This window comes from Manis javanica, chromosome 4 (assembly GCF_040802235.1).
Source record: "Manis javanica isolate MJ-LG chromosome 4, MJ_LKY, whole genome shotgun sequence".
Classification (NCBI taxonomy): Eukaryota; Metazoa; Chordata; class Mammalia; order Pholidota; family Manidae; genus Manis; species Manis javanica.
In genome coordinates, this window is record NC_133159.1 from 107,636,772 (window position 1) to 107,774,122 (window position 137,351).

General features: G+C 41.3%; 7 protein-coding genes across 53 annotated transcripts in view; 5 read left to right on the forward strand and 2 right to left on the reverse strand.

Annotated features, from left to right (window-relative positions):
• The window catches only part of ANP32E (acidic nuclear phosphoprotein 32 family member E), a 13,903-nt gene extending 2,384 nt beyond the window's left edge, over positions 1 to 11,519 (reverse strand). Inside the window, exons 1-6 of one of the 4 annotated variants that reach the window (XM_017664160.3) lie at positions 11,152 to 11,514; positions 8,237 to 8,386; positions 7,635 to 7,757; positions 6,742 to 6,907; positions 5,498 to 5,664; positions 590 to 644 (exon numbers count right to left, since the gene is read on the reverse strand). In XM_017664160.3, the coding sequence (XP_017519649.1) occupies positions 590 to 644; positions 5,498 to 5,664; positions 6,742 to 6,907; positions 7,635 to 7,757; positions 8,237 to 8,386; positions 11,152 to 11,205 (715 nt within the window). In that variant the 5' untranslated portion in view covers positions 11,206 to 11,514. Of the gene's footprint in view, positions 1 to 589; positions 645 to 5,497; positions 5,665 to 6,741; positions 6,908 to 7,634; positions 7,758 to 8,236; positions 8,387 to 8,493; positions 8,693 to 10,513; positions 10,941 to 11,151 lie in introns of those variants that run through there. The other 3 variants (XM_037024919.2, XM_037024917.2, XM_037024918.2) reach the window with 3 other exon arrangements.
• A 35,236-nt stretch (positions 11,520 to 46,755) lies between these two features.
• On the forward strand, positions 46,756 to 56,639 carry CA14 (carbonic anhydrase 14). Of its 26 annotated transcripts, none has more exons than XM_017661081.3 (13): positions 47,830 to 47,956; positions 48,051 to 48,777; positions 50,758 to 50,778; positions 51,477 to 51,559; positions 51,767 to 51,869; positions 52,254 to 52,396; positions 52,616 to 52,711; positions 52,898 to 52,964; positions 53,129 to 53,301; positions 53,397 to 53,517; positions 53,756 to 53,776; positions 53,887 to 53,971; positions 54,094 to 54,290. In XM_017661081.3, exons 2-13 carry the CDS (start codon positions 48,723 to 48,725, stop codon positions 54,155 to 54,157), a joined length of 1,032 nt encoding a protein of 343 aa, XP_017516570.1. In that variant the 5' UTR covers positions 47,830 to 47,956; positions 48,051 to 48,722; the 3' UTR covers positions 54,158 to 54,290. The 26 variants fall into 26 exon arrangements, 24 of the variants coding, with proteins under 24 accessions (XP_036880754.1, XP_036880751.1, XP_017516599.1 ...); XM_037024858.2 differs by lacking the exon at positions 51,477 to 51,559 and adding an exon at positions 51,350 to 51,444 and having other exon boundaries at positions 47,831 to 47,956; positions 51,690 to 51,869; positions 53,129 to 53,286; XM_037024857.2 differs by having other exon boundaries at positions 47,831 to 47,956; positions 53,129 to 53,286.
• On the reverse strand, positions 54,889 to 58,753 carry APH1A (aph-1 homolog A, gamma-secretase subunit). Of its 3 annotated transcripts, none has more exons than XR_012130348.1 (7): positions 58,136 to 58,753; positions 57,428 to 57,598; positions 57,178 to 57,251; positions 56,832 to 56,954; positions 56,546 to 56,673; positions 55,926 to 56,133; positions 54,889 to 55,682 (listed from the first exon to the last, which is right to left on the reverse strand). XR_012130348.1 is itself a non-coding variant. In XM_037024850.2 (7 exons), exons 1-7 carry the CDS (start codon positions 58,555 to 58,557, stop codon positions 55,018 to 55,020), a joined length of 1,149 nt encoding a protein of 382 aa, XP_036880745.1. In that variant the 5' UTR covers positions 58,558 to 58,753; the 3' UTR covers positions 54,889 to 55,017. The 3 variants fall into 3 exon arrangements, 2 of the variants coding, with proteins under 2 accessions (XP_036880745.1, XP_017516511.1); XM_037024850.2 differs by having other exon boundaries at positions 54,889 to 55,124; positions 56,010 to 56,133; XM_017661022.3 differs by having other exon boundaries at positions 56,010 to 56,133.
• Positions 58,754 to 59,229: 476 nt separating this feature from the next.
• C4H1orf54 (chromosome 4 C1orf54 homolog) lies at positions 59,230 to 65,994 on the forward strand. Of its 4 annotated transcripts, none has more exons than XM_017661142.3 (7): positions 59,230 to 60,561; positions 60,716 to 60,780; positions 61,991 to 62,074; positions 62,493 to 62,551; positions 62,986 to 63,096; positions 64,938 to 65,039; positions 65,910 to 65,994. In XM_017661142.3, the coding sequence occupies exons 2-6, from the start codon at positions 60,735 to 60,737 to the stop codon at positions 65,034 to 65,036; spliced, it is 399 nt and encodes a 132-aa protein (XP_017516631.1). In that variant the 5' UTR covers positions 59,230 to 60,561; positions 60,716 to 60,734; the 3' UTR covers positions 65,037 to 65,039; positions 65,910 to 65,994. The 4 variants fall into 4 exon arrangements, with proteins under 4 accessions (XP_017516631.1, XP_017516637.1, XP_073090677.1 ...); XM_017661148.3 differs by having other exon boundaries at positions 59,230 to 60,088; XM_073234576.1 differs by lacking the exon at positions 59,230 to 60,561 and having other exon boundaries at positions 64,941 to 65,039.
• A 150-nt stretch (positions 65,995 to 66,144) lies between these two features.
• Positions 66,145 to 74,136, forward strand: CIART (circadian associated repressor of transcription). 6 transcript variants are annotated; one of them, XM_017661006.3, is made up of 6 exons: positions 66,145 to 67,609; positions 68,154 to 68,579; positions 68,749 to 68,824; positions 69,051 to 69,129; positions 69,248 to 69,362; positions 70,541 to 74,136. In XM_017661006.3, the coding sequence occupies exons 2-6, from the start codon at positions 68,214 to 68,216 to the stop codon at positions 71,030 to 71,032; spliced, it is 1,128 nt and encodes a 375-aa protein (XP_017516495.1). In that variant the 5' UTR covers positions 66,145 to 67,609; positions 68,154 to 68,213; the 3' UTR covers positions 71,033 to 74,136. The 6 variants fall into 6 exon arrangements, with proteins under 6 accessions (XP_017516495.1, XP_017516502.1, XP_017516485.1 ...); XM_017661013.3 differs by having other exon boundaries at positions 67,499 to 67,609; positions 68,284 to 68,579; XM_017660996.3 differs by having other exon boundaries at positions 67,503 to 67,915.
• Positions 74,137 to 75,016: 880 nt separating this feature from the next.
• On the forward strand, positions 75,017 to 101,116 carry MRPS21 (mitochondrial ribosomal protein S21). Of its 7 annotated transcripts, none has more exons than XM_037024898.2 (4): positions 75,055 to 75,241; positions 75,354 to 75,452; positions 75,561 to 75,671; positions 96,036 to 101,116. In XM_037024898.2, exons 3-4 carry the CDS (start codon positions 75,589 to 75,591, stop codon positions 96,214 to 96,216), a joined length of 264 nt encoding a protein of 87 aa, XP_036880793.1. In that variant the 5' UTR covers positions 75,055 to 75,241; positions 75,354 to 75,452; positions 75,561 to 75,588; the 3' UTR covers positions 96,217 to 101,116. The 7 variants fall into 7 exon arrangements, with proteins under 7 accessions (XP_036880791.1, XP_036880797.1, XP_036880794.1 ...); XM_037024901.2 differs by having other exon boundaries at positions 75,089 to 75,107; XM_037024896.2 differs by lacking the exon at positions 75,354 to 75,452 and having other exon boundaries at positions 75,017 to 75,107.
• Positions 101,117 to 104,879: 3,763 nt separating this feature from the next.
• PRPF3 (pre-mRNA processing factor 3) lies at positions 104,880 to 121,534 on the forward strand. Of its 3 annotated transcripts, none has more exons than XM_017661230.3 (16): positions 104,880 to 105,001; positions 107,169 to 107,361; positions 108,041 to 108,171; positions 110,134 to 110,280; positions 111,580 to 111,663; positions 111,841 to 112,061; positions 112,688 to 112,994; positions 113,622 to 113,788; positions 114,562 to 114,641; positions 115,841 to 115,984; positions 116,662 to 116,761; positions 116,934 to 117,047; positions 117,819 to 117,937; positions 118,223 to 118,306; positions 119,332 to 119,393; positions 121,167 to 121,534. In XM_017661230.3, the coding sequence occupies exons 2-16, from the start codon at positions 107,217 to 107,219 to the stop codon at positions 121,311 to 121,313; spliced, it is 2,052 nt and encodes a 683-aa protein (XP_017516719.1). In that variant the 5' UTR covers positions 104,880 to 105,001; positions 107,169 to 107,216; the 3' UTR covers positions 121,314 to 121,534. The 3 variants fall into 3 exon arrangements, with proteins under 3 accessions (XP_017516719.1, XP_017516724.1, XP_017516733.1); XM_017661235.3 differs by lacking the exon at positions 104,880 to 105,001 and adding an exon at positions 105,216 to 105,683; XM_017661244.2 differs by lacking the exons at positions 104,880 to 105,001; positions 107,169 to 107,361 and adding an exon at positions 109,413 to 109,508.
• Positions 121,535 to 137,351: the final 15,817 nt, after the last annotated feature.

The window sequence follows — 137,351 nt, forward strand, 5'->3', positions numbered from 1 at the left end:
ACTTACAAAGTTTTGACTCTATCTTAGTAAAAAGGTAATGGCATAAGAAAATTACAGGTTAAGTTTCCTCTCTGAATTTATTTCAATTTCATTGTATTGAAGACTTGAAAAACTTAGAAATCCATAATGGCAGCTTGTTAAGCACCCTTGTGGCCAAATCATGAAATACATATCAAGAAACTAGGCGTTGACTTAAAGGAATTGTTAGTGAATTCTAATTTCTGACAGACCTAAGTAAAGAGTACTAGAGAGCAAATGTAAAAAGGGCCTTATCCGGAGTTCAGCTGTTCTCTAATGGCTATGGTTTCATCTGCTCCAAAATGAAAGATCTTAAAAAAATAATAAATTGAGCTCGTTTCTATTATCTCTTCAAAAATAAATGTTATAAATTGTTTTTCTTTTGTAATGAATTTAATGAATGCCCTAAAATTACTCTTTTTAAAAGACTTATTACCTTTCAAGGTGCTCTATGATATGTTACCAAAACCAAAGATCAGTAGTAATTTAAATTATAGGCTCATTCTTTAAAGTCCATGAATAATAGCTGTAACTTCAATTTTAGGATTTACTTATGACTAATACAGCTCACCCTCTTCCTCCTCCTCTTCCCCTTCTTCAACATAGTCATCATCATCTTCTTCATCCTTGAAAATCAAATATTCAGTTTGAGAATAAAAAGCCATGACAGACTTTTCACTATTGGGCAGTAATACACTCTGCCTAATTTACACAGGTCCTTTTAAAAAACCCAACTAAATCTAGTTTCTTTATGAAAAGAAGTTACATTTTAGACCAGCACTGCTCAAAAGGACTTTCCACAACAATGGAAATGTTCTATGTCTGTGCTATCTACTAGAGTAACCACTAGCCACACTTGACTATGAAGCATTTGAAATGTGACCTGTACAAATGAGGAACTGAATTTTAAACTTTATTTAATTTTAACTAATTTAAATAGCCAAATGTACTCAGTGGCTACTATAATGGACAGAGAACTGTTGACTATTTCAAAGACACAGTCTTCTATTTTATAGATTGCAGTAGGAATTACCTGAATCCTAACCCCAACATAGTTACATGTATTAAAAAAGTCATTTACTCTCTCTGGATCTCAGCTTTCCAATCAGCAAAATAAAGTATTCATCTAAAAAGATCCTTGTATGTCTAAAAATCTACACATTGAGATAGCAAATGTCAATAAAAATCACAATAAAATTTGATCTACAACTCTTGAGGAATGAGTTGTCCTAGATAACTCAGATTTAAATGGAGCCTTGAAAAAATTGAAAAATCTAACCAATTTGTTTTTTACTTCAGCCAATTGGAACACAAATCTCTAAAGTGCAATTCCATTTTATGCTAAACCTAACAAACCTTTTTCTTGAATAATCATAGTCACCATTTTAATCATGGACTAATTGGAATATGGTGATTCCCTCAAAGCTTATTAATACATGCAAAATGTTTTCTCCTTTTAAAAATGACTCTGGCCTCTACTTTGAGTTGTATTTTTTCCTAGTTTTCATGCTTTCTCTTTTGCAGTCAGTTACTATTTCATTTTAATCTGATGTACATTCAGAAAATAGATCAACAGACTGATCAGAGGATTGAATGTAAAAGAGAAAACAAGTCTAGAATAACAGCTTAAACATTCTCCTACAAAGAAAATGTCTTTTGTTACTTATATATGGGTTATTCACAGGCCTTTTGAAGTTACTGCCTTGTCCTTGGTATGCTCCAAATAATTGAGTTCTCCTATATGTTTGATTAAAAAAATGGAACCAATCTAGGGCCTCCTCTTCAACCCCACAAAAGTTTACAGCAACTTAAAAACACTTTAATTGGCAAATGTCAAGAACTGCTGGGTAAACCACAATGAGATACCACCTCACACCAGTTAGGATGGCCAATATCCAAAAGACAAGAAAAAACAAAGGCTGGTGAGGATGTGGATAAAGCGGAGCCCTCCTACACTATTGGTGGGAATGTAAATTAGTTCAACCATAGTGGAAAACAATATGCAGGTTCCCCAAAAAACTAAAAATAGAAATACCATTTGACCCGGGAATTCCACTCATAGGAATTTACCCAAAGAAAACAAGATCCCTGATTCAAAAAGACCTACGAACCCTATGTTTATTGCAGCACTATTTACAATAGCCAAGATATGGAAGCAACCTAAGTGTCCATCAGTAGATGAATGGATAAAGGGGTGGTACATATACACAATGGAATACTATTCAGCCATAAAAAGAAAACAAATCCTACCATTTGTAACAACATGGATGGAGCTAGAGGGTATTATGCTCAGTGAAATAAGCCAGGCAGAGAAAGACATTACCTAATGGTTTCACTCATTTGTGGAGTATAACAACAAAGCAAAACTGAAGGAACAAAACAACAGCAGACTCACAGACTTCAAGAAGGGACTAGCGGTTACCAAAGGGAAAGGGGTGGAGAGGGTAGGCAGGGAGGGAGAGAGGAGATTAAGGGGCATTATAATTAACACTCACAATATAGGTAGGTCACCGGGAAGGCAGTACAGCATGGAGAAGATAAGTAATGACTCTATAGCATCTTACTATGCTGATGGACAGTGATTGCAATGGGGTGAGGGGAGACTTGATAATATGGGTAAATGTTGAAACCACGTGCTCATGTGAAATCTTCAAAAGATTGTATATCAATGATACTTTAATTAAAAAAAAAAGAACTTCTGGGTAGTCAGGGAAAACGGACAACCCACTCTTTTCACAGCATCCGCAGCCCCATTTGTGTCTAGAAATACTAAAGAGAACATAATTTCCCAGTATTTTTAGCTAGAATCCCCTGAGAAACTAAACTACATGACACTTAAATCAGAAATCATTCTTATACAGTCAATTCAAACACTATAAAGCATTCCATACCAGGACACCACGAAGCTACAAGGAACAGAAGGAATAGATGGCATAGCAAATATGAAAAGGAAACACAATAAAAATCAGGAGAACCTAAACCCTTAAACTAAAGAAGAAATGAAAGGTAGAGGAGAAGCAGGAAAGAAAGGGATGTGGGAAGGGGAAGGGACAGAAGGAAAAAGAAAGGAGAGGGAGAGGAGAGACATTTTAAATATCTCAAATTTGCAAAGAATGGCAAGTGAAGATTCTTAAATATTTATAACTTTTTTAAAACACTTGAGATACTAGTCACATTTATTCCTAAATAATTTAGAAAAGCACAAGTTCAAATAGCAAATTACTTCTCTGGATACAAAATATGATTAGATAAATTGATTACTGTATTTAGGCCTTTCTTTTTTTTTTTAATACCATCTATTAGATAATATCCCTCAATAAAAACTCAGCTTCCATTAGAGATGTGCTAAATGGAGACTATGGTCTTTTTCTAATTAGTGGGAAATAAAATGTTTCCTCATTTGTACTATGACACCATAAATCCCAAATCTTCTAAAGCCCCCCCATCCCTATTTTTAATGAAATAAACTACACACACATAAAGTCCTTCTTTATACATATTAATTCCTTACCTCTGAAGAGCAGTGGAAATAAAAATAAGACTCACACAAAAATAGCTAATCAAAGACCATTTCTATTTCCTTCTAATTTCTTTTTAAATTCAATAGTCTCTGAAGCCTCTCCTGGCTCCTAGCTTCTAAAAACAGGTTCAAAACATTAACTAATTGAAAACATTATAAACATTTTAAATACCCAAATTATTTCATCATGATTGAAAACTTCTTTTGGTCCCTGCTACCCAGGTACTACACTGATTAAATGTTATGTGCATTATCTTAAGAGACTTTGGCTCTATACCTGAGCATGTCACTTTTAATTAATAATATTTCCCAATATTCAATGGAATGAAAATATAAACATATGCAGTTGGTTGAAGGTCATTTTTTAATTACTTAAACTTAACAAGGAATTATTGACAGAGAAAATAAAAAGCCAAATGCAAAATAATGAGTCCATTATTTTACTAAATAAATGAAAACTTAGAGGAAAAATATTCAAGTTGTATGCTGATATAAATTGAACAGGCTGACATTCTCTATGAATATTTAAAATACTTAAAAGTTCTGTTCTTCATTATTATATAGCTCCAAACTCACCAGGGCCCCAAACAAGTTTAAGTCCTACTTTTTCCATGCTAGTTTCATATTTAAAACGGTATTAGAAAAATCCTTGATCAGTGATGTTATCTATCTAACCAATGTAAAAATCATTAGAACAAATAAGAATACTATCAATTTCTAGTCTAAATAAGAGATATTACTTTTAGTAATAAAAATTATTTTAAATTATGAATTATGAAAACAAAACTCAAAAATTTAACAATTGGAGAAAATTACTTATCTCCCAGGGGCTAAAAATCATTTATTCAAGTGACATTTCCTGTGAGTCTACTATGTCCCAGTCAATGTACTAGATGCTTAGACACAAAGATGAATAATCCTTCCCTTAAGGAGCTCTCCATCTAATAAATTGGCCAAATAAACAAGTTTTTACAAAAGTGTCTACAGGCAACAAAAGTCCAATCAAGGTTTAAAAGTCACAGAGAAAGGATTATCTATGAAAAATTATGAAAGCTTCACTAATGAGGCAACTCCGGAGTTGAGTTTTTAAAGGTAAGAGTTCATGTGGCATGATTTGGGTGGCAGTTACACAAGTATATACCTAAGTAAAATTTCATGGATCTAGTACATAAAACCAGTGTCCATTAAATGCTTTACTATATTTATGTTTACCTTAGTAAGAAAGAAAAGAAAGTCCATGAGCGGGTGTGGGTAGGAAGTCATCTCAGATAAACAATTTATCCACAGTCAGAAAGACAAGTGTAACCATCTAACTTGGTGTAACCATCTAACTTGGCACTTCCCAAGATGAGGCTTGAGAAGGAAGCAGGAGCCAGACAATCAAGGGTTTGTATGTCTTGGCAGCAACAGGGCAATACTAAAGGGTTCCAGGCAGGGTAAGTGATCTGACCACATTTGCACCCAGACTACTCAGGCAAGTACTGTGGGGGATGCACCTAAATGGCAACACTGAATGCAGAGGGGCCACTTAGAAGCTACTGCAGAAGCATAAACAAGAAATAATTAAGGGAAAAGAAAGTTTTCTTGAGTGCCTACAATGCACCAAGGACTAGATACTTTACATATATTACCTTGTTAAATCCTTAAAAGAAACCTATTAGACTAGTATAATTTCAGTTTGCTAAATGCAGAAACTGAGGCTCAGAAACATTTGTAAAATGTTTCCACCATACCATGCCACTGAGGGCAGAAGGGATTTTTGAAAGATTTCTAGGATAGGTGTTTTTGATTCTCTGGACACAGTATAAGCTGGGGGACAGTGGGGAAAAAAGACAGGCAGACACACATGCACACCCACAAGTTAGAAACAACTTGCAGATTTCTACACAAGTTACTTTCTATAGTACTTAGCCCTATGCCTAAATTAATCTTGAGTGCATGTAAGAAGTGTCTATTCACCTGAATTTCTTCTTTCATTAAGTATGAGAGGCCCACTTCCTCTTCTCCCTCTCCCAATTCTGAGCCTGCTTCATCTTCATCCTCCTCTTCCTCCTCCTCCTCTTCCTCATATCCTTCAGGTAGACCAGCTTCATCTTCCTCTTCATCTTCATCATCTTCATCTCCATCTTTAAAAATATTTGGAAAGATGAGCAAATGGCTGGGCAAATGTTCTTGCTGGTATGTTGATCCTTTTTACCCTTGCTCCAACCACTTCCAAATCTTAAGCCAATGGGTGGGTAGAAAGTATCTCAGGGTGATTTTTTTGAATATAGATTCTCCCTTTTACAACATTCACACTTACTATTTGAGAAATATGGTTTCTAAATACTAAAATTTTTCCAACACAGATTTTCATCAAAACATTACATGTATTAAGAGTTTGTTTTACTTTTCTGCTTATCCATCATTTCATTATTTTATAACATTATTTAGCCATTAAATTTCTTATAGTGAAAAATTTTTCAACAAATAACAACAGATAGGGTCTCATTTAACAACAGCCGTTTCATCATCTGAGCTGTTAGTCACCCATTTATTCAAAAATGTATATTCACTACCTAATTCTATAACATTTCCAATTCTATAACATTTCCATCACCCAACCCCCCAAAAACCTATACTCATTTAGAGTCATTTCCCATTCTCCACACCCCCAGCCCTGACAACCACTCATCTACTTTCTGTTTCTATGAATTTGCCTATTCTGGACATTTCATATATGTAGTCATATATTGGCTTCTTTCATTTAGTAGAATGCTTTCAAGGGTCACTCATGTTGTAGCATCTATCAGTACTTGATTTTTAAGGCTGAATAATATTCCATCATGTGGCTTTATCACATTTTGTTTATCCATTTATCAATTGAAGGACATTTGGGTTGTTTCTACTTTTGGGCTGTTACGGATAATACTGCAGTGAATGGCTCATTTTTTTAAAGTTGCCACTTTTACTGGGTAGTGGTTACATAAGTTTATATACATAGATATAAAATTTCATGGAGCTTGATATTACAATAACCATTAAATTCCCAAAGCTATCAGAAATCTGAGAGAAATACAGGATTATGGCTGCGGTTTTTTTTTTTTCTTATCTTACTAACATCTTTTTTTTTCATACACCTAAATATCTAGGCCCAATCTAAGTTGCATGGCTCAAGCAGAAGCTGTAATTGTGAAACACTTATGAATATTAAGAATGATTACCCTCATCATCCTCCTCTTCTGAGTCTGGTGCTTCATTATCCTCCTGATCAAATCCATCTAAGTATGTGATTTGCTGCAGCAGTTCAAAAATACTTTCTCTATAATCTTCGAGGTTTGTGATCTCACAGTTAAACAAGTCAAGACTTTTCAAATTTTTAAGATTTTGCTGTAAAAGTAAAGTATTAAAACTTACATTCAAGATTTTACATCCCATGTTATTTTTTTTTCATTCATGGACCACAAAATATATACTTGAAATCAAGAGAATGAACTTTGGATTTTTTGGGTTTTATAATGAAAAATTTTTATATTAAGCACAGCCAATTCTCTGACAGGCCCTAGCATGTAAACTGCATAAGAGTAGGTACTTTCTTTTGTTCACTGCTATATCTCTACCATCTGGTTTAGTGCCTTACTATAATTAAGCATTATATATATGTTGACCAAATATGTACATATATAGGTAACAACAATAACATGGTTAGTTTAAATCCATAGTTCATGTGATTTTCAACAGTTTCAACCTCCTTCCAAGCTTTAGAAATCAGAGGAACAATTTTTAGTTTCATTTCATCTCCTTTTCCTTCTCTCATACCAAGAAAAAAGGAGCAAATAATGAAATAACTCAAAAAATAAATAAGAAGGAAAAAGTATAGAATTTAAGAAGATTCTGAAAATTTTAAAGCCAGATATTTAACTTTTTTAAGTCAATAAAATCAACTTACTAATTTGAAAATTTATCCAAAAAAGAAAGTAGTAACCATCTAGATCCCAACGTATATAAAATTCACAAATATTGAAAGAGGGAAATATAAATGACTAAGATAAAACGCAAGCAAATCTCAGAAAAACCACCTAAAAAGGCAAGTCCTGAGACACACCTTTCCACTTACCAAAGCTTCTACTGTACTGAGATCTTTGATTTTGTTTCCACTCAGATTGAGGTAGGTAAGATTTGGACATTTTTCTGCCAGGATTTCCAAGCCTCCAGAAATTACATTGTCACTTAGTTTTAACTATATATTCAAAGTGGAGAGAAAATAAACGGTGAAGGCTTAAGATGGATGAAACTTTTAAAACAGATCAATTTGGAGAAGAAAAGCAATTGTCATTCTCTCTGACTTCAAGAGACTGTTAAAAGTCATTAATTTCCAAATCCCCACCTACGACCCCCAAATAATATATTAGACCCCCAAAGTAATGGTCTTCTAACCCAAGGTTGTTCTCAGTTGTGTTATAGTTGGTGTTGATGTTTCAGAGGAAAGCATTTGGTACATGTTAAATCCAAATTCATGTCATAAAGCAATTTCATTATTAAATTTAAATCTCTAAAAGCAGTATTAGACCTGACTCCAAAATTCTACATAACCCTCTTACTGTAAAAGTTAGAACCTTCTAAATAAAAAGCAAAATGATTGTTTCATTTGGCCAAACACTAGACATAACAGTCTTTGGCACTGAAATTATGATGCTTTTGTGCCTCATGCCAACTTACCTTTCGAAGTTTATTTAAGCTGGGCAGCCTAGTCAGTGAACTTAGTTCCACGTTTGCCATACTCAGAAACTCTAGCTTTTTAAAAGTATCATTCAGGCCTTCGATTTCCCCATTGACACACAGGCAATTATCAAGGACTAACTCTGTCACCTGTAAGACAGAACATGAATGATTCTTTAGTTTGCAGTCTGTTTAGAGAAAGATCTGGGTCCTGACACTCCGGAAATGTGAATATTAAAGCCAATCAGTCCCCTTACACAGATTGTTTTCATTCTCCAAAAAAAACCTGAAGTGTGAAGTCATCATTATAAGTTAATCTTTTCAATTTATACTTGGACCAGGAAGTTCAATGCCTGCTTCAAATCACTGATGCATATAAAATAAAACTTTGAAAAAGGTCCCATGTGAAACTTGTTTCTGCTCCTTATGAGGATTCTCAACTTGACGGCATCTGCAGTGAGGGGATACATAGGATACTGGGAAAGGATTCAAGTGGGCTGACCTAAAATGCAGGAAGAAAAAAGGAAAACGTTTTATTCACTTTCAGTTTAAGCTCTCTTATGTTTGGTTGATAAATGCCATCATAACTCACAAACATCTTGTTACTCTTCATGCAAAAACACTCCTGGGACAGCCTAGCTTTCAGATGTTATTTGTTTTAGTATGGAGGACAAACAGTATCACCCAGGACAATACATCCTTGACAAAATGTTATTTCTTTCTGACACCCTGGTAGCATATTTGTGGACTTTTCCCCATTCTTGGGGGGTGGGGTGTGAGTGGATCTTCTATTAGGTCAGGGCTGTAGAACAAAACTTGCTTGTGTGAGCCTAGATGGACTTAAAATCTTAGGGGAGGCAGGAGATCCTGGCTTTCTATTCCTAATGCAAAAATATGTTTGAGGTATTTTGAGAGCTAAAAGTTAGCAACAAGCAATGCCACCTTCTCTATTTGAAAATGACTTTAACATTATTTCAGTGAGCCGAGAATGCATCATGATCTCCTTTAAGATGTGAAGCCAAGGTCCAGAGAGTAGGAATGACTTGCCTAGGGTCACACATGTGGCAGAGGTGTGCCAACATTGCAAGTCTTCTGACTTCTAGTCAGAGTGGAGGAGGGAGGGCTGCTAAATTTGGTGTCAGAAAGCAAACCAATTCTTCCACTTGAGCAAATTAATTTCACTGTGCTGAAACTTTGCTAATTTGTATTCTAGAACAATACGATCCACCTTACAAGTTTGCTCGAAAGAGAAAAGTAACAAACACGAAAAGTGCTTTGTAAACTATAAGGAGCTATACAAACATGAGACGGTTATTACACCACAAGGGAGGGAGGAGAGGCCGCAAAAAGGCAACATCCGGCACTCCCCAAAACTGGCAAGTAAATTACTATGGCTAAGAGTAGGTAAATGAATGGCGGGGGAGTGAGCAAAAAAAGCAAATCCACTTTGCCAACCAACCCAAGATAGAAATAAGCATTCCAAATGTGTGCTTTCTAAGAGACAGCAATTTTTAAGTTTGATTTTGTTTTTTTCCTGAAGCCCTTAAAAGAGTAGGCCGTAGAAAACTCCCAAGCTCTCTCTGGGATAACAGGAAGGACTGTTTCCTCCTCCCTGCCCCCGGCCAATTTCTGGGAAACTGACCTTTTTTGAAAAGTACAGAAAGATCTTAGGTTCCCACTCTGCACGCCGCCGCAGACTACCGACAGATCAGGGACAGACCGTACTTATTCTCTATGCACAGGCAACACCCCAACCCCTGTTGAAAAATTATGCCCTTCATATTCCCAGTCTAGGGTTTATTTCAGGGGTCGCGATTAGCAAGACTCTGGACGATCTCCTCGGCAACCAGAAGTGCTACGTTCCTCGCTAGCTGCTCGCGACCTGCTGCTCCGAACGACGGGAAACCCCACGTGGGGCGAGAAATCCTCCAGGGAGAAAGGAGTCACCTCCGCCCGGGCGCGGGCGGGCTGGATGAAGCCGAGGCGCCCACCGAAAGGAGGCGGAAACGCGTCCCGCCCGACCCCCGAAAAGTTGACAGCGACCCCGCCTCACGTGGCCCCTCCCAACCTGTCTCTTTAAGGCGACAGCAGCGAGAGCGCATCACTTAGTTTCGCCGAACCCATTTTTAAAGCGCAGAACTACTACGACCCATTTGTTGAGTTTGTGAAGCCGTCTCCGGGGATCAAATTCGAGTTGCGGCCACTACGACACGACACGCTAAACATCGTTACACTGCGGGGGTTAGAAGGGGTTCACGCCTCGCGTCCTCTCCCCACCTCCGGCCCCTGCGACGCGTCTCAGAGCTCACTCCGGTCGGAGGCCCGGCCGCTGACCCAGATTCCGTCTGGCCGCCTCCGGGGTAGTGGGCGCCGCCGGCAGTGGGCGGTCCGCGGACTCAGCGAGCGACCCCAGCCTGGCCCTCGCAATGTCGGACGCCCAGGGGCCTCGAGGCCGGGGGCGCTCCCACCACAAAGAAAAAAAGAGTTGGCAACACTGCAGAAAAGTTGGGCTAACTTCTCAGGCGACGATGGCTGCGGCAGGGGAGAGTGGGGATGGGGGATCGAGTCCACGCCGCCGGCCCCCAGGAGATGGAACTTGGGGAACCAAGCTGCGGGGCGGCCTCCAGCATTCCGCTTCCCGCCCCCACGAGGCCAGGACGCCTGACTTGAAGAGACCAGAGAGGGACTAAGCCCCCATGCACACACTAAAACGCCCGTAGAAACTTACACCCTTCGCCATTTTCAGTAGATTTTTAATGATTTAAAACTTAAAATTAAATATTCCCCCCTCAACCCTAACCCCAGTCGAGTGTTAATTCATTAACTCTTCCCCACCCACCTACCCAAACCCCCAGAAACCCGATCCTCCGAAGACAGGGCTTGCGGGGAAGGGGAGGGGGGCCGAGTCATCTCACCTCCTCCGGGGCTCTGTTCCTTAACTCCAGGTTAATCCTCTTCTTCATCTCCATGTCCTCCTCCTGCTCTTCTACTACTCTCCTCCCTTACCCTTTCCTGCCTTTCCCACTACCAACCCTCCCCCACAAAAATTAAAGATTTGGAAATGAATGAAAACGCAAATATAAACGCCCACCACCACTAGATAGATGGGGTTGGGGGGGGGAGAGACTAGCAAATGGAGTCCAAGGAGTTGGGACTCTAGCTCAGCTGCCCCCACCACCTTGTCCACTCACGCGCGCGCGCGCGCGAGTACACACACACACACACACACACACACACACACACACACACACACACACACACACACACACACACTCGCAGTTCCTTCCCCTTCAATGGCCGCTCAGAGACTGAGCCTCCATGACACGGCACCGCCAACCCCCTGGCCTACACTCCACCCACCTCCCGAATATATTGGTTAATTCTTCAGCATTGCTGTAGTCCATTGGACTGCCTAAATGTCTGCCAGTCTTCAGGGCGGACCCGAACCAGAAACGCTGTGTCTATTGGCTGTGATCAAGCGCGCAGTTGACTCCGATAGGTCCGGGAGGTGTTAGTCCAGGGGAAATGATTTTGAATCCCAATAGCCTCACCTCGCTTTCTTTGTGTGGTTGGCGCGCTTTCCCTAGGCGCTCGGACGGTTTTTAAGCCTGTTGGGTTTGTTTCTTTGTTTTTAATACTAAAAGGATGGAGAAAGCATCCTTCCACGTGCCCAAGTTGCGACACTGGTAATTCAGCACACAGCACCGCTTTTGACCATTTTTAAAGCACAGCTCCTGCTTTACAGCCAAGGTGCACGGCATGGTACACATCACATAAAAAAGCATGCCTTCGTGGCACTACGCAGCCGGGCATAGGCTTCTAGTGCAGAACCAGAACCGGGATAAAGATTGTATTTTCACTTACACCATGAAGGACTGGACGGTTTTGAAAGCAGTTTGAGAGAAGTGTGTAAATCAGCCACCTGTAAATAAAACTGCCTGGAGGACTTCTTACTGAGGTAATTGTTGCTGTAATAAACACTAAGACCTTAGACGAAAACAATGCTGGCCTAATGAAAATCATACATCAATTTACATAGAAATGGTACTGCAGTGCCTCTCTAATTTACCTTTGGTTGGTTTCCATGGAAATCTGTAGGTAAAACGTGCTTTTGAAGATCTCTTAGTGTGGGATTTATAGAACAGCAGGATAAGGATGATTTTTTTTTTATTGTCTTGAGAGTCTAACTTTTTTCTTAATTGCTTAAATTCTGTCCTCTTAGGCCCTTCTCAGGATAAATACCCAAGGAAATTAAAGATGACGGGGAAAGAAGTGGGTGAAATTGGTCCATTGCCCCTCCAAGCCAATTGTTTGCTTTTTCCCAGTCTCTTAGGTTAGACACCTTTGGGTTTAGGAACAGACTCCTCACCACTTCACCCCTCTTCCTCCACCCATACAAATACACACAGCTCCTCAAATAGGCTTACTTTTAAAATGTAAATATTTGGTATTTGACATGTTAAATACTCTAAAGGAGAACAAATAGTGATTGTCTTCTCCTTGATAAACGTTTCCTTTAAATTCCTGAAAAGGAAATTTTGTGAAGACGAAAACAGAAGGGAAGAAGTAGAGCTTTTTGTACAAAACATCTCTGAAGGGCAGTTTGGAGTTAAATTTGTTTGTTCCCATGCAGGCTAAAGGAGGTCAGGATGATATGAAAATTGAACCAAAGTGGACTGAGGAACAGTTCACGGAAAAGTTAAAAAGCAAGAGCGGGGACGGCGGGGGGAAGGGCTAAAAAGGAACCTGAAAGCACATTTTAGTATCACCTTGGGGAAAAAGTTCGGTGTTGTTATCCCACCAATCACTGCAGGTCTGGAACTCTGGAAAGGAATCCCAAAGAGAGTTCAAGGGAGGAGATTCAGATTAGGAGTCATCCACATATAAGTGATAGTTGGGAACGCGCAGAAAGAAAAAAAAAGATGTTCACAAAGTGTATATAATATATATATATATTATATATATATATATATAATATACACACCCACACCCATACATATATATATAATAAGGCTGTCAGGCAAAGGAAAGCAAAACGTGGTTGAAGGGAAGATACTCTGCAGTGGAGATGCGTTTAGTTTTTGAACACTAAAAACATGTTGAATTAATATCCTGATGCATCCTTGCTGGTGGGTTAAAGGAGTGTTATGAACCACCTCTCATTCCACTCCTTTCTCCTTTGCTTTCATCCACCTCCTGGTTATTTTTCACTCTTCGTTGTAGCATTTATACCCTGCTTCATTACTTCAGCTTAAAACATGTCCTAGTTCATAAGTTGAGTTTAGTAGACAGAGACAGAGGGACTGTCTACTAAAGTTCTTAAAGAAAATGAGGAACAGGCAGAAAGGGAGGTGAATTCAGATAAAATGTACAGTAGCCAAAGAGTTTCAAGGAATAAATGATTATTGGGGTTAACTGGTAGGGCTTTTGTATCAGAACACATTCAACAGAATGTGGGAGGATGCGGGCAATATAGAATGTGAAGAAAGGCCATGAATTCATTTTACCATTGGATAGTATCTTCAGAGAGAACACCATAGTAGGCATAGACTGGGATCTACCAAAGTGGGCTTTTTCCCCTAATCCATCATCCCCACCCTCATATCATCTCTCATCTGCATTACCTCAGTACCTTGAAACTTACCTCTTTCCAGTCTTAATCAGGAACCCAGGATAAATAAGATGCTGGGGGAAGAAAGGTTCCCCACAGGGCTGGTGCACAGAAAGAAAGGTGCCTGGGAAGGAGTTGGATAAAGAACACTACCAGCTAGGAGATGGGTGTACAAAGCTAATGAAGGATGAAAGTATGCACTACAGTCAGGAGAAGAGCTAAACTCATCTTCCACTGCTGAATATTTTCTGTTGTCCCTCCAGATCCATTCTTCACCCTTCTCCATCCTGCTCTGTGACTCAAAACCCACATGGGTTTTGGTCCATGGGAGGAGCACTGACAGGAGATTGAAGTCTGAAGGAGAATGAAATTGGAGTATTTTTTCCCCACCTTCCTCTGTATCAAGTCATTTTAAGAGGGCCAAGTCCTCAGTAGCATGTTACTACACTGATGGACAGTGTTGTAATGGGGTTGGGGGAACTTGATTATATGGGTGAATGTTGAAACCACATGTTGCTTGTATATCAATGATTCCTTAATTTTAAAAAAATGTTTTTTTTAAAAAAGAGGGCCAGATCCTAAGAGCCACAGATCCTGTCAGGGCTGTGGTGAACACTGATGCATCACCCACATTTTCCTTCAGGAATGCAGATTTATTCCCACTGGTGCTAAGAGTACTACTGCTGTGACACTACCTTCAGCTGTCAGCCCTTATAGGGGATTATTTTAGCTGAAGAAAATTGCCTTGCCCAAAGTTATACCTCCCGTCATGGGCAGCCCACATCCAATTAGTGATCAACATTGAAGTATAAAGGCCCAGGCAGCCCTTGTGCCCAGACTTAGACAAACTCTGAAGAGTCATTCATCCGAGCTACAGGGCGTCACCATGGGTTCAGCTGAGGCCTTTGTTTGGACTGCATTGCCATTCAATTTCTCCCACTGCTTAATCCTGTTTCTGCCTTCTGCCTTCCACAGATAGTGATCCCAGTATCATTCCCCAGTAAATGTCCTAAATGCTATTTCCATCTGAGTCTGCTTCCTGGGTGTGGATAAAGTGAAGGTTCCTGTGGCCAGGATTCTCACCTGGCCCTGGTCAACTAGCTCACTACACATGGGCGGGCAATATGTTGCTCTATATATAATGAGCTCTGCTCAGTGCTCTGGGTGACATGATGGCATGGCTGCAAGGCTGCAGGAGAGCAGAGACTGGAGTGGACAGAGACAGACGGCTGCAGGGGCAGAGAGGCCCAGAGGCAGAGACCGGCTTGCTGCATGCAGACTTGCTCTGAGTTGATGGGGTTCTAGTGACTGACCTGCCACCGTGGGACTAAAGTTGGGTATAAACCCTTTCACCCAAAGAACATTCCATTGTCATTTTTCAGTCTCATTGAATCCATAGTGAACTTGTCCAGGGCTGAAACCCATTGTCAACACACTGAACCCAACATGTGATGGTGACCCTATCCAAATATCCTCTGAGGAAGCCAGACTAAACTACAGGAGAGACCACATGGTGAAGAGAGCACATGAACCTACTTGAAGAGAGTGAGACATACTCACCTGTAGAGAAAATGAAAGTTCCTATGGCTAGGATTCTCACCTGACCCTGGTCCACTTGCTCACTGCACACATGTGGGCACTATGTCATTACTGACTCTATTTGAAGAGTTACCACCCAGTACTCCGGGCTGCATGGCTGCAGGAAAGCAGAGGCTGGAGTGGTGGCAGCGCCTAGGACACATACTGAGACAGCTGCTGGAGCATAGAGGTCCAGAGGCAGAGGCATGCTTGCTGCATGCAGACTCACTCTGAGGCGGAACAGGGTTCTAGCGCTTGATGTGCCACCGTGGAAATAAAGTTGAGTATAAACCCTTTCACCCCAAGGACGTTCCATTGTCACTCTTTGGTCTCCCCAATCAAGAGTGAGCTTGCCCGGGGCTGAAACCCACTGGCAAGACACCACACAGCCCCCAACTTTTCCAGCTCCACCTAACTGTCTGACTGCAACAGCATAAGAAATCCTGAGCCAGAACTACCCAACTGAGTCCTTCCCAAATTCCTGTCCCACAGAAACTGTGAGAGACAATAGAATGATCATTGTTGTTTTAAGTCTCTGTATTTGGAGTTACGCAGCAGCAGTACCTAGAACACATTTTTCTGATCAAGTCTTACTAGTGCATTTTGCTCTGTGCAGGTGATATTCTGTTCTTTTTCATTTTTCTTATGCTATTCTTCCACCTCCTCTGAATTCTTAGGACTTATTAAATGTTCTACTTATTCAACATTTACCCTATGCTGCCTTGCAACATCCCATGTATGTTATTTAACTCTAGTTCACCCAACCAGATTGAAATTTCCTACAGAAACCACATCAGTAATTTGGCTTTCTCTGGCATCACTCACAAGACAGCACATTGCTGAGCATACAGTGGTACTCAATACATATTTGGTAACTGATTATTTCTCAAATAACTCTCAGGTAGTACCCTAAATTCATACTTCCATTAGGAAATAGAGTTTGGTTGATGCCTTCATGGGGAACAGGTGATGGAGGAGGAGTGAAGGTTAACTGAAAACTGCACTTCCTCTTGGTGAGTTAATTTGCAGTCTCAAGATAAAACTAAGACAGTGCAACTAATGGCAGTGTCTTTTCTCCAGAATTCAAACTGATTTGGAAAAACCAGAAATTATTTCTACCCATACCTCTGAGAAATCCTATCCCAAGAAACTATCCAGCAGGGTCATTACTGCTCCCTTAGTACAAGGATACATGATCAATACGCAAAGACCAACAATTCTACACACCCACTGTGCTCACATCCTGTGGCAAACTTCAAAGTCAATACCCTGCAAGGTGAGTTGTTACAGTTCTACAGGGCCTTAGAGCTAAGGGATATATACTTATATTTTTATATGTACTGTATATCTATCAAAAGTAAGTTGATTTTCAATAACCCTTTTAAAAATGGGCAGAGGACATGAACAGACCGTTCTCCAAAGAAGAAATTCAGATGGCCAACAGACACATGAAAAGTGCTCCACATTGCTAATCATCAGAGAAATGCAAATTAAAACCACAATGAGATATCACCTCACACCAGTTAGGATGGCCACCATAGAAAAGACTAGGATCAACAAATGCTGGCGAGGATGTGGAGAAAGGGGAACCCTCCTACACTGCTGGTGGGAATGTAAGCTAGTTCAACCATTGTGGAAAGCAATATGGAGGTTCCTCAAAAAACTAAAAATAGAAATACCATTTGAACAGGGAATTCCACTCCTAGGAATTTAGTCAAAGAAAATAACTTCTCAGATTCAAAAAGATATATGCACTCCTATGTTTATTGCAATGCTATTTACAATAGCCAAAATATGGAAGCAACCTAAGTGTCCATCAGTAGATGAATGGATAAAGAAGAGGTGGTACATATACACAATGGAATACTACTATTCAGCCATAAGAAAGAAACAAATCCTACCATTTGCAGCAACATGGATGGAGCTAGAGGGTATTATGCTCAGTGAAATAAGCCAGGTGGCGAAACATAAGGACCAAATGATTTCACTCATTTGTGGAGTATAAGAACAAAACAAAAACTGAAGGAACAAACAGCAGCAGACTCACAGAACCCAAGAATGGACTAACAGTTACCAAAGGGAAAGGGACTGGGGAGGATGGGTGGGAAGGGAGGGATAAGGGGAATAAGGGGCATTACAATCCGCACACATAATATGGTGAGGGGGGGGTGCACAGGGAAGGCCGTATAGCACAGAGAAGACAAGTAGTGACTCTATAGCATCTTACTATGCTGATAGACAGTGACAGTAATGGGGTATGTGGTGGGGACTTGATAATAGGGGGAATATAGTAACCACAGTGTTGCTCATGTAATTGTATATTACTGATAACAACAACAAAAATACTGAAGGAACAAAATAGCAGCAGACTCACAAACCCCAAGAAGGGACTAGCGGTTACCAAAAAGGAGGGGTGGTGGAGGGTGGGTGGGAAGGGAGGGAGAAGGGGATTGTGGGGTATCATGACTGGTACACATGATGTGTGTGGGGTCACAGGGAAGGCAGTGTAGCTCAAAGAAGACAAAAAGGACTCTGTGGCATCTTACTACACTGATGGACAGTGACTGCAATGGGGTATGGGTCAGGACTCAATAAGGGTGAATGTAATAACCACATTGTTTTTCTTGTGCAACCTTCATAAGAGTATATATCAATGATACCTTAAAAAAAATAAAGTGAGTTACCTTTCCAAAGGAAAAAAACCTGAAATTTATTGAAGGTAAATGGTGGGCTGAATTGTCTCCAAAGATGGCCACCAACAATCTCTCTCACCCCTTTACACACATGGCATTTCTCCCATCAAGAGATAGAGTCTATTTCCCCTCCTCTTGAATCTGGACTAGCTGTGTGATTTACTTTCATCAATAAAATGCAGTGGTAATAGCACTCTGCCAGTTCTGGGTCTACCACTTAAGAGACATGGCATTTTCTGTTTTTGCTCTCTTGATAGCCAGTTCTCAAATAACAAAGTCCAACTACCCTGCTAGAGTAGAGACCATGTGGAGGGAGAAGCTCTAGACAATGAGAGACCATGAAAGGTGAGACTTGCCCCACACATCCCCCACCCGTCCTAGTTACACTAACGGAGGCCCCAGCCACCTTGAATCCTTCAATCCTTGTCAAGCTTCCCCAGCCAACACCATGTAAAGCAGGAATAAGCCACTCTACCATGCTGTGCCCCAATTACAGAATCTTGAGTAAATAAAGCATGGTTGTTGTTTTGAACTCCTCAGTTTTGAAGTGATTTGTTAGCAATAGATAACTGAACAATTGCAATAGATAATGAAAACAGAGTATACCAAAGGTCCTATGATTAGTAATATGTGAAGATGAATCTCAAACCAAGCTCCTCTAATTGAAGTTCAAATCTTTTTCCAAAGGTGATGATTACTATCCTATTTAATCCATAGACACACAAAATGTTCTGCTCCCTAAAATATCATCCTCACTCCCTACTGACACCTAAAATACCACAAATAAATGTGATATTATAACTTTTTATAATTTTTTTATTAAGCTATCATTCATATATACTCTTATGAAGGTTTGACAAGAAAAAAATATGGTTAGTACATTTACCCTTATTATCAAGTCACCCCCCCATACCCCATTGGAGTTACTGTCCATCCATATAGTAAGATGCCACAGAGTCCCTATTTGTCTTCTGTACTATACTGTCTTCCCCATTACCCCACACACACCATGCACACTAATCACACCCCACAATCCCCTTTTCCCTCCCTCCCCACCTGCCCTCCCCATTGGTAACCACTAGTCCCTTCTTGGAGTCTGTGAGTCTGCTGCTATTTTGTTCCTTCAGTTTTGCTTCATGGTTGTACTCCACAAATGAGGGAAATCATTTGGTATTTGTCTTTCTCTGCTCAACTTATTTCACTGAGTATAATACCTTCTAGCTCCATCCATGTTGTTGCAAATGGTAGGATTTGTTTCTTCCTTATGGATGAATACTATACCATTACACCTCTTCTTTATCCATTCATCTACTGATGAACACTTAGGTTGCTTCCATATTTTGGCTATTGTAAATAGTGCTGCAATAAACATAGGGGTGTATATTTTTTTATTAATGTATTATTGATATACACTCTTATGAAGGTTTCACACAAAAAAACAATGTGGTTACTATATTTACCCATATTATCATGTCCCCTGCCATACCACATTGCAGTCACTGCCTATCAGAATAGTAAGATGGCACAGAGTCACTATTTGCCTTCTCTGTGCTACACTGTTTTCCCCATAATCCCCCCCATACCATGTATGCCAATCATAATATCCCTGAATCCCCTTCTCCTTCCCTCCCCACCAGCCCTCCCCCACCCCTCCCCTTTGGTAACCGCTAGTCCCTTCTTGGAGTTTGTGAGTCTGTTGCTGTTTTGTTCCTTCAGTTTTGCTTCATTGCTATACCCCACAAATGAGAGAAATCATTTGGTATTTGTTTTTCTCCACCTGGCTTATTTCACTGAGCATAATATCCTACAGCTTCATCCGTGTTGTTGAAAATGGTAGAATTTGTTTCTTTCTTATGAATGAATAGTATTCCATTCTGTATATGTACCACCTCTTCTTTATCCATTCATCTATTGATGGACACTTAGGTTGCTTCCTTATCTTGGCTATTGTAAATAGTGTTGCAATAAACATAGGAGTGCATATGTCTTTTTGAATCTGAGAAGTTGTTTTATTTGGGTAAATTCCTAGGAGTGGAATTCCCGTTTCAAATGGTATTTCTGTTTTTAGTTTTTTGAGGAACCCCCATTTTGCTTTCCACAATGGTTGAACTAGTTTACATTCCCACCAGTAGGGTAAGAGGGTTCCTGTTTCTCTGCATCCTCACCAACATTTATTGTTCCTAGTCTTTTCTATGGTGGCCATCCTAACTGGTGTGAGGTGATATCTCATTGTGGTTTTAATTTGCATTTCTCTGATGATTAGTGATGTGGAGCATCTTTTCATGTGCCTGTCAGTCATTTGAATTTCTTTGAAGAAGTGTCTGTTCAGATCCTCTGCCCATTTTTTAATAGGGTTATTTACCTTTTGGGTGTTGAAGTGTGTGAGTACTTTATATATTTTGGATGTTAACCCCTTGTCGGATCTGTCATTTATGAATATATTCTCCCATACTGTAGGATGCCTTTTTGTTCTACTGATGGTGTCCTTTGCTGTACAGAAGCTTTTTAGTTTGATATAGCCCCACTTGTTCATTTTTGCTTTTGTTTCCCTTACCCATGGTGATATGTTCATGAAGAAGTTGTTCTTCTTTATATTCAAGAGAGTTTTGCCTATGTTCTCTTCTAAGAGTTTTATGGTTTCATAACTTACATTCAGATCGTTGATCCATTTTGAGTTTACTTTAGTGTATGGAGTTAGACAGTAATCCAGTTTCATTCTCTTGCACGTCGTTGTCCAGTTTTGCCAACACCAGCTGTTGAAGAGGCTGTCATTTCCCCATTGTATATCCATGGCTCCTTTTTTGTATATTAATTGACCATATATACTTGGGTTTATATCTGGGCTCTCTAGTCTGTTCCATTGGTCTATGGGTCTGTTCTTGTGCCAGTACCAAATTGTCTTTATTACTGTGGCTTTGTAGTAGAGCTTGAAGTCAGGGAGTGTTAATAGCATCCCCCTGGCTTTATTTTTCCTTATCAGGATTGCTTTGGCTATTTGGGGGTCTTTTGTGGTTCAATATGAATTTTAGAACTATTTGCTCTAGTTCATTGAAGAATGCTGTTGGTATTTTGATAGGGATTGCATTGAATCTGTAAATTGCTTTAGGCAGGATGGCCATTTTGACAATATTAATTCTTCCTATCCATGAACACGGGATGTTTCCATTTTTTGGTGTCTTCTTTAATTTCTCTCGAGTGTCTTGTAGTTTTCAGAGTATAGGTCTTTCACTTCCTTGTTTAGGTTTATTCCTAGGTATTTTTATTAGTTTTGATGCAACTGTGAATGGAATTGTTTTCCTGATTTCTCTTTCTTATGACTCATTTGTATCTTAGTTTTGTTGAGATACAAAATTCCAGGATAACTAGTAACTAAACTCGATTATTCTATTAAACCTTAGTTGAGGATATTTATCAGATTTTTTTTTTGAGAAAAGTTGATGGCACCATGAGAACTATAAGATGATTGAACTACCCTACATTTTCCAGGTGTTTTTCCAATCCATTCTTTCCTTAATTTGGAATGTTTCTCTGTAGGTATTGTTACTAAGTGGTGAAGAGGGAAGCATACATATATTGTTACAGCAAACTTTTGATTTTTACTCTGTGAGTACCAAATTCTGTGGTATATCTGAAAAAAATTTAAATTCTAGGTTAGGAGTTTCCAACTTGAGCCACCTCTTAATACACTAATAGAGTGAAAACTAGTTTTAACATTAGCCAAATTCAAATAAAATTAGAGAGTAAGTCTCCCAGAAACAAATCCAGATTGCAGTTTGAAATAGAACTGATTTAAAGATTTTGCACTCTAGGAATTATTGCATCATTGCCTTCCTCCAATAGCACAGATAATAAGTTTCTTAAAAGAAATTTGTTTCCTTGACAACAAGGTTACTTTCAAAAAAATAATTTGAAACTTCTGGCTAAATGTGGAGAATTTAATATACATACTTCCATTTCCTTCCAAATCTTACTAAAATGATTTTGAAAAAATTAGACCCAAACCCAAATTTGTAACTGAGTAGTGATGGATATTAACTAGACATATTGTGGTAATCATTTCCCAACATATACAAATGTCAAATCATCATGTTGTATATCTAAAACTAATATCATGTAATATGACAATCTCAATTTAAAAAAATGTTTTTAAAGACCTGAACCCAAACGACAAAGAGACTAAGCAAAGAGAGAATAGCTGGTAAGAGGGTTCAACAAAATATTGGAATCTATTAAGCAGATGAACCATGTAGTTCAGATAATCTTCTTCCTTACTCCTGATTTTTTCCTTCTTGTGAAAAGAATTCAGTTAGCAAAACCAGGCCTCTCCCAGCCCTTTGCTCATCCACCCTAAGTGGAATGTTCTACTCTACACCATTCTCCGTGGTCTTAGGACAGGGAGCCTGTTCATCAGAATGCCCATTGTACTTTGCTCCTCCACACTGAGGTCTGCCCCAACCCAGGTTGCCTGATTCTGGGGTACAGTTTAGCAGGCCCATTGACTCACACTAAGCTGCATCCTCCAATCTGGCTCTTAGCAGTAGTAATAGTGATACATTTACCTTCAAATTTGTCTTTTGCATTTATTCTCAGCTTGTTCAGACCCTCACATAAAGAAGGAGTCCCACTATTTGGATTCCTTTCAGACATTCCAATAGAGTAGAGACAGTCATCTCACCAGAGATGAAAAAGTAAAGTAGAAACTTCACTGCCTGCAGGAGATGGAGAAAAACTGATTTACATTGTAGAACCCCACAAGGATTCTGAATTCTGAAAGCACTAAGAACACTTGATGATGAGGTGGAGGTAGGGGTAAAACAAAAGAATCGGTTGAAGGTCATATTAAAAGCAGCTAAAACCCTTCCCAACTATGACCCACAGAGGTCAAAATGAAGTATCCTAAACTTGGAGACACCAGGCAGAGCTTTGGCCTGGTTAAATGTAATGAAAACTGGCAGAAAAACTGAAAATTTGTATTCCAGTGACAACTCTCTCCAACAAACCAACCCCTTTTCTCGTCCAAGAAGTTGTAGGTTTCCTTTCTGGAGACTGATATGCCTAAGAGACTAGTCTGGAGATACTGACAAAATGGTAGAAAATGGCCAGCTACCTACATGTCCCATGCCCTCACTATGGAGTCTATTAGTCAACAAGTTTCCATATATAATTACACATATCTTTTAAGTGCCTCCCTCTTAAATGTGAATGGATAAGTATAAGAATCACCAAATATTTCAGAAAGGCTTTTCATGTAAAAGAAACTAAAAATAAACAAACTTAAGAAATGAACTCATAGGAAGCAGACACAGAGCAGGAAGCAGAAGAAGACAATTTTTAAAAGAAAGCTTAAGTTGAGGATTAAAGATGGCAGAATAGGAAGGCAAGGAGGAAACCTCCTACCAAAAACACATAAAAGAGGAAAATACAGCAAATGCAATGAGACCTGAAAATGACCTGAAGACTGCAGAACAGACCACCTACACCTGGGAAAGAAGAGAGGACCACACAGAAAAGGCTGAGGAGGCAAAGCCAAGATGGAGCAGAACCCATGTTCTCCCCCAACCCCAGCCTATAGGCGGAAGAAAGAGGAACAAGGTGTGGAAGGGATATGAGCCCAGGAGCTGGACACCTGGCTCTGGAGATCAGCTCCGGGAGCACAAGCCAACATTACATTGGGTTCTGGTGATTAGTGGGGCTGGACACCAGGGACAGGCAAAACACTCCAGGAGGATGAAACCCCAGCCAGTGTGAAAAGCAGGAACACTCCTGCAGTCCTGAGACCCAAAGCAGAGGCAGCAGTTTGAAAGACTGACCAGCAGTGGGAGGGGTGCCAGAGCGGCAAGCATTGGATGGAACTCTCACCTCAGGAGAAAAGATAGTTGGAGGCCTGCCCAAACCTTCCTTGATCCAACAAATCAGAAACTGTTGGAAGCTCAACAAACTCCATCTCCCAAGGCTCCTCCTTGTGTCCACTGCCAGGAGACGACCCCAAGAGCTCCTTCCGTCCTGCAGGTCTCCAAACCTTGTGCTGCAGGTCTAGTCAGGGAAGAGCTCCATACATTTGTACATTGATCCACCTACCCATTAACTCTGCAGCCCCACCATTGCTACAGGCCAGGCAGAGGGTGGCCCTGCCCACAGCTAACTCAGCAGAGATTCCTTAGCTGATTGTGAAGGCAGCAGAGGAAGAAAACTGCCCATCCAGACTGAGACCCTACAGAAGACACACAGAAAGGTGCCCCCACCCAATGCATACCAACAGATGGTGCCACTGCAAAGTAGAACCAGGCACTAGAGAGTAAAGAATCTTGAGTTTCTGGGCACTAGAGCACATCTTCTACATAAAGCTATTACTCAACAGGCCAGAAAGCATTGCAGAGACATCTAATACAATGGAGGAAACACAGAAACTCTGACAAAATGGGAAGGCAGAGGAATATGATCCAAATAAAACTACAAGACAGAACCCCAGAAAGAGGGCTAAGTGAAACAGAGATCACCAATATTCTTAATAAGATTTCAAAACAAAACTCATAAACATGCCAATGGATTTGCAGAAAAGTATTCAAGACCCCAGGGAGGACTTCAACAAAGAGATAGAAAACCTGAAAAAGAGCCACTCAGAGCTGAAGAATACAGTATCTGAAATGAAACATACAATGGAGGGATTTAAGAGTAGCTTACTGCAGGTAGAGGAGAAAGTTAAAGAAATGGACATAAGAGAACAGGAACACAATGAAGCTGAGGTACAAAGAGAAAAAAGGATCTTGAGAAAGGAATGAAAGAATGATAAGACGTTTATGTGACCAATCCAAATGAAACTATTCACATAATAGGGGAACCAGAAGGAAAAGAGAGAGACAAAGGGATAGAAACTATCTGAGTAAATAGCTGTTGAAAACTTCCCCAGTCTGGGGAAGGAAATAGGCACTCAGGTCATGGAAGCTTAGAGAGCCCCTAACAAAAGGAACCCCAGGAAGACAATACCAAGACATATAATAATTAAAGTGACAAAGATCAAGGATAAGGAGAGTGTTGAAAGCATCCAGAGAGAGAAAAAGAATTACTTATAAAGGAAATCCCATCAGGCTATCAGCAGATTTCTCAACAGAAACTCTACAGGCCAGAAAGGAATGACATGGTATATTTAATGTACTGAAACAAAAGGGCCTCCAACAAAGAATCCTCTACCCAGCAAGATTACCATTTAAATTTGAAACAGATATTAAATAATTTCCAGATAAACAAAATTTGAAGAAATTTTCCACCACTAGCCAGTCCTACAGTATATGTTAATGGGATTGCTGTAGATAGAATGACCCTAAGGCTAAATAGCTTTCATCAGTGAATATAAATGGACAATAAAAGGTAGCAGACCAACTAATTACTAAGCAAGTATGAAATTAGAACAAAATAAGAAAGATCACCTATACAAAATCAGTCAAAAGATATACAAAAAGTCCAGATTATGACTTCTAATATGAAAAATGTGGATGAAGAAGGAGAAAAAATACATTTAGATTGTGTTTGAAATAGAGTAATCAGCAATTTAAGATAGACTGTTATATAGTAAGGAAGGTATCCTTGAACCTTTGGTAACCACAAAACTAAAGCCTACAATAAATACACAAAAAATAAGTTAATTAAGTAAAAAAAAAAGAAATTCCATACAACACTAAAGAAAACCATCAATAACAAGGGAAGAATATAAGGGAAGAAGAAAGTAACAGAGAAGAGCTATAAAAAATCCAGAAAATAATTAATAAAATGGCAATAAGTACATACGTATCAAAGATTGCCTTAAATGTAAATGGACTGAATGCACCAATTAAAAGACATAGAGTGGCAGAATGGATAAGGAAATAAAACCCATCTATATGCTGCCTAGAAGAGACTCATTTCAGACCAAACACATATGCTGCCTAAAAGTTAAGTGATGGAAAAAGATATTCCATGCAAGTAATAGGGAGAAAAAAAGAAAGATTAGCAGTATTTATACAAGACAAAATTGATTTCAAAACAAAGTAACAAGAGACAAAGAAGGGCATTACATAATGATAAAGGGATCAGTCCAACAAGAGGATATAACCATTATAAATATCTATATTGTTCTTCTTTTTCTAGTTTTTTTAGTATCTCTTTAGTTTTTGTCTGTATCTCCATAATTTACCTATTATAAATGTCTATATTTATATAGATATAAATATTCTATATTTATAATGAATTAAAGGGGAAAATAGACTGCAATACATTCATTTTAGGAGATTTTATACACCACTCACATCAATAGACAGATCAACTAGATAGAAAATAAATAAGGAACAGAGGCACTGATCAATACATTAGATCAAATGGACTTATGAGATATCTACAGGACACTCCCCCCCCAAAAGCAGCAGGAAGCACATTTTTCTCAAGTGTACATGGCATGTTCTCCAGTATATTAGGCCAAAAGAGTAGCTTCAATAAATTCAAAAAGATCAAAATTGTATCAAGCAGCTTCTCAGACCACAATGGTATGAAACTAGAATTAAATTACACAAAGAAAACAAAAAGACCTACAAATACATGGAGGCTAAACAACATACTTCTAACATAATCAATGGATCAATGAACAAATTAAACAAGTCAAGCACTGGATGGAGACAAATGAAAACAGAAACACAACAGCCCAAAATCTGTAGGAAGTGGAAAAGGCAGTTCTAAGAGGAAAGTACATAGTAATACCAGGCTTACCTCAAAAAACAAGAATAACCCAAAATAAACAGTCTAAAATCACACACACAAAAAAAAACTAGAAAAAAAAGAATAAATGAAGCTCAAAGTTAGTAGAAGTAGGGACATAATAAAGATCACAGAAGAAATAAATAAAATAGAGAAGAATAAAACAATAGAAAAAATAAATGAAACCAGGAGCTTGTTCTTTGAGAAAATAAACAAAATAGATAAACCCTTAGCCAGACTTATGGGGGAAAAGAAAGAGAGAGAACACACACACAAGAATAGAATCAGAAATGAAGAAATAATCACAATAGCTACCACAGAAATACAAAGAATTATTAGATAATACTATGAAAAATTACATGCCAATAAATGGGACAACCTAAAAGAAATGGACAACTCCCTAGAAAAATACAACCTTCCAAGACTGACTCATGAAGAAAAGGAAAATCTTAACAGACCAAATTTCAGCAATGAAATTGAACTCATAATTTAAAAACTCCCAAAAAACAAATTTCCACATCCAGATGGCTTCACAGCCAAATTCTACCAAACACTTAAAGAAAAGTTAAAACACATCCTTCTTAAAGTATTCCAAGAAGTAGAAGAGGAGGAAATACTTCCAAACTCATTCTATGAGGCAAGCATCACTCTAATACCAAAACCACAGATACCACAAAAAAAAGAAAATTACAGACCAATATTCTTGATGCATATACATATAGATGCAAAAAAATCCTCAACAAAATATTAGCAAACTGAATCCAAACATAAAACATTTTCCATCATGACCAAGTAAAATTTATTCTAATAATGCAAGGGTGGTACAATATGCAATTCAATAAATCAATCACTATCATACACCACATTAACAAAAAGAAGGATAAAAACCATAATCTAAAAAGATGATGAAAGAGCATTTGACAAAATTCAATATCCATTCATGATAAAAATTCTCAACAAAATGGGACAGGGGGTACATACCTCAATATAATAAAGGCCATATATGACAAACCCACAGCCAACATCATACTCAATAACAAAAAACCGAAAGCTTTTCCTCTAAGATTGGGAACAAGACAAGGATGTCCACTCTCACTTTTTTCAACATAGTACTGAAGGTCCTAACCATGGCAATAAAACAACACAAAGTAATAAAATGCATCCAAAATGGTAAGGAATAAGTTAAACTGTCACTATTTGCAGATAACATGATATTGTACATAGAAAACTCAAAGACTCCACTAAAAAATTATTAGAACCAGTAACTGAATTGGGCAAAGTGGAAGGATATAAAATTCATATACAGAAATCTGTTGCATTCCTATATGCTAACAATGAATTAGGAAAAAGAGAAATTGGGAAAACAAATCCACTTACAATTGCATCAAAAAGAATAAAATACCTAGGAATAGACCTAACCAAGGAGGTGAGAGACCTATACCCTGAAAACTACAAGACACTCATGAGAGAAATTAAGGATGACACCAAAAAATGGAAACACATCCTGTGCTCATGGTTAAGAGGCATTAATATTGCCAAAATGGCCATCTTACCTAAAGTAATTTACAGATTCAATGCAATCCCTATCGAAATACCAATATCATTCTTCAAAAAAATTAGAAAAAAATAGTTCTAAAATACATATAGAACCAAATACACTCCCAAATAGGCAAAGCAATCCTGAGAAAGAACAAAGCTGAGGGGATTATGCTCCATGACTTCAAGCTCTACTACAAGCTCTACTACAAAGCTACAGTAATAAAAACAATTTGCTACTAGCACAAGAACAAACCCATAGATCAATGGAACAAAATAGAGAGCCCAGATATAAATCCATGTTTATATGGCCAATTAGTATATGATAAAGGAGCCATGAATACATAGTGGGGAAAAGACAGCCTCTTCAACAACTGGTGTTTGCAAAACTGGATAGCTACAGGTAAGAGAATGAAACTGGATTACGGTCTAACTCCACACACAAAAGTAAAAAAAAACTTGAAATGGATCAAAGACCTGAATGCAAGTCATGAAACCATAAAACTCTTAGAAGAAACATAGGCAAATCTCTTTTTTTTTTTTAAAGTTATCTTTCCTTTATTGATACAAGAACTGTTTTAGTTACTTCCTCCTTCCACTTTTCAGGAGCATTTCCTTTTTCCTAAATTACCAAGTCCAGTCACTACATTTTATTTTCTTTTTTGTGTGTGTGATCCTTCCTTCTTTTTTTTTTTGAAGAACATTATGTTTACTAGGGTCTCCCCTACCCCAAGTCCCCCCACAAACCCCATTACAGTCACTGTCCATCAGCATAGTAAGATGTTGTAGAATCACTACTTGTCTTCTCTGTGTTGAACAGCCCTCCCCACGCCCCCCGCACATTATACATGCTAATAATAATACCCCCTTTCTTCTTCCCCACCCTTATCCCTCCCTACCCTCCCATTCTCCCCAGTCTCTTTCCTTTTGGTAACTGTTAGTCCATTCTTGGGTTCTGTGATTCTGCTGCCATTTTGTTCCTTCAGTTTTTCCTTTGTTCTTATACTCCACAGATGAGTGAAATCATTTGGTACTTGTCTTTCTCTGTCTGGCTTATTTCACTGAGTATAATACCCTCTAGCTCCATCCATGTTGTTGCAAATGGTAGGATTTGTTTTCTTCTTATGGCTTAATAATATTCCATTGTGTATATGTACCATATCTTTATCCATTCATCTACTGATGGACACTTAGGTTGCTTCCATTTCTTGGCTATTGTAAATAGTGCTGTGATAAACATAGGGGTGCATCTGTCTTTTTCAAACTGGACTGCTGCATTCTTAGGGTAAATTCCTAGGAGTGGAATTCCTGGGTCAAATGGTATTTCTAGTTTTAGTTTTTTAAGGAACCTCCATACTGCTTTCCACAATGGTTGAACTAATTTACATTCCCACCAGCAGTGTAGGAGGGTTCCCCTTTCTCCACATCCCCTCCAACATTTGTTGTTGTTTGTCTTTTGGATGTTGGTGATCCTTACTGGTGTGAGGTGATATCTCATTGTGGTTTTAATTTGCATTTCTCTGATGATTAGCAATGTGGAGCATCTTTTCATGTGCCTATTGGCCATCTGAATTTCTTCTTTGGAGAAGTGTCTGTTCAGCTCCTCTGCCCAGTTTTTAAATTTAATTATTTGCTTTTTGTTTGAGGTGTGTGAGCTCTTTATATATTTTGGATGTCAACCCTTATCGAATATGTCATTTTTTAATATATTCTCCCATACTGTAGGATGTCTTTTTGTTCTACAGATGGTGTCCTTTGCTGTACAGAAGCTTTTCAGCTTGATATAGTCCCACTTGTTCATTTTTGCTTTTGTTTTCCTTGCCCAGGGAGATATGTTCATGAAGAAGTCAGTAATGTTTATGTCCAAGAGATTTTTGCCTGTTTTTTTCTAAGAGTTTTATGGTTTCATGACTTACATTCAGGTCTTAGATCCATTTTGAATTTACTTTTCTGTATGGGGTTAGACAGTGATCCAGTTTCATTCTCTTACATGTAGTTGTCCAGTTTTACCAGCACCATCTGTTGAAGAGACTGTCGTTTCCCCATTGTATGTCCATGGCTCCTTTATCAAATATTAATTGACCATATATGTTTGGGTTAATGTCTGAAGTCTCTAATCTGTTCCACTGCTCTGTGGCTCTGTTCTTGCGCCAGTACCAAAATTGTCTTGATTACTATGGTATTGGGGATGGCCTTTGTCTTCTCACATGTTTGTAGGCAGAATGGGAAAGCACCTTCCACCAGGTCTGAAAGCAGCATGGGAAAGCACAGGCTTGAGAACAGCCGGTGCAGTCCTTGGAAGTTATCTGCTCACAAAAACATATCTTGTCCTGGAAGATGAGCCAAGACTCCTCACTCTGAAAATAGGGAGACCTTGAGAATGTGTGAAAACACCACCCCTGCTTACCAGGCAGCTTCTAAGAAAATCAACAAGGTGCTCTGGCCTGCCCCCCTGAGATTGGAAAGATGAGTACAGCACTTGGCTGAGGTCCGAGAAAGGCAGTATAAAAATAAAGGTGCTGCGCCACATCGGGCTGCGGCCATTGTCTGTCTGTGTTGTCTATGTTTTTTGTTCTCTCATTTCACCCAAAGAAGATGAGTGGCACGTTACATCTGGCGCCCAACGTGGGGCATCCTCTCAGAGTGAGTTGTACATATATTCAGCTCCACGCCTCCCCTTCGGACTATTCAACTTCGACGGCAGGCACCGTCACTATGGCTTTGTAGTAGAGCTTAAAGTTGGGGAGTGAGATCCCCCGCTACTTTATTTTTCTTTCTCAGGATTGCTTTGGCTATTCAGGGTCTTTGGTGTTTCCATATGAATTTTTGAACTATTTGTTCCAGTTCGTTAAAGAATGTTGTTGGTAATTTGATAGGAATTGCATCAAATCTGTATATTGCTTTGGGCAGGATGGCCATTTTGACTATATTAATTCTTCCTAGCCAAGAGCATGGGATGAGTTTCCATTTGTTAGTGTCCCCTTTAATTTCTCTTAAGAGTGTCTTAATAGTTTTCAGGGTATAGGTCTTTCACTTCTTTGGTTAGGTTTATTCCTAGGTATTTTATTCTTTTTGATGCCATTGTGAGTGGAATTGTTTTCCTGATTTCTCTTTCTATTGGTTCATTGTTAGTGTATAGGAAAGCCATAGATTTCTGTGTGTTAATTTTGTATCCTACAATTTTGCTGTATTCCAATATCAGTTCTAGTAGTTTTGGAGTGGAGTCTTTAGGGTTTTTTATGTACAATATCATATCATCTGCAAATAGTGACAGTTTAACTTCTTCTTTACCAATATGGATTCCTTGTATTTCTTTGTTTTGTCTAATTGCCGTGGCTAGGACCTCCAGTACTATGTTAAATAACAGTGGGGAGAGTGGGCATCCCTGTCTTGTTCCCGATCTCAGAGGAAAAGCTTTCAGCTTCTCGCTGTTTTTCAGTATGATGTTGGCTGTGGGTTTATCATACATAGCCTTTATTATGTTGAGGTACTTGCCCTCTATACCCATTTTGCTGAGAGTTTTTTTCATGAATGGATGTTGAATTTTGTTGAGTGCTTTTTCAGCATCTATGGAGATGATCATGTGGTTTTTGTCCTTCTTTTTGTTGATGTGGTGGATGATGTTGATGGATTTCGAATGTTGTACCATCCTTGCATCCCTGAGATGAATTCCACTTGGTCATGGTGTATGATACTTTTGATATATTTTTGAATTTGGTTTGCTAATATTTTATTGAGCATTTTTGCATCTACGTTCATCAGGGATATTGGTCTGTAATTTTCTTTTTTGGTGGGGTCTTTCCCTGGTTTTGGTATTAGAGTGATGTTGGCTTCATAGAATGAGTTTGAGAGTATTCCCTCCTCTTCTATTTTTTGGAAAACTTTAAGGAGAATGGGTATTATATCTTCTCTGTATGTCTGATAATATTCCAAGATAAATCCATCTGGCCCGGAGTTTTTTTTTCTTGGGCAGTTTTTTTTATTACTGCTTTAATTTCTTTGCTGGTAATTGCTTTTCTTAGATTTTGTGTTTCTTCCTTGGTCAGTCTTGGAAGGTTGTATTTTTCTAGGAAGTTGTCCGTTTCTTCTAGGTTTTCCAGCTTCTTAGCATATAGGTTTTCACAGTAGTCTCTAATAATTCTTTGCATTTCTGTTGGGTCCGTCATGATGTTTCCTTTTTTGTTTCTGATTCTGTTGATGTGTGTTGATTCTCTTTTTCTCTTAATTAGTCTGGCTAGAGGCTTATCTGTTTTGTTTATTTTCTCAAAGAACCAGCTCTTGGTTTCACTGATTTTTTTCTATTGTTTTATTCTTCTCAATTTTGTTTGTTTCTTCTCTGATCTTTATTATGTCCCACCTTCTGCTGACTTTAGGCCTCACTTTTTCTTCTTTTTCCGATTTTGATAATTGTGACATTAGACTATTCATTTGGGTTTGTTCTTCCTTCTTTAAATATGTCTGGATTGCTATATACTTTCCTCTTAGGACTGCTTTCGCTGCATCCCACAGAAGTTGGGGCTTTGTGTTGTTGTTGTCATTTATTTCCATATATTGCTGGATCTCAATTTTAATTTGGTCATTGATCCACTGACTATTTAGAAGCATGTTGTTAAGCGTCAGTGTGGTTGTGAGCCTTTTTGCTTTCTTTGTACAATTTATTTCTAGTATTATACCTTTGTGGTCTGAGAAGTTGGTTGGTAGAATTTCAATGTTTTTGAATTTATTGAGGCTCTTTTTGTGGCCTAGTATGTGGTCTATTCTGGAGAATGTTCCATGTGCACTTGAGAAGAATGTGTGTCCTGTTGCTTTGGGGTGTAGAGTTCTATAGATGTCTATTAGATTCATCTGTTCTAGTGTGTTGTTCAGTGCCTCTGTGTCCTTACTTATTTTCTGTCTGGTGGATCTCTCCTTTGGAGTGAGTGGTATGTTGAAGTCTCCTAAAATGAATGCATTACACTCTATTTCCTCCTTTAGTTCTGTTAGTATTTGTTTCACATATGCTGGTGCTCCTGTGTTGGGTGCATATATATTTATAATGGTTATATCCTGTTGTTGGACTGAGCCCTTTATCATTATGTAATGTCCTTCTTTATCTCTTGTTACTTTCTTTGTTTTGAAGTCTATTTTGTCTGATACTAGTACTGCAACACCTGCTTTTTTCTCCCTATTGTTTGCATGAAATATCTTTTTTCATCCCTTGACTTTTAGTCTGTGCATGTCTTTGGGTTTGAGATGAGTCTCTTGTAAGCAACATATAGATAGGTCTTGTTTTTTTAATCCATTCAGTGACTCTATGTCTTTTGATTGGTGCATTCAGTCCATTTACATTTAGGGTGATTATCGATAGGTATGTACCTATTGCCATTTCAGGCTTTAGATTCGTGGTTGCCAAAGGTTCCAGGTTACTTTCCTTACTATCTAAGAGTCTAACTTAACTCACTGAGTATGCTGTTACAAACACAATCTAAAGGTTCTTTTCTATTTCTCCTCCTTTTTCTTCCTCCTTCATTCTTTGTATATTAGGTATCAAATTCTGTACTTTTTCTCTACCCCTTGATTGACTTTGGGGATAGTCAATTTAATTTTGCATTTGCCTCACAATCAGCTGCTCCACCCTCCCTGCCATGGTTTTACTACCTCTGGTGACAGCTATCCAACCTTAGGAACACTTCCATCTATAGTCTCTCCAAAATAGACTGCAGAGAATGTTTGTGAGAGGTAAACTTTCTCAGCTTTTGCTTATCTGGAAATTGTTTAATCCCTCCTTCAAATTTAAATGATAATCTTGCCGGATAAAATAATCTTGGTCTCAGGCCCTTCTGCTTCATGGCATTAAATACATCATGCCACTCCCTTCTGGCCTGTAAGGTTTCTGCTGAGAAGTCTGATGTTAGCCTGATGGGCTTTCCTTTGTATGTGATCTTATTTCTGCCCCTGGCTGCTTTTAACAGTCTTTCCTTATCCTTGATCTTTCCCAGTTTAATTACTATGTGTCTTGGTATTGTCTTCCTTGGGTCCCTTGTGTTGGGAGATCTGTGGATCTCCATGGCCTGAGAGACTATCTCCTTCCCCAGATTGGGGAAGTTTTCACCAACTACCTCCTCAAAGACACTTTCTATCCCTTTCTCTCTCTTCTTCTTCAGGTATCCCTATAATGCAAATATTGTTCCACTTGGATTGGTCACACAGTTCTCTCAATATTCTTTCATTTTTAGAGATACTTTTTTCTCTCTGTGCCTCAGCTTCTTTGTATTCCTCTTTTCTAGTTTCTATTTTCATTTATTGTCTCCTCCACCATATCCAACCTGCTTTTAATACCCTCCATTGTGCTCTTCAACATTTGGATCTCTGACCTGAATTCATTCTTGAGTTCTTGGATGTCTTTCCGTACCTCCATTAGAATGTTGATGATTTTTATTTTGAACTCCCTTTCAGGAAGAGTCACGAGGTCCATATCATTTAAATCTTTCTCGGGAGTTGTATTAATAATTTTACTCTGGACAAGGTTACTTTGGCGTTTCATGTTTGTATATGGTGCCCTCTAGTGTCCAGAAGCTCTATTCTGGAGCTGCTCAGCCCCTGAAGCAATGTCGGGGGGTCGCAGGGGAGAGGTATTGGTGCTGGGGGGAGGAAAGAGCTGTTCCCCGCCTCCCAGCTTCTGTGCCTGTCTCCACTGCCTGAGCCAGTGGGCCCATCACACAGGTATGTTTTTGTCCCAGAGCAGCCAGATATGGATCCCTGCTTTCCACAAGCAGTGGAATCCCAGTCTCCCCAGGAACTCTGCCTGTATTGGCTTTCCAAACCAATAGTCATGCGAGTCTCATGAAAGCACCATGAAATGTAGGTTTGTGCTCTCAGAACAGATCGCTGGAGCTAGGTATTCAGTAGTCCCAAGCCTTCCACTCCCTCCCTGCCCCATTTCTCTTCCTCCCGCCAGTGAGCTGGGGTGGAGGAGGGGCTCAGGTCCCGCGGAGCCACAGCTCTGGTACGTTACCCCGTTTGGTGAGGTCTGCTTTTTTCTCCAGGTGTGTGCAGTCTGACGCCATCCTCTTTCCTGTTGTTCTCTCAGGATTAGTTGCACCAATTAAATTTTCTAATTGTATCCAGTTTTAGGAGCAAGCCTCTGTCTCTCCTCTCACGCTGCCATCTTTAATCCCATCACAAATCTCTTGAATATAAGCATAAGCAACTTCTTCCTGGACACATCTCCACAGGCAAGGGAAACAAAATAAAAAATGAATAAGTGGGACTACATCAAGCCAAAATGCTTCTGTACAGCAAAGGACACCATCAGCAGAACAAAAATGCAATCTACCTTATGTGGGAATATATTCATAAATAACCCATCTCATAAGGGGTTAAATCCAAAATACATAAAGAACTCATATACCTCAATACCCAAAAAACAAATAACACAATTAAAAAATGGGCAGAGGACCTGAACAGACACTTCTCCAAAGAAGAAATACAAATGCTCAACAAGCTATGAAAAGATGTTCCACATCACTAATCATCAGGGAAATGCAAATTAAAACCACAACTAGATATCACCTCACACCAGTCAGGATGGCCACTATCCAAAAGACAAGAAACAGCAAATGCTGGTGAGGATGCAGAAGAATAGGAACCATCCTATGTTGGTGGGCAAATTGGTGCAACCAATGTGGAAAGCAGTATGGAGGTTCCTCAAAAAGGTAAAAATAGAAATCCCATTAGACCCAGGAATTCCAGAACTTGGAATTTACCCAACGAAAACAAAATCCTGATTTGTAAAGATAGATTCACCTCTATGTTTATCACCCCATTACTTAACAATAGTCAAGATATGGAAGCAACCTGAGTGTCCACCAACAGATGAATGGATATGGAAGATGTAACTGTACACAATTGAATATTATTCAGCCATAAAAAGAAAAGAAATCCTGCTATTTGCAACAACACAGATGGATCTAGAGGGTATTATCCTCAGTGGAATTATCCTGGCAGAGAAAGACAAATACCATATGATTTCACACTGAGAAGTGACTAATGGTCAACAAGGGGCAGAGGGAGGGGTGGGAAGGGGGAGGGGGAGGAAAATAAAAGGGCACAATAACTCACAATCACACTATAAGTTGATCACAGAGACTGCTGAACCGCTGTGATGTACATTTGAAACCAATGTAAGATTGAATATTAATGATATTTTAAATAAATAAATACATAAGCCTAAGTTCATATAAAATAGTGCTATAAAAAGAACACTCAGATAAAACAGCTTATGAAAATTAAAAATATGAATGTGGAACTTAATAAAAGTTTAACAAAAAGCAAAGAGATGTAAAAATAGGAGAAAATAGTTAAAGATATTATAGTTCAGTCTGGAAGACTCAGCATACAATTAACGGGCGTTTCAGAGAAAGAGAACGTATAAAAGAAACGTATCAAAGAAATAACATGGAAAAATGTACCAGAACTGAAGGACATTAGCTTTTAGATAAATGAGCCCACTGAATGCTCTTCCAAGAAATAGAAAAGATGTACACCAAGGCACCTTATCATGAAATTATAGAACATGTAGGATAAAGGAAAGATAATAAAATACCCAGATAGAAGAGAAGTCAACCTAACTTAGAAGTGGAAGATGGAGGTCTCCAACAGGATATTCCTTTAAAATTGCTGTGACAGATTACCTGATACATTTGAACATAATGAGGGAGGAGTTACATTTCAACAATGAGTTTAGAGATTAATAAGCAACTAGAAAATTAAAGCAAAATGGAAAAAAAGCCATTATTAGTTCAAGAAAAATTTGTACAAGAATGGAAATAGTATAATACACTCCTTGGCTCAGCTGTGAATAAATATCAATGATAATATAAATCTCGAAGGCTGACTTAACTAAAATTGTGGCATAATAACCATATTGGGAGGATAGGGTAGAAATATGTGTTGGGGAAGGAGTGTTCTGTAAAAGGGGTAAATTCTCATCTTTCATATCTGAAAGTTAATATATAATAATATCTAAAACTGAAAAATCAAGAAATATCACTGTAAAGATGTTTTTGGAAACTCGGAGTACACTAGCAGAGACAGTTAAAAAGTTGTATAATATGAGAATCTCAGTGAAATAAGTCAGGCAGAGAAAGACAAATACCAAATGATTTCCCTAATTTGTGGAGTGTAACAACAAAGCAAAACTTAAGGAACAAAATAGCACCAGATTCGCAGACTCCAAGAAGGGACTAGTGGTTACCAAAGGGGAGGGGTGGGGCAGGGTGGGTAGGGAGGGAGGGAGGAAGGGAGAAGGGGATTGTAGGGTATCATGATTGGTGCACATGATGTGTGTTGGGTCACAGGGAAGAGAGTGTAGCTCAGAGAAGACAAATAGGGACTCTGTGGCATCTTACTACAGTGATGGACAGTGACAGCAATGGGGCATGGGGGGGACTTGATAATAAGGGTGAATGTAATAACCACGTTGTTTTTCTTGTGAAACCTTCATAAGAGTGTATATCAAAGTTACCTTAATTTTTTTAAAAAGACAAAAAATTTGCAGAGAAGTAAGGACTGGATGTGGGGAGAAGAGAGTGTTTCATTATGACTTGTATTTATCTATTTGACTTTATGTATGTGTACTACTTTGATAAAAATTTAAATTGAGTTTAAAATAATATGAGATATTTTCTCAAACTATTCAAATTCAGTTAGACAATATCCATCATATTATTGATAAGTTTTCACAAATGCCTAGGGTACCTAACTGGTTTTCTTGGTTTCACTGGATATGGCTGGTAATTGTAGGTCTGCTTTTGTTATGTATCCGTATTCCTATTCTGTTAATGTGTGTACGCAATTTAATTAGTAGTTTGTTAAAACATATACGTGCTTATGTTACTCTACAAGAAGATATGTCAAAGAAATAATCTTCCCGTGTTTTCTTCCATCTGCTACTTCTATAGCTTTTCTTCTTCCTAATTAAAGCCCTTTAGTAGAATTCATGCCTCATCGAAAATTACCAAGTTTCATAATTCTTCCAAGTGGTAAAGATACCTCAAGACAAATGGTGGGCATAGAAGCCACAGGGCATAAATCTGCAAAGTAAAAAGCTAACCTTTTCAAAGAATATTGCTTCTCTTTCACTTACCAACTTTACATTTCCCTGTATAGCCCCAGAAGACGGGCTGGTTAGCCAGAGATGGGTAAGATTCCTCAAGGGAGGAACGACCTAAGACAGGCACAGTCGCACAGGGGCCATCAGGTAAGAAATTGGGGATCAACAGAGGTGAGGCTTAGAACCTCACCCCCCCGTTTGAGAGAAATATTCTGCATCCGTGGATGTTTTGTTGCCCTTGTCTAGCTTGGATTAATACTTAGTCTATAGGCACAGACCTGATCATCTACATTTGCCCTCTTACAGTACGAAATTATGTTTTCTACCTTTTTCTTGCATCTACCTACCACTTCAGCATTTTAGTAAAAAAAAAAAAAATAAGGGAGAAATGTGGGATTCACATATAAACCAAGTATAAAAATCAAACGAATATTCATATTTGACCTGATTGTTTATAGTTTATAATGCGTGATCAAAACCGAAAGTTTCTGTGATATGACTGCCCTTGCACTGTTCACCATGTAAGAACTTATTCACTATGTAAGAACTTGTTTACCATGTAAGAACTTGTTCGTTATGCTTCAGAAGATTGGAGACTGTTGAGAATTAGGCTTGGGGTTGATTAATGATTGTGCATTGAGTCCCCTATAAAGAATTTTATTGTTGTTAACAACCATTTGATCAATAAATATGAGAGATGCCCTCTCAAAAAAAAAATATGAGATAGCTAACAATTGACTTGTGGATCTTCTACAAACACAAGAAAACATATTGAGCATATCAGCTGTCTTTAAACCAATGTTTGCTTTTCTAATTCTGTGGTAAAAGATAAGAAAATACTTATATCTTCTCATATAGAAGTTTTTCATGTCAAATCCAAACTTACACAGTTACAAGATAGAGAACTTATTCAAAGCACAATGCCTGTTGACAAGATTTTGGTATTTTCTTCTGCCATATGTTTCAATAAGTCTGTTTCCCCGTTTGTTCTGTTTTTTGTTTTGTTTTTTTGCCAAGGCTATCTTTGTGTTTCTGTTTAACTTCAGCTCAATCAGATCAATGGCTTCCACAAAATACCAAAAGCAGTCTTAGTAATCAAAGAGTTGAATGCAAGCCTACTGAAATATATGAAATTGGATCAAAGCTGGGTGGCTGGTACATTGTCGTCCATTTAATTAAGGTTTTCTCTAGCTTGGTCATTTGAGCTGTTTTGACAAGCAGTATTTTGCATTAGCATAAATTATTTTAGTATTATGGTCTCTTATAGAATAATGGGCTTACTTTCAATACATGTCCTTAAATAGCTTGCTATGCTCACTAATGTAGACTTTACTCATCTTCGAGCCAAAATTTCCTCCAAATGAATATATCTCTCACTTTATACTGAAAACCCATAAGAAGATGGGATTTGTTATACAGAAATATAACCATGATACAGATGAATTTTAATTCTGTGTGATAGCTAAAAGTCCACAGGGGGTAAAAATATTGAATTTTTGCTTAGTCATGGAACACCAATTGCAGGGGGCTTTGTTTATCTCTCAAAAAAAATTACAACTTGTGTTTGAACAATGTTTATATACCATTGGAGGAACATAACCTTTATGGAAGGCAATATGGCATAAATATAGCAAAAGTCCTAGAAAAGTGCACATCCCAAATTAAAACCAAAAAAATATCATTACACACCTGTTAGAAAAAAAAAAAGTAGTCACTCTAACTGCCAATATCAAGTGCTGGGGCAAATGGAGCTTTCATACATTGCTGTTAGGAATGATAAACAGTACAACTACTACAACAAATGGTTGGCAGTTTCTTATGAAGTTAAACACATACTTATTAACTTATAACCCAGCAATAGGTATTTACTTTTGTCTTGCCAATGGGTTTCAGCCTTGGGCAAGTTCACTATGGATTCAATGAGACTGAGGAATGACAATGGAACGTTCTTGGGGTGAAAGGGTTTATTACCCAGCTTGTTCTCCTAGCAACAGGTCGAGCACTAGAATTACATCTGCATCCAACAGTCTGCAGGTCTGTAGTCCTCCTTCGTCTCTGCCTCTGCCCAGAGCACTAGGCAGAGCTCTTTATATAGTGACTCAGTTAATAATAGCTTATTGCCTACAGGTGTGGAAACAGTAGCCCAGCAGCAGGTCAGTTACCTCATCAAGTAGTTTAGGTTCAGGTGAGGATCTTGGCCATAGGAACCTTCACTTTATCCACAGATGGGCAAGGGTGTGATGAGCTGTTCCATATCTTGATTATCATGATGGCTACATGACTTCATCATGTGCCTTTGTCAAAGAACTGTACACTAAAAAGGGTAAGTTACTCTATGTAAGTTATACTTCAACAAACCTGACTTTTAAAAAAGGAATGAATTTGAAGTTTTCCATAACAGAAAAAAATTTTAAATTATATACCCTCTTGCAATTCTACTTCTAGGAAACAATTACACAGTATATAAATATATATTAACAGGACTATTCTAACTGAAGTATTGTTTGTGTCTTGCCGATGGGTTTCGGCCCTGAGCAAGTTCACTATGGATTCAGTGAGACCAAGGAATGAAAGGGTTATAACCAACTTTATTACCACAGTCACAGGTCAGTCACTAGAATTCCATCCACTCAGATCGATTCTGAATGCAGCAAGCCAGTCTCTGCCTCTAGGGCTGATCTACCCCTGCAGCCATCTCAGTCTCTGTCCTCAGTGCTGCTGCCACTCTAGTCTCTGCTCTGCCCTCCTGTAGTCTTGCAGCCATGCCATGTTGCCTAGAGCACTGGGCAGAGCTCTTTATACAGAGTCAGTAACAATGTATTGCCCACATGTGTGTAGTGAGCTAGCCAACTAGGGCAACGTGAGAATCCTGGCCACAGGAACCTTCACTCTATCCACACTCCACCCCTCCAGGATTCTTGCCTCTTAATCTATGTGCCCTCAATCCTATACAATGGTCCCTGTGCAAGGAAGCTGGAATATTGTAAAAGAACCATGCATGGGCCTTACAATACCCACCTTCTCCAGCCTCTCCAGCAGAAAGTGTTGCAAACACACAGGCCGATCTTGCTGCTTTATCTCTGCCTTCTGCTTTGTTCTCAGTGGCTGGAACCACTGCTCCGGTCTCAGTTGTAGCCACAGCTCCAGTCATCCGATTTATTTCTGTTTGCTCCTGCTTTTCACATCAGCCCATATCTGGGTGCTCATGACCTTCATGGGGCTCTAAAAGTTCTTCCTTGAGGAAGCAGACTGTATTTCCTTTTGTGCTTGAGTCTGAGGATAGAAGCAGAGCATGGAGTGCTCAATAACCTGATGAGGGGGCTGCACCTCTCCTGGAAGAACCTGCGATTGCTGAGTCCTTTGGGCTTTCCATCAGCTTTCCATCAGGTGGGGTTTCAACCAAGGAGGAGAGATTGATGCCTCTGCCACCGGCAAGGCCTCCACCCCCACCTGTTTGTCAAACCTCCACTCCTCCATTTCTGGGGCTGACAGCTCCACTACATCCTTTAACTGCCCCACAGCACCTGGCAGCCTGCACTCTCATGTTGCTGCTTCTCATGCCTCTGCTCCATCTCGTGCTGCTACCTCTCTAGCTACCATGAAATCCTTTACCATTTCCACAGCACTTCATAGTGACGCCATTTCAGTCAATAACAAATTTTCTTTCTCTTGGGGTGGACCCCAGTCCTACATCCCTTCTCAGTACATGTCCACTGGGGCACACTTGAATGTCTCCCATTCATAGGTGCAGCCCGCTGAAACACTCCTCCCATGAAGGCAGCCTATTCTTCTCCATGGTCAACAATGAATCCTGCTGATTATTGCCAGTTGTCTTGCCACTGCGTTTCAGCCCTGGACAAGTTCACTATGGATTCAATAAGACCAAAAATATGAGAGTGGAATGTTCTTGGAGTTAAAAGGTTATGCCCAACTTTATTACTACAGTGGCACGTTAGTCACTAGTATCCTGTCCACTCAGAGTGATTCTGCATGCAGCAAGCCAATATCTGCCTCTGGGCATCTTTACCCCTGCAGCTGTTTCATCTCTGTCCTCGGCACTGCCACCACTCCAGTATCATCTCTCCTCTCCTGCAGCCTTGCAGCCATACCACCTTGTTGCCCAGAGTACTGGGTGGAGCTCTTTATATGGAGTCAATAACAATGTATTGCCCTCACGTGTGTAGTGAGCTAGCCAACCAGGGCCATGTGAGAATACTGGCCACAGGAACCTTCACTTTATCCACAATTGCCCATCCCCACTGTTTCCCACTTTGCTCTACCACTATTTAGAGCCTCTCACCATCGTATTCTAGTAATTGGGTAAGTGTGGGGAAAATGGAAGTTCCTATGTCCAGGATCCTCACCTGACCCTAAACTGCTTGATGATGTAATTGGCCTGCTGTTAGGCTACTGCTTCCACACCGGTAGGCAATAAGCTATTATTGACTGAATCACTACATAAGGAGCTCTGCCCAGTGCTGTAGGCGGAGGCAGAGTCGGAGGTGGATTAGGGACCTGCAGACTGCTGGATGCAGTCATGATTCTAGTGCTCGACCTACCGCTGGGAGAACAAAGCCAGGTATAAACCCTATTACCCCAAGAATGTTCCATTGTCATTTCTCAGTCTCACTGAATACACAGTGAACTTGCCTGGGACTGAAGCCCTCAGGCAGGACAGTGAGGTATCTGTGTCCCCTGAGAGATTGTGAGGTTCTTGAGAGCAGGAATTAGGTCTTAATAGTTTTTTATTTCTAGGGCCAGGCATGGTGTCTGGAACCTAGAAGTACTCAATATATATTTGTAACCTAGTGAAGGTATTGCTGCTAACCTCTATAAAGCTGACTGCAAAGAATAATTCCAGATGGCTGGAATTCCTACAAAGAATAACAAACTCCTTACTACTCCTGCTGCTCCAGTTGGCATAGGGCACTATTCTCAAGTATGGCATTAATTCCTTCAGCACAACAGTGTGAGCATCACCTGGAGACTTGGTAGAAACGCAAATATCTGGACATACCCCAGACTTACAGAATCAGAAACTACCGGTGGGGGTGGAGGTGTGCAGGGCAGAAATCTGTATTTTAACAAGCTTTCCAGGTGACCTGATGCACACATGTTGGAGAATCAATGGTGTTAGGAGAAAGTTCAATGGCGTGGCATCCTTGCTTTGATTTAGCTTAGCAACTATATAACTAACCATGGAGAGTCTCTAAATCCCTCAAAACTCAGTCTTCACATTAAGAGAGTTGGAATGATGCCTGAGGACCCTTCTGGACTAAAATTTGGTGAGATACCTAAGACATAAAGTAAAGAAATGTTCCAGAGCCCAGAAACATTCAATCAACAAATATTTGTGTACCAGACAGTGTTCTGGGCATGAAATCAATGCATGACACAAAATGACTTCTTTTCAATTCAAATTGCCACATTTCAGACCACAGGCTTTTACCTATGCCCTGTCCCCAAGGTTCTCAGACTGCATCTGTCCCACAATGTGAACTGGAAAACTGAGAAAATGATCCAATATTTTGACCATCCCATTCCTCAGACTACTTTGACTTTGATTCTTTATATCTTTTGTGTTAGCTTAATGGGCTTAAATACCAATGTGTTAAAAGACAAGCATGTAATAATGAGTGTGATTATCTATCAAAATAGAATATCTCTGGGTCTACATTACTTCATGGCAAATGCTGTCTTATAAAATTGATTCCATTCAATTCTTTCTTCTCACTGATTCTCCCTTCTTAGCAATTAGTTACTACCTGTACTACTTGAATAAGTTCCTGTATTTACCATTCTCTCCTTTTGATCAGTCTTCTTCCCTCACTGAACTCTCTCACATACCTACCACACAAATTCAGAACATTAGTGGCTTCCTGTAAGGTGTTTTAGACTATTTCGAATATTTTTTTTGTATCATTAATATACACTTACAAGAGCAACACTGTGGTTACTAGATTCCCCCCATTATCAAGTCCCCACCACATACCCCATTATAGTCACTGTCCGTCAATGTAGTAAGATGCTATAGAATCACTACTAGTCTTCTCTGCGCTATACTACCTTCCCTGTACCCCCCCATGTTATATGTGCTAATCGTAATGCCCCTTACTCCCCTTATTCTTCCCTTCCACCCATCCTCCCCAGTCCCTTTCCCTTTGGTAACTGTTAGTCCATTCTTGGGTTCTGTGAGTCTGCTGCTGTTTTGTTCCTTCAGTTTTTTCTTTGTTCTTTTACTCTACCGATGAGTGAAATCATTTGATACTTGTCTTTCTCTGCCTGGCTTACTTCATTGAACATAATACCCTCTAATGTTGTTTTAAATGGTAGGACTTGTTTTCTTCTTATGGCTGTAAGGTGTTCTGTAATGATATTCCATTGTGTATATGTACCACATCTTCTTTATCCATTCATCTACTGATGGACACTTAGGTTGTTTCCATTTCTTGGCTATTGCAAATAGTGCTGTGATAAAAAGAGGGGTGCATATGTCTTTTTCAAACTGGGCTGCTGCATTCTTAGGGTAAATTACTAGGAGTGGAATTCCTGGGTCAACTGATATTCCTATTTTTAGTTTTTTGAGGAACCTCCATATTGCTTTCCACAATGATTGAACTAATTTACATTCCCACCAGCAGTGTAGGAGGGTTCCCCTTTCTCCACAACCTCACCGACATTTGTTGTTGTTTGTCTTTTGGATGTTGGCCATTCTAACTGGTGTGACGTGATATCTCATTGTAGTTTTAATTTGCATTTCTCTGATGATTAGCGATGTGGAGCATCTTTTCATGTGCCGTTGGCCATCTGAATTTCTTCTTTGGAGAAGTGTCTGTTCAGATCCTCTGCCCATTTTTTAATTGGATTATTTGCTTTTTGTTTGTTGAGGTGAGTGAGCTCTCTGTATATTTTGGATGTCAACCCCTTATCAGATATGTCATTTATGAATATATTCTCCCATACTGTAGGATGTCTTTTTGTTCTACTGATGGTGTCCTTTGCTCTACAGAAGCTTTTTAGTTTGATATAGTCCCACTTGTTCATTTTTGCTTTTGTTTCCCTTGCCCATGGAGAAATGTTCATGAAGAAGTTGTTCATGTTTATATTCAAGAGATTTTTGCCTATGTTTTCTTCTAAGTGTTTTATGGTTTCATGACTTACATTCAGGTCTTTGATCTATTTGAGTTTACTTTTGTGTGTGGACTTACACAGCAATCCAGTTTCATTCTCTTACATGTAGCTGTCCAGTTTTGCCAACACCAGCTGTTGAAGAGGCTATCATTTCCCCATTGTTATATCCATGACTCCTCTATCATATATTAATTGACCATATATGCTTGGGTTAATATATGGACTCTCTATTCTGTTCCACTGGTCTATGGGTCTGTTCTTGTGCCAGTACCAAATTGTCTTGACTACTGTGGCTTTGTAGTAGAGCTTGAAGTTGGGGAGCGTAATCCCCCCAGCTTTATTCTTCCTTCTCAGGATTGCTTTGGCTATTCAGGGTCTTTTGTGGTTCCTTTTAATATGAATTTAAGAACTATTTGTTCCAGTTCGTTGAAGAATGTTGTCCGTATTTTGATAGAGATTATCTATTTAGGATATTTAGTAAGTTTAGTAAGTTTAAACATCCTTTTTAAACAAGGCGTTTTAAGAAAAATCAAACCCAGAAGTCACGACATTTGGACACTTCTGATTCTGACTGTTCACATTTCACTGCACTTGGAAGGACAGGAGATGGCGCCAGAAGGCCTTTATTTTACTAAGCCTTTTGGCAACCCTGGGGTGAGGAATGGGTGGGAGAGGGAAAAGTAGGAAAAGGTGCCAGGGTTTGAGTAACAACTAAAGTGAAGGGAGTATATATATGTGTGGTGGGAGGTGGGGGAAGGGGGCGCTGATGTTTGTTTTTTTTCACATATAGAAGTCCTCTTGACACTTACTGCAAATCATTCCAGTTACCACAGAAATACCCACAGTATACAGCCAAAGATCTAAATAAAGTCAGGGTGCTGGAGGATGTCACTTGCCTCCTTTCTGCCTCTCTCATAGAAGCCAGGGCCTTTGTCTATTTGGGACACACCTGGGCCTGGAGAGCCTGCTTACTTAGAAGAAGGAAGGTGCTGATCTGAGGTTAAAACATCTCTGTGAAACAATGTTCAATTGTGTAGGCAAAATCCCAAAGCCCATCAGTAATGAAACACTTCCCAAAAGGAATCACACACTAAACATTTTAAATTAAATTTTTTTAATTAAAAAATTAATGGATAACCAGAGGTGGCACTTGGCAAGACACACTACCTGCCCTTGAAGGCTGAATCACAGCCCAGATGCTCTCGGGACCTGCATCCTGGCAGAGGTCATTCTGTCCAGGCCTCTTGTTTCCTACCAGGTGGAAGATTTTTCTTTGTTTTTTTCTTTTCCTCTGTGTTAATTATCCTGATGCCAGGAAGTCTTTATACTTTAAGCCACTTACTCTTAGATGGAATGGGTGGTACTTTGAGGGAACCCTAAAACATACAACTTTTCTGTATGGGAAAAATAATTTAGAGGGTGATGAGAGAATTAAAGAGGAATGACATCTTCAAAATGGCTTTGCCTTGCAGATCAATAACAGGGTACAGAAAAGCATCTCCTGCCTGTGCAGGAGCAGATGATACAGCACATGCATTATTCTGTTCATTTGGCTTTTATCCTGCTTCCTTATGTGGCTTCTGCTCCCTTTGTTTTGGCTATTTATTGCTATTTGGCAGGAGCAAGGAGGGCAGAGGGAGCTCAAAGGGTGCATCCTCCTGGCTGGTAATTCTGGTGAAGGGTATGAAGGAAAAAGGGGCCTCAGTGTCTGGCTTGAAATTATCTGTGGGTTTCACATTCTCTAATGAAGGATTTAGGATGTACATTCCAATCAGGATTTCCAGTCCCATGGGGGAATAAGCACCAGCCCACATTCCTGAGACATGGCAGCCTCTGGCTCTACTCGCCCAGCTCCCTGGTGGCAGGTTTCACTCAGTCCCACACATGTTACCTCAACCATTTGTTGGGCAAGAGGAAAGACCCTGGGCCCCTCTTCCAACTGGATCATGTAGTTCTCTGCCCCTCCCTTCTCTTTCTCTGGAGTCCACCTCTTTTTGATGTTGATAGTGATTGTTTCTAAGGTCTCCCCATCTCTCCTCCTGCCCTGGCCTCCCTGCGGGGGTCAGTGTCCTCTTCAGGGACAAAAGCCGCCCCAGATCTGGGCTCCCTGGGGTGGGAGGTGGCTGGGTCTGGCCAGTGGGAGCTGCTGCCTCTCCACAGTGCTGCTGCAGCCCCTCCCCCACTGAGCACACAAATGGGCTTTATACAGCAAACAAAAACACCACCCCACCACCCAGGCCACGCAGGCACGTGGACCCAGGCCCTGCTGCGGGAGAGGTTGGCAACAGGCAGAGGAGACAAAGATTGCTCTAAACAACTTCTCTTCGCCTCACTCCTCTTCATGTTCCTCAGTCCAGGTTTCAGTCCTTGACTGCCTACCCTCCATCTGCACTGAGTCTCCCGACTCCTTCTTGTTAGCTGTCTCCTAATTTTGGATTCTTCTTATTCCAGGAGAGCTCAGATTCTGCGGGGGATTGGGAACGGATCCTCTCACCAGTTGACCCCTACCACCCAGGGAGTTGCTCCTCAAGAAGCCAGATGGGAAATGAACATCCAGTGTCCCCCTGAGGAGACCCCAAATTCCTCCTTCCCTGCCCCTGCCTGCTCCAAGGGACCACCGCCTGAACAGTGCCTGTGTGAATTACAGAGGAAGGAAGAGCTCACCCCAGCTGGGCTCCTGAACCACAGCCAGAGCTCCTGTGAAACCTGCTGCTCTGGGCTCTAAGCTTGGCCGTCCCGCATGCCTAATCGGCTATTTAAGGAGCACTTCACCAGCAACCGAGGCAGCCCCCCTTCCTCACGTACACCCATCCAGAGCCACCTTAAAAGTAGGAGGCAAATGTCAAGTCACTGGCTAGCAAGTGGAGTGAAGACCAAACAGGGAGATTAAATAAGAGAGGGCTGAGACACAGTGAGAAATTTGTCCTGGGGACCCAGAAACTCACTGTACCCTACTGAAAACCAAATCCCCTGGAAGGCCACAGAGACACAGAGACAGTGAGAGAAGAGATAAATATACTCCAGGAAACTCCTGTCCCTCCTTTCCTCCCTCCCTCTCCCTGCCTGTCCTAGTCCTCTAGCCTCCAAACTCCCAGTATCTTGTGCTCCTTTCGGGGGGACACCATGTTGCTCTTCACTCTCCTGCTAGAGGTGATCTGGATCCTGGCTGCAGACGGGGGTAGGTACATCTGGATGTCTGTGTCTCTGTCTGTGCTGATGCCCACATGTCACCATGCATGCTTAATGGGGTAAGGGGAAGTATAAAAGGATGCATGGTTTGGGGGAGGGTAGAATAATAGGCTCAGGGATGGTGGGGAAAGAGAGGACTGAGGAGGAAACCATCTTTTATCCTTGCCTTACCAGCCTTGCTGCTAGTGGGGGCAGGATATGTACACACACTATGGGAATCTCTTTGCAGGCTCTGAATTCTCTCTGGAGCTCTTTCCCCCACTGCCCTAGTCCCAGGCAGTCCTCCTGGCCTTCTTTATTCACCAGCTCCTCCAACTAGGGAGACAAAGAGGCCTGGAGTGAAAGGATAGAGGACCGATGTGGGGTGGGAGGAACATACCCATACACCACCTGCCTAAGTCAGACCCTGTTCCCTAACTATGAACCTTATGGCCAAGGCCCCCTTTGTGATTTTATGGGACAACTAATTTTCCAGATTTTCCCCAAAGCCCTATATTAATAGTCAACATTTTGGAGCCCTTTATAGTTTACAAAAGACTTCTAGGAGCTTCCAGATGAGGAGGGTCTCTTAGGAGAATAGGCTGAGGTGCTCCAAGGACCCCTACCCCTCATTTTTGTGTTTCCTGTGCCTAGTGCAGTATCTAGCACATAGTAGGTGTGAAATTAAGATATTTTGAAAGAACATGGTGAGAGGGTGTCTAGAAAGCAGAAAAGGGAATGCAGAGAGGATGATGAGGGGTTACAAATGGAGAGCTACAAATTGCATCTGAGGGAAAAGAAAAAAATAGGGAAAGAGGAGGAAGAGATATAGAATTCTTGTGTTGAGGATGTGGTGGGAGGGCAAGGGCAGGGCCATTAGCCTGCACAGAACCAAGGAATTCAAGTTGTTGGACTGTCCCACAGAGTTAGTGAGAGGTTGCCTCAAGCTCCTGGGGCTGCTTTCAGAGTTGTTTGAACCAATGGATGAGTCAGGAGAAGAGCCCAAGGATGGGATCAAGGATATCTTGTAAATTTGAGGAATTTAAGGAAATAAAAGAGAGAAAGAATTTAGGATTTTTCTCCAAAGTTTCTAACAATTCAAATAATGCCAAGAAAACCTACAAGAAGGCTTCCCTTTCCCCTTAAGCAGTTTGGCCCAGGCTGAGGGCTGGACCAGCAGACCCCCAGCCTTTCAGCCCAAGACTGGACGGCACAAGAGCCCGGCATGTGACCCAGCTGGCAGCACTCTTTTCCACATACAATGCTTCACTTTCATCCTGTCCCCTGCCAGCCTGGGCGCTTGTGCCCACCCAGCACCCTCAGCATGGAGTGGACCCTACCGGACTCCTGCCTTTCCTAGCCATGTGGGGATCCAGGGAGCCGAGGCTCCTGGTGATGGGGACAGCTTCCTTTAGTTACTGGGACCAAAAGGAGGAACATAAACGTTATTTTACAGCTCCAGCCTTGATTCGTGCAGTGCTTCAAAGCAGAGAGTAACTGCCCATCTCCACCAGTGGCCCCCTCCACCCCACTCCCACCCTTGCATCACCACCACCCAGCTCTGAACTTCTTGCCCCTCCCCTTGTTCCAGTTATCTTCCTCCAACCCTCTGCCCACACCCTCACCTCACCCCCATCTTCTAAGTGTTAGATTGGCTTGGCACAGGCCAGAGGAAAGTGAGGGCTGGGCAGACTGCAAATTTGGATCCAGGTTAATTTTAGTCTCTAGGCTCTATCTCTGCATTTCTCCTCCCCTTTTACTCAGCAAGCCCTAGCACAGCCCTGGCTGGAGAGCTTAAATAGGCCTCCCCTCCCCCCCACCTTTCCACCACGGTGTCCAGTTTCAGGGCTCCCTTTGGGAAGTGCTGGAGCAGAGGAAGAGAAAGAGCAGAAAGGGGGATGGAGCAGCCCCACGTGCCTGAAGGAGGGCCAGCGGAGGGGGGCCTGTCCCACGCTGCACTGGCTGTAATTCAAACTACTCTGCCTTGCAGGTCAGCACTGGACATACGAGGGTGAGAGCAGAACCCAAGGCCTACCTACACCCCTTTCACACGGGGCTTCTTCACCTGGCAGCAAGACTTGCGTTCTGTGGGTGGGGAATTTCCTTTAGCTCCTCCCTTGTCCATCTCCTGTGCCCTAGGTTTGTGTAGATATGACTCCTAGACCCCGTTCTAACCCTGAAAGCTCACACCTCCAGCTTCAGCAGAAAAGCCAGTTTTATCCTCAGGCAGTTTGTGGGGAAGTGAGGGAGTTGGAGGGGGAAGGGAACCAGAGTTTAGCTGCCCATTGGTCTGCTGGCTCTCTTTCTAGCCCAATTGATCCTGCCCCCTCAACCTGCACTGTGAAATTGGGATGGAGCTTGAAGTCAAGGGGGAGAAGAGGCTAGCAGGATGATTTATGACCTTGGCTGAGGTGGAACTCAATTCCTTTGAACTTCTGATTAATAACTGAATTCTAGAGTCAATGCAAGGTCCAGTGTGAGAGCATGAAATCAGTAATGGGAAGTTAGAGCTGAATCTGAACCAAACCACTTAATAGGGGCCCCAAAGAAACTAGACTCTCAGGACCATTTTATTTCCTCAGTGTTCCAGCTTCTAGTCTAATGCCACCTCTGGGTATGCAGGCTTTCTACCCACCCCCTCTTCCTCTCCTTCAACTTTCTTGTCCTCAAACTACAGGTAAGTAAAAGCCACTACTCCCCATTTATCAGGAGAGCTGGGGAATCAGCATTGCCTCTGGGCAAGTGAAGAGAACTCCAGCAGGTCCATCAGAGATCCGACCTCACCCTGCCAGGCAAACTGGGGTCCTCACCTGGGGTGGAGGGATGCACATTTCCACCCACATACAGACGGATAGTTGGTGGGGGCTGCTGAAGGGCTGGCTGGGGCTGGAGAGCAGAACAAATTTCTGTAACCCCCACCAGGTCCACATGGTCCAGATCACTGGCCAGACTCTTACCCTGAGTGTGGAAGTAATGCCCAGTCTCCCATCAATATCCAGACAGAGAGTGTGACTTTTGACCCTGAGTTGCCTGCTCTGCAACCCCAAGGATATGACCAACCTGGCACCAAGCCTTTGGAACTGCACAATAATGGCCACACAGGTAAAAAGCCCAGACTCCAAGGAGGTGTAAACTCAGTTCCAATCTTAGAAGTCAGGGCAAAGAAGCATTCTCCTAACTTCTAAATTCTCAGGAGGCTCTATCTATACATTTAGAGATGTGAGAATGGGGATGAGGCTCCAGTACCCACAAGTGGGAGCTGAATGTGATTAAGCTCTATGGGTGGATTAGTATCATATCATCTACTTGATCTTCACTGAGAAAGGAAAGGGTGTGCAAAAGAAGCAATAGCCTACGGGAGAACTGGGTGGTATTTGGGAGAGGCAGGAAAGGCTGGCCAAGTCTCCCAAGTGGTAGCAACCCAAGGTCCAGAATGTGTCCACATCCCTCCACCAGCCCTACCTTGCTTCTTTCCTCTCTGCACAGTGCAGCTCTCTCTGCCCCCCACCCTGCATCTAGAGGGATTTTCCAGAAAATATGTAGCTGTTCAACTCCACCTGCACTGGGGTGAGAAGGGCTCCCCAGGGGGGTCAGAGCACCAGATCAACAGTGAAGCCACAGCTGCAGAGGTACCAGGGAGCAAGGCTGAACTAGGGCACAGGGACAGGCATTGTCGGTGCTAGGGAAAGGAAGGATTTGGAAACTGGGAAGTCGTATGTGGGGGAAAACACCAACCTTTGTGGGACAGACTTAGGGCATGCTGGAGACACTGGTGGTGGTGGTCAAAGCCTCTGGGAGGGGGTGGTGGAAAAACACTGAATGATTCCATTCCCTCTCCCCTACCTCAGCTCCACATCGTACACTATGATTCTGATTCCTATGAGAGCTTGAGTGAGGCTGCTAAGAGGCCTCAGGGCCTGGCTGTCTTGGGCATCCTCATTGAGGTCAGTGGCCCCCCGATCCTGCCCAGGTCTGTCCCCACCCCTCGGTCTTATTCTGTCTAGGTCTGCTACTGATCTCCTTCCCAAGGCAAGTCAGTAACCCACTCTGACCATTTATTCTATACATGAATGCCTTACTGCATATATGGACTCATTCCAAACTCTCTCCCTTTCCTCCCCTTCTTCCAGGTAGGTGAGACTAAAAATCCAGCTTATGAACACATTCTGAGTCACCTGCATGAAATCAGGCATAAAGGTGAGCCTTAAAAATCTCTATCTTAGGACTTCAGGGAGACTTCCCCCAAAAGGTCTAAGAAGCCTGGGATGAGGCAGTAAGTTAGGGGCCAGGCAGTTCCACTTCTGGGAGCCCTGTCTATGTAAGCAGTGAGGGGAGGATGAGTCCTAGGCTTTCTCCCGCAGATCAGAAGACCTCAGTGTCGCCCTTCAATGTGACAGAGCTGCTCCCACCACGGCTGGAGCAGTACTTCCGTTACAATGGCTCGCTTACCACACCTCCCTGCTACCAGAGTGTGCTCTGGACAGTCTTCAATCAAAGGGCCCAGATTTCAATAGGACAGGTGCGTGGGGGAGAGGTGAGGCAGCAGAAACATAGTTGCAACCTCAGATCCCTTCCGACTCCCCAGAGTGAGTGACATGTCCCTGCTAATCCCACTCTTCTACTCCTCAGCTGGAAAAGCTTCGTGAGACACTGTTCTCCACACAAGAGGAACCCTTTACACTCCTGGTACAGAACCACCGAGTCCCCCAGCCCCTCAACCAGCGCACTGTCTTGGCTTCTTTCATCCAAGGTAACTGTTGGGCTTGGAAAAAAAGGGAAACTGGGGGATTCGATGCCAAGAAATAGGGAGCCCCAGGAACAGAAAAGAAGGCCAAGAGGGGATGGGGTTTCTAGGATTTTCTTGGACTAGGAACCACCCCCTAGCACCCAGCTGACTTCCCCAGGGGGAAGGGGATAGAAGCAGTGTGTTCCCTCCAGCCAGGATGGGGACCTGAAGTCCCACTGACCCAAGTCCCCTTCCCTTACAGTGAGATCCTTGTATACCACAGGTAAGGCAGCCTTACCCAGGCAATGGGTGGGGAGGCCCTCTCAGCAACTGGGGGAAAGGCTCCCTGTCTGTTATTCTCCGGCTGGCCCCCTCCATCTTTCTGTCTCCCAGGCAAAATGCTGAGTCTAGGTGTGGGGATTTTGTTTGGCTGTCTCTGCCTTCTGCTGGCTGTTTATTTCATCGCTAGAAAGATTCGGTGAGGTCCTACTTTCCATTCCTCCAGTCCTTTCTCTTCTGATGGAAAGCATTCTCCTATTCCCCCCCTAATCTGTTTCACCTAAGACACTAGCCATTTCCATAAAACATTCCCTCTTCCAGGAAGAAGAGGTTGGGAAACCAGAAAAGTGTGGTCTTCACCTCAGCACAAGCCACTGAGGCATAGACTCCTTCTGGACATCATGGATGCCACCCCATATGTCTATCAGGGTGCTTCTAAAACGGGGTGCAGGGACTGGCCAGACAATACCGTAGGAATAGTAGGCAGACACACCTCCTTCCTCCAGACAGCCCCTATGGAGAGTAATGAACAGGCTCTTGCTTGAGGAAGAACAGCAGAGCCTTCAGCCTCTCAAAACATATAGGAGCTCAGAAGATCCTTATGTCAACAATGCAGAGGGCAAACTGTGTTTAGTTGCAGGGGAAGTTGGGGGTATGCCCCATTCCCTCACTTTTATGTTCCTTTCCCTAGATAAGGCAGGATCTCCTCTTAGGAAAAAGGGTTGCTCTTGTTGGGGTTATGGGTTTTTTTGCTCAATATACTTGGAAATTAAAGTTACTGACCCTATCTCTGGCCTTACCTTTGAGACTCTTGAGAGTGAGAGAGTTCCTTAATTCCTCAGGTGGCAGAGGTGGGCAAAGGATAGGGAAAAAGAAGCATGGGTGAATAACTAACTCCTTTTACCCCAATCCTGAAAGGGAGACTGACTTCTGGAAAATGCTTAACCCCCAGTGTCTGAAATGTTAGACCACAAGCCCAGGTTTCTGCCCTTGCACCAAAGGTATGCTTGAAGAGGATCAGAGGTTGCCAGGTTAGGAAGGAGGATGAGCACAAGACATGAGGAGGAAAAAATCTCAATTAACGTGTTATCCCCACCCTTAAGAGCCAAGTTCCCCCACAATTATAAAGTCTCTTTTATTATTCAAAATCACAATCACCTTGATTAAAAGGATGGGACACGCCATTCTCAGCAGAAAATGATACAGTTTATAGAAAAAAATTCCCCACCCACTCCCAGTTAAAAATTAGAAAAAATATGCCCTCCTTCCCTGCGATGTCATGGTAGTCTGACTTCTCCAGTGGCACTGCAGCTCTGGAGTGGGCCAGCTCACCGCAGCACCCTCCACTTCACCTTGGGGAGAGGAGGGATGCTGGTGGTCAAGGAGGTTAAACCATTAGTTCCAGTAATACCAGTTCCCAAACATGCACGTTCTTCCTTTCCCCACAAGGCCGGGGACCAAGGGGAAAGGTGGATAGGTATGAGCCCAGCCATAGGAGCAATTTTGAGGAGGGAAAATAATAGTCCAAGGAGGATAGGAGAAGAATTGCAACACACCTCCTACCTCCCCCAACTCAAAATAAAAAGGCAGTTTGGGGTCTTTATCACACCAAAAATGGCTTCTCTCAGACCTGAGAAAAAGACCAAGATGTACAGTCTGGAGAGGGGGTACTGGGAAACTCAGAGCTCATCTGCCCTTGAGCCTCCATTGATTTCATCTCCATGGCAATGGCTAAGCTAGGTCCCTTTTCTTGGCAACCTGCACTGTCCAGAACTAGAGATGGAGAAATACAGGGCGAGGAGATCAGGAGGGCACCCCAGGCCCAGGGGTTCCCCCCAGGTTCCCTCAGTCCTCGGGTGGGATGAGCAGGGCAGAATACACCATCACCCGACTGTCCTCCTGCCGTCGGCCTGCAGAGGGGAAGGGGGGTGAGTCTTGTGCAGGGTGAGAGTAGAGCACTGACACATGGGGAGTCGGACAACAAGGGAGTCCCCAAATGGTGGGGATAAGTGCAGACTCAAACCCACCAGTCATTGACTGACTGAACCCAGGCTGCTGCTGGTAAAACCTACAGAGTAAAGGTCCCAAGTGGACAAAGCAAAACCCTGAAGGTGGTGGGACAGACGGACGAGACAGAATGGTGGGCCATGGACCTGGGCTGGGGCTGGGCTCAGTCATGGGCAGTGGGCAGGCAGGTGGGATCTGTCAGGCGATCTGTCCAGGTAGTCATTCCTTACACAAGAGACTGCGCTGGATACTTTGGAGGGACCCTCCAGCTGTGATGAAGGCCCAGAGCCCCATGGAAACAGTGACTGCATAGATGGGCAGCAGGCTGGCCTCATACCAGGGGTTCAGGAATGTCTGAGGATGGGAATGAGTAAAAAAGAGGTCAGATTCTCCCTCTGCCTAATGCCCATATTCTCTTTGTGCCTTTGACCCAAACATCTCACTCAAATCCCCGTGACCTTCCCTTCATAGCACCAATACAGTGGTTGAGAGGACTTCTGATCTTCCGCTCCCCCCGAGGTTTCTGCCACTCCTGCTCACCTCAAGCCATCTATATGACAGTTGATTAACCCATTCAAACTCCTCCCAGAGCATCCCCAGAGCAGGTCACACACTGATGGTGAGGTGAGAGACCTCTAAAGACTTGCCTTTCTGCCTCCTCCCAAGAGAAATTGTTAAAGGTTAACAAGTGAAGATTAATTCCCCTTCCTCCCACTCACCATTAAATTCTTTTCTCTCTGAACTCAGGCCTCTGTCCCCAACTCACCAGTCCTGATGTCAGTAGGTGACTCCCAACAACCAGGCCCAAAGCCCAGTACCGTCTCCTCTCACAGGCATCAAAGAACACAACTCCCCAAAAGGTATGGAGCAGGATAATGGCTGCTGTCAGGAAGGCTGCAGAGAGGGAGATGGGGATGAGAGACATCCCTCATCTTCTCCCAGCCTCCTGAGACGTTGAGCCAAAATAGTCTCCCAAGGAGAGCAAATGCAATAAATCAGATGAAGAGCAGGGATGAGTAGTACATGAAGGCAAGATGAAAAGTGGATCTTACCTGATGTCAGGAAGTAATAGGGTGAGTCTCCATGGATCCCAACCACACCAGGCCCAAGTGCATCAGCCAAAATATTGATAACAGAGAAGACACCACTGATGATACCGAAGGAAAGACCAGAAACTGGGGGGAGGGAGGGTCTCATCAATGTCAGAGATCACTACAGCCTGATTACTAGTAATCCACCCCCATTCCCGGTCCCAGTTTCCCCACACCTACTCTCCCTCCAGACCACCTCTCCTTTGAAGTCATGTATGAAGGAAAAGAAGCCAAAGGGATGTTTAGAGACCTCCCTGGGAGAGGGGGTGGTCCAACTCCCTCCTCCAGTCCCTCTCCCTTGGCTCACCATAGGCCATCTGGCGGATGGAGATGGGTGATCTTCCGTCCTCACTCAGCGATGCTAACCCCTCATCTGCCTTCCTGGGATGGGGTGGGGTGGGGTGGGGTGAGGGAAACATGAGGGAGGGCAGGATGCTCCTTTCCCTCTAATGTCCTCCCTTAGTGCCTCCTCTTCCAAACCACCACCCAGGGGCTTCCCCACTTCTCCTAGTACAATCCTCTACCGTTCTCCCCTCCAGACCATCCCATCTTCTTACTTAAGCAGCTTGTAGTAGGCAAAACGGAACACCTCCTGTAGAAGAACGGAGACAGCAGCACCAAAAATCAGGAGGCCATACTGGAGGCGGGCATCTGACGGGTCAGTCACATGGACTAAGATGAACCAGACCACAGAAGCCAAGAGCAGGGAGACCAGCCAGAAAAATGCCCTGAGGAAAGACAAGGGCAATCAGACAAGCAAGGACAGGAGCAGCCAGAAGAATCAAGGTGGTGAACCAACCAAGACTGCAGCATGAAAAGTGGAAGTTAGACTCCGGGATGGCCAGGGAAACAGGGAGGAGAGAGAGTCTGTAGGGATCTGGACGCAGGGGAAGGAATAGAAATCTGATTAAAGAGTCTTCTGAGCGATGGGAGCCAGAGTGTACGAGCACAGGAGGGCAAAGGATCCGTTCCTGGATCCTCCCTTAGGGCCAGCGGAAGTCAGCACAGCCCCCTCACCAGTCCTGGCCCTGGGTCTCCTCTGGCGTCGTCGGGAGGGGCACAGGGGGAATCAGTGCGATCCCTGGAAGGCGGAAACCAACTGCGGGAACAGGCAAAACACCCAGACCCCAGATTCAACCCTTTCCAATCTTCACCTTCGACCTGTCTCCCCCAACTCTTGCTCCCAGGCTCAACCCAGTTCCTCCAGCCTCTTCCGGAATCACTCTCTCCGACACCCTCCCGCGTCTCCCCGACCCCCTACTCACCCCGCGACCAGGATGATGACGCGAAGCGGGTCTCCAGCCACAGTGATCAAGAAAAGCGCAAAGGCCGGGCCAAAAGCAACGAAAGTGCATCCGAAAAACACTGCGGCCCCCATGGCTGGGCAGCTGGGGGCGGGGTGGAGGCCTGGCCAAGAGCTACGAATGGGAGTCCGTACTAACGGCCAGCTAGGGAGTCCGTGGGGCGGTGACGCGACCCCGTGAGGGGCGCGGCGCAATGTCACCCCCGGACCCCAGAAAGGGGGTTGGGCGGGGCCGGGGGAATCACCGAAACCCCAGATACAGGTCCGCGCGACTTCCTCTACGGAAGCCGAGGAGGGGACAACCCGGCCGCAGTCCCATGGCCACCTCCCGTCTAATCCCCACCCCCAGCAGGCCAATGGAGAATCGGCGGGGCAGGGCTGCATGACCTGTTGGGAGTTGTAGTCCTCTTGTCCTGAGCCCTCGACCCTCGGTCCTACGAGTGGCTAGAGCCGGTTGAAGGGAGTGAGCCAGGACTGGGCGGGGGCGGAGTACGGGCTCCTGGGTTCGGGGGGCCCTTGGCTGTGGTTTTCTCTCGTTCTGTTGTGGGGAAGAGTGATGGCGATCCTACCTTGTCTTGAAGAGCTGCAAACAGGGGAAGATCCTGTTGGAACCTCAGGGACAAATACAAAGAGCACAGGATAGGAGGTGCAGGGAGATAGGGACGGGTATTGTTCTTACTTGAATGAGAGGAAATGGGCTAGAGCTACTGCCTAAGAGTTGACGGTTAAGCTTAAAAGTAGTACTTTGAACAGGCTAGTATAGGAAGCATGCAGTATAGTAACTATTGCTAATGAAGGCTACATCTACAATGACAAGAGAGTAAGAGAGAAGTAAGGGGATAATGTTAGGAGGGAGGTTGGAAGGGATTGAGTTAAAATTGTAAAAAGCAATTAGAGCTATGAAGTTGAAGGAAAACGACCCCCTCCCCAAGTCACTCAGTTCCTTTTGACATACTTCCTATATTTATTTTCTGGAAATGAACCACAGTAGTGTCTTTTCCTCTGGGGTGGGAGGGGGAAGGGGTAGGAATTGCATATTAGAATGAAAGAAAGTTAAAGTGGGGGAGAAGAGTATTGCAACCTCATTTGGATGCGGGTTAGTCTTCAGGGAGAATGTTTAGGCAAAATAGTACCAAGACAGGGAAATGAGGGCATATGAAATATTGTTTTTGAGAGAGTAATCGAAGAACCAAAAAAGTATATAAATTGTTCAGAGAAAACCAGAATTCCTTTCCTAACTGGAAGTGATGTATGACTTAATGTATATGTGTACATCTACATAAGTGTTTTACATTTTTTTCCAGGAAAGGAGCTGAAGGAGTAGATTGTATAGTTTTACAGAGTCACCAAACAAATCCTCCCCCAATATGGTTGAGATGTTGGGAGCATCCCAGGCAGTGCTCAAGACTCCAGTGGGCCTTGCTTCTGAGCCTAGCAGGCCAAGTCAGGGGAATGATAGGATAAGGCAACTCTTTTCATTTCTCCTTTGGGCTGTTACCATAGCATCTTTAGACTGATGAGGTCAGGCACCAAACCTATCTTGTTCATGGGTGGTTCCACAGAGACTTTCATAGTACCTGGCGTATAGAAGATGTTGGATAGATATTTGTTAACTCCCTTTAAAAAAAAAAAAACTGTATTCTTTTCTTATTCCCTTGCCTGTGAACCTTGAATGGCCTATCAGACTAAGCCTAGCACATATTACTAAATGTTTCTGAACTGAATTGAACAAAATGGGAAACAAAAGCAGAGGAAGGGTAAGATGAACTCTATTTCTGTAGGCTGGAATGAAGGGAACACACCAAGTAGCTGGAATGGCAGAAGGCGCATGGCATCTACAGGAAAGAGACTGCTTCTTCCCTTCTTCCATCCCGTATCCAGAAAGTTGAGAAGGAGGTGGATGGAGTAAGGTGAGGTCAGTACTTAACAGAGAGGAAATAATTGGACATGGCTAAGAGATTTTTATCAGAAGCAATATAGCAGGTGCTTCAAGAGCCAGACAATGGTGTTGCTATTGCTTCCATACTTCATAATCCAAGACAAGCAGAGAAGAGGGACTTCTCCAGTCTAGAAAAATGTTCATCCTTCCTCAGAACATTTCAACTGTGAAGAAAGAGATTGTGCTTAAGCCTCAGAGAGATGGTGATGGTAAATCAGGAACAGTGAGAGGGAGGGTGAGCTTTTTGTGAGGGTTAGGAAAGTAGGGGAAAGGGGAAGCTTCTTGTTTGGGGGAGGTGTTGCTGTTTTGTTTGTTTCTGTTTTGTTTTGGCAGGTGTGATGGAGTCCTGAACGGGTCTAATCTAGGGCTGGAGTTGCTCAGGAACATTTTCACATCAAAACCCACTTTGCCTCTCTTAATCTGGGCAGCTCTGGCTGAGGACCAGACCGGTAGTAACTGATGATCCAGTCAGTCAGCAAGTGGGCGGGAGAAATCTATCCCCTGGGAGAAGAGTTGCTGCAGCTCCCTCCCTGCTTTGGAGGAGGGCAGGAGGCGGAGTAAGTTTGGTGAGAAACACTGTAATTTCCTTTTTTACTTTCACAGCAATAGTGCGGTATCCAGAATGGATGTCCTCTTTGTAGCCATTCTTGCTGTGCCACTTATCCTGGGTAAGTTCACTTCTCTTCCTGAGCTTTTGGGCCAGGTCTTCCACCATAAATGGGGTGGGAGAAAAGCAGATGCAATTCAGTGCAATGGGGAGTGATAACACGCCTTCATCTGTGCTAGAGTCCAGTGTAGAGAGTGGAGGATGGTCTTGAAAGTTGAGCCAGGAAAAGGGGATGAAAGCAGAGCCCAGAGACAGCTGATGGGGATGGAGCCCCAGATGTGAGGTCACAATAAGAGTGACCTCAGCTCCCCATTACCACAGAGTTGAGCGAGATGCAAGGAACTAAAGTGAGCATGAAGGAGAGAGGGGACCTCTTTGAAGGTGAGGGAGGACTCTCTAGTGAGGGAGGCTCGGCTATCTTCTTTCCCCGAGGGTTGGAGAAAAACCCTTGAATTAGTGAAGACATAGAAGTGGGGTGGCCTTTAGGGTAGTGGAGAACTGGCTGCCCTTAGTTCCCCTGAGACTGGAGAACAGGGCCCCCAAAGGAGCTTGGCTCCTTCCCTCCTTTGTTCCTGGTCAGCCAGGTGCTCACATTGTTTCCTTTTCCTCCAGTTGCCTGTGTCATTGCTTGGGGTTAAGGGAGAACTTTCAAGGAGCTTAGGGAAGTGTTTAGCAGGAGGCCTAGTTCTTGATCCAATCATGTCAAAGCCACATATTTTTAGTCCTGGGAAGGAAGAAAAACTAATGCATCTGGTTTATGTAGTCCAGCTGACTCATCTGAAGAAAACGGATGTTAACTGGCATGTTCAAGGCTTTTCCCACTAGTTAGCAGTGAATCTGGAACTAAAACTCAAGTGCAAAAGCCTACATGTGTATTCTTTGTGAGAGACACTGATAAAAAAGGATCTCTCACACATACAGTGCAGTATGGAGCATACTGAGGAGTAAAGTTGGAGTTCTTAGTCTCTGATCTCTCTCAGCTTCCTACCCTTTTTAAGTTTATTTCTCATTTGGAGTTTACAGTTAGTGAAGAGACCTGTTTTCTGTTCTGAGAGTTGCTGGGTTGAAAGGGCCCAGAGTAACAGGCCTCATCACAGATACGCGAGCCAGAAGACTGAGAAGGGTTTAGAAGTGCACAGGCAGAGAGATAGTAGGACCCTTGGAGGGGAGGCAGAGAGAAAAAAACTGATAGAGCCAAGAGCAACTTCAGTTGTCTTTCTGCTGTTAAGGAGTTCCAGATGCCCCGTGACCTCTAGCCCTTGTCCCCATAGGACAAGAATATGAGGATGAAGAAGGACTGGAAGAGGATGATTACTATCAGGTGGTCTATTATTACACAGTAACCCCTAATTATGGTGAGTATGTACAAGGTTCTGACCATCATCAGGATGGAGAGAGGTTTGGGTGATACTTAGTTCTGAGACTTTGCTTTTCCCTTTGCAAATGGAGTGACTGGACCAGAGAGAAATTTGGCTCTGAGTAAAGACTATCAAAACTTATGATATTATCTCCTTAAGCTAGCAATTTCCAATTCTTTGGAAACTGGTTGGAACAATTTGAAATTTTTCAAATTTGTAAATTGTTAGATATCAGATTGAAAATATAAATGCAGATACATTCACAAACATTGCTAACATTAAAGTTCATTAGAATTAGATTACACCAGTAAATTTTATAACTTGAGCAAGTTGAAGTGTTCTGAGCAGTTCCTACTTCTCATTTCTAGATCTAGTGCTTTCTCCTTTGTTACTACTGATTTTTTCTCCTCTCCAGATGACTTTGGTGCGAATTTCACTGTTGATTACTCCATGTTTGAATCAGAGGACAGGCTGGTGAGCGACCTCTACATCTAAGAGGGTCAGGATAGGTAACAGTTAAAAAGAAACTGGGCAATGTAGAAATACAAATGATTAGCAGAAATAAAAATGGGTTAAGGGAAAGGAAACTAGGTAGTGGTCCCCATACAGATTTATAACCACAGCTGGGGAGGAAAATAAAGCCACAACCCAGTGTTTCCTAAAACACTCAGAGGGAGGGACAGTCCTGAGTAAGGGAACTGGTGAATGGGATGGGCACATAATCCATGCAAATGTAAAGTAGGGAGGATCCCAGAGTTTAAGTCTTGGTGTGGGATGGTGGTAAAGGAGAGGAGGACTCCTAAATAGGAATTAAAAGACTCTGAAATAGGAATTGCTAAAAAGGAATCTATGAGGGTGTTGGGTGGTGGCACTGGTAACTCTGTCTTTCTCAATCCTACTGAGGGCAGAACAGGTTGGATAAGGAGGTAACGGAAGCACTAGAGACTACCATTAGTCGTGAAACAGAACGTGCAGACTATCAGAAGCCTGTAACAGTGAGACCAGTGACAATGGAACCAGTGAGTAGACTGGAAATAAGTAGGGGAGGGACAAGGACAAGACATCCCTTACCCTGGATAGATCCCAGCTGGTGACATGGAGCAGAGGGAGGGCTGGAATAGCAGGCTTCAATGGATGGGGAACCAAATAACTAATACTGCAATGCTGGTGTTCATCGCAGCCTGGCCATCATACCTATCACTGTGATTGAGTACTAACCCTGTATACAGAATACTGGGAAGATTTAGTGCAGTTAAATTTCAGATCAATGGTACTTGATGTGTATGTGACCTATGCCTCAAGCTGCTAAGGATGCTGGTGCTGATCAAAAAGAAATCTATGATGATGTTAGTGCCCTCTGTAAAACTTAAGTTACACTTAAGGTTTATGATAGTGTTGAAGTACATAAAAATTTGAGAGCATATAACATAGACAGTGCTTTAGGCAGTGGAAGGAGAGAGATCAATATAGGCTGGAGTTGTCTGGAAGACTTAGTTGGTGATTGTGCTTGAGATATACTTTGAACAATAGGTGAGCTTTTGACTGGCACTAAGTTGTGAAAATATGAAAGCAATTAGAAAGAAGAATAGTTATTCCAAGAGTGAAACAGCTGCATAGGTGAGGAGGCTAGAACAAACATGGTCAGTGAATAGCATATGGTTGAAGGAGAGGGTATGTAGAAAGGAACAGTGGAAAATTAAGAAAGAAACAAAATTTACAAGGCTTCTAATATGTGCTTAGTAGTTTCACATATGGCAAGATAGGGCCAAATTACAGAGAGTCTGAAGTGTTAGGCTAAAGGGAGCCTAGTAAGTTCTTCAGTGGAGTAAAGACAAAATGAAAGTGGTATTTTAGAAAAACTTCAGTTGTATGGGGGATGCAATGGAATAGAGAGGGACTCCTGATATTTGCATTATTCCAAAAGCAATCCATTAAAGGCTTGGGCTAGGGAAGTTGCATGTTGAATGGTGAGGGAAAAAAATAAATAATTTGAAGATGTCTTGCTTCAGTGATAATTTCATATGAGAAATAATTGAGGAGAGAGTTAAATATGACTTAAGTTCTAAACATGTATGTCTGGAGAAATAGCTGACAAAATGGGAACTGTTGGAGGTCAGAGTGGTTTAAGAGTAAGGGTATTAATTTGGTATTGGCCAAGTAGATTTATAGTGACAGCCCTGTGAGGGTGTCCTAAAGATAGCTGAACTAGCTGCCAAGGAGCCAAAAGAAAAGGAGGTTATAGGCAACCTCAAAGAAAGCAGTTTTAATTGAATGGTTATAGCAAAAGCCAGATTTCTGTGGAGTTAGAGAGGGAGTACATTGTGAAGAAGTGGAGCGAGAGTATAGACCAATCATTTGAGAAATGCCGTAGTGAAGAAAGAGAAGTAATTGCTAGAAAGAGAGACAGGATCAAAGTGCAACCTGAATATGGTTGAACACAGATGGGAGGAGTCAGGAGGAACAGGAAGCTAATGATTGATGACTAAAACAGATAAGTATTTTAAGGTATGTAGTAGGCTACCGTTAGATCCTAAACTTCTTGAGGCCAAGAGCCATGTCTTCATCATATTTAAGCCCCCCTGTAGTACCTAACACAGTGGCTAGCAGAATGTCATGCATATAACAGATAAAAAGTACATGTTGAATTGGGTTGAGCCTCACTGGTATGGTCAGGAATGGCTCAGAGGCACAGAGGAAAGGATTCCTTATAGTGATGAGAGGGCTGGATCTTTTTCTAAGCTGAGAGGAAAGGAACACAGAAAGGTTGGTGTAAGGAGATGGCTAGCCCTCCTGGGGTGGGGAGTGGTGGGTGGTAGGAAGCATGACACTGGCCTACTGTGAGGGGATGTCTGTATTTTAGCAGAGTCCAGATCTGAATGATGCTGTATCCAGTCTGCAGAGTCCTGTTTCCATCCTCCTGTCCTGGGCCCTCGTTCAGGGTGGGATGTATTTCATGTAGAAGGTGAGAGTGCAGCCACTGGCCTTGGGGTAGTCTGTGAAGCAACTTTCTTTTAAATTTTTTATTAAGGTATTATTGATATACACTCTTATGAAGGTTTCACATGAAAAAACAATGTGGTTACTACATTTACCCATATTATCAAGTCCCCACCCATACCCCAATGCAGTCACTGTCCATCAGTGTAGTAAGATGCCACAGATTCACTATTTGCCTGTGAAGCAATTTTTATCAGTGTCTCTGGCTAGTGTTTCCAGCCTCATCAATTCTGAGCTGCATAAAGGAAGAGGAATCACATTTAGAAAAAATCTCACTATCTAACTGAAAGAGGCTTAGGAGATGCTGAGGCAAAGACTTTTGTAATAAGAGTCATTACTTTTCTGAACCGGGAGGACTCCAGGACCTCCCAAAGCGGAAGCAGGTGGAATAGAGAAGAAACCTCTCCAAGTTTCCAGTCTGCCTTGAGGAATCAAAGCTGGCTCCAGCTTGGCTGTGGTTTAAGGCATGGCAGGTGCCAGAAGGCAAAAAGGGAAGGGCCCTGAAACCCAGTAGAGCCAAGAGACAAAGTTCAGAGGCAGAAGGGGTGGTGGTTCTCTGTGGTAGAAGGTACGAGATGGTGAAGGAAAGGAAGAGGGAACAGAAACCTGTATTACATGGAAGGAATTTAAGTTAGGACTCTAACTATGGGGCATGAAGAAATTTAGAAGGAAGGAGTGAAGAGGGGAGAGAGTATATCTTCCAAGAAATGTCATGGGGAAATCCAGCTCAGAATATGAAGTCTGGGGAGTTTTCATAGAGGTGGGGGGTAGAGAGAGGCTAGCTTAGTCTCCTAACCCTGTTTTATTTTGCTTTTTCCTTTCCTTGCTTTTGTAGGAGAGAGAAGGCTGCTACAACTCTGTAGATGGGGATTTGGGAAGAGGAAATTGGAAGATAAAATAAATAAGTGAAATAATCTGGCCACTCTAGTACTGCATGAGGGTCTGTTCTAAAGACAAAACACTAAGGAGCGCACCAAAATATGCCTGTGGGAAGAGTAGATTACAAAAGGAGTTAGGTGACTATAGAATTTGGGGGAATTATTAGGAATGTGAATAAACCTTAAGTTTGGAAGATGGAGAAGAGCACCCACAAACAGCAGATTTGTTCAGTCCATAATCCCCTCTAATTCTATTGTTTTGTTTTATTATATATGGTGTTGAGACTGGAGGGAAATGGAGTTGAGGTTTATGTATAATTTTTTTTTATAAAATAAGCACATTGTTAAACATATGTAAAATGTTAAGAACTACTTAAAATAGATTTTTAGAATCACACCCTCCTCCACTTACCCTCCCCTCCCCCACCAACAACGTGCCTCTTCCAGTTAGTAATTAGGACAGGCAGGGACAAACCTACAGAAATTTTCTCCATGCTAGAGATCCTAATCAGAACTTGGCTGCCCCCTTGCGGTCTCTTCGAGATCAGCTTCCATCAGCCCACATCCCCTACCCCCTTGTCTCCAGCGTACTCTCACAATACTCTAAGGGGCAGAAAATAGTAAATTCAGTACGCTGTAAACTCCGGACTTGCCCCCCTCCCTCCTTCAAAGCCTTTCGAGTCTTCTCCAGGGGACAGTGAAGCTGGACAAAAGCATCAGACACCTACCCTCACTCCGTTCCCTGCGCTAGGAATCACAGATTTCAGAGCTCAGGGTCCGGGAAGCCCGAATAGAAAAGTCAGGAACAACCGAGTTCGGTTTTGACCTCTAAAGTCGTGGAGGGCTGGCATCTGAGCTGGTAACGTGCTTGGTGGGTTATGTAAGGAAAGGGCTGGAGGAGCCGCCCCAGCGGGAGCCCGAGAGGGCGTAGTGTTCTCGGTGGCAGCCTCTACCCTCCTCACCCAGCAGGGTAGGAGGCACCCACCCAACTTGGAGAAGGAGGAAAGGTGGGTGAAGCCGAAACCGGGGAGCCACAATGGCTGCGCTGCCGAAACGAGCAGAGTGTACACAGAGGCACACATTCATTCTCACACACGTTGCAGACCCAAGTAGCTGATGCCTTCCACGTGCTGCAGTCGTGAGCAGAGCACCTCAAAGGGGGTAGAGGGATCGGCTCTCTAGGAGCAGCCGAGAGTCCCGCATCCCGAGAGACTCGCCTCAGGTCACGCAACCAGTCTGTACACTCCAGCCTCGTGTCCCCGGCGCCCACCATCCTATTTAAGGCCACGAGCTCCGCCCTTTTCACCCCTCCCTATTTTTCCACTTTCCATCCGCCTCCTCCTCTCCTCATCGGGTCCTCCAAGCTAGACGCATGTAGGGGCGGAGCACGAAATACTTCCTTCCAGCCAATTGTCATCCGACTGCCTTTCTATTGGCCTAGCCCCTGTGAACTTCTGTAACAAGAGCCACGTGCCGCCGGCTAGGAAACCAATGAGGGTGCGGGGTCTGTGTATGCAGGGGGGAGGCACGTGCCAAGCTGCACGTGTCTGGGAGGGGGTTAGGGGCGGAACCCAGTGAGAAAGAGGCGGAGGTGGGTAGTCGAGACCTGGGGAGTCGGAGGAGCTGGAGGAAACCTGGGACGATTCGAGTGACACAGGTGAGGAGACTCGGAGGACAGAGAGCGATCCGCGAGGTAAATCAGACCAAGGAGGGTTTAGAGACCTAACGCAGATCTTGGTATGGGAGGGGTCACGTCACGTGACTTGCGCGCCGGGAGCGAGTCCGGCGCGGAAAACCTGACAATGATTGGGAAGAGGCGGGAGGTCTCTGTGGGAGACGGTTCCTGCAGGGTTACTAGGTGGGTTCCGGTTTCCGGACGTCATCTCAGGTGGAGAGGTTCGCGGTGTGGTCTGTCTGGGAACAGACCACGTGAAGGACGGGCCGGGGGAAGGTGTAAAGTCAGGTAATTCACTCTGAACTGAGGGGAGAAAAAACTTAAGAACTGATCTCTGGAGGCCAGCAAGGCAGTACAGGTCTTTAATGGGGGGTTTGGGGGGATAACTTCTTTTGTCTTCTGAGACAGGTAATACTGGGGAGGGAGGGAGGGAAGAGAGATTATTATCCGTGCAGTATACCCCAGTCTTCCAGTATATTTCTAATCCTCAGATTCTGGTTACAGATTTATTTGCTTTGCTCTCCAGTTGCAGGTTTCCATCTCTGGGTGCCCCGGGAGCTGCTTTCCAGCCCCTGCTTCTGAACCTATGGATTCTCCGTCTAGCGTTTCTTCCTATTCTTCCTACTCTCACTTTTCCTCTTTGTCCACCTCCCCAGTGAACAATGACTTTGGCTTCCCCTCCGATAGTGAGGAGGAGGACAAGAGGGCCCACGGCCCCAGGTCAGACACTATTGGGCAGAGGGGAGGTTCCCGGCCCCGTCCCGGTCCTATCCGCTGCAGGCAACGACCCAAGCTTTCCAGGAACCAGCATACAGCATCTCACTCGGGCCAACGGAACTTAGCTTCTCCCATGGCTGGATCCGGGGTCAAAAGATCAAGAGATGGTGAATTGGAGAACATTCTAAACATCCAGGGTTGTACCACAGAAGGAGACATGCTATTTGCTCAGAAGGTAAGAGAAAGCTGAGGAAAAGACACATGCTACTGGAGTGGCTTAGCACCCAGCCATTGCTAAGGACTTTATAAGGATAGTACTGGCTCCCAGATTTGGAAGTGGAAGGATCAGTACTGGTACGTGCAATTCTTAGTCGTTTTAAAGCCTTTGTTCTGACTTCCTACAGTGTAAAGAGCTCCAAGGATTCATACGCCCTCTCACAGATCTACTGAATGGGCTGAAGATGGGTCGCTTTGAGAGAGGTAATTATGTGGTCAGTTGTATTCATGTAGGCTCGGTTCATCTCTCAATCTCTCGCTCTCTCTCTTTTAATTGTGTAGTTCTCTTAAGTCTTTGGGTCCTGGGTTATCCCTTTTTTGCTTCTGTATATAATTTCTTAAAGTGAATCAATTTTAACACTCTTGTATCCTTCCTTTACCTATTTCTTGACTCTTAATCCTTGCTCTCTTTCCTTCTCCCTGACTCCAGGATTGAGCAGTTTCCAACAGAGTGTGGCAATGGACAGGATCCAGCGTATTGTAGGTGTTCTGCAAAAGCCACAGATGGGGTAAGTCTCCCTGGTTCTTTCCTCAGTACTTCATAAAAAAGGGAGATATCTCTAATCCTGTCTTGTTGGGGTTTTTTCCACACTTAATGGCTTTTTTAAAAAAATGTCTTTTTCACAGGGAACGTTACCTAGGAACACTACTACAGGTAGAAGGGATGTTGAAGACTTGGTTTCCTCATATAGTTGCCCAGAAGTCATCATTGAGCAGTAGTAACAGGCAACAGCTGACCAAGGTAAGAACTTATAAACCTGAGGAAGAGGTCAGAAAATAACTAAAGAAATGAAGTGTACATGCAGAAATGGGCTCCCTGTTCCATTTTTTTCTGAATCTTTTCCTCTTTTCAACAAGTTTCTTTTCAAGGATGGGAATGCCTAACCTTCCTTCATTTTTTTGATTCCTAGATATTTTTTGTTATTTTGTTCAGACCACTGTGAAGAAGTACATGAAGTTTAATTCTATCCCTCATGCTGCAGCTTACGTGCTTTCTGCATAGATACAGAAGGCTTTATACCTGAGCATATGAGTCATGCAGGGAGATTCCTCAGCTTCTTTCTGGAAATCTTTGTTCCTCTTCTGCCCCTAAAATCCTCTCTTTTCTTTATTTACTCCTGCCCAAATATCCTTGTACTAAACCCTTTGAAACCATGGGTTTCAAGAATGGGTCATATGAGGGGAGGAGGGTACCTGTAGGGCACTCAGAGTGCAAGTATTAGACAGTTTCTTAGGCCTAATGTGGAAGTGAACTATTTTCTGTGCCTTTAGGTTAAGAGTACTTAGGGGCATTCAAATGATGGGGAGGGGAAAGTCTTGTAGATAATGGATAGTCCTTGTTTTCAATCAACCACAGTTACTGCTGTGGGAATAATTGATTTAAAAATAAGCCAGAGGGTAGGGACTTTATAATGGGGGGAATCTAGTAACCACATGTTGCTCATGTGATTGTATATCAATGATATCTTAATAAAAAAATAAGCCAGAGGATCCACCTGCATATTAATTTACATTTCATAAGGAACTCAACAAAGGAAATTAGAATGTAAAATACAGAAATTAGGAAATTATTCCAATTAAAAATAGGCTTTTAAAAAAGAAGTTCTAAAATGAATTTTTTTATAAATAGTGAGAACCTAAGGGACTGTTTTATTTTGTATATGCACAGATATCCAGGGCCTGATACAGTTTGTGGTTCAAAGTGTGCCCTCGAGTATTTGTTAAATAAATGAAAGTACAGTTTGGTTATTAAAACTTTTACTTAATTTCTTGCCAGACCATAGTTATCTGTTGCATATAAAACAAGGTATATTTGCATTGTAGAGTTCCCAAGAAAAACAAAGGTATAAGCAACCAGGTATAGTTTAACCTGAAAGCCTTTCTCACATCATTTTTTTTCTCTTTTTGCCCCATTCCTAGCATTTTCCAAGCCGCCACAGTTATCTAGCTGCTTCATCTCCTGAATTTCCCATAAACAAGATGGACCAGACACAGATAGGACATCTAGTATTGAGACAAAAGCAGCCTTGGCACCTCACTGAGTGGCCAACTTTGAACCTCACTTGGATCCACACGACTCCAATTTGCAACCCTCCTCTCAGTTCCCCAGCCACTGTCTCCTTTAGCCACAGTCCCATAGGCATTAGCACTAGCATTGGTGTCATCGTTTTCCTCCAGCATGGAGTGCGGCCTTTTATCCACTGTGCCCCAACTGCTCCAGTTCCCTCTACTGCGGTATCTCCTATCATCTCTGGTGATCCTAAGAAACTCTCTGGAGAGGGGCCTCATTGCCACAATTTGCCAGGAACTCTGCCGTCTGACTGGAGCTGTACCTTATCCCCTCCTGGTAGACCCAGCATGGCCAGAGAGATGACCACCAGCCGCCTAGAGCCATCTACCAGTTGCTCCTGATGTCCATCCTCTCAACCCCTAATCCAGAACTTTAGATTGTAGTTTCTAATTTGCATAAATACATAGATAACTTTTTTTTTTACTTTTAATGTGTGCAATTATGAGAGGAGAGAAATCCTTTCTGATTATAGAAATTTTATACTTAAACAGTTTGCTGATTGGAGGAAATTGAAACCTGCTTCACAGACCACTGTTTATCCTCTAGCTGCATAGAAGAAAAGGGATGGGAACATGAGCTCTACAAGGTGGAAGTCTGGATGAGACAATATAAGGGCTGTGGGAGAGGAAAAGGGGCGAACACCCTTGTGACACTTATAAAGTTCAGAGTTGGGTTTGTGTTTTCCTTCAGGCTCAAAAACTAGTACCTTTCCCTTTATATCTCTCACTCTTGTAATCTTGCAGGTGGCCCAGAGTAGTAGGTCCTGCTCTAAGATAAATTTGCTTTGATGGGAGCTGTTGGTGCTTAAGAATAAAAGTATATGTAATCTACTGCTGTCAGAGGAGGGACACAAGAACTGGAATAATTTCTGTGGTTGCCAGTTTTCAAGAGGAAGGAATGCCCTAGAACTGTCTGAATGGGGAGTATCCCCCCAGACACGGCCTCATCCTGACTCAAAAAGCTATAGCTGCCAAATGTATGCCAGACTAAGGAAAGCCTACCTAAGAAGGCAAAAATGAAGTCTGTGTATTTACCTAAATCTACCCTTCATCTATTCCTCTTTATGATTTGTCCCAGTTTCCACCACAACCATGTCCTCTCCCATCCTAAGCCTTAGTAGTGTATCAGACTACTCAGTCTTTTTAGTTTTTGCTTCTTGGCTACTTAGCACATAACTAGTTTCTCAGAGCTAGTTATACATATTCCTCCTATTAAGTCCTCTGTTCTCAGTGCAGACTTGTCTCCTTTTATTTCAGAGACAAGACTTCCTTTCTAAGGCAAATCTCTCCATTTTTACCTTTGATTACCTTTCACCTCTGGAGCTTTTGCTGCATCATTTATCTTCTTTATATCTTGTAACTTCAGTTTGCTATTGGATTGTTTATTCTTTCTCCTGCAAGAGTGATCCTGAGCCTGGCCGTCCTCTTTCTCATTTTTCTCAATAATTCTTGACAAAATAGTCTTATGCTCTTTCTGGCAACTTTCTACTGCTCAATCCTTAACCTTTTGCAGTCAAGCTTCCATTGCTATCTGCTGCACCTTCCAAAGCCACTAGTGATGTCACAGAATCAGAATATTAAAATACAGTTTCTACCCAATTAAGAGCTAGAACAAAGGGTCTTTACAAAAGCTATGTACTTATGCTGTTTTCATCATTTGACACTTGATGCTGTCTACCAAAACTACTCCCTTGGCTCCCATTCGAGCACACTATCGTAACTCTAATAAAAGGAGACAATTGTGCACTGAGAACAGAGGACTTGAGAAATAGGAGGAAGATGTATAACTAGCTCTGAGAAACTAGTTATGTGCTAAGTGTAGCAACTTCTGTACATTTTAATGGCCCTACTTCTGTCTACTCCGGAGTTTGGGGGGTTCCCCTAGGCTCAGTCTTTGACCCCTTTCTCTGACTTTATTCTTTCACCCAAAGGTTTTATCTTTCATGGTTTAATTATTGCCTCAACTTAGAAAACTGCTGAAGCGTCATCTCCAGTCACATGCAGTGTTTCCCCTGAGATGACATAAGGAATATTTAAATTTCTGCTGGACACTTCTATTTATATGTTACCAACACTTAAAGCTTTTATTTCAGCATTTTAGAACCAACAGGTACCATCTGTTTCTAATTAAGTTTTGTAGACTCAGAAAGTTAGCTTGTGCAAGATAACACAACATGTAGTACAGAACTCTTGATTTCCAGTCAGGCATTCTAGTGCTCACCAATCAAAATACTATCTTTCCTCTAAAGATGTCCTGTTGTGCCTTTTTGCAGTCTCTTGTTCTTCTGTTAGTGCTATCTATGATACCATCATTTTTCTAGATAACAGGGTTTAAAACTGGGTACCATTCAGTCACCACATCCTTTTTATTCTGTGTTTGGGATGTCTCTTAAAATCCATTTCTTCCTATCCATTCCATTGCCACCTCTCTAGTCTAAGCTTTGACTATAGCAATCACCTCTCTAATTTTCCTAGAACAGTGCTTTTGCATGTCATTCCCTATTCAGATCCTTCAGTGGTTCTCCAATGCTTTGAAAAGAAAGTGCAAAACCTTAGTGAAGGTCTCCATTTCTCCCTCTGCTTCCCTGCATGATCCCTCTGTTCAGTTTTATTTGCCCCTGAACACTAAGCCTTTTTGTCTCTAAAGTCTTGTTCATACTGTTCACCTTGCCCAACCTTTTTTCCTGCTTTGGTTAACTGAAAGTTACCCTTCTTTCAATGACTAACTCAAGTCCTTCTCTCAGTTGTTCTACAGGCTCAGTCTTTGGCACTTTACTCCACCAAATGAGATCATGTGTATAAAATGCCTAGTATAAGGTTTGGTATATAGTAGGCTTGCAAAAATGTTTCTTTCTCCCTTTCTTTCAAAGTATTTTTCTATTGTGTCCTATTTGATTCCCATGACAGTTTGTGTGACTGAGGGAAGATACGCAGATTTTACAGTCCCATTTTACAAATGAGAAAATAGACTAAGAGTTTAAATCAGGGGTCAGAAAGAGCCAGATAGTAAGTATTTTAGAGTCTGTGGGACATATACCAACTACCCAACTCTGCTGTTGTAGCCATTCTTAATATGTAAACAAATGAGCATGGCTATATTCCAATAAAGTTTTATATACAAAAACAGGTGGAGCTGGATTTGACTTGTAGACACTAGTTTGCAGAACCACTGCTTTAAATGACTTATTCAAGGTCATATGCCTGATAAGTATCAGAATTTGGATGGATAGAATCCAGATCTCGACTTCTGATCAAGGCTTTTCCACCATACTATACTTTTGTCTATGTTTTGCATTTGTCATATGCTAATTTGTTTTACTATTTTTCTTTTATGTCTACCTACTGTCTTCTGGTGGTCCAAGAGGCACTGGAATGTATAAACAGTACTTAACACAGAGTATGCATTCAATAAAAGTTTGCGGATAAGCATAATGTCCCAGTTTTGGTAATTTGAACCTGGCGTACTCTGAAACCAGCTGTAGTTTATTTAGCTATTAGCATAACTGATGAGGATGCAATCTGTGTGTGTGTCTGTGTGAGCATGTGCACCTGTGTGTTTTAGTGGAGGTAGCAAAGAAACTCATTACATGAGTACCTGCTTGGGACCCATTTTCTTCTTTTGAGACTTTTCCTACCGTTATCCAGTAGCCACCAGATCTGAACTGTGAATAACCATAAGTGTATATGTATAAGTAACATACAAATAAAATAAAGGAAAGCTTTTTTCAGTTAGGAAGAAATTAAAAAGGTGATTTTTCTACTAGGTCTCACTAAGAGGCAAAAAAGGGATAGAAGCTGACATAAAACAGTCTTCGATTCTAAATCTTGCAGATGTTTCCCAATTCTTTATTTAGTGATTTCACTTTATTTAGTGAAATGGCTGGCCAAGATGATGTTATAGGAAACTTATGGTATGGTAATTTTAAGCAGATGAGGGGTGGGATGCTGTTTTTCATCCGGAGAGCAGATTGTAAAGAATCTGTGTCCTTTGCGAAGAAAAAAACAGGAAGCATGTTCAGGAAGCTTCACCTATTTCTCTTATTTTCCTTCCAGAAAAAGAAATAACTTAAATATATATTACAGACTTAATAGGACTAAGGGGTACAGAATAGGCCTAACTTCAGGGGCCGAACGCTGACGACCCCATGAGAAGGCGAGGAAATTTTGGGTAACAAGGCAAACGAGCATTTTGCTTTGTCAGGTGTAGTGTCCGAGCCTGGGGACGGAGTGGGGGCAGGTAGGTATGGAGAGACTGTCAGCCCGGGCCAGAAAGAATGTTGCCATGGTTTCCACGCGTTTTTTTTTTCCCCCCTTGTTCAGGTCGGTTTTCTAAGCACCGCCCGGCAGATTACGTATTTCCGTTTCCGGTCGCGAGCTGCATTCCTGTCGGCTGGATTTTGAGGGCTCGGGATAAGGGGTTCGTGTTGGGCATGAGGAAAGGGAGGTCGGTGGCGCGGGAGGCAAATATTGCACTCCGTTGCCCCCTTTCCTGAACACCGAGGAAGGCCGTGTTTCCAACTCTCAACCCAAACTTTCCTCGGGCCGTGAGCGGTAATTGCGTAGGGCTCCTGCCGCACGTTCCGGCGGCTCTCCATTGCCCGACCACGTAAATCTCCGTGGCGATGTCCTGCTACCATTTATTTCTTTTCTTCCCTTTGGTAAGGTTTGTATTGGCACAGAGAACGGGGAAGGCTTGACAGCGTTTCGCATGTACTGTTAGGATATGAGGACTGCCACGTGCCCCTGTCTAGCAAGTTCCTGAGTACGTTTTATTAACAGACTCTGAATAAGCCATGCCATAGAGTGTATATTCTGTTGTGTTTCTCATTCTTATCTGGCCTCTATACTTTTCCTCCTCCTTTCTCTATAGTGCAGAGTGAAGACTTAAGTCCAAGGTCATGGCAAAACATCTGAAGTTCATTGCCAGGACTGTGATGGTACAGGACGGGAACGTGGAAGGTGCATACAGGACCCTAAACAGGTAATTTAGTGGACCAAAATCATATCTGTCTCTTGGGAAGTGTGGTAGTTATTCTCTCTTTTTCCCTGTCATAGAGTGTTCGCAATGCTAGCCCAGGTGTTCACAATTGATTGAAACTCCTCAGCCACAGTTTTTTATCTTAATAATGAGGTTCTTAAATCTAACTGTATGAAGCTTATTCATCAGCCATAATTACTTTGATGCCTGAATTCTGTCCAAGACTTTAAAAAGAGCCCAAAGGGAAAATCAAGATATAAAGTTACTAGGAAGCAGGGACATAGTACATGATAAACAAAGCAGAGGGTGGGATTGGTGTGGGACAAGACTAATGAAAAATGGTGAATTCAGATTTGGGATCTTGGGGAAGCAAACAGATGTAAAACGTAACAGTTTTAGAGGAAGGTTATAGCCCAAATAAGAAAATAAAGATGGGAATGAACTGGCTGAAATAGAGGAGCTGTACTGGAAGTTTGAATGCTAGGCTAAGAGATTTAGAATGGCTTTCATAAGAATGCCATAGCACAATACTTGATCAAGCAAGTAGTTCCTTGGGCTTCCCTTATCACCGGTTGTAAAGATTTTCATATTCTGGCATGCTTCAGTCATCATTTTCTTTCCCCAGTGTGAAGCAGAGTTTGGAGAAACAAGTGCTTGTTGAGTTGAAATAACAAAGAATTGTATGAAAGATCTTAAGAGATTATATGAGCCAACCCTCTGCTTAGAGGACAGTAAAGTGATAGCTTTATTTCACAAGTAAGGGCAGCCTAGGAAGATTAAATTGTATTTCTTGTGTCGCACAATTGCTGAACGGTGGAGAGGAGCATAAAAACAGCTTTCTAGTGCAGTGTTCTTTGCTGTATGTTACTAGATTATTTGCTAGTTTCTCTGGAAATGGAGAGATTTGTGGCACTCATTTCATAGTTATGAATCCTCACTTGATTGGGTTTAAATATTGGTGGAGTTCTTGTGGACTGAGCGGGTAAACTTGAAAGAACTGAGTTCTCAGCAGAGTTCTATGTGTGGAGGGCTAAACGGAAGACCATACTAAATGAGGACAAAGGTGCTTTCAGAAACTGTTTACTGGAGAAGCAGTTGCAGGCTCAGGATGGTCTGTATATCTTTTTTTTTTTATTATTATTATTAAGGTATCATTAATATACAATCTTTTGGTTTGGTTTTGTTTATTAAGGTATCATTGATACACACTCTTACGAAGGTTTCACATGAAAAACAATGTGGTTACTACATTTACCCATATTATCGAGTCCCCCACCCCACTGCAGTCACTGTCCATCAGTGTAGTACGATGCTACAGAGTCACTACTTGTCTTCCCTGTGCTACACTGTCTTCCCCATGATCCCCCCCACACCATATGTGCCAATCATAATACCACTGAATCCCTTTCTCCCTCCCCACCCACCCTCCCCCACCCCTTCCTTTTGGTAACCACTATCCCCTTCTTGGAGTCTGTGAGTCTGCTGCTGTTTTGTTCCTTCAGTTTTGCCTGGTTTTTATACTCCACAAATGAGGGAATTGTTTGGTACTTGTCTTTCTTCACCTGGCTTATTTCACTGAGCATAATATCTTCCAGCTCCATCCATGCTGTTGGGAATTGCAGAATTTGTTTCTTTCTTATGGTTGAGTAGTATTCCATTGTGTATATGTACCACATCTTTATCCATTCATCTATTGATGGACACTTAGGTTGCTTCCATATCTTGACTGTTGTAAATAATGCTGCTGTAAACATGGGGGTGCATATGTCTTTTTGAATCTGAGAACTTGTATTATTTGGGTAAATTCCAAAGAGTGGGATTCCCAGGTCAAATGGTATTTAGATTTTTAGTTTTTTGAGGAACCTCCATATTGCTTTCCACAATGGTTGAATTAGCTAACATTCCCACCAGCAGTGTAGGAGGGTTCCCCTTTCTCCACATCCTCACCAGCATTTGTTGTTCTTACTCTTTTCAATACTGGCCATCCTAACTGGTGTGAGGTGATATCTCATTGTGGTTTTTTATTTGCACTTCCCTGGTAATTAGTGATGTGGAGTATCTTTTCAATGTGCCTGTTGGCCATCTGAATTTCTTCTTTGGAGAATTGTTCAGGTCCTCTGCCCATTATTTAATCGGGTTATTTGGTTTTTGGGTGTTGAGGTGTGTGAGTTCTTTATATATTTTGGATGTTAACCCCTTGTCGGATACGTCATTTACAAATATATTCTCCCATACTGTAGGATGCCTTTTTGTTCTACTGATGGTGTCCTTTGCTGTACAGAAGCTTTTTAGCTTGATGTAGTCCCGTTTGTTCAGTTTTCCTTTTGTTTCCCTTGCCCGAGGAGCTGTGTTCAGGAAAAAGTTGCTCATGTTTATATTCAAGAGATTTTTGCCTATGTTTTCTTCTGAGTTTTATGGTTTCATGATTTACATTCAGATCTTTGATCCATTTTGAGTTTACTTTTGTGTATAGGGTTAGACAATAATGCAGTTTTATTCTCTTGCATATAGCTGTCCAGTTTTGCCAACACCAATTGTTGGAAGAGGCTGTCATTTTCCCATTGTATATCCATGGCTTCTTCATCATATATTAATTGACAATATATGCTTGCGTTTTTATCTGGGCTCTCTAGTCTGTTCCATTGGTCTGTGAGTCTGTTCTTGTGCCAGTACCAAATTGCCTTGATTACTGTGGCTTTGTAGTAGAGCTTGAAGTCAGCAAGTGTAATCCCCCCAGCTTTATTCTTCCTTCTCAGGATTGCTTTGGCTATTCAGGGCCTTCTGTGTTTCCATATGAAATTTAGAACTATTTGCTCTAGTTCATTGAAGAATGCTGTTGGTATTTTGATAAGGACTGCATTGAATCTGTAGATTGCTTTAGGCAGGATGGCTATTTTGACAATATTAATTCTTCCTATCCATGAGCACGGGATATGTTTCCATTTATTGGTATCTTCTTTAATTTCTCAGGTTATAGGTCTTTCACTTACTTTGTTACGTTTATTCCTAGATATTTTATTCTTTTTGATGCAATTGTGAATACAGTTCTCCTGATTTCTCTTTCTGCTAGTTCATCGTTAGTGTATAGGAATGCAGCAGATTTCTGTGTATTAATTTTGTATCCTTGCAGCTTTGCTGAATTCAGATGTTAGATCTAGTAGTTACAGAGTGGATTCTTTAGGGTTTTGTATGTACAAAATCATGTCATCTGCAAACAGTGACAGTTTAACTTCTTCCTTGCCAATCTGGATGCCTTTAATTTATTTGTGTTCTCTGATTGCCGTAGCTAGGACCTCCAGAACTATGTTGAATAGAAGTGGGTAAAGTGGGCATCCTTGTCTTGTTCCCTATCTTGAAGGAAAAGCTTTCAGCTTCTCGCTTAAGTATAATGTTGGCTGTGGGTTTGTCATACAGGGCCTTTATTATGTTGAGGTACTTGTGCTCTGTACCCTTTTTGTTAAGAGTTTTTATCATGAGTGGATTATGAATTTTGTCGAATGCTTTTTCAGCATCTAGGGAGATGGTCATGTGGTTTTTGTCCTTCCTTTTGTTGATGTGTATGATGTTGATGGATTTTCGAATATTGTACCATACTTGCATCCCTGGAATAAATCCTACTTGATCATGGTGGATGATCTTTTTGATGTATTTTTGAATTCGGTTTGCTAATATTTTGTTGAGTATTTTTACATCTCTGTTCATCAAAGATTTTGATTTGTAATTTTCTTTTTTTGTCTGATTTTGTAATTTTGCCTGATTTTGGTATTAGAGTGATGCTGGCCTCGTAGAATGTGTTTGGAAGTATTCCCTTCTCTTCTACTTTTTGGAAAACTTTAAGGAGAAGGGTATTAGGTCTTCACTAAATGTTTGATAAATTCAGCAGTGAAGCCATCTGGTCTAGGAATTTTGTTCTTAGGTAGTTTTTTGATTACCAGTTCAATTTCATTGTTGGTAATTGGCCTGTTCAGATTTCTGTTTCTTCCTGGGTCAGCCTTGGAAGGTTATATTTTTCTAGAAAGTTGTCCATTTCTTCTAGGTTATGCAGTTTGTTAGCATATAATTTTTCATAGTATTCTCTAATAATTCTATGTATTTCTGTGGTGTGTATAGTGATTTTTCCTTTTTCATTTCTGATTCTGTTTATGTACGTAGACTCTTTTTTTTCTTGATAAGTCTGGCTTGGAGTTTATCTATTTTGTTTATTTTCTCAAAGAACCAGCTCCTGCTTTTATTGATTCTATTTTTTTATTCTTCTCAATTTTATTTCTGCTCTAATCTTTATTATGTTCCTCCTCTACTGACTTTGTGTCTCATTTGTTCTTCTTTTTCTAGTTTTGTTTATTGTGAGTTTTGATTGTTCATATGGGATTATTATTCTTTCCGGAGGCAGGTCTGTATTGCAGTATACTTTCCTCTTAGCATGGATTTCGCTGCATCCCACAGTGGTCTGTATATCTGTTAAAAGGATCTGGCCTTGGGGTGGCCTAATTCCATGATTCTTTGTCTGTGCATGCCAGTCATATCCTTAGGCAGAAGCTATCTCTCTGCATTGTCACTCATATTGAAAGTAAAGATAATCGGTTAGGTACTGGGTGGTAAAATACTCTCTTTTTTTTTTTTTTTTTTTTTTTTGTACTATTACTGCTCATTCCCAACTTTCTTCTATTTCAGGCTTTCTAGTGGCATGTCTATGAGATGTTTGGGATGTCTAATGACCTTTCTCTTCCCCTATGTTGGAAGCACAAACTGAATGTCTTTACAGACTCTGTAGTGAATTAGCTGATGAGATGAAATGCTGAATTTGGAAAAAGGAAGTCTTGGAGATTACTTTGTCCTTTTTCTGACCTTTCTGTTTTATTCTTTTACAGTGTGATTTATTTTGGTGGATTTAAATGGGTCTTATAGCCAGAATGATTGAGATGCTTGTATTGAGGGATGTCAAAGGGCAGGTGTTAATTGATGGTAAAACAAATTTTAAAGCTTTGCCTTTAGATCCCCTCACCTGCCCTATTCCTAAATTGCAAGTAACACAAAAGCACAAATTTTGTCTTTAGGAAATTAGCTACTTTGACCAAGATCAAAGCAACAGTTTGTGGTGGAACATTCACTGAACCATTTCTTATAATAGTATCAAAAATCTAGCTACAACTTTAATACTTTTGACCAAAGCGGTGGCCTGAAAATTGTTTTCTCACCTAAATGGGGCAGCATAACTTCATGGTTAACAGCACAGACTCTGAAGTAGACTACCTGGCTCAGATCCTAGCTTTGCCACTTATGATCTGTTGCAAGCTACTTAATGTTTCTCTGCCTCAATTTCTTCATCTGTAAAATTGAACTAATAATAGTACCCATCTCATAAGGTTGATGTGAGGATTAAGTTAGTTAATACAATTAAATTGCTTAGAACAGTGCTTGGCACATAATAGGCATAAAGAGTTAGCTGTTATCATAATTTGAAAGTCATTTGTAAACAAGTTTTTACCTTTTTGGTTTTGCTTTATGGGTGATTGGTTTATTTATTTATTTATTTATTTTAAGAGATTGAGAGTTTGCTTTAGCTTTTTCTTTTCCTATCTTCCTTGATTATCAGATTATGCTTAAGGTGTCCTGGGGGTGAAAAAATGAGAAAATAATTAAGCTTTATTTTGTCATGAGGATCCAGTTTGCTACTGATACTGGAATGACTTTCTTACAGGGATACTTCCCAACCAAGGCTCTTTCTGTTTAGCCAATTGCCAATGTCATTCTGAAATAACATTTATTCTCTCTGCGTGCAGTGCTCCCTCATCCCCCATTTCCATTTTAAAAAAGATTTTAAACCTGGAAAACAAAATATTTCTAATTTCTTGCCTGAAGGAGTTGAACAGTCTCCATTGATGCCAGGTCTGCAGAGAGCATAAGGCTGGTTCCAGCTCCTTACAGAAAACTTCCTATTTCCTTGTCTGGGATTATTCTAATTAACCTAGAACCAAACCTCTATAATCTGCCTCTTCCAAAGCCTTATTTAACCAATACCTTTTTTTATTTAATCAACATTAGAGTTTCTCTTTTCCTGTTTTTTTCTTTTTTTGTTTTAAATCTGAAAATCCTTCCTGATCCCTGGTGTAAGTGGATGGTAGACAAGGGAAGAATAAAGAAATGGCAGAAGGTGAGGTATATTTGGATGCCTACTGTCTGTCATCTGGCCTGTCTTGGTACTATCTCAGACCTTCTTATTCTTAGGAATCTGTTTTAAAAAATCTAAATTTCTTTCTTTCCTTTCTATTTGTTAAACAGCCCCAAACTTCAAGATTGTGTTTTTATAGGTAAATAGCAGTTTATATGTCATTTTTTCCTGGGTGGAAGTGCTAATTTTAGGCAGAAACAGGAGACTGGTCTGTGTGGTCATGTGGTTTTCAGCCCTGACTGCCAGTGAGGACCACCTGGGGAACCTTTAAAAAAAACAAAACTGTTGATGCCAGGGCCCAACCTGAGACAATATCATAGTCTGGGTGGTAGCTTCTGACCAGCAGCATTAAAAAATGTCTCATGAGATTTTCATATTCAGCCAGGTTTGTAATAGGCTTCTTAAGGGTTTATATCTGGGCTCTCTAGTCTGTTCCATTGGTCTTAGGCTTTTTTATTTGTATATCCCTTGCATTTACCAAACTGTCTAGCACACAGAAAGCTCTCAATATATGTCTATTTAATGAATATCATGTTCCTTATCTTCTGCCAATCCCTTACTTTAGTGTTTGTTTAAACTTTGCACTGAAATATTCTTTGTATTATTATTTATTTTATTTTGGTATCATTAATCTACAATTACATGAGGAACACTATGTTTACTAGACTCCCCCCTTCACCAAGTCCCCCCCACATACCCCATTAGTCACTGTCCATCAGCATAGTGAGATGCTGTAAAATCACTACTTGTCTTCTCTGTGTTGCACAGCCCTCCCCGTGCCCACCCCCCACACATTATACATGCTAATCATAAGGCCCCCTTTCTTCTTCATCCCCCCCTTCTCCCTTCCTTCCCACCCATCCTCCTCAGTCCCTTTCCCTTTGGTAACTGTTAGTCCATTCTTGGGTTCTGTGATTCTGCTGCTGTTTTGTTCCTTCAGTTTTTCCTTTGTTTTTATACTCCACAGATGAGTGAAATCATTTGTTACTTGTCTTTCATCACCTGGTTTATTTCAGAGCATAATACCCTCTAGCTCCATCCATGTTGTTGGAAATGGTAGGATTTGTTTTCTTCTTATGGCTGAATAATATTCCATTGTGTATATGTACCACATCTTCTTTATCCATTCATCTGCTGATGGACACTTAGGTTGTTTCCATTTCTTGGCTATTGTAAATAGTGCTGTGATAAAACTGTCTTTTTCAAATTGGGCTGCTGCATTCTTAGGGTAAATTCCTAGAAGTGGGATTCCTGGGTCAAATGGTATGTCTATTTTGAGCTTTTTGAGGAACCTCCATACTGCTTTCCACAATGGTTGAACTAATTTACATTCCCTCCAACAGTGTAGGAGCGTTCCCCTTTCTCCACAACCTCACCAACATTTGTTGTTGTTTGTCTTTTGGATGGCAGCGATCCTTACTGGTGTGAGATGATATCTCATTGTGGTTTTAATTTGCATTTCTCTGATGACTAGCGATGTGGAGCATCTTCTCATGTGTCTGTTGGCCAGCACTGAAATATTCTTACTACCATAAGAAAGTGAAGGATCTAGAGGGGTCCTGCCACTGTAAACAAATGAATTTCTTTGAAGTCTCTCTTTTTTAAAATTAAAATTATAGGTGATTTTTTTTTTCTTAATTTGTTGCTATTACATCTGTTTTGGTGCTAGCAACACTGTCTCCTGCCATCACCAAGTTAAAATTGTTGCCCCAAGCAGATACATCAAATTTATCCAGAGACTTTGTCTATGGATAGCACCTTTGTCACTCTGTCAAGTATCCTAGTTAAGAAACATGGCATTTTTTTCTTCATTTCAAAGATGAGAACATCAATGTAGAACTACGTTTTGGAGAAAAACAATTTACGTTGCTTAAGAAGAAAATAATATAATCAGAAAGTAGAATGATTAGACCAAAAAATAAAGAGATTCAGGTCCCAGAGACTGAGGGCCTGGGGTATGATAATCTCTTCTAGGCTTTCTTATGAATTTGGAAGATTTCAACTTTGTGGCTGGGATTATCCAGAAAAGCAGTGCAAGAATATTATGGCTGTGGCTCTTATAATCTTTGGGGATGATACTTATTATGTCAGTTTAGATTCACTCTTTAGAAAGCTACATTTCTATTCCTTTTATCTTGGAGTGATAGATATCCCACATATATTTCCTCAGGGAAAAAGAGGTGAACAAATATTTTGCTCTTAGAATAATTTTCTAAGCAAGGACTGGTAAGCATGACAGTATGAGCAGGCTTGTTCTGGAGTGTCCCAGTCTTGTCTGTCAAACACAGTGTTTTCTGATAACACTTTTCTTCTTTTTCTCTGCTTTTCCAATAATCTCTCTGGCCACCTTTTCGGTATCTCTCTCTTACATCCCAAGTTTCTCTTTATCTCTCTCAGCTTTCTGATATTGGTAGTTTAAAAATATGTTCTGTGTTCTAATTGCAGCAGTAGGTAGAAGAGTGGATGAGAGGAAAGGAAGGTTAAAGCTTTATTTAGCATGTTTGGAGCACAGAAATAGTCTTACAAAGGAAATAGCCTATGTGTCTGCCCAGTGAGACCACCACAAAATGCTGCTTATATAACCAAGGGCTCTCATTGGTGTCCTGGAATAAGATGGGGAGTGGGGGTTGCTAGGAGGCCCTGCATGATTGGGTGGCCCCCAAGCAAGTAAAGGCAAGAACACTGGAGGCATGTGTGGCTGACCCCTTGTATTCTGGCAACGAAGTTTCTAGGCTCATTGAGTCCTTGTACATTAGTCCTGATGTAGGCTAGTTACACCAACATGTGTGTCATCCCCAACCTTCTGCAGGCAAGACAGCTTTTTCCTTTTACATAATCTGTTGAATTTCACTAAAACTGGCAGCTGATTTCTTCTTCAACGTTAGGTTGCCAGGCACCTGACCTCCAGGCTGATCTGTTTCCTCTAAAACTCCTGGCCTGCTAGTCCTTGAACTATCCTTGAAATTGTATGGAAATTCCATCCTCGGTAACACCCTCTACTTCATGAGTTCTACATAAAGCTTTTCCTGCATCCTTTTTATTCGTTCTACAAAGCTTTTCCTGCATCCTTTTTATTAGAAATGCGTTGAGTAGATGCCTCTACTTGTAGGGACTCTCGAGCATTTGAACATAGTTTGTCCTTTTTTTAGGATAACTAGAAAGTGCAGGGTAAGGGAGGGAATCCTTAGATGGTATCTTGGAATTTATCTGGTCTGTGTTTTGGAAGTAGTTAGAACCAGGGAAGTTCATTCAGCATTTACCATCTTTATGTTGGGGGACACCAATCTTTTCAGTCTTTCCCCTCCTCCACTCTTACATTCTTTTGTCGCTTTTTTCTTGTTTTGCTTTTTTGCCTGACCACACAGGCATTTAGTTGGTAAGACGATCACTTCTGTTTCAGAATCTTTTTGAAACTCCAATAAGATGCCTGAGTACGTATCTAAACTCTCTCCTCTTTTTGCCATGTTCTTTCATCCTACTTTTAAACTGTCTTTGTCATTCTAATAGATAATCTTCCTAGTTAAAGTTATACCCAGGGTCTCTGTTTTTTTATAGTATCTTCTCAAATCCAGTCTCCTTCTCCTTTTTTTTTTTTTTTTTTACATGGGGAAAATTACTTAATTTAATAACATGTATGATAAACTGCAACATTTCTGATTGAAATATAAGATAACTAGTTTTTTTTTCTTTTTGAGAGGGCATCTCTCATATTTATTGATCAAATGGTTCTTAACAACAATAAAATTCTGTATAGGGGAGTCAATGCTCAATGCACAATCATTAATCCATCTCAAGCCTAGTTCTCTTCAGTCTCCAATCTTCTGAAGCATAACGCACAAGTTCTTACATGGTGAACGAATTCTTACATAGTGAATAAGTTCTTACATGGTGAACAGTACAAGGGCAGTCATCACAGAAACTTTCAGTTTTGATCATGCATTATGAACTATAAACAATCAGGTCAAATATGAATATTCGTTTGATTTTTATACTTGATTTATATGTGGATCCCACATTTCTCCCTTTATTATTATTATTATTTTTATTTTTAATAAAATGCTGAAGTGGTAGGTAGATGCAAGATAAAGGTAGAAAACATAGTTTAGTGTTGTAAGAGAGCAATTGTAGATGATCATGTGTGTGCCTGTAGACTATGTGTTAATCTGAGCTAGACAAGGGCAATAAAACATCCACAGATGCAGAAGATTTCTCTCAAAACAGGGGGGGTGAGGTTCTAAGCTTCACCACTGTTGATCCCCAATTTCTCACCTGATGGCCCCCCTGCGACTGTGCCTGTCTTAGGTTGTTCCTCCCTTGAGGAATCTTACCCGTCTCTGGCTAACCAGTCATCTTCCGGGACCATACAGGGAGATGTAAAGTTGGTAAGTGAGAGAGAAGCCGTATTCTTTGAAAAGGTTAGCTTTTTACTTCTTTGCAGATTTATGCCCTGTGGCTTCTATGCCCAGCATTTGTCTTGAGGTATCTTTACCACCTGGAGGAATTATGATACTCGGTAAATTCGATATGAGGCACGAATTCTATTTAAGGGTTGTAATTAGGAAGGAAGAAGAAAAGCTATAGAGGTAGCAGATGGAAGAAAACATGGGAGGATTGATTATTTCTTTGACATATCTTCTTGTAGAGTACCTTAAGCATGTATAGGTTTTAAACTACTAACTAAATTGCGCACACATATTAACATAATAGGAATACAGTTACATAAACAAAGCAGATCTATAATTACCAGCCATCTCCAGTGAAGCCAAGAAAACCAGTTAGGCACCCTAGGCATTTGTGAAAATTTGTCTATGATATGATAGATATTGTCCAACTGTACTTGAACAGTCTGAGAGAAATCAGACAAATTAAAGCAACCCATTTCTGGGAACTGTTCACATCCCATATGTTCTTTTAACCATAGATAGTCTGTAGTCGTAAGATTTTGGAGTGCTACAACTTGCACTTCTCCTAATTCTTGGTTGAGTTCCAACAGTATAGATCCAGTCAAATTTGTTGTTTTACTGTATGCACAGGCCAGCTTAAATATCTCCTCCTTCATTCCAATGGCAAGTCCAGGAAACGGTGGGTTGGATGCAGCTACAACTGCAGCATCGCCTGGATCTTTGTGGAGGTTTTTTGATGATCATCTTCTGGTAGGAGTCTTCCAGAGAGTGCTGATGTTGGAAGTTCTTCTTCATATCGAATCTTAGTTCATTTTCTGGGTAGCCAAATTAGACTTTGATCTTCTGTATAACAACAAACAGACCCTTTGCCCACACTTTGATATGCCCTTTATACCATGGTGTAGAACTCATTGGAGGTCACCACACACGAACTGTTTTTTTTTTATTAAGAGAAAGGAATATTATCAGAAAAGTGTACCTCCATAGCCGATCATCTGACATCCTTTAAGTGATCAAAATTAAGGTTATTTAAAGCATGCGTTAATCTTTAATTTACCATTAGTTTTATCCTATCAAGGAGTAATCCCCCTTTTCTTTCTTTCTTTTTTTTTTTTAATCTTTAATCTACACTTACATGAAGAATACTATGTTTACTAGGCTCTCCCCTATACCAGGTCCCCCCTATAAACCACATTACAGTCACTGTCCATCAGAATAGCAAAATGTTGTAGAATCACTACTAGTCCTCTCTGTGTTGTACAGCCCTCCCCTTTCTCCCTCCCCACTCTATGCATGCTAATCTTAATACCCCCTTTCTTCTTCCCCAGCCTATCCCTCCCTGCCCACCCATCCTCCCCAGTCCCTTTCCCTTTGGTACCTGTTAGTCCATTTTTGGGTTCTGTAATTCCGCTGCTGTTTTGTTCCTTCAGTTTTTCCTTTGTTCTTATACTCCTCAGATGAGTGAAATCATTTGGTATTTCTCTTTCTCCGCTTGGCTTATTTCACTGAGCATAATACCCTCCAGCTCCATCCATGTTGGTGCAAATGGTAGGATTTTCCCTCTTATGGCTGAGTAGTATTCCATTGTGTATATGTACCACATCTTCTTTATCCATTCATCTACCGATGGACATTTAGGTTGCTTCCAATTCTTGCCTATTGTAAATAGTGCTGCAATAAACATAGGGGTGCATCTGTCTTTCTCAAACTTGATTGCTGCATTCTTAGGGTAAATTCCTAGGAGTGGAATTCCTGAGTCGAATGGTAGGTCTGTTTTGAGCATTTTGATGAACCTCCATACTGCTTTCCACAATGGTTGAACTAATATACATTCCCACCAGCAGTGTAGGAGGGTTCCCCTTTCTCCACAGCCTCACCAACATTTCTTGTTGTTTGTCTTTTGGATGGCAGCCATCCTTACTGGTGTGAGGTGATACCTCATTGTAGTTTTAATTTGCATTTCTCTGATAATTAGCGATGTGGAGCATCTTTTCATGTGTCTGTTGGCCATCTGTATTTTGTTTTGTCTGTTCAGTTCCTCTGCCCATTTTTTAATTGGGTTATTTGTTTTTTGTTTGTTGAGGTGTGTGAGCTCTTTATATATTCTGACGTCAAACCTTTATCGGATCTGTCATTTTCAAATATATTCTCCCATACTGTAGGGTTCCTTTTTGTTCTTTTGATGGTGTCTTTTGCTGTACAGAAGCTTTTCAGCTTAATATAGTCCCACTTGTTCATTTTTGCTGTTGTTTTCCTTGCCCGGGGAGATATGTTCAAGAAGAGGTCACTCATGTTGATGTCTAAGAGGTTTTTGCCTATGTTTTTTTCCAAGAGTTTAATGGTTTCATGACTTACATTCAGTTCTTTGATCCATTTTGAATTTACTTTTGTGTATGGGGTTAGACAGTGGTCCAGTTTCATTCTCCTACATGTAGCTGTCCAGTTTTGCCAGCACCATCTGTTGAAGAGACTGTCATTTCACCATTGTATGTCCATGGCTCCTTTATCAAATATTAATTGACCATATATGTTTGGGTTAATTTCTGGAGTCTCTAATCTGTTCCAGTGGTCTGTGGCTCTGTTCTTATGCCAGTACCAAATTGTCTTGATTACTATGGCTTTGTAGTAGAGCTTGAAGTTGGGGAGTGAGATCCCCCCTACTTTATTCTTCTTTTTCAGGATTGCTTTGGCTATTCGGGGTCTTTGGTGTTTCCGTATGAATTTTTGAATTATTTGCTCCAGTTCATCGAAGAATGTTCCTGGTAATTTGAGAGGGATTGCATCAAATCTGTTTATTGCTTTAGGCAGGATGGCCATTTTGATGATATTAATTCTTCCTAGCCATGAGCATGGGATGAGTTTCCATTTGTTAGTGTCCCCTTTAATTTCTCTTAACAGTGACTTGTAGTTTTCAGGGTATAGTCTTTCACTTCTTTGGTTAGGTTTATTCCTAGGTATTTTATTCTTTTTGATGCAATTGTGAATGGAATTGTTTTCCTGATTTCTCTTTCTATTGGTTCATTGTTAGTGTATAGGAAAGTTACAGATTTCTGTGTGTTAATTTTGTATCCTGCAACTTTGCTGTATTCCAATATCAGTTCTAGTAGTTTTGGAGTGGAGTCTTTAGGGTTTTTTATGTACAATATCATATCATCTGCAAATAGTGACAGTTTAACTTCTTCTTTACCAATATGGATTCCTTGTATTTCTTTGTTTTGTCTGATTGCCGTGGCTAGGATCTCCAAATAACAGTGGGGAGAGTGGGCATCCCTGTCTAGTTCCCGATCTCAGAGGAAATGCTTTCAGCTTCTCGCTGTTCAGTATAATGCTGGCTGTGGGTTTATCATATATGACCTTTATTATGTTGAGGTACTTGCCCAGTATACCCATTTTGCTGAGAGTTTTTGTCATGAATGGATGTTGAATTTTGTCAAATGCTTTTTCAGCATCGATGGAGATGATCATGTGGTTTTTGTCTTTCTTTTTGTTGATGTGGTGGATGATGTTGATGGATTTTCGAATGTTGTACCATCCTTGCATCCCTGGGATGAATCCCACTTGGTCATGGTGTATGATCCTTTTGATATACTGTTAAATTCTGTTTGCTAATATTTTATTGAGTAGTTTTGCATCTACATTCATCAGGGATATTGGTCTGTAATTTTCTTTTTTGGTTGGGTCTTTGCCTGGTTTTGGTATTAGGGTGATGTTGGCTTCATAGAATGAGTCTGGGAGTATTCCCTCTTCTATTTTTTGGAACACTTTAAGGAGAATGGGTATTATGTCTTCTCTGTGTGTCTGATAAATTTCTGAGGTAAATCCGTCCGGCCCCGGGGTTTTGTTCTTGAGTAGTTTTTTGATTACCATTTCAATTCCTTTGCTCGTAGTTGGTTTGTTTAACTTTTGTGTTTCTTCCTTGGTCAGTCTTGGGAGGTTGTATTTTTCTAGGAAGTTGTCCATTTCTTCTAGGTTTTCCAGCTTGTTGGCATATAGGTTTTCATAGTAGTCCTTAATAATTCTTTGTATTTCTGTGGAGTCTGTCGTGATTATTCTGTTCTCATTTCTGATTCTGTTGATTTGTGTTGATTCTCTTTTTCTGTTAATAAGTTTGGCTAGAGGCTTATCTATTTTGTTTATTTTCTCAAAGAACCAGCTCTTGGTTTCGTTGATTTTTGCTATTTTATTCTTCTCAATTTTGTTTATTTCTTCTCTGATCTTTATTATGACCCTCCTTCTGCTGACTTTAGGCCTCATTTGTTCTTCTTTTTCCAGTTTCAATAATTGTGATGTTAGACTATTCATTTGGGATTGTTCTTCCCTCTTCAAGTGTGCCTGGATCGCTATATACTTTCCTCTTAAGACTGTTTTCGCTGCGTCCCACAGAAGTTGGGGCTTTGTATTGTTGTCATTTGTTTCTATATATTCCTTGATCTCTATTTTGATTTGTTCATTGATCCATTGATTATTTAGAAGCATGTTGTTAAGCCTCCATGTGTTTGTGAGCCTTTTTGCTTTCTTTGTAGAATTTATTTCTAGTTTTATACCTTTGTGGTCTGAAAAATTGGTTGGTAGAATTTCAATATTGTGGAATTTACTGAGGCTCTTTTTGTGAGCTAGTATGTGGTCTATTCTGGAGAGAGAATGTTCCATGTGCACTTGAGAAGAATGTATATCCTGTTGCTTTTGGATGTAGAGTTCTATAGATGTCTATTAGGTCCATCTATTCTAGTGCATTGTTCAGTGCCTGTGTGTCCTTAGTTATTTTCTGCCCGGTGGATCTATCCTTTGGGGCGAGTGGTGTGTTGAAGTCTCCTAAAATGAATGCATTGCAGTCTGTTTCCCTCTTTAGTTCTGTTAGTATTTGTTTCACATATGCTGGTGCTCCTGTGTTGGGTGCACATATATTTAGAATGGTTATATCCTCTTGTTGGATTGATCCCTTTATCATTATGTAGTGTCCTTCTTTATCTCTTGTTACTTTCTTTGTTTTGAAGTCTATTTTGTCTGATATTAGTACTGCAACCCCTGCTTTCTTCTCACTGTTGTTTGCCTGAAATATGTTTTTCCATCCTTTGACTTTATTCTGTGCCTGTCTTTGGGCTTGAGGTGAGTTTCTTGTAAGCAGCATATAGATGGGTCTTGCTTTTTTATCCATTCTATTACTCTGTGTCTTTTGATTGGTGCATTCAGTCCATTTACATTTAGGGTGACTATTGAAAGATATGTACTTATTGCCATTGCAGGCTTTAGATTCGTGGTTACCAAAAGTTTAAAGTTATCTTCTTTAGTATGTTACTGCCTAACTTAGCTCGCTTATTGAGCTGTTATATACACTGTCTGGAGATTCTTTTCTTCTCTCCCTTCTTATTTCTCCTCCTCCATTCTTCATATGTTGTGTGTTTTGTTCTGTGCTCTTTTTAGGAGTGCTCCCATCTAGAGCAGTCACTGTAAGATGCCCTGTAGAGGTGGTTTGTGGGAAGCAAATTCCCTCAGCTTTTTCTTGTCTGGGAATTGTTTAATCCCGCCATCATATTTAAATGATAGTCATGCTGGATACAGTATCCTTGGTTCAAGGCCCTTCTGTTTCATTGCATTAAATATATCATGCCATTCTCTTCTGGCCTGTAGGGTTTCTGTTGAGAAGTCTAATGTTAGCCTGATGGGTTTTTCTTTATAGGTGACCTTTTTCTCTCTAGCTGCCTTTAAAATCCTTCTCCTTTTTATATTATATAATTAATCTTATTCTTTCAGTGATTTCTTTGTTTTTTCTCTAATATAAACTAGTCTCTAATGGACTAGTCTGTAGGTCAGAAAGCGAGCTTCTTAAATGGCAGTAAGCAAGCTTCCATCTTGGCTTCCATCTCTTAATTGTTATTGAGGAGCTCGGCCAAGCCCTATTCCTCTGTATCTCCTTTGTCCATGGGCACTGCAATAATTTGTCTTTGAACCTTGGGTGGTTTTTGTTTGATAAGCAGAATATTATTATGGAGCACCCCACTGAAGACCTGAATTCTACTTATAGCTCCGTTTTGTGATCTTGGGTGGGACAGTCTGATTATTTCATAATCTTAAAAAATGACATTACCTGCTTAAACAGTTTCATAGGATTGTCATTAGGATCATGGGTGTGAAAATGCTATCTAAATTCTAATGTGCTGTCTTAGTAAAGGTAATATTCTTGAGGCTTCTGAGCTAATATTCCCAAGAACTGTGTCAGTCATGAAGTCTGTTAGTTCCTTGAACTATGGACATTTGTAGGTCACCTAGAAGACTCATTTTTGTTACACATTTACTGATGATATGCGTTTTACCAAGCTTTTCATTAAATGCAAAAACAAAGACCTCATCTCTAACTTAGTACACAATCCAGTAAGGGAGAGTAAAAGAAAAAACCAAAACATTAAATATAATACTGTCTGAATAACATTTTAAAAGAGACATTGACATGGTGCAATGGTGCTGGTTCTCCTGGACTTGCAGTGGCAACATCACCTGGGAGCTTGTTAAAAAATGCAGTCTTGGGTCCCCACTACACCTATAGAATCAGAATCTGGAGGTGGCACAGCAGTTGTGTATAACAAGTGTTCTAAGCCACTGCTGCATGCTACAGTTTGAGAACCACTGTGCTTTGGGAACAGGGAAGGAGTGATAATTTAACTGGACTGGTTTACAGATGTGGTAACCATTGATTTGGGCTTTTGAAGAATAAATAGGATTTCATAAATCCTAAAGAAGAAAAGAATGATTTTCCAAGTAAAGAGAAAATCATGAGCAAAGGTAGAAAAAATAGATATGTAGTATGTTTGGAGAACTACATCTGTTCAGTGTGACTAGGGCATAGGCTTTATAGGGCAAGTTATTAAAGCTAGAGAGGGCGAAGCTCAATTGTTTAGGTCTTTGAGCTTAGACTAGTGGTTCCCGAATTTATATGCACATTGGAATCACCTGGAGAACTTAAAAATCCCTTACCACGGCCCTCCCTTCTTGTGACTTAATTGGTCTGGAGTATGGCCTAGGGTTTGGAATTTTTTAATTCACAGGTAATTCCGATGTGCAGAAAAGTCTGGGAACCACTAACTTAGACTATTCTGTATATTGGGAAGATTTTTTAGCATCAGAGTTACATGATCCTATTTATGTCTTAGGACAATAATTAGTGTAGGGAGGAAGAATGGAAATAGGACAGTGTACTTAACCTTCCCAGTTCAAATAAGTTGTCCTTTAGGAAGCCTTTATAACTACCTTTTCATCCTCAAGTCCAAATTAAATGTCTTTCCTTTGTGCTTCTATGACACTGTTTCCCTAATCTTTGCACCTATCACTGTATTGTATTTTTGTATAATTATCTTCTTTACTCAACTGCAAACATAGGGAACCATGTCTAAGTTTGTTTTTAATCCTCACCACTTAGCACAGTGTCTGGTACAGAGTTGAGAATCCACAAATACTTATTTGAGTAAATGACCAATTGGAAGATTATTTCAGTAGTCCAGGTACAAGTTGTTAATGACCTTTATTAGAGCTGTGGCCATATGAAAGAAAAGATCTAAGAACTTTTTCATATAGGATATGGTAACTGTGGATCTATGAAGTAAATGAGAAGGCCTAATGCCAGAGTGTGCTGAGATTTTTAGCTTGAGTAACTAGTGCTGCCATTAACAGAATATAGAGGAGTAAGAACAGATTTTAGGAGGCAATAAATTTGTTTTTTACAGGTTTTGAGGCAATTGGAAATATCAGTTTGGTTCTAAGACTGGGGCCAGAAATAAAGATTTAGGAGTCAACAGTGTCTGGGTCAGTTCTCAATTTGAATCTATGTTAGAATTATCTTGGAGTCTTTTAAAACATTTCCAGTGCATAGCCCCACTCTACCAATTAAATTAGAATCTCTTAGGAATAGGGCCTAGGCATGAGTACCTTTTAAAAACCCTTTAAAAGAGAATTCTGTTGTGTATCAGAGTTGATGCTCACTCATAAGGGTTAGGGAAATCCTAATAGAAATAGAAAGAAGGTTTACAGTCAGAATCTAGAGGGATACCAACATTTAAAGGTAGATTGAGGAAGAAAGTCAACAAGTAAGACCCTTTGTGGGCCAGGATACTGGGTATTTTGGTCTTTGGTGCCCTGTTTCTCTACTGTAAGACTCTAGTTTTGGATCCACATGACTTCTGGGCATGCCTATATTTCCAACAGAAACTGAATTATCTGCTTCTCCCACTTCTGGGAGTTTGCAGCAGTTCCCTTACTTCCCATCATCCCAGACAAATAGGATTCTCTACTAGCCTACAAATCATTCTTGACATTAAATAGCAGAAGCCTGAGAGAGGATCCCATAGGATAAATGTTCCCATGTCTATTCACATTTGTAATTTACCCAAAGCTCAAATCTTCTCAAGTTCATGTCCAATCTATTGTTGTTATCTTGGGCTTTGTGGTATAACATAAAAGTAATAACTAGGGTTTCCTGCTGGGCTAGAGTAGCTGGTAGTTTCTCTTATTGTTTCCTTTTTCTTCTGTCCCCTTTCTTCCAGTTATAGTAGCCATGTCTCAACTTCCTTATCTCCAGTTGTGTTTGTGACTTACTTTTTACATGTAATAAAAGGACAGGGTAAGCAGGAATGGGGCCATGTAAACAGTGCCAGGAATGGAGGGTGGCAGCAGGTGCCTGTAGACCTTCTCAGAATCAACTAATGATGGTTGAGCGAGAGAGACAAATCACAGGTTGGAGCCTAAGGATTAGTTATAAGTAAGCCCCAGTGTCTTCTTGGTTCAGTGAGACCAAAGAGGGGAGTTTGAGGTAGGTGTGTTATAAATCCAACAAGATAACTGCATTGCAAGGAATTGGATGGACAGGAAAAAGATAGATTGAGCCCATTTTTATGGACACTTAAAGATTAATAAAACATGGTTTCTGCCTTCAGGAATTTTCAGTCTAATGAGGGAGATGTTTGTATAAATAACTAACAGAATGACAGAATGAAATAATTGCTGAATAGGACATACAATGTAAATGATTTTCTCTTAGAAGATAAGAAAATTTTGAGGAGAGGTAGCATCTGGATTTGGCATCGAAAAGAGGAAAATTTGTCAGAAAGTTGGCAACTGGAATTTGAGGGCAGCATTCTACGCTGAGGAAGCAGCATGAGTTAAGACTTGGTATTAGAATGTGTTCAGAGAGTAGTCAGCAAAGTAATGTAGTTGGAGCATGTAGTACATGGAAAAACAATGGGTGAGGCTGTTGTTTTAAGTCCCATTTGTATTACTGGTGTGATTAGGGTCTCTTCTTTGCCTGTATGAATTAGGCCCAGAGATTTCTCAGACTTGTAAGCTTCATTCAGCTGTGTCAGTTTTTAAAACAGAAGGGGTGGAACTACATTTCCCAGTAAGTACTGAGTAGGAATCACTCCTGGTGATTTTTTTCCCTATTACAAATGACTCACCCCACTGGTAGGTTCTGAAATGCACTGAGAATCACTATCACAGAGAGGTGCTGTTCTTGTGTGATTGTGTCATAAGACCCTCAGTGTGCTGTGGGAGAAACAGAGGCTGAGAACATGATCTGACTATAAACTCCCTAAGGGCAAGGATTATGTAATTAATTGCTTTTTTTATTCCTCACATACTCCTATTTGGAGCCTTTCTAAATAGGCAGTTCATACTATACTGCCACCATTTTACATCATAATTTTTACACACACCAGTTTGGTCATTTGACTTCTGGCCTTCTGTGATACTGGAAAAGACTTCTAATGACCCAAACTTCTAACTTCATTGCCTGCCTTTGCCTTTATACAGAATCCTCACCATGGATGGGCTCATTGAGGACATTAAGCGACGGCGGTACTATGAGAAGCCTTGTCGCCAGCGACAAAGGGAAAGCTATGAAATCTGTCAGCGAATCTACAGTATGGAAATGGCTCGCAAGATCAACTTCTTGATGCGAAAGAATCGTGCAGATCCATGGCAGGGCTGCTGAGGCCTGTGGATAATAGGCCCAGTATGAAACCTATCTAGTTGTTGTGTGTATACTTCTTTTCTTTCCCCAACCCCATTTTCTCTTCCCTGTCTTACAAAACTCAATCACGTATATGCAAAAAGACCAGCAAATATAGAAATAATCCCACTAGTCAGCAATGGACCCTCTCTTTTATTAAGTGAAAGAAAAGGTGAGTTAGAAAGTAGTCTAGGAGTAAAATGTTGGTTGCAAGGTTTGGTTGGGAGGGAGGAATGGGGAATTATTGTTTAATAGACAAAGAGCTACAGTTTGGCAAGATGAAAAAGCTCTGGAGATGGATGGTGGTGTTGGTTGCACAACAATGTGAATGTACTTAATGCTGCTGAACTATACACTTAAATGGTTAAAATGGTAAATTTTATGTTACATATATTTTACTATAATAAACTTTTTAAAAAGTCTAGGAGAGGGAGAAAATTTTCTGAAATGAAGTGGAATGTATTCACCATATCCTACACAATTTTTATGAAATTCAAAGCAATATCTTATTACGGGATAAGCACCTGTTATTCTCTTTTCTTAAATTAAGGTATCATTTATATACACTCTTGTGAAGGTTTCACGTGAAAAACATTGTGGTTACTACATTCACCCATATTATCAAGTCCCCCTCCCAACCCCACCGCAGTCACTGACCATCAGCGTAGTAAGATGCCACAGAGTCACTACTTGTCTTCTCTGCTCTAAGCACCTGTTAACTCTTTACTGAACTTCCCTGCTCCCCCAGCTGTTAAGTAAAAGAAGGAGAGGAAGCATATAATGTATGTGAAATTCTGCTTCTGAAACACCCATTAACCAAAGTAGAGTGCTGGAATCCTTGCCAAAAGGAATCTTTAAGACAAATCTAACATCCTTTAGTTTTCCTTAAAAGATGCTGATGAAGGGATGGAGAAGAAAAGAAGTAAAGCAGTAGATGGGTGGTAGAAAAGAGGGAATGGAGAAGAGCTGAGAGATTAAGGCACAGAGCCAGAAACCCCCACAGAGACAGGCTGTTCACAGTAAGATGCCACAGAGTCACTACTTGAAGGTGTGGTCTTCAAATCAGCATCAACCTCACCTGAGGAACTGTTCAAAATGTAAATTCTGGGACCATACTTTAGGCCATCTTAATTGGCAGTTGGGGTTGGAACCCAGTAATCTACTTTAACAAGTCCTGCAGGTGATTGTTTTGTGTGGTAGTTTGAGAAACACTGCCCTATAGTACTTAAGAGATTCCAGATGGAGGTCTCCACTACCACCCTACCTCCTCTCAACAGGCACTCCTGGGAATAACTCTTGACATCTGGGGGCATCTGACCACTTCAGGAAGGTCAGCTGCTGTACTTCCTTTCCTGCTATTTCCTCTGACCCTGGTCACCTGACAGCCATGCTACTAGTAAAAAGAGAGTAGGTGCCAATCCCTGAAGGAGAACACAGGGTAGGCAGAAGCTGTTAGCTGCCTCTTCTCACCCAGGCTGCAACCCTCAGCATGGTGTTCAAAAAGAACGTAAACAGCCAACTCCTAAGCCCCCTACCTCGTCAGATAGCTAGTGTTCAAATTTGTCACCCTGTGGTAGGGTAGCATGGCTTCAGATTTCTTCTACCATTGATATCTTTTCAGTATCTTTTCTCCCTTTCACAATGACCATGCTTAACGAGTAAGCAGGTCTGCAAGAATATGTGCTGGAACCACTGTTCCTTGCCTTACCGGGTTTGATTATCTTAATAAGACCCATGGTGAACACAGCATATTATAGGGTACTGCAAAGAAATAGCTTAGAAGTAAAAGATCTGGTCCTTGTCCTCTGAAAACTTAAATAATAGTTGGAGAAATTTTATGTATATACTGTTCAATTTTGTTACTTTGCACAACATTTTAACAGGTTAACAGGTTAGACATTGATACTTCTATCCCCTTTTAATCTCTGAATTTGGTTTTTAATGTGTCACATAAATCATTCTGAGCCATGGCATGGTGTCATATCTTGACAATTGCTGTTGCTAAAGAATGAAGGCCTTTGCCAAAATGGCAGGGGTATGTTTGTGATAGCAGAACCAGGGCTGTTACTTGGCAGTATTCCTCTGAGTCTAAATTGTTTTAAACTGCTTCTGAGTATCCTCCAAAATACTGAGGGTGGCTGAGATCTGGAATTCACTTCATCTCTGAGATTATCCCCTGCTATCTTAGTCTCTAGTCCTGACCATTGTCCATGTCCCCCACAGCAGTGAACAATGATAGAATTTAGCAGATAGCCAGTTGAGAGGGCTCATGTAAAAGAAGTAACTGGCTGGTTACCTGAAGTTCCAATCAGCTTGTGCTGTCATGGCAGAGAAAGACCTATTCCCTGCTCTGGGAAGCTAGAAGATAACCTCATGGTTGTACAATGAGTAGGGACTGCCGTAATCCTTGTATCCTGGGGTTCAGGAGAGGGTTGGTTTGGTATTTACCCAGTTACAGGGAGATAGATGCAATGCCTCCTACCCTGATCTCAGGCACCTGTGACATCTTTCAGCCATCCACTGGATTGCTGCTGGCAGGGCCTGTTCAGATTGTAATTTAAGAATCTTACGATGTTTAGTACTCTGGAAACAGGTACCCCTTTAAAATTGGGACTCTGTTTTTGATATTGTACTTTAAAGTTTTCAGAAGTGACTAAATGTAAACAAAATGAAAGTAATTTCAAATGTAAGTACAAAATGAAAACTTGTATGCTAGGTGAAAAAACTAAGGAATAGTAAGTCACTCTGTACTGACAAGGTGCAGTAATGGAGTGATGTATTAAACGTAGGCAATTGAAGGGAAAGGAAATCGGCACTTCCATTATGTGCCTGCTACCTTACATACAGTTTTTTACTTAGTCAAACAGATCTGGATTCAATCATGATTTTCACGTTATTTAACAAACTCTAGTCTTCCCTGTAAATGAGGATAATTGTATCTACAGATTTGTGGTAAGGATTAGATGAGATAATGCATGTCAAGTACTTAGCATAGTGTCTGGCACATAGAACTTAAATGTTAATAACAATAATTTCCCAGTTTTGCCAGTCAGAAACGTGATCATTCCTCTTCCTCACTAACCCATCGCCTGCATCCATGCTACAACTCTAGTCCCAGCTACCATCATAACTCTGGGATTACTACAACAGCCATTTAACTATCTCCTTGTGTCAGTTGTTGCCCAGCCTGCAGTCCCTTCACACTTTAGCCAGAATGATTGTCCTCAATTGCAACCTTGATCCTTCACTTGTATCACCTTACACTGATAATTGGTTTTCATTGCTTTCAAGATAAAAGTTCAAACTACTTAGGGCATTCAAGGCCTTTTGTGATTGAATCCTGCTTCTCTAGCCATCTGTCTCCTCAGATGCACTTCTGGATGACACAACATGATGTGTTCTCTTCCCCTTACCTGTATTCCAGCTCTTAGGATATTCTCTGAAATGCTTTCCCTTATTCCTTGGCCAGTTTCCCTTTTATTCTCCTTTCTTGTGTCTTGAGTTTACCTTTATAAGTTTATTTTTATAATATGTTGTGATTTATTATTTATTTGTCTTTCTCCCTCTGTTAGATTTTCAGTTACTTCGAGGTTGGGTCTTTGTCTTTATACCAGTATAGTCCCAATGCCTTGAACAATGCCCAGCATTTAAATGCTCAATGATTATTTCTTGAAGAAATATATGACAGTAGCAATATATGACATACATTTACAATGTGCCAGGCACTGTATTAAATTTTTTTTTAAGGCTCAGCCCAGGAGAACATGAGGTCACCACATCAATTGGGAACTAAACTTTTTGTGTGTGATAAAATAACACATAACAAAGCTGACCATTTTAACCATTTTTAAGTGTATAATTCAGTGGCATTAAGTACATACACAATGTTGTGTGACTATCACAACCATTCATTCCTAAAACTTTTTCATCACCTGAAGCTAACTATAATCATTAAACATTAATTCCCTACCCCTCCTCTCTGCAGCCCCTGGTAGCTTCTGTTCTACTTTCTCTCTCTCTGTATTCTGGATACCTCATGTATGTGGAGTAATATAGTAACTGCCCTTTTGTGTTTGGCTTATTTCATTTAGCCTATTTTTGAGGTCTGTCCATGTTGTAGCATTGTTACATGTGTCAGAAATTCATTCCTTTAGATGGATGCGGTAATACATGTATATACCACATTTTGTTTATACATTTATCTACCAGTGGACACATTGCTTCTACCTTTTAGCCATCGTAAATAATGCTGCTATGAAAATGGATGTACAAGTATCTCTTTGAGACCCTAATTTCAATTCATTTACGTATGGTCCCAGAGAAGAATTGCTGGATCATATGGTATTCCTTTTTTTAATTTTTTGAGAAACCACCCTACTGTTTTCCATAGCAGCTGCACCATTGCACTAACAGTGCACAGGATTCCAGTTTCTCCACATCCTCACCAACATTTGTTATTTTCTGGGGTTTTGTGATGGTAGCCATCCTAATGCATGTGAGGTTGTATCTCTTTGTGGTTTTGATTCGCATTTTGCCTGATGACTGAGGATGTTGAACATCTTTTCATGTATTTATTGGCCACTTGTATATCTTCTTTGGAGAAATGTATATTCAAGTCCTTTGCACATTTGAGTTGGGGTTTTTTGTTGTTGAGTTATAGAAGTCCTTTATATATTCTGGGTATTAATCCCTTATCAGACATATGACTTACAAGTATTTTTTCCCATTTCTCCCATTCTGTGGATTGTTTTTTCACTCTTGCTAGTGTCCTTAGGTGCACAAAAGTTTTTAATTTTGATGAAGTCCAGTTTATCTATTTTTTTCTTTTGTTGCTTGTGTTTCTGGTGTCATGTCCAATAAATCATTGCCAAATTCAATGTCATGAAGATTTTCCCGTGTTTTCTTCTAAGAACTTTTTAGTTTTTGTTTCAAAGAAGGTCTTTAGGTCTTTGATCCATTTGGCATCAATTTTTGTATGTGATATGAAGGAGTGCAACCTCATTCTTTTGCATGTGGATATCCAATTTTCTTTGCACCATTTGTTGAAGAGATTATCCTTTCCTCATTGAATGGTCTTGGTACCCTTGTCAAAAATCAACTGACTATATACATGTAGTTTATTTGTGTGCTCTGTTTTATGCTGTTGGTCCATATCTGTCTATACCAGTACCACAATCAATGTGTTTTATATATTACATTTAATCCTCACAATACTCTTTTGAAGTAGAGATTCTTATCCTCATTTTACAGTTGGGGAAATGATCTCAGAAAAATTAATTACCTGAAGGAATCACAGCTGGTAACTAGGAGGCTAAGGATTTAAACCTATCTGGTCCCAAGTTTTGGAAATAAAATCACTTCCTAGAAAACATTTCCCTCTGGGAAATTGAGCCGGATGGTTAAAAGCACTGAAAATAAACCTTTAGCTCTGCAGAGTTGGAACTTATTAACCCATTCAACAGACTTTTTTGAGTGACTTTTGTGAAACATTGGTGTTAGGTGCTATAGATACAATGAGGAATCTGAGGCATGTGTAACTTGAACATGTTCAAGCTCCCTCAATTTGTTTCCCAAAGCCAGGCCTTATTCCATTATGTCATGCTGCACCATCAGGAAAGGAGGGTTTTGGCTTATTTTTCTCAAACTTCTTAAAAACTAGCTATTAGATACAGAAATCTTGTGTTCTCTGGGAAATTCTAATAACCTCCCTTGATAATATATGCATTTTCTAGTAAGCCTACCATTTAAAATCTTAGAATTTTGGTTTCTATATTTTGTAATCTGATATAATAGAATCTTTTTCATTTCCCACATATATTAAATCATGTCTTAATGTTGGACATGCTTTTTCCAAACTATACTTTGCAGAAACACTGGTCTAAAGGGTCAGTAAGGTTTAGAGCCTCATTTTGAATACAGGGAAAAATACAGGATTATTGATAGAATGAGGAAAACAGTATTGGCAGTTCTTACTTGTTTACCATTTATTGAGCCCTTACTGTGTCTACCACTATCCTAGCCCTAGAGATAAAAAGACAATATGGCACAATTCCTACCTTAAGGAATTAATATTCTTTAGGGGAAAAAACAGACTTCAGCAGGTTCTGAGGCCTGCAAGACCCACTTTTAGAAAAGATAAATTATTTAATTCAACAAATATTTAATTAATTTGCCAGATGTTATGATAGGCATTTAATGTATATTGATGATTCCTGCCTTTGAAGAATTTACATTCTAGCAGAGAGAGAGATGATAAACAATAAACATAATAATACATAAGTTATCTAGTACTAGTATCGTAGGTGGTGATAAGTACTATGGGGAAAAAAATGTTGAGGAAATCAAGAGTACCAAATAGGCTTCAAATTAAATAAGATGGTTAATTAAGTGGGAAAGGCTTCACTAAGGTTACATTTGAATAAAAATCAAGGAGATGAGGGAAGAGACCATGGAGATATCTAGGCGTAGAACCATGCAGGCAGAGAGCAACAAGTGCAGAGGCCTTGAGGTGACATTATGCTTGGCATGTTCAAGGACCAAGAGGTCAGGATTCTGGAACTGAACGAGTTAAGGAAAGAGTGTGAGATCCTTGCAGGTAAAGGAGTAGGGCAGGTCATGCTGGGCATTTTACTCTGATAGGGAAAGGGGGAAATGGTTTTGAGCAGGGAAGTCTACGACCTTTTTGATGTGTTAACATAACTACTGTAGCGCCTACCATACTAGTATTGTTAGGCAGGAATACAGATATGAGCGGGGTGGAAAGACAGTAAGGCCAGTATGCCCACTAGAAGGGACTCAAAGAGTTAGCCAGTTAAAACTAGAAAGCTCAGAAGGCCAGGAGCCACTTGGCCTAGCAGTTTGAATACTCCTCAGATGAAGAAAAGTATCTCATCATAGTCTGTTTTCACTGTGTCAATTAGAACATACCATTGTAAGATTTACTTTAGCACCTGCTAAAAGGCCCAGCTTAGTCAGGAAGAATCCTATCTTAAAGCTGAGGCTGCATTTTAATCAAATGGACGGTGGCTCAGCTCACCTTGAAGGCAGGGCAGTCAGTCTTGATTGATATGCTTCCAGACAGCAGCTGATATCCTGGAAAGGAATCAAAGCAGTACATTTCTTGTGTTAAGTTTAAAAAAGGGGGGGGAACTTAATGTCTTAACAAAGATGAACAGTCTGAGACCATTTGGCAGGTCCACACCTGGCCCTTTGTTGCTTTCCTGAAAACCCTCAACCCCCTATAAAACCCCAGACCCTAAAACCTTAGGTGCGCTCCTCTCTCTGAGGTCGCCTGCCTTAAAACTGTATCTCAGCCTTTCAGTGCGATCTCCTCTAACGTTCGGGCTCCTTCTCAGGGGCTGAAGTTTGTAAAATGAGTGGTGGCCCCGGGCTCCGATAGGGTATCCTCTGGTACCTCTTCTGTGAGGTAGCTCACACTCTCCTTTCTCCAAGTGTGCACTTGCTCTCTTTCAGGGCGCCTCTCCTCCCTGAGGTCATCTGCACTTTTTCTCTCTTTAAGTAACTTTAAATAAAACTTTTGCTCTGCTTCACTACCGTGTCTCTGCCCTTCAATTCTTTGTTGCGGTGGGACAATAATCGAGGAAAATACAATGCTCCCCCTAACAGTACTAGATATTTCTAGTGTCTATGTGATGAGACTAAAAGGGGACAAAGTGGAAGCAAGAATTAGGAGACTACTAAAATAATCCAAGCATAAAGGTGACAGTAATGGAGATTGTGAGAATCAGATGGGTTCTGTACGTATTTTGAAAGTAGGGCCAATGGAACCAGAGGAGTGCAGGATGACCAAGATTATTGACCTGCCTATTGGCCTATAAGAATAGAGTTGTTATTAACTGAGATGAGGAAGACTGTGAGAGGACCTGGGTTTGGGGAAGGGGGTGAGGGGGGTTTGGGACAGGGAAGATTTGGGAGCATTAGAATCAGGAGCTTAGTTTTCATCATGTAAATATGAGGTGTCTATTATCCATTTACATAGGCAATGAGATACATATAACGTAATTTTATTGAACTCGGTAAGAAAAACTTGTAAGTACATTGTCTTCAGTCACTGTTGTGGTCCTCACAGCAGTCCTGAGGTGGATTTTTCCACAGGCGAGGAAGAAGGCGAGGTGGATTTTCTTACAAGCGACTCTGGCCTAATGTCACAGCTTATGAGTGGGAGAATTGGAATACAAATCTAGGCAGTCTGACTTTAAAGCTCATGCTTTTATTTAATTATTAGGAAGTATTAATTTTCAGAGCATACCTGGCACATGGTGGTAGGCAGTAAGTATTCTGTCAATAAAAGGCACAAAGGGGAGGCTGCTATCTTCAGGGTCCTATATTTGTTTTTTTTCTGGGGCGGTCTCTGGCACCACTGTTACGTAAGGGAGAAAGGTTCAGGAGTGGTAGTCACTACTCCCGGGGTGTTTACTTTCTACCAGAAAGGTTCCGTTTATCCCTCATGCAGAAGCGCCGCTTTTAGTTCTGGCAGTAATCTAGCTAACAAGTTTAGCTGAGGAAAACGAAGGAGGTGAGAACACGCACGGAGAAACGTTTAGGCTTCCCAACGCATGCGCTCCGCTGCCGGGAAAGTGGCTACTACGGCTGCGCGAATCGGCCCCCGGCCTTCCCCAGTCACATGTTAGGGGACCGCGGCGTGGAGGCGGCCGTGGAGGTAGCGACGGCAGGCCGTAGGGCGGTCGGAGGGTTTCCGGTTCCGGTGTAACGTTCGGGCTCCGTCTCAGGGGCTGAAGTTTGGAAGGTGAGTCGTGGCCCCGGGCCCGGATAGGGTATCCTCCAGTACGAAAGGCTAGGTCCCGACCTTAATGCTAGGGGAGGACCGAACCGGGAAGGCTCAGCGGGAAGCAAGCTAAGTACAATATTCTGTGGAAGAACAGTTTTGGAATGAGATTCTTTAGTGGAAAAGGGCGGGGGCGGGAAGGGGACGAGGTGGGGAGAGTAGCTCTGAGAAGAGGAGTTTGGGTAAAACAAGGTCGGGTAGGGGGCTGTCCGTAGAGAAGGAAAAAGCAAAAAGAGGGATTTCAGGGGGGAAACTCAGGCTGTAACAACGAAGAGCCCAGAATAAGGGAATCCTTGAAAAGACTGGATTCTCTACTTGCTCATTCAAATATCACTCTGCCTTCGTTCCTTCACACCATAACCACTACGCCCTGCCCCGCTCCAGGCAGTTACTGTTGAATATTTGATCAGTGACAAAGACAGTTACTGTTTGAAACTTTTAATTTTTGCCCCCTAGCAGTTTATATTTAGGCTACATACACTCTTACGGAGGATTGGGTTGAAATTGTGTATATTTATTAATATAGTGCTGGGGCACACATTTCATCTGATAGAGTGGTACTTCATTTATTGCTTTGGATTTTAGAATTGCTTACACTTTCTAGCCTGTGGTTCAATTCTAGTGGAATATAAGCCCCATTAAGGTGAGGATTCTTTGTTTTGTGTAGCCTTATCACCCAGTACACTGCTTGACACTTAGTAGTTATGCAATAAGTATTTATTGAATGAAATAAGTACGGTATAGGTATGGCGGTTGTACTCATTTTGTAAGGTGGGTACACAGACTCAGATTTACTTGTCTAAAGGCTACTAATTGGTAGAGCTCAGTGCCCCAGCTATTCAGTGTGAGTTCGTTTTCAGTTTGTGTGGTATCTGAATATGCTTCTTTTGAACAATGCTCATCTAATATGTAGAAATTGATAGGCTAACCTGCTATCTCATGATAGGTTAATAGAGCCACCATAGAATCATTCATATGATTTGTCAGTGAAGCAGTCTTTAACTCCTAGTTTCATGACTTTACTAGTTTTGTATGGTTATACAAAAATTAAATACACTGTTTAACCACAGGTCTTATAGAGGATAAATCTGCAAAGAATGTAGAAGTTAATCAGACTGTATCTTTTAGGAGAAAAGATGTCTTAAAACATCTCTTGAAAGGTTGACTCCCAGATCAGACCCTGATGGGTGGCACTGCTGGGAGAAGGTTAGCTTGGAAGTTGAGGCTAGTGCAATTTTATTGACTTTTAGGCACTGTGGAAACATCAGGCAAATAAAATTTTCTGTATGCTCGTGAAGATTTTTGGAATTTAGGTAGGAGGTGAGATTTGTAAACATGAAAAATGTTTAAGAATTGTAATAGCTTGAATTAAATAACAAAGATTTGTTGTAGAGAGTCCTTAATGAAAGTGACTTCTCTACTAAGCTAAAAAGTATAAGAATAAAGGTAAGGAGGGAGAGAGAGCGTACATCCAAAATGAGAGTATTCTTTTCTGAGCTGAGGGATTATTCTTATCAAGTCAGCAGACAGGGACCTTGTAGAATGAGAGGAAATTATCTGGGTACGGAATTCCCACTGGGATGATTATTTTGACTATAGAAAAATGTGACAGAACATTTCTAAGGATTATTAGCTTTAATATATAGGATGACTGACCTGGATAAACCCTCCCTTATTTGCTTCCTTAAAAGAAGAGAAACCTGTAGGTCAGGACTGGGTTATGGAATACCTGCTTGGAAGTAGAATGGATAGAAAAGCGGGCCTCTGAGTGGGCCTTTTCAGTCTTGTTTTTATGTTATAGTTTGTCAGTCCTTGTTGATATGACAGAATCAAAAAAGTTAGACCTCATTTCTCAGACAAAGTTATTCCCAGGGTTGGTTGGTTGCTTCTCCAGATTTCATTGATCCCCCTGTTACTGAGGTAGGGTTAAAAATCAAACAGAAAGTAGCTCTTCCTGCTTTGAAGTATGGGTTTTAGGGACAGTACTTGGTTTGAAATCAAGTGGAGGAACTTGCCTAAGGATTGAGAATAGTGGTGGGGAGTGCATTTCTGATGTATTGACTTTTACCTGGAATCACTTTATAGTCTTTTCTTATCCTCTAATTTAACTCTTCTTTGGTTTCTTTAGGTGCCGTCGTATTGAATCCCATTTAAGCTATCCTCTTTTTCCCAAAGAATGGCACTGTCTAAGAGGGAGCTAGATGAGCTGAAACCATGGATAGAGAAGACAGTAAAGAGGGTGCTGGGTTTTTCAGAACCCACAGTGGTCACCGCAGCACTAAACTGTGTGGGGAAAGGCATGGACAAGAAGAAGGCAGCTGGTAGGTACCTTTCTGAATCTTTTGACTTAACATATAAGGTGACCCCAAACACTGCTTGAACTTCCCCAAAATTCATTTGTTGGGATAATTCTGTCAAAAAATGGTCAGGTCACATTTTATTTTTATCTTGCATTATAGTGGAAACAGGCTAAATAACTAATTTTGCCTTTTAGTTTTTGTTTTTTATACTATTTTGAATGTCAGACTGACTTCCTTTGACCACTGTATTGAGTTATCTAAGGTATATTTACTTAGGAAATATGCTAAAGTCAGATGGATATATTCAGATTCAGTCTGACATGTAAACATACAGATGTCTTTATAAAATACATGAAAAAAAGTTGAGGGGGGTTAATTTTGTTAATGGTAGTCCTCTACAGCTTGCTCTCTGGGAAGAGTTAGGGTGATTATTCATCCTAAACTTTCATACTCAACCTAAACAGTTTGCTCCTAATGTGGTACTGCCTACTCCAAAAAAATTTTATCTGTATTTTTACATCATAGGGCAAGGTCATTCATTGTAAGGGTGTTTTTAGGAATCCTACAAAGAACTTAAGAAAACATTTCCTTCCTAGAGTAAAATTCCTGTGTTGATGTCTGTTATATGCCTTGTATGGTACTAACTACTATAAGTACTCTTACCTGTTCAACCCTACCACCTTTTTTTTTTTCCTATCAGACCATCTGAAACCTTTTCTTGATGATTCTACTCTCCGATTTGTGGACAAACTGTTCGAAGCTGTGGAGGAAGGCCGAAGCTCTAGGCATTCCAAATCTAGCAGTGACAGGAGCAGAAAACGGGAGCTAAAGGTAGGTTACAGTTAACTATCTTATGAGCTTGGGAGTGTTTTAAATGGTAGCAAAGTTGCTGAGCTTACCTGGCTGACACTTGGATATCCACTATTAGAATACCAAATATTCAAGAGCAACTTAGACATTGAAGTAGAGGGAGTGAATTTGTATTATCGCCATCTTTAGGTGAGGAACTACCTATATTCCTGGGTTGAAATATTCTAAGGCAACAATTGGTAGCTTTATTCTTTTTCTTACACAGGAGTTTTGGTTCTCAGTTTCCCTGTCTCTTTTTTTCCCTACTACTACCTATAAATTGGTTGCTCTAAGATTTTATGCTTTAATTTACCGGATGCCTAATAGGTTGCTTCAGAATGTGACTCCACTGCTACCTGAGCTATAGACCTCATTGTTGCTCCTTTATGGAAGTTTCTCTGCCATGGACTTACAGATGGGATACCTTACAATTATTATTTACTGTACGTCCTGAAAGCCTAATCCTTGCTATATAGTATACTGAGGGTCGTCTGGCCCCATGAGTCGGGTATTTAAAGGGAATGGCATTACTGCCTTCCCTACTTTTCATTCTGTGGTTGCTGAGGTCATGGCTTCTTTCAATATTAGCAGTGTCAAGTACCTGATCTCTTTCTCTTTCTCTCTCTTTAAAAAAAAATATTTTCTGTGACTCCCACCAAGACTTCTAATAGGCTTTTGATACCTTGGCTTTCCTATGCTTTTCCTGAGGCACAGAGAGTAAATAAGCAATGTCTGCTTGGTTCCTGGCCAGGCTGTGGAACCAAGAGAAAGAGAGATTCATGTGCCCTTTGTGATTAAAACATTCTAGGATGATGAAGGAATGAGAGATAGTCCTTGCCTTAAAGGAATTTGCAGTTTAACGGTTGAGGGTGGGAAGCACAGCAAAATACAGTCACAAATTATAAAATCTAAGTAACAACTTCATGTAAATCTTAGGGTTGACTGCAGAATTTGACTTAGATTGAATTGTGTTTATGTAGGAATGCTTGAGCCACAGTATCCACAGACTTGTAGAATGAGGATTTTATTATGATAGGGCATGCTACGTTATTAAGTGTTTAAGGGCATGTTGTGAATGAAGTGACTACATTGGGTGGGAGTAATAAAAATGGTTTCTTGAAGGAGGTATCTAGATAGCATTGGAATATGGGTCCCATTTTGGTCCATTCAAATCCCCACCCCACACAATATATTATGGGAGAGTCCTTTTTCTTGAACTGTAGGAGTTCCAGGAAGCGCTCGCCCCTGGCTGAGGATATGTCCTTGCAAAACACGAGCCCTCCTAGTGAAGAGGGGATGTCACCCAAAGCCTACCACCGGTGTGTACATTTGCTTTTTCCCATTGTCCCTTCCAGTTGGCCACTCTTGGTCCTGTTAAATTCACCTTGCAAATTAGTCAACATATTTGAGTTCCCATTGTTTGATGAAGATAAAGCGTTATTGGGGAATACTGAAGAAGAGAAAGCCCCTATCCTGGAAGAACTTAGACTGTAGTTTGGGAGAAAGTACTAACATTGAAAAAGACTTAATACTTGGCAAGCAGAATATCAGCAATGTAATTTTACCTAGTGTGAACCAAGCTCGTAAGTGCTAGAGGATGTGAAACAACAATTTGATCAGAGTGGGGTAAATTATTAATGAGAAAAACTTCCTGGAGGAGGTGAGTTTTAGGCAGGATTTGGAACAGGGGTTGTGGAAAAGTTGGGAAAATTTACAAATACAGGCAATAGCATTTGCAAAGACCTTGAGATGGGAACATTTATAAGACCATGATGATAATTTGCTTGACTGAAGTAGGAGAATGATGTTGAGTGAGATAGTTCATATAGTGGAGGGTCTAGAAGACTCTGGGAAAAGCCACAAAATGCTGATGGGGACTAGGATGATTTTTCCCTTCTCTCATGGGTGGGGACACAACTCTTTTTTCATCTTGGGTTCCTTTAGGAAGTGTTTGGTGATGACTCTGAGATCTCCAAGGAATCATCAGGAGTAAAGAAGCGACGGATACCCCGTTTTGAGGAGGTGGAAGAGGAGCCAGAAGTGATTCCTGGGCCTCCCTCAGAGAGTCCTGGCATGCTGACTAAGCTCCAGGTTAGTAATTAGGAACTAGAAGCAGTGATGTTTGTGAGTTGAAGAAACGAAAGATGCATGGATCCAGATTTATTGTAACGTTGATTTGAACTGGTGTTTAGCGTTGGGAAACTCTTGCTTTATGTTTCATCATTTCTTGGTTTAACCAGGAGTATTCCAGTTGAAGTCTATTGAAATAGCATTTTTTGAGCATCTATTATGTGGTAAGCAAGGTGTGTTATCATCATTTGGCCATATATACTTCACTGGGTCATTTAGAGTATTGTTGATAGCAAGAGAACTTCCAAATATAATGCAGAGAAGATACAATCCACTTAAGTAATTTCAAGTTGACTTTGTATTTTTTAATAGGAATTTTCTGTGTTTTAAAATTAAAATGATCACTGTTAAACAATTTTGATAACATATAAGCAGTAAATATTTCTTGTATCATTTAAAATTTCTTGGAGTGGAAATAGAATATACACATAAATATATTAGATGGGTGGGTAGATTTGGTTATTTATATTTATATACAATATTGCTGAAAGAAAGGATTCTGATGATATTTTTTATAGAGAATGGGAAGTAAAAGAATTCACAGTATACCCTTTTGTACTTTTTTGCATTTTGAACTGTAAATATATCACTTTCTCAAAAAAAATGTTAAAAATAAATTTGAAAAAATATCTTTAAGTACCTTGATAAAAGGTCTCTTGGAAAATTTAAGAAGAGTTATTTGATCATATTCTCTTATCATTCTGAACTTAAGGACAGAAGAAAGGGTTTACAGAAACTAGGAAGCAGGTCTTTGCATTGTTGCCTCTGATCGCCCAAACTAGGAATTCAGGGAATAACAGCATGATTTTAAGAAAAAACGGCTTAATAATTTGTGTGGGTTCTGTTAAAAGAGTTTTTCATGTATTATTTAAATGCTTACAATAGCTGTGTAAGGTAGGTACTATTTTTACCCCTTTTTGGAGGTCCAAGCCCATGACCATGTCCAGGATCACACAGGCATTAATTGGCAGAATTAAGATTCAGACTCAGGTGTCTCTGATTCCTCAGTCTTAATCATCAGGCTATGTTACTACCTAACATGTCAATTCTGCCTTAGGAAAATGGGTTGAAAAATTCCAGTGTTCAGCTGTGTAGATTTATCTTTACTAAATTTTCTAGCCTATGGTATAGCCAGAATATGATGAGATCATTCAGAAAATTTTAGTTCTATAGACCTGAAAGCCCTTTGTTTAGGAAACTGTATGGGAGAAATAAAGAGACATTAACAGTTTTTCAACTTTTTCCCCCTACCGAGAGCAGATCAAACAGATGATGGAGGCAGCAACACGGCAAATCGAGGAGAGGAAAAAACAATTGAGCTTCATTAGCCCCCCTACACCTCAGGTATTGTGCCCAGACTACTCTGAAAAGAAGAATCTTAATCACAATTTCTTACCGTCTACTCAAATGAGAATCTGGAAGATGACTGCATGTTCCACGCCACATCTACTACTATGTGTGTGTGTCCTGTCTGCCCATCTAATCCTTCAGATTTTGATTTCTTTTTTTCCTGTCTCATAGCCAAAGACTCCTTCCTCCTCCCAACCAGAGCGACTTCCAATTGGCAACACTATTCAGCCATCACAGGCTGCCACTTTCATGAATGATGCCATTGAGAAGGCCAGGAAAGCAGCTGAACTACAGGCCCGCATCCAAGCCCAGCTGGCACTGAAGCCAGGCCTTATTGGCAATGCCAACATGGTGGGCTTGGCCAATCTCCATGCCATGGGTATTGCTCCCCCGTGAGTATCTATTTCATGGAACTCTGTGTTGTTCCTTAAGCTTGAAAAGCAATCAATAGTCTTCAATGTTACTGACACTCTTCTTCCTAAAGGAAACTAAATCATATCTTACACAGTTCCATATTTCTTACCTGTGCTCAATACATACCAGTTGAATTCATTCTTGTGCCTTCCTTGGTGAGAGTTTATCATCTTTTTACAGTTGGTAGAACTGAGGATAAGATTATTTGTCTGATACTGGAACTGGAAATAGAACCAGGTCTCTTGGTTCCTGACTCAGGGCTATATCCATTAAACCACACAGAGACAAGATCTGAGAGTTCTCTACAACTGGGTAGAGATGATAGACTATTTTTAGCACCTATAATTGGTTAGGCATCACATATCTGAGTCAAGAATTCTGGAGTAAAGTTGGTATTGCAAATTCTTACCAGTGTAATTTATAAATTCATTTAATCTGATTGTACTCTCTATTCAAATATCCAGTTTGATGTTTACAATCAAGGTGGGTTTTTCCCTAGAATTATGTAACCTAGTCATTCTTGTTGAGTTTTGATTTATTTTGTTTTTGTTTGCCTTATTTATTATTCTGTATGGGGTTTCTTTCTTTCTGGGCTATTTTTCAGGAAAGTGGAGTTAAAAGATCAAACTAAACCTACACCACTGATTTTGGATGAACAAGGTCGCACCGTAGATGCAACAGGCAAGGAGATTGAGCTGACGCACCGCATGCCTACTCTGAAGGCCAATATTCGTGCTGTGAAGAGAGAACAATTCAAGCAACAGCTGAAAGAAAAGCCATCAGAGGACATGGAGTCTAATACCTTTTTTGACCCCCGAGTCTCAATTGCCCCTTCACAGCGCCAGAGACGCACTTTTAAGTTCCATGACAAGGGCAAATTTGAGAAGATTGCCCAACGATTACGGACAAAGGTATCAGGCTTAGAATGTAACCTGGAGCTTTGAAGAAATTAGGAAGGTGACAAATGAAATGGAATACAGTCCTAAAATACTCTCAACATAAACAAATAATGAAGGAATGAATAATTTTTAAATGCTGTATTTATCCCTGGAATACTTGATTTTTAGTTGATTTGTCTTAATTACATTCTACTTATGTGGAAATAAAATTCAGTTTGAAAATTCTCCATATATAACTCAGAGAGGAGAAAAACACTTCTGAGGAAAGCTAGCCTGGTGTTAAAATTTACTACAGACAATCCACACACCTGAAGAGTTGAATGACTATGTATTTGATTGCTTTTACCTTCTCGGTTTCATCCTCTCAGAATGAGGTTTTCATAAAATTCCATTCCTGCCTTTTTACAGCAGGCACACACTGGGGTGAAGAGGTGGTGATGAGTCAGATATATTCAAATCAACTAAGTAAAGGATAAAATAAAACAGCATGGCTCTTTTTTCTAAGCTTTCAACAATCATGAGTTCATTGCATTAGGTATAAAAAGTTCAAGAAGGAAGTGTTTTCAAATTTGAGATTCTACCACTTCTCTGTTTTCTGTGACTAGTTTATCTGCCTGTCTTGATTGCTCCTGTCTTTAGGCTCAACTGGAGAAGCTGCAGGCAGAGATCTCACAGGCAGCTCGAAAAACTGGCATCCATACTTCAACTAGGCTCGCCCTCATTGCTCCTAAGAAGGAGTTAAAGGAAGGAGATATTCCTGAAATTGAGTGGTGGGACTCTTATATCATCCCCAATGGCTTTGACCTGTGAGTTTGTTAGTTAATACCTTTTTATAAGACTAGAGTTTTAATGGGAGAGTTGGTACTCATGCATTAAGTAAAACTTTTAAATCCAAGGGAAATAAGGTAACTATACACAAGCTTACATATTTGCAAAGAATATGCTGTATGGGTTACTTTTATTTTTTTGGGTTAACCTGAGAGGCATAAGCACAAATAATCTAAAAGAGCAAATTTATAAATTATCTATTTTTTTGTTGTGCATTATTATTTCTTTTAGGGTATTTGTTTTCTTAATTATATTATTTTACTACTTACAGTACGTGTTTACATTTCTTAAAGATGAAGTTCTAGAATAGAGAAAGGATTCTTAGTTGTTGAGAGGAGAGACTGGTAAATAAAGCATATAAGAAACATTTGGAGAACTTTAATTTAATTATCTTGCTCCACCTTCTGATACATGGCTTTAGGATACTGTGTCTCAGCCTTTCATTACTCCTCCTCTGTCAACCACTGTCCCAAGGAGGAGTTGTTACTAATGAAAGAAAGTGGTATTCATCGGGGGTGTTAGGATAGGAAAAAAGGTTGAGAAAGACTGGTGTGAACGATGCCTCCAACCTTAGTCGGATCCAATTTTCTCATCTTGAAAATTATATGTAATGACATATTCTAGATCCACATATACTGAAAAGTGCTAGAAAGCGTTACGGCGAGGATATTTTTTTGTTGTTTCCGAAACTCCCTCTCTTGGGGTCATCTCTACTCACATATCCTATTTTCTCTTTTTCCTCCAATTTTAGTACAGAGGAAAATCCCAAGAGAGAAGATTATTTTGGAATCACAAATCTTGTTGAACATCCGGCCCAGCTGAACCCTCCAGGTAATGTAGGATTTCTCAATAAGGCTCTGGAAAAATATCATCCAATAGAACATTAGGTAACAATGGACATGTTCTCTATCTGTACTGTCCATACAGTAACCACTATACACAAGTTTAACTATTGAGCACTTGAAGACTGAGTCACACTGATATAACTGATATAAAAATGAAAAAAATTTTTATTTTACTCAATTTTAATTAAGTTTAAACAGTACATGTAGCTAGTGACAGTGCAGCTCTCGGGCATTGAGGCCTAATCTAGAGATGGCCTCACTGATGTATATCACAAGTTGGGTTTTTGCTGTGGTTGGGCTTTTGACTCCAAACTCCAGTCTTGTACACCACCACTACTGCCATTCTTCAGTCATCTTTGTTTTCAGCCTTTCTATTAGTTTTGTAACAAAAGTCTATTGGCTCAATCAAAAAGATATCTTTTAGTTGTGGCTGTGTTATTAACTAGCTGCATCCCTTGGGTAAATCACTTAGAACACAGAATTTTCTCATGTAGAGAATATTAATTGATATGCCTTCTTCAAGAGTTATGTAGAACATAAAAGATTTTAATGCTTTCATCAGATTTGGGATGAACAGAGTAGGTAATACCTTAATTAGTAAATTTGCTTGACAGTATCTCCAGTAAGTTCAGAAAAATAGACTGAGACTTTAAGATAATACAAGGTATGGTAATCATTGAACTTAATCAGTCTACGTAGCTGTCATCAGTGTGAATCATTAGAAGAATGTGTGGGATTTTGTTTGTTTAAACTTGGTTTGGGAATCCAGAGGATTTTTTTCTCAATTCTGTAACTCTAAAATTATAAATTGCCTCATCTTGGCCAATGGTTTTCAAATTGTGTTCCATAGAAACATGGAGGGACAGGAGGTGGGATCCAAATGGAATTCTAGGTATCCCTTACCTATCCCAAATCCTCACACAGAGCAACTAGAGCAGCCTGATTTTATTTTCTGTATTTGCCACATTTCAGTTGATTAAATGGTTCAGCTGCTTAAAGAAAAACAAGTTAGAACATTACTTCTGAAAGATAAGAATGCTTTTTAAAAATATGACCATACTACCACTATCACAAACTAAAAATAACAGCACTTAAGCTAAAGATAATTTTAATGTGATTGACATCCAGCTATATCCCTCTATTATGCTTACTGCCTTGGTACATTATTTTCTCTGTGCCTGACAGTTGACAGTGACACACCTGTTACTCTGGGGGTGTATCTTACCAAGAAGGAACAGAAGAAACTTCGAAGGCAAACAAGGAGGGAAGCACAGAAGGAACTACAAGAAAAAGTCAGGCTGGGTCTGATGCCTCCTCCAGAACCCAAAGGTACGTATATTAGAGACAGGAAAAAAAGGGTGGCAAGTTTATCTCTAATTTAGAGGAACTTTAGTGTCTCTCTATATTCAGGTGCTTTCTGCTTCTCAGCATTGTTCATTGGTCCTTTTCTTCCTTTCATAAATGTGTTACTATCTTAAAAAGATCAACATATTCATTAATGAGGTCATTTAAGGCTTATTTTTAAGTATTGATCATATAACACTGATCTTAGTGGAAGAATAATGGTCTTGAAATTCATTAAGATAGTAGTTGTAGTATTTACATAGAGTTGTTACAGACGTAATTCTTAATATTTGACAGGTGCAAATATAGTTTTAAAAACCTTACTCCTATAGCTTCCATTAGCATTCAGTAATATTTTGATCACTAAATACTGTGATCGAATGAAAAATAATAAGGAAATTTAGTTCCTAATCTTTCATAAACTTTCAAACAATGTGAATAATTGCATACCAACTATTTAGATTAATTGGGTGACCTTACACAAATGCTGTGTTAATTGGATAGGCTTTTCAAGATAGGAGTTTTTAGAGAAGTGAATTTTGAGAATTTTGAGTGGAGATTTGAAATAGGTGAACTATATGAATTGGTAGACAAGAGATGAAAGGTTATCTCAGCTGGAGAAGTAACTTTGGATATTGATTTCTGTCCTCTCTCCACTGCAGTGAGAATTTCAAATTTGATGCGAGTATTAGGAACAGAAGCTGTTCAAGACCCCACGAAGGTAGAAGCCCATGTCAGAGCTCAGATGGCAAAAAGACAGAAGTAAGTGCCATGGGATTGGGTGGAAACCCAGGGCAAATACCTTTCCCAAACTCTTGTGGGGGTTCCATGTTTGGAGGGAGGGGAGAGTTCTCTGTTGCTCTCTCTTTCCCTCAGCCCTGCCTCTGATCTTCAATGCCTTTCTCACTTGTGGATGTCCTTCCTGTCACGACAGAGCACATGAAGAGGCCAATGCTGCCCGAAAACTTACAGCAGAACAGAGAAAGGTCAAGAAAATTAAAAAGCTTAAAGAAGACATTTCACAGGGGGTACACATATCTGTATATAGGTAGGTGTCCAAACTGGGCCAGCCTTTCCCTTAGAAATACCAAAACATTTTCCAAGCCTAAAATATCCTATTTCTTCAGGAAGCATTAAGGTTCTTGCCTCCAGTAATTATATCCTTATCCTGATGTATCGCAGTAATCCTTTTATTCCCACTCCAAAATGCACTGTATACTTTGTATATATTTCTACTTTTATGTTGATTTAATGTTTTTATTTTATGTTCAGTACAGTGTATAATCTGTTTTTTAAATATCCTCTTGTTTAGTAACTAGTAAAGTGGTAATTATAAATACGAATGCTTATTAAGGTAAAAAATTCTAACAATACAAAGGCACTTGCTGAAAAAGTCCCCTTCTTTTTTCTGTTCCCTCAGGACCACTCACTATAGGTAATTGCTGCTAATGGTTTTTCATGTATCCTTCTAGAAATTTCTCATGTGTAGCTTTATGACTGCTTTGCAGCATCTAGAGGGCAAATAATTTGTTGATTTTTACACTGTCAAGAACAAGTAGCTTATATATATTTTTGGATGATGGTGAATACCTCTTCCATTCTTTTGATTACCTGTACAGTGCTAGACTTTGAATTATAGACAGTGGAAATACTTCTAGAGTCATCAGTTCTACCTTACAAGCATTAGTGTATTTGCTTACTTCAGATGCCTTTGTTTTTAGAGAGAAAACCATTTTGGATTCATGTGTTTATTTGCCATTCCATTCAGGCAGATACTGTTGCTAAACTAAAAGCCATAACTAAACTTTCCCCTCTCCAGAGTTCGAAATTTGAGCAACCCAGCCAAGAAGTTCAAGATTGAGGCCAATGCTGGGCAACTGTACCTGACAGGGGTGGTGGTACTGCACAAGGATGTCAACGTGGTAGTAGTGGAAGGGGGTGAGTCTGAAAAAATTGAGGGAGACTGTCCCCAGGCAACCCTAGGGTTTGAACTGATTAGCATGGTGGGGAGAAAGGAGAGAAAAAGTATTTTAGAGCCATACCTGGGTATAATACCTTGGGCCTCTGTTTCTCTATATATTGGAATAGAAGGACCTAAGCTATGTATGATTCCTGGGATTGTTTCAACTTCCACAGTAGTTTCAGAGCATTGAATAAGCTCAAAGATTCTTTCTACCCATCATCCTCCACAACTCTGGCAAAATTCTCCTTCTCTGTTTCCAGGCCCCAAGGCCCAGAAGAAATTTAAGCGTCTTATGCTGCATCGAATAAAGTGGGATGAACAGACATCTAACACAAAGGGAGATGGTGAATGGGGGGTTAGATGGGATTAAGAGGGAGGTGGGATGGTACTCTGTCAGTTCATCTGTTCCCTCTCTCTGGGACTTTTGCTAACACCAGATGATGTTTCACAAACTTTAGAAGACCCATTTGGACTACGAGCATACTAGATATTCATACAGTATGTATTACATGATCATATTCATTAGTGTTAGTTATCCTTCTGTCCTTTAAGGCCTTTCTACCAGCTGATTTCCCAATCTGCCAGGATCTAGATACTAGTTATATGACTTTATATAGTTTGTGGAAATTCAGCAGGCTGCACATTTTATGTGCATTGTCTGTATTGTATTATACTTTGATAAAGTTTTTTAAAAGGTTAAAGGTGAAAAAACATTTTCAGGTCATAAAAATATATCTGCTTTGTTCTAGAAAATACATTTTTCATTCTTTTGCCCAACTTTATCTAATCTTAAATATCTGACATCTTCTTGGCCAACATTCTTCCCTTTTTTGAAGACCTAGTTAACATTTAACATGTACAAAGAGCCTTACTTTTCTTTGTTTTACTTAATTTGGCCCTCTGTTTGAAGTACATTTTTTACTATAATTGACCTATATTTTATTTTGTTTTGCAAGTGTTCCTAAGATGTTTTCCTTTGGTATTATCTGCCCTCTTCATTAGACTACAAGCTCCTTGAGAATAGACTTTGTCATGTTGGTATCTGAAGCCTAGTTCTCACAGTACTTAGGACAACTTTTTGTTGTTGATTGCTTATCTTCTGTTTATTTCCTTATTCCCAATACCTGGCATAGCTCTTGACACATAGTAGGTACTAAATAAGTGTTTGTTGTACTAGTGTCCCTACTTATGTGGAGTTCCCAGTCTAAAATGGGGGAAATAAAGAGTAACAAGATATTTGATCCTAATACATGGGAAAGGGTGACAGTAGTTAAAAGAATTTGGCTAGACCTGAATGTGGTCTGCTTAGAACCTAAATCTTGGTGTCTGGTCTGTTTAGAGCAAGATTTAGCTATATTGTCTTTTCCAGATGATGAGGAATCTGATGAGGAAGCTGTGAAGAAAACCAACAAATGTGTTCTAGTCTGGGAGGTAGGTGATACTTTGTTAAACACTGAAGCAGAATTTGAGCTAATCCCTTAAGTAATTTGTTTCTTCTTAGAATTAATTGTTAAATGTTTGGTAGCAAATTGTTCCTGATTATATTTTAGTTAAATTGGTAAGCATATAGGATATGCCATCTGGGGAAGAGTATGGAAAATTGGTGGCAAAAATACAAATTCTCAACTGAGTTTATTTCAGTCATGGATAGGAGACTTGGAAAGAGGGAAATGGATTGTGGGATTTTTCCTTCAGATACAGTGAAAGAAGTACTAGACTTAAGAATATAAAGTTGGGAGTTGGGCAGTAACCCTTACTAGCTGTGCAGCTGGGTGACTCAATACCAAATCTACTGTTTTGTCTATAAAATATGGATATTTCCCTCACTATAGTCTTTTTTTTTTTTTGAGAACCTAGTAAGATTACTGTGTAATAGTGCTTTTTAAAATGTGACTAAATCATTCCTCAAATGGAGCTTTTTTTAAGGTTATACAACTCCATCTGTGAAATCTTTCTTGTGAACTATTACTAGTTCTGAAGAATGAATGTTTGTTAAGCCAAGATGTGAAGTAACGATCGTTCATCCTTTGTGAAATGTAGAATATCCTATTTCTCCAGGAAGCATTACACATTTCTTTCCTCAGTAACTGTATTTTATCTTGATGTATTACATTAGTCCTTTTATTCCCATTCCAAAATACATTTTATACAATGTAAATATTTTCTACCTTTGTGTTTATTTAATGTTTTCATTTTATTCTTTCATGTTGATACATTTTTTTAAAGTGTTCATGTGTAGTAACTAGTTATTATAAAAGTAGCACATTATTACAAAAATAGTAAATGCTTATTAAAGTAAATTCTAACAACACAGAAAACCACTTAGTTAAATAGTACCTTCCAATTCCCTGATTGTTTATCAAGACACTTTATAGGTAATTGCTAATGTTTTTCATGTATCTTTCTGTCCTATCCCAAACTCCTCCAATTCATGCATACAATTAGGTCATCATAACCATAATACCTGTTTCTCTGTCTTATAAGTCCCCAGCTGCATATTTAACATCCTGGCCCCTTCCATCTCTTCCAAATTCTCTTCCGCTTATCTCTGAGAGTCCTCAGGAATTGTATCTCAGGTTCAGAAAGCCAGGATCTATCACAGCTTCTTACTGGTATCTGACCCTGAAAGCCTCTTGAGGTAGAACTTGGCGACTGCCTTGCTGCTGGTGTCTTTGGTGAGAATCTACTGTACCACCCAGTACTGTATCTTCTTCTGTTCTCTTTCAATAGCCCCTCGTCTCTTGCTCCCATTCCCTTTGCCCCTGTATTGTTCCTTATCAGTGGCCCCAAAGCCTCCTGCGTGTAGACAGGGTCTCACAAAATCTTACGGAAAGACTCCTTGAGGCCTGTAGTTCTCTGTTTTCTCCCTGAAGGCCCAAATCTAGTTCTTGAGGACTAGTGAGCAACAAGTTCATCCTATCTCACCTTCTGTAGTCCTTCCTGACCTGCTCTTCCACCCAGGCACCAGAGCACAGAACTCCTCTCATTCTCCATTCAGTCAAAAAAACTGAAACCCTTAATGTATATAAATGGATGAAAACTCATTCAGTTATCCAAGGAGGTGGAGATTAGAATTCCTTTTACCATAAAATCCCATTCACCTAGGCACACTGTTTTACAAATGTTACTAGATTTTTTAAAAGAATTACATGTGATTTAAATTAGAAGTTGCAGTGCTTTTATTATAAATTTTGTCTGTCCCAGGGTACGGCCAAAGACCGGAGTTTTGGGGAGATGAAGTTCAAACAGTGCCCTACAGAGAACATGGCTCGAGAGCACTTCAAAAAGCATGGGGCTGAACACTACTGGGACCTTGCGCTGAGTGAATCTGTGTTGGAGTCTACCGACTAAGACTACTCCAAACCCTTGCCCCTCCCCTCTTGCCTTTGTCTCTTAAGTCCTCACCCTTATTCTACTTCCCAGCCCAGCCCCATGTGTGTGTGTGATCTCAGAACTGTACCAAGCCAATATGGGGGACAAAGGGAGAACACCTGGCTCCCTTCCCCAGTGGGCCTGGAGCTGCCCTTTATTCACCTATGTGCATATGATTAAAGAGTTATTTTTAAAGTTGGTATGATATTTTTCACACAGTCATACGTATTGGAATTTGGGTCATCAGGCCATTTCTCCAGACTTCCAGCAATTGCTGTGAAAAAAAAAGTATGGAAGGATGAATGGGTGTATAGTTTTGAGGTCTAAAGGAAATTTCTGACCTCATCTTGTAGCCAGATTGATAAATACTGTTTTTCTGGAGCAGACTGAAGTAGTACGAAGTGTTAAGTACATAAAGGAGGGGTTCAATAAAAGAGTGTCCATCTCTTAACCTTCAGTAGACGGGAGTCATGACGTAGACAGAATACCTCTGGTCTTGGCTAAGTAGTCTGTCTTGCCAATTGGTTTCTCCTCCAGGCAAGTTCACAGTGGATTCAGTGAGACTGAGGAATGACACTAGAACGCTCGGGGTGAAAGGGTTTATTATCCAGCTAGTTCTCCCAGCGATAGGTTGAGCACTAGAATGTGTCTGGAGGTCTACTATCCTCCTTTGTCTCTGCCTCCACGCAGAGCACTGGGCAGAGCTCTTCACATAGACTGAGTCAATAATAGCTTATTGCCTACAGTTGTGGAAGCAGAAGCCCAGCAGCAGGCCAGTTACATCAACAACTAGTTTAGGTTCAGGTGAGGATCCTGGCCATGGGAACCTTCACTTAATCCACCCTCCAACCCTCCAGGATTCTTGTTACACAGTCTACATGCTCAATCTTCCACAATGGTCTCTGTGCAAGAAAGCTGGAGTACTGTAACTGGATTCCACAACAACAACAGGATGACAACATAGAGATAACAAAAACTAAGATAACAAAAACTTTGATACAGGTAACAAAAGATAATCCTCAAGCCTGAGGAGCTTATTTCAGCTATATTCAAAATCAGTTCTACTCAGATGAGTGTGACTCACACTTGGTACATATAGGAAGCTCCATTCACCCCAGCGAGTAGCAGGTTTTTTGCAGGGTGTGTACCCAATCCACAAAGACATTAAGGGTGATAAGACAGTTTTAATGACACCAAAATAGGCAAATCTTTTCCACCAGGTAGGGTGCCTTCAAGAGAGTGGTCCTCTGATAGGATTGTGGCAGGAAGGGGGTCCCATCCAGGTCTAGTATACCATAGCTTTACCCCTCTCCCCATGGGGGTTACTGAGGGGTCTATATATAGTGCTACTGGAGGTGCATGCACTGGCCATAATGATAAAACTCCCCGGTAAGATGCTCCTACCTTCTGGTCATTCAGGATATACTACTGTGATCTTTGGGGGCCACTCTGCTGTGACTACACAGTAAGCCAGCTTTCAGGCCTTGTCCCCAAGGTGCCAGGAGGGTCAGCCATCATTGGTGCATGTGTTAAAATATCCAAGGCCACTTCCACTCAATGGAGTCTCCAAGGTTTAGTGCAGTTGGTACTGGCTGCAAGATATTCTGGGGGCCAAACCACAGCATCAACGATTTTTCTTTGGTTTGTATTTGCAGTTGTATAGGGGAGACAGCCATATGCATTATCATGTCTACAGGGCTCAGGGCTCCCTTTTGGGGTTTCTCATTTAAATGCCATAGCACTGTCCATAAGCAGACTGACCATCCCTGCAGACAACTGGTGTCTGACTTCAGTCATTTGTACCTCTCTATCGTGCCTGCTGTGATAGGACTTTATGGCACATGAAATGTCCATTTGATTCCCAACTGTTGCACCCATTCTTGCAGTGCATGTCCAGTAAAGTGGGTGCCCTGATCACTCTCAATTACCTGTGGTTGGTCATAGGCAGCAAAGAGAAGCTCTAGGCCTCTTCTGGTCGTCTGTTGGTCTGCACCATGTGTAGGAAAAGCAATCAGAAATCTAGTAGTTGTGTTCACACAAGTCATGGCATATCGGTACCCTCTGACATGGGCAGAGGCCCAATATAGTCTATCTTCCCTCTGATGAGGGGTATTGGCCCCTTAGCTATTGTCCCATGTTGCTGTGGAACTTGATCTAAGTCCCATTTAGAGCATACGATGCACTCCTGCAGGGCTCTGCTGACTTCTTCAAAGGTCAAAGGTAAGCCCCATCGACGGGCTACAACCCACATTGTCTTTTGCCTTGCATGCAGCAAATGCTGATGTAACCATTGGGCTTTCCTTCTAGCCAGTGCACCTGGGCCAATTCATCTGCTTCATCATTTCCTGGGGATGCCAAAGGCAAATAACCTGTACATGATTTACTGTAACGGTTTTAGTCTGACCACAGGCCCATAAGTTTTCCCATAAGTCTTGCCCTCAAAAGGGTCAGTGACCAACCAACCAGTTGGCATGGTACCATGTCGGTAACCAACAGGGTCAAGCCCCGATAGATGGCCCAGCTGTCAGTGCAGACAACTATTGGGGAGAGCTCCTGGGTGATCACGAGCCATACTGCCCACAACTCTGCCCATTGACTGTTCTTCCCCTCACCATCTTCCATTCATATTGTCTCAGTCTCAGGATAGAAAGCTACGGCCCTCCATTTTGGGGGCTGCCCATGGCTGGAGCTGTCTGTGTACCATTCATCTTCAGGTATAGGGGCTCTTGCCTTCTAATAAGGACTCTCTGCTACTAATGGTTCTAAAGGAAATTTTTCCTGCTTTTCGCTAGCATATGTCACTGGCCCCAATAGGTGTTGGAATTCTTCACTCAAGGGGTTACTAGAAAGGGCACTATGCTGCTGTAGGTACGCACTCCACTTGGCTAGTGTGGGTGTTTGTGCCACACCACTCCTTGGCTTTTGGGTCCAGTCTTGTACTCACTCCATTATGGGATAGGTGGTTGTTGCCTTTATCAGGGCCATTCCAGTGATTGGTTCTGTAGCCAGCAAAGTGTGATACACAGCATCCAATTGTTTTTCTATCAAAGTCTATCATACCTCTGCTCCTTTCCAGAGTTGCAACCAGAATCCAATAGGTTGGCGAGTTCGTTCAAGCCACTGCCAGAGACCCCAGCCATAACCATCTTCAGTCACATGAACATGTGGGACCTTGATGGGTCTATCACACTCAAGGCCTGCGAGGCCTTGACTGCCCATTTTGTTATAGTTAGTAAAGGCAAATGCACATGTCTCATCCCAGTCCCACCAACTGGTATGAGGGCTTCAGAATTTGTGCCAAGTGCAGGATAAACACCCTCCAGTAGCCTGAAATTCTTCCTCTGAGTAGCAGACCTTATTTCTTTCCATGCTTTCATTGCTTTACCCTCTCCTAAGTCTGCTACTGTATGGGTAACCTCACTTATGGGCTGCCCTAAGTGAGGGGCAAGAATGGCCACTAGAGGCTCAAAGAGGGATGTGGGAGCCATTTGAAACACATTTCAAGTGAAGAAAACATTTCTCATCCCTTCAGTAAAAGGCTCCTCATCTGGGCCATAATTCTCTGGACTATACATCTATTTCTTATGCCTAGCTCCCATAATACCTGTTGGGAGCTCAGCATATGTCTGCCATCTAGCAGAGGAGGATGGTAAATCACCCTGATTGGCCCACACAGCACAAAGTGCAGCCATAAGGCAATCAAGGAGGGAGTGATTTCCTGGGGCCTGTGCATTTTGTAATTGCTACCTCAAGACAGAATGAACTCTTAGAGAAGCCAGCTTTCCCATCTCTGATCCCGACAGAACAATTGCATCCCTCCTAAATCCCACAGACGCAGGTACCAAGTTGATATTGACTCTGAGGACTTCTGCCTAAACTGGGAGCCCAAATCTACCAGCTCAGCCTGAGTATAGGGGCGGACCATAGAATGCTCCACGACCTGGGGAGGGGGCTGCTCCTCTCCTGGAGGAAACCTCATTTGCTGTGTCTTTATTTTCTTTCAACCACTAGGCATGCTTTTAATAGAGGAGGGGTTGGTGCCTCTAGCACCATCCCTCATCCTTCCCAGTTCCTTCATTTCTGGGATGGATGACACCTTTCTCTCACTCCCCTGAGTGCCTCCTCTGCTACATCCTTTACCTTTTCTACAGTACCTTGCAGCAATGCTAGCTCAGTCTTCAACAGCTCTCTTACCTTCACCTCAATACCCTGCAGCTGGCATTTTCATGCCACCTCTTCCTGTGCTTCCCGCAGGAGTATGTCCTTCTCCTCCATGGCCTTTGCCTCCTTCAGAGCACCTGGCATCATTGCTGTCTCATTCTGTAAGGAATCTTTTTCCTGCTCCACTGGACCTCACAGCTCATGTTCTTGCACTGCCTCTTCTTGTGCTTTTTGCAAGTCTGTTCTTTTCTTCATGGCCTTTACTTCTTCCACAGTACCTCATAGTGATGCCATTTCAGTCACCAAAAAAATTTTTACCTCCCCAATGGCACCTCGCAGCCGGCGTTCTAGTGCTGCATCCCCTCGTATCAATGCAATTTCATTCTTTAGTGGATCCACAACAGTTCAGTTCGCAGCTTGCGTTCTCGTGCTGCCATTTCTTGTCTCTTACAGGAGCATGTTCTTGTCATCTGTAGACTTTTTTAATAGTATGAGAAACAGCCAACCTACAGTTCCTGCTGCCTCACAAGCACTCTCTTTTTCAAAGGACCTACTTACTATACCAAGGGACACCCCTACTGCCTCAGTGTCACCTCCACCTGCATCCAGTCCTGGGATGGGGTCCAGCCCTCTAGGGTGGAAGCCATCTGTCTGGCCAATGGATTTCTGCCCCAGGCAAGTTCACTATGGATTCAATGTGACCAAAGAAATGACAGTAGAACATTCTTGGGGTAAAAAGGTTATACCCAACTTTATTCCCATGGTGGCAGGTCAATCAATAGAATCCCATCCACTCAGAGCGTGTCTGCATGCAGCAAGCCGATCTCTGCCTCTGGGTATCTGTACCCTCGCAGCTGTCTCAATTTCTGTCCTCAGCACTGCCACCACTCCAGCCTCTGCTCTGCTCTCCTGTAGCCTTGCAGCCATGCCACCATGTCACCCAGACCACTGGGCAGGGTTCTTTATATAGAATCAATAATGATGTACTGCCCACACACGTGTAGTGAGCTAGCCAACCAGGGCCAGGTGAGAATACTGGCCACAGGAACCTTCACTTTATCTACACAACCTCAGGCCATATACCCACTGGGGGATGGTTGACTGTCTCCCCATTCACAGGGGCAGCCCACTGGAGCACCCCTCCCATAAGGGCAGCCTGTTCTTTTCCTTGGTCAACAATGAATCCTGCTGAAGTTGCCAATTGTCTTGTCAACGGGTTTCAGCCCTGGGCAAATTCACTAGGGATTCAATGAGACTGAGGAATGACAATGGAACGTTCTTGGGGTGAAAGGGTTTATTACCCAGCTTGTTCTCCCAGCAACAGATGGAGCACTAGAATTACATCTGCATCCAACCGTCTGCAGGTCTATAATTCTCCTTCATCTCTGCCTCCACACAGAGCACTGTGCAGAGCTCTTCGTATAGTGACTCAGTTGATAATAGCTTATTGCCTAGGGTGTGGAAGCAGTAGCCTAGCAACAGGCCAGTTATATTATCAAGTAGTTTAGGTTCAAGTGAGGATCCTGGCCATAGGAACCTTCACTTTATCCACATAGTCTTAACGGGAAATCAGCTCTTCAAACAGGTGCATATTTGGGAATGCGTGTTGTGGTGAAGTGGACACAGAGTTCTAGGAGGATGTTATGGGTTAGTTTGTAAAAGCGGAATAGGATTCATGAATTTATCCTATTTCCTCTCATTACTAATTTAAGGGAAAAAATGCTAAAGGACAATGCATAGTTTCTTTTTTTCCTAAATATCTGATTGGATGTGGTTCTTTCTAAGCATTTAATGTTTCTAGTTTGACTTCAGGAGTACTCGGGTCAGAACAACTATCCATTTGTGGGGAAGTTGGGGTTCCTATGGTCAGGAACCTCACTGAACTTAAATTACCTGATGATGTAACTGGCCTGTTGCTAGGCTACCGCATCCACACCTTTAGGCAATAACCTATTATTGCGCTATACACAGAGCTGGCCCAGTGCTCTGGGTGGAGGCAGACATGCTAGTGCTCGACCTGCCTCAGGGAGAACAAGCCGGGTAATAAACCCTTTCATGCCAAGAACTATTCCTTTGGTCACACTGAATCCACAGCGAACTTGCCTGGGGCTGAAACCCATTGGCAAGACAATTGGCAAAAGTCAGCAGGGTTCACTGTTGACCAAGGAAAAAGAAAGGCTGCCCTTATGTGAGGGGTGCTTCAGCTGGATGCCCCTGTGAATGGGGAGACAGTGGATTGTCCCCCAGTCAGTATGTGGTCTGACATGGCTTGCCTCCTAGAAGACTGGGCCCCACCCTAGGACTGGAGGCAAGTGGGGGTGACACCTGAAGCTGTAGGGGTGGCCCTTAGTATAGTAAGCAGATCCTTTGAGAAGCAGAGTGCCCGTGAGGCAGCGGGGACTGTGGGTTGGCTGCTTCTCACAGTCTTAAAAAGGTCTACAGAGGAGACCCAAGAAATGGCAGCATGAGAATGCATGCTTCAAACCTCTATGGATTCCCTGAGGAAGGAGATGGCCTTGATGTGGAGGAGGCAGCACAAGACTGCTGGCAGCAAGGTGCCATTGGAGATGAGATGGCAGCGCTGCCAGGGGTTCTGAAGGAGGAAGAGGCCATCAAGGAAAAGGACGAACTCCTGAGGGAAGCCCAGGCGGAGGTGGCACGAGAACGTCAGCTGGGAAGCATTGAGGTGAAGGTAGGAGAGCTGCTGAAGATTGAGCTGGCATTGCTGCGAGGGACAGTAGAAAAGATGATGGTTGTAGCAGAGGAGGCACTCAGCAGAGGGGAGAGAAAGGTGCCATCAGCCCCAGAAATGGAGGAGCTGGGGAAGGATGAAGGGGTGGTGCTGGAGGCACTGCCCCCTCCTGTATTGAAAGCATGCCCAGTGGTTGTAAAGAAAATAAAGACCCAGCAGCTGAAAGTTCCCCAAGGAGAGGAGGAACCCCGTCCCCAGGTTGTGGAGCACTCTATGGTCCACCCCTATACTCAGGCTGAGCTGGTGAATTTGGGCTCCCAGTTTAGGCAGAAGCCCTCGGAGTCAATATCAGCTTGGCTCCTGTGTCTGTGGGACTCAGGGGTGGATGGAATTGTTCTGTCGGGATCAGAGATGGGAAAGCTGTCTTCCCTGACAGTGCAGCCTGCCTTGAGGCAGTGATTACGAAATGCACATCAGACCCAGGGAGTCACTCCCTCCTCGATTGGCTTATGACTGCACTTCGTGCTGTGTGGCCCAATCCAGGTGATCTACCATCCTGTCCTGTTAGATGGCAGATGTATGCTGAACTCCAACAGGTGTTATGAGAGCTAGGCAGAAGAAATGCCATCTATAGTCCAGAGAATTATGGCCCAGATGAAGAGATTTTCACTACTGGAATGACAAATATTGTACTTCAAATGGCTCCTACATCCCTCTTTGGGTCTCTAGTGGCTATTCTTTCCCCTCACTTAGGGCAGCCCATAAGCAAGGTGACACATACAGTAGCAGACTTGAAGAGGCTGAAGCAATGAGAATCCAGAAAGAATTAAGACCTGTTACTCACAAGAAGAAATTACAGGCTCCCATGAAGGTTATGAAGACCCAAATGTGGGTTGATTTAATATGGGCAGGTGCAGATGGAAGGAATTTAGATGGGAAGTCAAATAGGATCTTACTAGAGCTATGGCAACAGCTGAAACCAGAGCAGCAGTTCCAGCTATTAAGGCCAAAGAGGCAGAGGTCAGAGACAGAGCCACGAGTCTGGGCTGTGTGTCTGCAAGACTTCCTGCTGGAGAGCAAGTCAACCTCACTTGAGGCCACACAGGAAGGTGATTGGGGAATCACGGTTTGACTGAGGGAAAGGTCAAATTATCTGTCCTGAGGGACCGGCAGTGGTGGGGGGGGGGACGACCAGAAGCCACATGCTGAAATAACTATCCATTGGTCCCAGTGAACATACAATGTGTCCTGGCTCTGGTGGACACTGGGGCTGAATGTTCACTGATTCCCCAGGACCCCCACTATCATAGATGGATATGGGAGAAAGGCTATCAGAGTGAAAAAAGCCCAAATCCCTTTGGGATTAAGGTGTCTACCCCCAAAGGAATAAACTCTGTGTATATCTCCTATCCCTGAGTATATTTGGGGGATTGATATCCTGCAGGGTCTATGGTTGCGGACAATTGCAGGTGAGTTCAGACTGAGAGTACATGTGGTGAAGGCAGTTCTGAGGGGACATGCTAGGGACCTGCCCATAGCTCTGCCTGTACCTCGGTGGGTGACTAATACCAAACTGTACAAACTGCCTGGAGAACATAAAGAGATTGGAGAAACTCTCCAGGAGCTGGAAAAGGTGGGTATTATAAAGCCCACCCATAGTCCTTTCAATTCCCCAGTGTGGCCAGTAAAAAAGCCAGATGGCTCCTGGCAGATGACTGTGGATTATAGAGAACTGAATAAGGTCATACCCCCTATACATGCTGCTGTCCCCTCTATTGCAGACTTGATGGATACCCTCAGCCATGAACTAGGAACATACCATTATGTGGTAGATCTTGCTAATGCCTTTTTTTTCCATTGACATTGAGCAGGAAAGTCAGGAACAGTTTGCCTTCATGTGGGACAGCAATGGACTTTCACCATCCTTCCACAGGGATACCTCCACAGCCCCACCGTCTGTCATGGACTTGTAGCCGAGGACTTGGCCACATGGGAGAAACCGCCAATGGTGCGGCTGTACCATTATACTGACGATGTCATGCTCACGTCCGATTCTCTTTCAGATCTAGAAGGTACAGCACCTAGACTGCTGCAACATCTACAGGAGAAAGGATAGGTTGTGAACAGCACCAAGGTTCAGGGACCTGGTTTGTCTGTCAAATTCTTGGGGGTTGTCTGATCGGGTAAGACCAAAGTTATACCAGAATCAGTTATAGACAAAGTCCAGGCCTTTCCTACCCCCACAAGAGTGGCATTGCTACAGGAGTTTTTGGGTCTTCTAGGCTACTGGAGAGTGTTTATCCCACACTTGGCACAAATTCTGAAGCCCTTATGCTGATTGGCACGAAAGGGTGTCAGGTGGGACTGGGATGAGACATGTGCATTTACCTTCACTACAGCAAAATGGGCAGTCAAGGCCATGCAGGCACTGAGTGTGACAGACCCATCAAGGCCCTGTGAGCTGGACATTCATGTCACTGAAGATGGTTATGGCTGGAGTCTCTGGCAGTGGCTTGAAAGAACTCGCCAACCCACTGGATTCTGGTCACAACTCTGGAAAGGGGCAGAGGTATGATACACTTTGAGAGAAAAACAATTGGCTGCCATGTATCATGCCTTGCCGGCTACAGAACCCATCACTGGAATGGCCCCTGTAAAGGTCATAAGTACCTATCCCATCTTGGGGGGTGGGTACAAGACTGGACCCAAAAGCCAAGGAGTGGTGTGGCATAAACACCCACACTAGCCAAGTGGGGTGCTTACCTACAGAAGTGTAGTGCCCTCTCTAGTAGACTCTTGAGTGAAGAACTCCAACGCTTGTTGGAGGCAGTGACATATACTAGTGAAAAGCAGGAAGAACTTGCTTTTGAACTATTAGTAGCAGAGAGTCCCTATCAGGAGGGAAGAGCCCCTATACCTGAAGATGCATGGTATACAGATGGCTCCAGCTGTGGGCAGCCCCCAAAATGGAGACAATATGGATGGAAGATGGTGAGGGGAAGAACAGTCAATGGGCAGAGTTGTGAGCTGTGTGGCTTGTGATCAGCCAGGAGCCCTCCCCTATTGTTGTCTGCACTGACAGCTGGACTGTCTATTGGGGCTTGACCCTGCGGCTATGAACCTGGTACCATGCCAACTGGCTGGTTGGTCACCAACCCCTTTGGGGGCAAGAATTGTGGCAATTTAAGGGCCTGTGGTCAGACCATATGACAAGTCATTTGCCACTGGCATCCCCAGGAAATGATGAAGCAGATAAATTGGCCCAGATATGTTGGTTAGAAGGAAAGCCTGCCTCTGATGTGCCCAATGGCTACATCAGCATTTGTTGCATGCAGGGCAAAGGCAATGTGGGCTGTAGTCCGTCGGTGGGGCTTGCCTTTGAGCTTTGAAGAAGTTAGTAGAGCCTGGCAGGAGTGTGTCATGTGCTCCAAAAGGGACTTACACTGAGTTCCACAGCAAGATGGGACAATAGCTAAGGGCCTATACCCCTTGTCAGGTGGCAGATAGGCTCTATTGGGCCTCTACCTGTGTCAGATGGATATCGGTATGCGATGACTTGTGTGGACACAGCTACTGGACTTCTGGTTGCTTTTCCTACCCTTTGTGCAGACCAGCAGATGATCAAAAGAGGCCTGGAGCATCTCTTTGCTGCCTATGGCCGACCACAGGTAATTGAGAGTGATCAGGGCACCCAATTTACTGGACATACACTGCAAGAATAGGTGCAACAGCTGGGAATCAAATGGAAGTTTCATGTGCCATACAATCCTACCACAACAGATATGATAGAGAGGCACAATGGCTTGTTAAAATCCAGACTAAAGTCAGATAACAATAGTCTGCGGGCATGGTCAGTCTGTTCATGGACTGTGCTATGGCATTTGAATGACAGACCCTGAAAGGGAGCCCTGAGACCCATAGACATGTTAACATGTATGGCTGCCTCCCCTATACAACTACAAGTACAAATCAAGGAAGAATCACTAAAGCTAAGGTTCGGCCACCAGAATAACATCTTGCTGCCAGCACCAACTGCACTGAACCCCAGAGGCTCCATTGAGTGGATATGGCCTTGGACCTTTTGACACATAGACCAATGATGGCCTGCTCTCCTGGCACCTTGGGGACAAGGCCTGGAAGCTGGCCTCCTGTGTATTCCTGGAATAACAGCAGAGTGGCTGCCAAAGGTCACAGTAATATATCCTGAATGGCCAGAAGGTAGGAGCATCTTACCAGGGAGTTTTGTTTTATCATTATGGCCAGTGCATGCACCTCCAGTAGCACAATATATAGACCCTTCAGAAACCCCCATGGGAAACTATGGTATACTAGACCTGGAAGGGACCCCCCCCCTTCCTGCTACAGTCCTATCGAGGACCACTATCTTGCATGCATCCTACCTGATGGACAAGATTTGCCTATGTTGGTAGCATTAAAACATGTGTCTTATCACCCCTAAAGTCTTTGTGGATTGAGAACTTCCTCTGATTTGAGGATTATTTTAATTTTTGTTATTAGGAACCTCCTCTGGATTGAGGATTATTAATTTTTGTTAACTGTATCAAAATCTTGCTGTATCTTACTTTTTATTATCTCTAAGTTGTTATCCTCTATTACTATTGTGGAATCTGGTTACAGTGCTCCAGATTTCTCACACAGGGACCATTGTGGAAGATTGAAAGCATATAGATTGTAAGGCGAGAATCCTGGAGGGTTGGAGTGTTGGGAAGTTGGGGTTCCTATGGCCACGATCCTCACTGAACTTAAACCACCTCATGATGTAACTGGCCTGTTGCTAGGCTACCGCTTCCACACCTTTAGGCAATAAGCTATTATTGTGCATTATATAGAGAGCTCGGCCCAGTATTCTGGGTGGAGGCAGAGAGGCTAGTGCTTGACATACCGCCAGGAGAACAAGCCGGGTAATAAACACTTTCACCACAAAGAACGTTTTGCTCTCAATTTCTTTGGTCACACTGAATCCATAGAGAACTTGCCCAGGGCTGAAACCTACTGGCAAGACACCATTGAAGTCCAGAATTCTTAAACCACATGTATTCTTCCATTTCATATTACCTGTTGAGGATATACTGAGAAGGGATGGTACACAGGAGACATTAGAGGTCACATAACTTCTGGATCATCAGAGCTTACTAGTAGGAAGTGTTGGAGAATAGATACCTGACCAGAAGTCAAAGCTTCTGATAAAGAATTAACCTTTTTTTCTTATAAATTATGCCTTAAGTCATAGTTAGAGTTCCCAGTTTAAAGGCAGTATTGGGTAGCAGTAGAATAAAAGAGATGGAAAGAAACAAGGGACTGATAAAGGCCTTAAGAAAAAACTAGTACAACCTGTCTTCTTTTTTTTTTTAATTGGTTATACAACTTTTACATCAGAATATTTAAATTTGCATTTCCATTTTGATGCTATTTTTTTTTTGAGAGGGCATCTCTCTTATTTATTGATCAAATGGTTGTTAACCACAATAAAATTCTGCATAGGGTACTCAATGCACAATCATTAATCAACCCCAAGCCTAATTCTCAACAGTCTCCAATCTTCTGAAGCATAACGATCAAGTTCTTACATGGTGAACAAGTTCTTACATAGTGAATAAGTTCTTACATGGTGAACACTGCAAGGGCAGTCATATCACAGAAACTCAGTTTTGATCATGCGTCATGAACTATAAACAATCAAGTCAGATATGATTATTCGTTTGATTTTTATACTTGATTTATATGTGAATCCCACATTTTTCCCTCATTATTATTATTATTTTAAAATAAAATGCTGAAGTGGTAGGTAGATGCAAGATAAAGGTAGAAAACATAATTTCGTGCTGTAAGAGGGCAAATGTAGATGATCAGGTCTGTGCCTATAGAATAAGTATTAATCCAAGCTAGACAAGGGCAACAAAACATCCACGGATGCAGAAGATTTCTCTCAAAACAGGGGTGGTGGTGAGGTTCTAAGCCTCACGTCTGTTGATTCCCAATTTCTCACCTGATGGTCTCCCTGTGACTGTGCCTGTCTTAGGTTTTTCCTCCCTTGAGGAATCTTACCCATCTCTGGCTAACCAGTCACCTTCCAGGGCCATACAGGGAAATGTAAAGTTGGTAAGTGAGAGAGAAGCAATATTGTTTGAAAAGGTTAGCTTTTTACTTCTTTGCAGATTTATGCCCTGTGGCTTTTATGCCCAGCATTTGTCTTGAGGTATCTTTACCACTTGGAAGAATGATGATACTCGGTAATTTCAATATGAGGCACGAATTCTACTAAAGGGTTGTAATTAGGAAGGAAGAAGAAAAGCTATAGAAGTAGCAGATGGAAGAAAACATGGGAAGATTAATTATTTCTTTGACATATCTTCTTGTAGAGTAACATAAGCATGTATAGGTTTTAACAAACTAGTAATTAAATTGCATACACACATTAACATAATAGGAATACAGCTACATAACAAAAGCAGACCTACAATTACCAGCCATATCCAGTGAAACCAAGAAAACCAGTTAGGTACCCTAGGCATTTGTGAAAACTTATCAATGATATGATGGATTTTGTCTAACTGAATTTGAATAGTTTGAGAAAAATCAGACAAATTAAAACAACTCATTCCTGGGAACTGTTCACATCCCATATGTTCTTTTAACAGTAGATAGTCTGTAGTCGCAAGATTTTGGAGCACTGCACCTTACACTTCTCCTAATTCTTGGTTGAGTTCTGACAGTATAGATCCAGTCAAATTTGTTGTTTTACTATATGCACAGGCCAGCTTAGATATCTCCTTCTCCATTCCAATGGCAGATCCAGGAACCGGTGGAATGAATGCAGCTACAACTGCAACAGCGTCAGGATCTTTGTTGAAGTTTTTTGATGATCATCTTCTGGAATGACTTCCAGAGAATGTTGATGTTGGAAGCTCTTCTTCATATTGTATCTTAATTCATTTCTGGGTAGCCAAATTAGGTTTTGATCCTCTGTATAAACACAAACAAACCCTTTGCCTACCCTTTGATATGCCCTTTATACCATTGTGAACAACTTATTGGAGATCACCACACAGGAACTGCTTCATTTTTTTTAAGAGAAAGGAATATTATCAGAAAAATGTACTTCCATAACTGATAATCTGACACACTTTAAATGATCAAAAATAAGGATATTTAAAGCATGCATTAATCGGTGATTTGCAGTTGGTTTTATCCTATCAGGGAGTAATCCTCCTTTCCTTTCTTTTTTCTTTTGTTGTTTGTTTGTTATCATTAATCTACAATTATGTGAAGAATATTATGTTTACTAGGCTCTCCTCTCTACCAGGTCCCCCCCACAAACCCCTTTACAGTCACTGTCCATCAGCATAGCTAAATGTTGTAGAATCACTACTTGTCTTCTCTGTGTTGTACAGCCCTCCCCTTTTCCCCTCCACCCCCCATTATGCATGCTAATCATAATATCCCCTTTCTTCTTCCCCCCCTTGTCTCTTCCTACCCACCCATCCTCCCAAGTCCCTTTCCCTTAGGTACCTGTTAGTCCATTCTTGGGTTCTGTGATTCTGCTCCTGTTTTGTCCCTTCAGTTTTTCCTTTGCTCTTATACTCCACAGATGAGTGAAATCATTTGGTATTTCTATTTCTCCGCTTGGCTTATTTCACTGAGCATAATACCCTCTAGCTCCATCCATGTTGTTGCAAATGGTAGGATCTGTTTTTTTCTTATGGCTGAGTAATATTCCATTGTGTATATGTACCACATCTTCTTTATCCATTCATCTACTGATGGACACTTAGGTTGCTTCCAATTCTTGGCTATTGTAAATAGTGCTACAATAAACATAGGAGTGCGTCTGTTTTTTTCAAACTCGAGTGCTGCGTTCTTAGGGTAAATTCCTAGGAGTGGAATTTCTGGGTCAAACAGTAAGTCTATTTTGAGCATTTTGAGGAATCTCCATACTGCTTTCCACAATGGTTGAACTAATTTACATTCCCACCAGCAGTGTAGGAGGGTTCCCCTTTCTCCACAACCTTGCCAACATTTGTTATTGTTTGTCTTTTGGATGGTAGCTGTCCTAACTGGTGTGAGGTGATACCTCATTGAGGTTATAATTTGCATTTCTCTGATAATTAGCGATGTGGAGCATCTTTTCATGTGTCTGTAGGCCATCTGTATTTCTTTTTTGGAGAACTGTCCCATTTTTTAATTGGATTATTTGTTTTTTGTTTGTTGAGGTGGGTGAGCTCTTTATATACTTTGGATGTCAAGCCTTTATCAGATCTGTCATTTACAAATATATTCTCCCATACTGTAGGGTACCTTTTTGTTCTATTGGTGGTGTCTTTTGCTGTAAAGAAGCTTTTCAGCTTAATATAGTCCCACTTGTCATTTTTCTTTTGTTTTCCTTGATCAGGGAGATATGTTCAAGAAGAGGCCACTCATGTTTATGTCTAAGAGATTTTTGCCAATGTTTTTTTCTAAGAGTTTTATGATTTCATGACTTACATTCAGGTCTTTGATCCATTTCAAATTTACTTTTGTGTATGGGGTTAGACAATGGTCCAGTTTCATTCTCTTACATGTAGCTGTGAAGTTTTGCCAGCACCATCTGTTGAAGAGACTGTCATTTCGCCATTGTATGTCCATGGCTCCTTTATCAAATATTAATTGACCATATATGTTTGGGATAATGTCTGGAGTCTCTAATCTGTTCCACTGGTCTGTGGCTCTGTTCTTGTGCTAGTACCAAATTGTCTTGATTACTATGGCTTTGGAGTAGAGCTTGAAGTTGGGGATTGGGGAGTGAGATACCCCCCACTTTATTCTTCTTTCTCAGGATTACTTTGGCTATTTGGGGTCTTTGGTGTTTCCATATGAATTTTTGAACTATTTGTTCCAGTTTGTTGAAGAATGTTGTTGGTAATTTGATAGGGATTGCATCAAATCTGTATATTGCTTTGGGAAGGATGGCCATTTTGACAACATTAATTATTCCTAGCCATGAGCATGGGATGAGTTTCCATTTGTTAGTGTCCCCTTTAATTTCTCTTAAGAGTGGCTTGTAGTTTTCAGGGTATAGGTCTTTCACTTCTTTGGTTAGGTTTATTCCTATGTATTTTATTCTTTTTGATGCAATTGTGAATGGAGTTGTTTTCCTGATTTCTCTT

What these genes read in the sequence shown, in the direction of transcription:
- CA14 (XM_017661040.3), top strand. Translation starts at nt 48,723, where the DNA reads ATGTTGCTCTTCACTCTCCTGCTAGAGGTGATCTGGATCCTGGCTGCA. An exon ending in ATCCGACCTCACCCTGCCAG is followed by an intron (nt 51,560 to 51,766) that starts GCAAACTGGGGT and finishes ATCAATATCCAG; the next exon opens with ACAGAGAGTGTGACTTTTGA. An exon ending in GTGAAGCCACAGCTGCAGAG is followed by an intron (nt 52,397 to 52,615) that starts GTACCAGGGAGC and finishes CCCCTACCTCAG; the next exon opens with CTCCACATCGTACACTATGA.
- APH1A (XM_037024850.2), bottom strand. Translation starts at nt 58,557, where the DNA reads ATGCAGCCCTGCCCCGCCGATTCTCCATTGGCCTGCTGGGGGTGGGGA. An exon ending in CTATTACTTCCTGACATCAG is followed by an intron (nt 56,674 to 56,831) that starts GTAAGATCCACT and finishes CCCTCTCTGCAG; the next exon opens with CCTTCCTGACAGCAGCCATT. An exon ending in TATCCAGCGCAGTCTCTTGT is followed by an intron (nt 55,125 to 56,009) that starts GTAAGGAATGAC and finishes CCTCTCCCCAAG; the next exon opens with GTGAAGTGGAGGGTGCTGCG.
- C4H1orf54 (XM_073234577.1), top strand. Translation starts at nt 61,052, where the DNA reads ATGCAAGGAACTAAAGTGAGCATGAAGGAGAGAGGGGACCTCTTTGAA. An exon ending in GAGAGGGGACCTCTTTGAAG is followed by an intron (nt 61,101 to 61,990) that starts GTGAGGGAGGAC and finishes TTGTCCCCATAG; the next exon opens with GACAAGAATATGAGGATGAA. An exon ending in TTGAATCAGAGGACAGGCTG is followed by an intron (nt 62,552 to 62,985) that starts GTGAGCGACCTC and finishes TACTGAGGGCAG; the next exon opens with AACAGGTTGGATAAGGAGGT.
- CIART (XM_017661006.3), top strand. Translation starts at nt 68,214, where the DNA reads ATGGATTCTCCGTCTAGCGTTTCTTCCTATTCTTCCTACTCTCACTTT. An exon ending in GATGGGTCGCTTTGAGAGAG is followed by an intron (nt 68,825 to 69,050) that starts GTAATTATGTGG and finishes CCCTGACTCCAG; the next exon opens with GATTGAGCAGTTTCCAACAG. An exon ending in ACAGGCAACAGCTGACCAAG is followed by an intron (nt 69,363 to 70,540) that starts GTAAGAACTTAT and finishes CCCCATTCCTAG; the next exon opens with CATTTTCCAAGCCGCCACAG.
- MRPS21 (XM_037024896.2), top strand. Translation starts at nt 75,589, where the DNA reads ATGGCAAAACATCTGAAGTTCATTGCCAGGACTGTGATGGTACAGGAC. An exon ending in GCATACAGGACCCTAAACAG is followed by an intron (nt 75,672 to 96,035) that starts GTAATTTAGTGG and finishes GCCTTTATACAG; the next exon opens with AATCCTCACCATGGATGGGC.
- PRPF3 (XM_017661230.3), top strand. Translation starts at nt 107,217, where the DNA reads ATGGCACTGTCTAAGAGGGAGCTAGATGAGCTGAAACCATGGATAGAG. An exon ending in GCCATGGGTATTGCTCCCCC is followed by an intron (nt 112,062 to 112,687) that starts GTGAGTATCTAT and finishes GCTATTTTTCAG; the next exon opens with GAAAGTGGAGTTAAAAGATC. An exon ending in AATGTGTTCTAGTCTGGGAG is followed by an intron (nt 119,394 to 121,166) that starts GTAGGTGATACT and finishes TGTCTGTCCCAG; the next exon opens with GGTACGGCCAAAGACCGGAG.